Source organism: Lontra canadensis, unplaced genomic scaffold, assembly GCF_010015895.1.
Source record: "Lontra canadensis isolate GAN:19392208 unplaced genomic scaffold, GSC_riverotter_1.0 scaffold81, whole genome shotgun sequence".
NCBI lineage: Eukaryota > Metazoa > Chordata > Mammalia > Carnivora > Mustelidae > Lontra > Lontra canadensis.
The window spans coordinates 101,880-207,458 of record NW_022631075.1 but is presented as its reverse complement, the minus strand read 5'-3'; the positions used below and the strand labels follow the sequence as shown (position 1 = coordinate 207,458).

General features: G+C 48.4%; 2 protein-coding genes and 1 non-coding gene across 9 annotated transcripts; all 3 read left to right on the top strand.

Moving 5' to 3' along the window:
• Positions 1-16,755: 16,755 nt before the first annotated feature.
• Positions 16,756-78,705, top strand: SEPTIN6 (septin 6). 7 transcript variants are annotated; one of them, XM_032882281.1, is made up of 12 exons: positions 16,768-16,903; positions 22,754-22,905; positions 33,709-33,823; positions 41,038-41,233; positions 53,347-53,533; positions 56,008-56,169; positions 61,323-61,419; positions 64,068-64,236; positions 67,600-67,732; positions 69,199-69,389; positions 71,134-71,194; positions 74,418-74,653. In XM_032882281.1, exons 2-12 carry the CDS (start codon positions 22,825-22,827, stop codon positions 74,475-74,477), a joined length of 1,452 nt encoding a protein of 483 aa, XP_032738172.1. In that variant the 5' UTR covers positions 16,768-16,903; positions 22,754-22,824; the 3' UTR covers positions 74,478-74,653. The 7 variants fall into 7 exon arrangements, with proteins under 7 accessions (XP_032738167.1, XP_032738172.1, XP_032738169.1 ...); XM_032882278.1 differs by lacking the exons at positions 71,134-71,194; positions 74,418-74,653 and adding exons at positions 75,633-75,706; positions 76,596-77,206 and having other exon boundaries at positions 16,800-16,903; XM_032882277.1 differs by having other exon boundaries at positions 16,800-16,903; positions 22,754-22,839.
• LOC116882168 lies at positions 77,090-77,193 on the top strand. Its single transcript, XR_004385567.1, has one exon. It is a non-coding gene; the product is annotated as a small nucleolar RNA U13 (small nucleolar RNA).
• An 8,331-nt stretch (positions 78,706-87,036) lies between the features above and the next one.
• On the top strand, positions 87,037-101,810 carry NKRF (NFKB repressing factor). The gene is made up of 3 exons (XM_032882274.1): positions 87,037-87,453; positions 97,931-98,061; positions 99,124-101,810. Exons 1-3 carry the CDS (start codon positions 87,188-87,190, stop codon positions 101,079-101,081), a joined length of 2,355 nt encoding a protein of 784 aa, XP_032738165.1. The 5' UTR covers positions 87,037-87,187; the 3' UTR covers positions 101,082-101,810.
• Positions 101,811-105,579: the final 3,769 nt, after the last annotated feature.

The window sequence follows — 105,579 nt, the reverse complement described above, 5'->3', positions numbered from 1 at the left end:
TTTGACAGACAGAGATCACAAGTAGGCAGAGAGGCAGGCAGAGAGAGGAAGGGAAGCAGGTTCCCCGCTGAGCAGAGAGCCCGATGTGGGGCTCAATCCCAGGACCCTGGGATCATGACCTGAGCCTAAGGCAGAGGCTTTAACCCACTGAGCCACCCAGGTGCCCCTCTTTCTTTCTTTCTTTCTTTCTTTTTTTTTAAGATTTTATTTATTTATTTATTTGAGAGACAGCTAGAGAGAGCACACAAAGGGCGAACGGCAGAGGGAGAGAGAAAGGGAGACGCAGACACTCTGCTGAGCAGGGAGCCCAATGCAGGGCTCAATCCTAGGACCCCGGAATCCTGACCTGAACTGAAGGCAGACCCTTAACTGACTGAGCCACTCAGGCACCCCAAAGATTTTTCTTAATAATGGCTTTATTGAGATATAATTCACATGTCATACAATTCTCCCTTTCAAAAGTACAATTCAGTGGCTTTTAGCATTTCACGTATATGTGAAACCACTGTCACAATCTATTTTTAGAACATTTTCTTCACCTCCAAAAGAAAACCTATAGCCATTGACAGTCATTCCCCCTGCCCCTTCCAACCTTTCCAGCTCTGGCAAATAGGAATCTACTTTCTGTCTCTACAGATTTCCCATTCTGGACACTTAGTAAAATTAGAATTATACAATGTGTCATCTTTGGTGACTGGCTTCTTTCACTTTGAATCATGTTTTCGAGGTTCATTCATGTTGCAGCACGTATCAGAACTTCGTTCCTTTTTAAGGCAGAATAATAGTCCATTGTATGGACATACCACATGTTTTTTCTCCATCCGTCCATTGATGGATATTTGGGTCGTTTCCACTTTTTGGTCATTTGGGTAGACGTGTGTTTTCATTTCTTTTGGGTCATTCTCCTGGGTCATCTGATGACTATGCTTCACATTTTAGGAACCACCTGCCTGCTTTCTGAAGCAGCTGCTGTCTTACACATTACAGGCAGCTATGAGGGAGCGTTCCAATTTCTCCACTTTCTTGCTAGCACTTGCTGTTGTATGTCTCTTTTATTGTTGCTATCCTAGTATGTGCGAAGTGGGTGTTCCTTGTGGTTTCCATTTACATTTCTCTGAAGGCTAATGATGTTGAGCATGTTTTCACAAATGTATTGGCCACCTGTCTGTCTTCTCTGGAGAAATATCTATTCAGATCATTTGCTTAATTTTTTCACCTTTTTTTTTTATTGAGATACAATTGACATACGACATTACTGTATATCTATACTCTCGTAAGCATTTTGCAAATTTAAATATATTTCTAGGTGCCTGGGTGGCTCAGTTGGTTAGGTGCCTGAGTCTTGGTTTTGGCTCAGGTCACGATCTTCGGGTCCTGAGATCGACCCCCGTGTCGTGCGCCATGCTAATTAGGGAATCTGTTTTGGGATTCTCTCCCTCTCTCTCTCCCTCTCCTTCTGACCCTTCCTCCACTTCCATGCTCTCTAAATCAATCAATCAATCAATCAATTAAATCTTCATACCAGTCCTGTAAAATAGGTACTGTTATTATCATTTTCTGAGTTTTACAAGGAGAAAAGAGACCAAGGCACAAAGAGGTTCATTTTGCCTAAGATCCCATAGCTAGTAAGAGGCATGCTGAAATTTAAACCCACGTTTAAACAATTTATTCAAGCCAAGAGAAATTTGGTGGGCCCAGCTGTCATTGCCTCTTGCCTCATGTCATGAATTTTGCAAGTCCGGTTCACCACGTGATGTGCCGGAGAAAGCAATAAAGATTATGAATTTTATCTGGGCTTGTGCCTTTAATCATGAGCATTTTATGAGCTATTTAGAAGAGATTGATCTCAAGTATGGAGATTTACTGAGCTGCCATCTCCAATCAAGGGCTTTTGGAATAAGAGTTCCCAAATCCAATTTGTTAGACCTCCAGTGATTCACAAGATTATATTTTTGCATGGATGTGACAAGACATCTAAATGCATTGAACTTGAATCTTCAGGGGACAAACAAAAGCTCCGTTGATTTGTTCAAGGAAATGAAGGCTCCAACTGGACATGTGGATTGGGCAGATGGTGACAGGAAGCTGCTCGTTTTCCATTACCAAGCTAGCTCAAGTTCAATGCATTCATAGATTTTGAAGGATGCTGCACTCCATTGGGTGGAAAATAAGTCAACGTGTGTGAAGATTTTCTTCCCTGGATGCAGGAGGAGAGGTGCTGAGGACAGTTTAGACCACAGGATCCTGAGAGCGCAGGACTGGAGGAGGGAGGGAGTCTCTTCCCTTGGACTAGACACACAGAGCCAGCGATCTGTAAGCCAAAAACGCCAGAGCGGTAACAGCAGGACCAGAGCCAACTTCCAGGCCTGGGCCATGCTTGGCAGGCACCAAGCATGCTTGATTGGCCTGCATTTTCTGTAGCAACCTTGATAGGGTGCAGAGGGCCCAGCTGAATTTAATGCATCGGGGTGGGATGGTCAGGAGAGGCTGCTAGGTTTTGTTTTCTCCAGTATTACCCTTTTAGTGAGCTGTAATTCACATACCACACAATTCTTTGGGCTTACATGTTTTGAGGAGTGCAAACAGTCTTTAATTTTCATAAACACACAAAATACAATTTAAAAGACACTTTTATGATTGCCTTGAGAGTACAGATACTAGGTAGTCATTTATGTGTGTATATTCTGCTTGTGGCTTAATGATCATACCCACTACTACGAGTGTGTGTCATCGTTTGGCTCAGCGAACTGGACCTGCCGGGAATTTTGTAGGTAAACATCATCCCACCCTCTCCAGTTGGATTGCCCATCTCTAGACAAGTGTTGAGGTCTTCCTGATGCAGCTGAAAACTGCACTCTCTTTCTTAAAACTGCCCAAACTGAAGCCCTGGGTGGTCTGTCTCTGGAGTCAGCATGAGACAGGCCCAGACTGAATAGCTCCCCCTCTCCCATACATTTTGGTAAAAATCAGTGTTCTATTCTCATTGAACCAGTGGAAATTGACCAGCGACTGACAACAGGCCTATAAGTGTGCACTTTTGAGTGAATACAGTTGATTTAACTTTTTCTGGATGCTTCTGGGTTCCTGTCCCTATAGTCCCTATCCTTGAAGAGCCAATGGGCCATATTTCACTGTCATTATCCATTTCTGCAGCTTATATGTATCCACATCTTTTATTAAGTGACCTCCGATGGAAAAATGTGGATGCCCCAGCTTAAACAAACGTTACTGAAATTCTGGTTCTCTTGTCTAGATTTGTGATCAGAACTAAAGGGGAAGTCATTTACAACCTGTAATATCTGATAAGGGGCTTAGAGAGCTAGTATTTTATCTCTGTTCTTTATTGAGGGCTAATCCATTTATTTTGGAAGCCAATAGAGAGATGGTTGGGAGATTCTCTGTTCTGGAAGCTGAGTAGCTTAACCTCTGGTCTCACCTAAATGGAAGGTCACAGGACCTCTGGAGGTGGGCCATGAAACTACTTACAATGAAGCCCAGATCTTCCTCAGGATGTAACTTTGGCTATTTGCCAGCCTGTCAAAAAGTGCTTGGCGGAGTCCCTGAGTTTCACAATATGAAGCATGGAATTAACCAGTCACCTCAATACTATTCCAGCTCTGGAAAGACCACGTAGGCCCCCGTTGGGCAGGGCACACCATATGAAACCTTCTCTAGAACCTTCTCCCCCACCTCCCAGATACACATCCTTGCTCATCTTCGGTTTTTGATTCCAGCTCGAGGTAATGGACTCATACCGTTGGAGTTTACTCCTAAGCCATTTTTTTTTAGATTTTTATTTATTTATTTGACAGAGATCACAAGAGGCAGGCAGAGAGAGGGGGAGAAGCAGGCTCCCCACTGAGCAGAAAGCCCAATGGGGGGCTCTATCCCAGGACCCTGAGACCATGACCTGAGCTGAAGGCAGAGGCTTAACCCACTGAGCCACCCAGGTGCCCCAAATAAATAAATAAAATCTTTTTTTTAAAGAAAGAGCCTGTATGTCTTTTTCTCCCTGCACACCCACCTAGAGTGTAAGTTCCATAATAGCACACATTCCCTGCTGCACCCCTGGGGTCAGACCCAGTGCCCAGCATGGCCCCATCAACCTTTACTGAATAAACAAATAAGCGAACTCATTCCACTGGCTTACCCACTCCTTTAAACCCTGCCTGTGTCCTTGACTTGAACCCTTAGCTAGAGATCAACACTAGGAAATGTCTGATGTTAAGTAACATGACTTCCCCATGAGTTGGCTTGGTTGGATTAGCTGCAAATCAGTAGGCCCCCAGGTCACCGAACCCACTTTATAAAGTTATTTAATATTAACTAGTTGAGTACAGAAAATATGTGCTGAGGCCAATGATTACAATTTCATCTCAATTCTTTTTTTTTAAGATTTTATTTATTTATTTGACAGAGAGATCACAAGTAGGCAGAGAGGCAGGCAGAGAGAGAGAAGAGGAAGCAGGCTCCCCGAGGAGCAGAGAGCCCAATGCAGGGCTCCATCCCAGGACCCTGGGATCATGACCTGAGCCAAAGGCAGAGGCTTTAACCCATTGATTCAACCAGGCGCCCCAATTTCCTCTTAATTCTAATAGGAGCAAAATGCCATGACAGATTCGCTTTTGAGATACCTCTTGACAGGTGATGATAGAATCATGTCACCAGCCTTCGGAAGGTCCCAGTGTCTATTTGTCATGGTAGGGGAGAATATCAGTCCAGGTGATCGAAATGCTGATTCAGATTACTGGAGGAGAAATTTAAAAAGAAGAACGCAGGCTCTTGGCAAGTGCTTTCCGACCTACTACAATATTGGAAATAATTAGTAGAAAAGATGAGATCAGAGGACTGATCTGGCCACCAGGAGAACTCACACAATGGCAATACTAAGATCCACGGTCTGTCCTTCGCCTTTGCAATTTAGAACACTCCAGTCTCCGGATAAACAAAATGTGCTATATACAGGCAATGGCATATTATTTAGTCTGAACAAGGAAGAAAATTCTTTTTTTTTTTTAAAGATTTTATTTACTGGGGTGCCTGGGTGGCTCAGTGGGTTAAGCCTGTGCCTTCGGCTCAGGTCATGATCTCAGGGTCCTGGGATCGAGCCCCACATCAGGCTCTCTGCTTAGCAGGGAGCCTGCTTCTTCCCCTCTCTCTCTGCCTGCCTCTCTGCCTACTTGTGATCTCTGTCTGTCAAATAAATAAATAAATAAAATTTTTAAAAACAAAACAAAAAGATTCTATTTATTTATTTGACACAGAGAGAGAGAGAGACAGTGAGAGAGGGAACACAAGCAGGGGGAGTGGGAGAGGGAGAAGCAGGTTTCCTGCTGAGCAGGGAGCCCGATGCGGGGCTCCATACAGGACCCTGGGATCATGACCTGAGCAGAAGGCAGAGGCTCAACTGACTGAGCCACCCAGGTGCCCTGAAAATTCTTTTTTGTTTTAAAATATTTTATCTATTTGTCAGAGAGAGCGAGAGAGAGAAAGAGCACGAGCAGGGTGAGGGGCAGACAGAGGGAGAAGCAGGCTTCCCACCGAGTGAGGAGCCCTTTGAGGGACTTGATTCCAGGACCCTGGAACCATGACCTGAGCTGAAGGCAGACGCTTAACCAATTGAGCCACCCAGGTGCCCCAAGGAAGGAAATTCTGACACGCTAACAACATGGACCAATCTTAAAGACATTGTGCTGAATGAAATAAGTCAGTTACCATCATTCCCCTTTTGCGAGGTCCTAGAGTCATCACATTCATAGAGACAGAAAGTAGAATGGTGATTGCCAAAGGCTGGGTAGCGAAATGAATGGAGAGTTATTATTTAATAGGTATAGAGTTTCAGTTTTGGAAGATGAAAAAAGTTTTGGAAATGATGGTGGTGATGATTGCCTAACAATGTGAACGCACTTAGTGCTAATGAACTGTGTGCTTAAAAATTGGGTTAAGCCTCTGCCTTCGTCTCAGGTCATGGTCTCAGGGTCCTGGGATCGAGTCCCATGTCAGAGTCTCTGCTTCGCGGGGAGCCTGCTTCCTCCCGCCTCTCTGCCTACTTGTGATCTCTCTCTGTCAAAAAAATAAATAAAATCTTCAAAAAAATTGGTTAAAGTGTTAAATTTTATGTCTATTTTTCTATGACTAAAAACTAATAATAAAAAATTTAAAATTGAACAAAAGATAAAACACTCCAAACCAGGAAAATGAGCTCACCGCAGCCCATTTCACATTAATTAAAGCAGAGTACCAATTTACCAATTTACAAAGAAATCTAGAACACTAAGGGAAAAATCATAAAGGGAAATATTGACCGATTTTGACTGTATAAATATTTTTAATTTCTTTACACCAAAATCCATCATAAAATCAACGACAAAGGATTAATAGCCGTACTATATAAAGAGCTTGTACATACTAACAGAAAAATAAGTGTTTCAATATAAAAGTGGCAAAGGACATGAACAGGAAACTCATAAAAGAAAAAAATACAGTTGGGTGATAAGTGAACATTTCAATCCTTCTTTCTCTTGTTAGTGAAATGCTGGACCCTAATGGAGGGCTTGAGACCTCATATCGATCACTTGAAATCAGTCATGGGGAGAGTATTTCCACCATGGAAACAAGCAAGTACCGCGTATCAGAGTTTGGTTTTCTTCCTTGGAGAACAGATTGGAAACATTTACCAGCAAACTACCATGCATATTCAGTCATTCTCTCTCACCTGGTTCCTTTCCAACTATGGTTAACGCTCTCAAGTCTTCACAGCCATCTTTAAAGAAGCCCGGACCCATCCTTTATCCTTCTCCAGCTACCGTACCATTTCCGTCTTCCTTTAATCAAACTTCTTCAAAGAATTGACTAGACTTGCTGAATCCATTTACTCATTTCCTAATTATTCTTCAACACACTTAAGCCATTTTTTTTCCACCACCACTCCCCTGAAACAACTTTTGTTCAGCTCCGTGACATCCGTGAACCCTAAATTCTATGAAGAATTTTCCCTTACCTTTCTGACCTCTTGAAGGTATTCTTTTTTTTTTTTTAAAGATTTTATTTATTTATTTATTTAACAGAAAGAGAGAGAAAGGGAGAGAGATACAGCAAGAGAGGGAACACAAGAAGGGGGAGTGGGAGAGGGAGAAGCAGGCTTCCTGCTGAGTGGGAAGCCCGATGAGGGGCCTGATGTAGGGCCTGATCCTAGGACCCTGGGATCATGACCTGAGCCGAAGGCAGATGCTTAACGACTGAGCCACCCACGCGCCCCTCTTGGCAGTATTCAACTCTGTTAACCATTACCTTCTTAAAACCTTCTTGTCTTTGGGCTTCTGTGTGATACATGATCCTGGTTTTCCTCTGATCTTTTTCGCTCCTCTTTCAGTTCCCTTCTCAGATTTGTCTTTCCATTTCCCACATCTAAATGTTGGTGTTTTCCAGAGATTAGTCTTGAGTCCTCTTCTCTTTTCTATTCTCTCCTTAGGTGATGTCATCCATTCCTGTGACTTCATTTTATTTTGTAAGATTTACTTATTTTAGAGACAGAGCACACACATAAGTGGGGGGAGAGGCAGAGGGAGAAAGAGAAGGGAGGCAGACTCCCCGCTGAGTGGGTTGCCCAACTTGGGGCTTGATTCTCAGGATCTTGAGATCATGACCTGAGCCAAAACCAGGAGTCGGATGCTTAACCGACTGAGCTACCCAAGTGCCCCCATTCCCGACTTTTATGCAAATGACTTCTAGGTCTGTATCTCCAGCCGGGCCTCTCCTCTGAGTTCCAACTGCCTGCTTGACAATGTCACCCTTTCAGTGTCTCAAAAGCATCTCAGACTCAATATATCCCGAACTGGAGCCGAAGACTTTCTCTCTTTCCCTCAAACCAGAGGTCTCTTAGTGTTCCCCATCTCAATAAAATGCACCATGATATAAGCCAGAAACTTAGGAGCCAACATCTCTGTCTTCCTCATTTTTCACATCACAAGTCTGGGTTGTTGTTGGCTTCCAAATATTTCCCAGGTAAGTTCTCTTCTCTCCATGTCCATTTCCACTGTCCTAGTACAAGCCTCCATGATCTTTCCGGTGGACAACCTCCTCACTGGCCTTCCTGCCTCCATTTTCTTCCCTTAGATATGCTCTCCACAGTTAAGAGTCCTTTCCTTTTTTCTTTTCTTTTCAGATTTATTTATCTATTCATTTTAGTGAGAGAGAGAGAGCGCGGGCGTGAGTGCATGGGGGAGGAGCAGAGGAAAAGGGAGAGAGAAACTCAAGCAGACTCCCCACTGAGTGCACAGCCTGATGGGGGTCTTGATCTCATGACCCCGAGATCATGACCTGAGCTGAAACCAAGAGCCCGACGCTTAACCCACTGAACCACCCAGCCCCCGCCCCAGCCCCCACCCCACACCCCGCCAAGGGAACTTTTCAAAACAGAAGTCTGATCATGTCACACTCCTGCTTTAAACCTCTCAATGGCTTCCCATTTTTTAGGATTAAAAAAAAAAAAACTTGCACTGCCCTAGGGTCCTGAATTATCTGGCTCGATGCCCATGTCTCCAGCTTCATCTCATACCACTCCAGTCCCTCTGTACTCTAGGCACACCAACTTTGTTTTGGTTTCTAGAACAGAGACTTCATACATCCTCTTCCCTTTGCCCGGAATGCTCTTTCCCCTCCTGTCCTCCCTGCACCTTGCTGACTCCTATCTATCTAATCCGTCATCTCAATTCAAATGTCACTTCCCTCCATGGAGCCTCCTATAAGACATGCTAGAATAAATCCAGTCCGCATCTCCCCAGCCCCACCCTGCCATTATAGACTCTCAGGGTACACTAAACATCTTCTTTATTGTTCTTATTACAGTCTTATTTTTGCATTTATGTGTGTGATTATTTGATTATTGTCCATTCTCCCCACTAGACCAGAAACTCCACGAAGGCAAGGACTAAGTCTTTTTTTGCTCATCATTGATCTGCAGCACCTAGGGGAAGACTTGGCACACAGTAGATACATAATTAATATCGGCAGGACTAATGAATCAGTGATTCCTGTATATAGGAAATTCATAAAACCAGGCCAGCTAGCATTTCTTCTTTTATTAAGGCTTCCAGGAAGCTAAGAATCATATTTAAAGCTTAATCACAGTAATCATATCAACCCTCTATAAATAACACATGTGAATCATCTCTTGTAATCTTGGTGTTCTATTCTTAGTTTATTGACCTGTAACATCGGTTTTGGCATAAGATGCTGTGTGTACGTGTGCCTGTGTGTGCAACACACATGAGAACATATATATGGATACAAAAATAAATCAGTCTCTAAATGCAAGGTGTTGAGAAATTGATAAAAAAGAAGACCCTTTTTTAAAAAAGATTTATTTATTTATTTTAGAGAGAGAGTGTGTGAGTGCACGCACAGGGGTGGAGAGAGAAAGAGAGAGAGAAAAAATCCTCAAGCTGACTCCCCACTGAGCGCAGAGCCCCACATGGGGCTCGATCCCGAGACCACTAGATTATGACCTGAGCTAAAATCGAGAGTCAGATGCTAAACCACCTGAGCCACCCGGTTTCACTCCTCGCCCCTTTTTTTAAGACCTCATCTTAACCAGTGGTGATGGTGAAGCTGGTGTTTTATCCATGTGTCATTTCCATCTTTTTTTCAGTTCTTTTTTTTTTTTTTCAAGCTCTATCCCCAACATGGGGCTCCAAGATCAACAGTCGCATGCTCCACCAAATGAGCCCGCCAGGCACAGACCCCCCAGCGTCTCATATTGCAGACCTTTCATGGTGTGCGTGGTTCATCTGTGGACTATAAGGGCAGCGGGTAGAGACCTTGTTTCTCTAGATTCTGTACCATGTCTAGGGACTGTCGACTGATATCATTCAAACCACAGAACTCACTGTCTTTTTTAAAAACTTTTTTATTTATTTGTCAGAGAGAGAGAAAGCACAAGCAGGGGGAGCAGCAGGCAGAGGGAGAAGCAGGATCCCGGCTGAGCAAGGAGCCTGATGTGGGGCTCGATCCCAAGATCCTGGGATCATGTCCTGAGCCGAAGGCAGATGCTTAACCAACTGAGCCACCCAGGCATCCCTAAAAAAAAAAATTTTTTTTAAAGATTTTATTTATTTGACACACAGAGAGAGAGATCACAAGTAGACAGAGCAGCAGGCAGAGGCGGGGGGGAAGCAGGCTCCCTGCTGAGCAGAGAGCCCCATGTGGGGTTCCATTCCAGGACCCTGAGATCATGGCCTGAGCCAAAGGCACAGGCTTTCACCCACTGAGCCACCCAGGTGCCCCTAAAAAATATTTTCAAAAGATTTTATATTTTTAAGTAGTCTCCACACCTAATGTGGGACTCGAACTCACAATGCCTAGACCAAGAGTTTTGCGCTCAGCCAACAGAGCCAGCCAGGCGCCCCTTGTCTTTTTATTTATTTATTTATCTATCTATCTATTTACTTATTTATTTATTTTTTAAAAGATTTTATTTATTTATTTTACAGACAGAGATCGTAAGTAGGCAGAGAGGCAGGTAGAGAGAGGAAGAAGCAGGCTCCCCGCCGAGCAGAGAGCCCGATGCGGGGCTCAATCCCAGGACCCTGGGATCATGACCCGAGCCAAAGGCAGAGGCTTTAACCCACTGAGCCACCCAGGCGCCCTGCCCCTTGTCTTTTTAAACCATTTTTTATTCTGTGAAATGTAACACACCTCAGAAGAGTTCCTAAAGCATATATAGCAAAAATCGGTATTTAGAAAGCAAATACCCCCGTGACCACCACCAGGTTAAGAAATAAAGCCCTGGTATTTATTGTCTGTGGTGCGTGTTAGAGACTGCCTTATGGCACATTTGGTACTTACTACCTGACTTTTCACGCACACAAGGCGAATCACTTCGGTGAGACATTTCCCTGAGAACAGAAATCATATGTTACATTTCTTTATCCCTCCCACGGTGCCTAGTGTGATGAGTGCCCTAGGTATGGTAGGTGGGCAATGCATTTTACAGGATTCTGCATCTTAGATGAACTCTGTGACTCCGGAAAGACCACCGAGGGCTTATTTTGGCAAATGAGAATTGTTGGAGGGAACACAAAATTGTATTGTTTGTCTAAATCTGTGAGTCCAGATCAGGGTAGAAGGATATTAGTTTATCACGATGTGGGCCATCAGCTCAGCCTTCTCTTGAGTTCTGGCTATTGCCCAATGTAGAAAGCCAGCCTAGAACTATTGGGGTAGCCTCCCAACCGGCCTTTGGGTCTCTCCTCTATGCCCTTGTTCAATCAGTGCTTCAGGTGGTGATTCAAGTGACCTGTGTGGACACAAATGTCACTGTGTCATGCCACTGCTCAATGACCATTCACGCGCCAGTTCTCCAGCAATGCCCCTGGGAGGCTTGTTACAAACCTGCTTCCCCCCCCGCCCCCCCACCCCCGCCACCACCCCTGCAGAGTCTGAGTCAGCAGGTCCAAGGTGGGGTCTAGGCCCCTGCCTCCATAAGAAGCACTGTGGGGGAGGGGCGCCTGGGGGGCTCAGTAGATTACATGTTTGCCTTCGTTGCAGGTCATGGTCCCGGAGTCCTGGGATCGAGCCCCACCATAACCGGCTTCCTGCTTTGCGGGGAGTCTGCTTTTCTCCCTCTCCCTCTGCCGCTCTCTCGCTCAGTCTCTCTCTCTCTCAAATAAATACATAAAATCTTAAAAAAAAAAAAAGAAAGAAAACACTTTTCAAAAGAATACTTCTGCTAGCAGAAAATATGTCCACATTATGTGTGTGCAATATGAAATCATAGCCACAGGCACAGATGTCCATGAAAAAAATAAACTGTTGAATTAAGCACGATCAATACTGGGATTGTTTAATATTCATTTGCTTCTTGTTCATTCATTTTGTCGCTCGCTAGCAGATAAGCAGGAGCATCTGTCAAAGATTTAGGGAAAATTTATGGTTAAAAAAAGTTAAAATAGAGAAATTTCTACCCATTATCTGATTTTTTTTTCCACTCTGAGCATCCATCCATTTGCGGCGGGCATGTTTCCAGACTGCAGGCCTTGTCCCTGGAGAGCACAACTTGAGAACCCTTACTCTGGAACGTGAAGTCTAAACTCTTTGGCATGACCAATGCGATGCTTCCAGATTTGACCCCATCTTATCTTCCAGATTCATTTATAGCCACAGCACCCCTCACCTCCCTGGGCCGAGACTTGGAATTCGCTGTCTTGTGATTTTACAAATAACCATTCTTCTACTGCCTACCGCCCTCAACCCCTGCCCCCTCGATGATCAGATGACCTACTACTCATTCTTCAAGACTCTATCCAATGACTCTCCTTTCAGGTGACTTTCTCCATCTCTCTGGGTCTCTATCTCCCCAAAGTCTTGCTCCGGACTGATGACGTCACTGCTTGTTTGTGGAGCTATCTGCCAACTGGCCTGGGAGCTCCCTCCGGTTGCAGAAGGGATTCTCGTCACCCACCTTTTCTTGAGGTCTCTGGCTGATATGCAGCAGGGACTTGGGGCATATTTGTGGACTAAATGAGTACATTTGCAAAGGGAGTGAAGTTTATTTTTAGAATCTTCTAGCTCCCTACAGGGGCGCCATCTGTACCCTTTTTTGGCACCCCTTCCCCGACCCAACGGACTCTGTAACTTTATGCTGTCCATGTAAAAATCCACCAGGATCTGCCATCGTTCCTGGAGCCCAGGCTCCAAGCTTTTCCCTTGGTATCCTACCATACCTTACCAGTCCTGTGTCGCATCCCTCCGTGGGCTAGATTTCAGATAAACAGGTGGTTCTCACACTTCAGCGTTAAGTTCAAACCCCCGGGTTGCTGGGTCCCAGCCCTCTAGGGTCTGATTCAGTAGGTCTTGGGTGGGGGCTGGGAACTTGCATTTCTACTAACGTCCTAGGGGATGCTGCTAGACAAAGACCACATTTTCGAGAACCACTGGGATACATCAGTGCAAAACCAGGGGCGGCGGTTAATAAAGCACAAAGGAATCCTTACTTTGCCTTGACTCCACCCCTTCACTGAGTTTCTGATTCTGTTAGCACATCTGGATTTGTTTCATCCCAGATCATTTTCCCCTCTGCTTTGCTTTGTCCTCCTCTTCCAACTTCTTTTCAGATTGATCTTTTCAGATTGTTTTGTAGCCCAACGCTACTATCCCTCCCTTCCTCCTTCCATAAAGCCACCATTTCAGGACAAAAGCTTTCCTGAGCTCTTAGCTCCATTTCATCGCCCTCTTTTCCCTCCCCGCTCAGTTTTAGCCACTCCCCTACCCCAGCAGGGACTGACCTTTCTAAAGCTTGGCTCTGATTAGGATCCACTCCCATATAGCACGGTAGCCATTTCCCCTCCCCGGCAGTCTGGTTCCACAAACAACATTAGCATGCTAATGACAGTTACCTGCTGGCCCTGGGAAACCGCTGAGCGCGCCAGGGCTCAAGGACAGTGGAAACACTGAAAACAGCACGTTTAAATGCTTCCGTTCATTCATTCACTCAACAAACATGGATTGAGCACTGGCCAGACACCGCGCTGGGGCCGAGGGATCCCCCCAGAACACATGGATCATGGTCATGGGTTCACAGCAGCGCCCCAGGGCCCAGCATGCCTCTTCATGAAGCGGATCTTTTGCAGCACTCATCAAGGGGGACAGACATTCAAGAAGAAACTGACCCCTTGTGAGCCCTCTTGCCTCAGCCTTCCTGCTGTCGCTGTACCTGGGCAGGTAACCCAGGACCAAAGATTGGGAGACACCAACCCAGGGAGGGTCTGGACCTCTTTGTTGAAATAAACACTGTAATCCATGCCTCTCAGTGATCTGCCCACTGTATTGAGTGAGACCGAGGTATGTAAAGCCCAGAACACAGTGAGCTGAAACCTCTCTGCACATACACATACCCACTCAGACACACACACACCAGCACACAGCACTGGCACTCACACTTTTACACACATACCAACACACTGAAAATACACTCAACAGGAGTAAATACAAGCCAACACACACACACACTGACACATGCTGAAACACACAGACCTGTAGCTGACACACACACTGACACATACAAATGCACACCTAGTCCCACGTCAATACCACCCCACAGCCCGCAGAAACCCGGGATGCCCAGGACCTAGCAAGGGCTTGAAGAAGCAGATCTCAGAGAGGGACCAAAGGGTTCCAGGAGACTTGAATTACACACTTGGTTCCAGTCTGGAGGTCCAGATTTTTGGAGGAGGGGGCCTCTCAGGTTCTGAGAGTCCCTAGGGACGGGCAGGTAGAGTGGATCACTTTGGCAGGGTACCAAGGATTTTGAGCTAAGATACCTCCTGGAAGGGCTGAAATGTACCAAGCTTTGGGCAGCACTGAGTGCTAAGGCGGAGGATGGAGCGGGGGTGGGGGGGGAGAGTTGGTAGGGGGAAGTTAGGGCGCTAGGGGGTGGGCAGTACCCCAGAGAGCAGACAGGATTCCAGGAAAGCCCAGCTGCACCAGGCCCTCCTCCTGGCTCCGCTGGGCTCCCCGATGCTCTGGGTATCAGTTCTCGCCTCTGGCTTCTAGATGCACCCCTCTGGTGCCGCCACCACTCAAGTCCCACGTCCTGATCATTTAGTGACCTTGGGCCCTTCTCTGTCCACCACAGCCATGCCTTTGCCGGAGAGGACCTGTCTCCCTCCCAGACACCCAGCCGGAGTCACCTCTGACTCCCCGCCCCCATCCGGTCTGGGCACAGCCTTACAGCGGTTCCTCATATACAGCGCTGGTCCCGCCTGTTGCTGCCACCCCAATCCAGGGCCGGGCGCCTCCCCCAGGCCCTGCCCCAGCACCCTGGGGGGCCTCGGAGACTACAGCTGCCCCTGTTCCTTGCCATCACTATCTGCCCGAGGGCCCACGCTGTCTCCTGAACTCCCCTGTGCTGGTCCCTGGTTGTGCCAGGCTCCTCTCTTTTGGCCTCTCCTGGGTCTCTAGCGCAATGACCGGCACACAGGGGGCACCCTCAATGGGGCACCCTCAATACTTGGCTCTTCACGGCTGTGCTCCCCCCCCCCCCTTGTGTCTCTTTCTTCTGGACCCGCCCCCTTCCCCCACCTCCCATTCCAATCCTCCTCCCCCTTGCTCAGGAAACGCTGAATTGGAAGCTTCCTGAGTGCCAGATCCCGAACTAGGCACTGAGGGTGCATTTTGTGGAGTCCCTGTTCTCAAGGGGCACACCGCACCTAGAGGGCTCCCTGAGGCGGTGTGAGAAGCACTGTCCCCCAGGTGGAACCAAGTGCCAGGAAAGCACTTCACGTGGCCGCCCCATTTCTCTGCCTTCCCTCCTTCTCCCCAGGCCCGGGCTTCGGCATCGGCTCCCTTCTTCTCTCTCCCTGGTTCCTGTTTTTCTCCTTTTCCTCCCTCCTGCCTCCCCCTCAGCCGCTCCAGACTTTGGGCCGCTGTGGGACCACCTCCTCTATCCTATCCGGGCCACCTCGCTGTCCGGCTTTTGCTCATGGGTCTGCCTCCCCCTGAGGTCCCGGGTTCCACTTGGGGGTCTGGGCGCCTCTCCGAGACCAGGGCACCAGCCTTGCGGAGGAGTGGAGCGCAGTGTCCGCCAGCTAGGGCTTCGGGCACGCCAAGTCGGCTAGGGCTCGCGAGTCCTAGGGAGCCAGCAAGGGGCCACTCCCCAGGAGGGGTCGGGGGCGTCAGGGCTGGAGAGGGGGAGAGGTGCCGAGGGCGAGGGAGAGGGCCCGCGGCGGCGGCTGGCCAGGAGGAAAAGGAAAGCGGGCTGGCACAGCCTCTGCCTTCGGACGCTCTCCCTGCGCACCGCCGGCCGCCTTCTCCCGGGCTGAGCGAAGGTGAAGGGGAAATCCGGGAGGGACCGAGCCACCGGAGGCCGCTCCCGGTCACTCCCACATCCCGCTCGACAGAGCTGGGGGTCTTCATCCCTAAGCTCCTCCTCTGAGACTCCCTGGCGACCCAGGCGCTAGAAGGGGGTCGTGGTCTGAACCCCCGCTCACACGCTGAGCTTCTAGGGCTTGGTGGGGAGAGGAGTGAGGGGTCCGTCTGTATGAAGGACCCAGGAGTGGTGAGCTCGGCTCCACGAAATTACAGCCTACAGCATCCGAGGCTTGGAAACCCCAGGGCAGAAGGGGACCTCGAGTCTGCGGGCCTCGGACTCCGCACGTCACAGCTCAGTTGCGGGGCCGCAGTGCGGATCCCCCCAACTGCCCCCTCTATCTAAGATCCACTGTGGAGCGGCAGGTGCCGCAGCTGCCCACTCCCGGGCCATGGGGGTGGGAGGAGGTGTAGAGGAGCCTCGCGTCTCCAGCCGCGGGCGCTCGCATCGGAGCACCCTGAGATCACGGTGGAGAGGAAGAGGGGGTACAGGGGGCTGGGAGGAGGGGGAGGAGGACTGCAGAGCTCAGCCGCCGAGCTGTGCGCGGGAGGGGGAGGGGCAGGGGCTCCCTTCCAGCCTCCGGGGTCTGGGGACTCTGGGATGTAAGGCGAGAGCAGGGGGGTGTGACAATTCAGCAGAGGTCGGGACGTACCACGGAGCCAGTGGCGGGGGGGGGCAGAGGACGTGGTCACCGAGGGGAGCCCCCGCCCCCCTTCGCAAAGGCCTACAGCTGAGGTTGCAGGGAGAACTGGAACTGGGCTCGCTGTAGGGGGAAGCGGGGCGTGAAATCCGCCCCCTCCCCATACCCCACTTCCGAGGGGGTGGACGATAGAGAGGAGGTCGGGGTTGGAGCTGCGGCGCGGGGGCCCCTCCCTCGCACCTCCCCCCACCGGACTTGGTCGCGCCCGAAGTGTAACACTTTCTCTTTGTCGGAGAAGCTCCGCTGTTTCTTGTGCTCTAGCTCTGGTGGCGGCGGCACCCGTGGCAGCCCTGGCGGACGCAGGAGCGATGGCAGCGACCGATATAGCTCGCCAGGTGGTGAGTGACCGGCTGGGGTGCCGGCGCCAGGGGCCGGGGGCCTGAGAAGGGCGGAGGAGACCTGGCCGCCGCCACGGCCGCGGCGAGGGCAGCGGGCAACATCCAGGAGTCAAGGCGCGGCAGGACTTCTGCTCCCGGGGTCCGCGGCTCACTCCCGCAGCCTGTCCCCGCGGGTGGCGGACGGATGAGGGGGCCTGGCGGAGGCTTCGGGCCGGCCGCTGAACTTGCATTGCCCTAGGGCTGCAGTGAGCGCCGCCGCCTCCCTCGCTGCAGCTGCCGCCGCGCCACTGGGGCGTTGCCGAATGAATGGCCGAACCAGCCGCGAAGCCCTCGAGGTCCCAGGCTCCCTGGTCTCGCTTCCTCTGGCCGTCGGGCCGCCCCTCTGCGCCCAGCAACCCCCTTCCCGGGACCCGGGCCTCCAGCGGAAGAGGGGCGCGGGGCTGGGGTGAGCCCGGGGCAGGAGGCGGTGAGTGGTGGTGGGGGGGGCGGGGAGGTGACTGGCTGGGGTAGGGTTTCTCCATATGCATTACATATGTGACTGCGTCTGTGTGTGTGTATCACCGTATGCGTCCGAGTGCACGCGCGCGCACTCGTGCCTCCCGGGCAGGCGGCGGCGCCGGGGCTGTCTGTGACCCTAGATGAGTCCGCCTGTTTCTCTGTGGGCGCTCACCTCCGTGGCGTGTGTCCTTGTGTCCCAACCCTCTCTGCTTGTGACGGGTGCCTGTGGGTCCCGTGTATGCGTGCGTGTGTGCGTGTGCGTGTGTGTGCAGCTCGCTGGTCTGGAGGGGGTGGCTGCGTGTTTTAGCATGTTTCTGGATACCTTGACCGGCGGTTTGCCAGCCCCTGGGGGTCTGCCTCGGGTGCGTGTTGCGCGTAACTGGGCTTGTATGCCAAAACCTGTGCAGCTGGCTTCTTCCTATGGGGACTCAGGAGAATAAGTGTGAGGCTTGCAAAAGCGGTGCCGTCTCATTTTGTTGGCAACAGACTCTGGAAAAACAAAAAACAAACAAAACCTTCTTTTAAAGAACTGAAGTTTTCCAGCCTGGGATGTTCAGAGAAACCATAACTGAAGTGACCAGAGGCTCCATATTTGTTTGTTTTTTTTTTTAGACCAGAAGTTTGGTTGTAAAGGGAGGGGGTGATTCCATTTGGGGGAACAGTGTAACCTTTCTCTTCCTCCGTGGTATCGGAGGTCTTCAGAAGCCCGCAGTTACCCTCACTCACTCTATGTTGAGGGAGAGTGAAGTAGGGGTAGGTGAACCCCATAACACCATATACTACTGGATGAAGATCTCCGAGCCACACACACACACACAAAAGTTTTTAAACCTTGTGGCTTACTTATTTAGGGAAATAGTCTATGCACTGTAATTCCAGAGCCAAAAAAAAAAACAAAAACAAAAACAAAACAAAAAAACCCCCAAACCTCTAGGTATTTGTTGTAATTGAAATTGATTCGTTTTTGTTTTCAAAATCTGAATCCAGAATCTGGTTGTATTTTCTCTACAGGATATATATGAATTTTTTCCACCCTCTTGTCTCTGTCTGGAAGGGCAGGATGATTTTTTCTGAACCTCCCCAACCCCTGCAGACCCCAGAACCAGATCTTTACATTGTTATGATGCAGGAGGACCAGGAGTAGGTAGACAGGGCTCTGTGATCATGGAATTTGACAGGATTCTCTTCTCTCTGAGATTGGCACTGTCATATTTATTGCTGTGGCATTTTGAAGGTTCCCAGAGTGCTTTTCTGCTCCCTGTTACCTGCATTTTAGAGGTGGCGTGGCTTAAGTAGAGGCATTAAGTCTCCTGGATTACACTTGCCCTGTCTTTAGTGACCAAAAAGGACGCTAATGATTTTTCTTGTCAGTTAATTAATTTGCATCGACCTGTCCTTGCTCCCTCACCAGTCCCCCTTGCCTGGATTAGGATTGCAGGGCAGATGTCGTAATGGGGAACATTCCAGAAGGTTGTGTTTCACCTCAGGCAGATTGAGGCAACCCAGAGGTCCCCTTTGTTTGGCGGATGGGGGGGTGGATGGGTGTGATTTAGGGCCTTTGGTTTGCTTTGCGTGGTTCCAGTTTGCTCTGGCTGGCCTTGCCCATACTGTATGATGAAGAAGATAATTGTAAGCCAGATTCCGAAGCTGAAAGAGCGGCCCAAGCACTTGAGACCTTGTTATCAGGATAAATGGGTTTCTGGGAAGACTGACGTCACTCTCCCTGCCCCCCCTCCAGTCTGTAAAGCTCTTGTTTATGTGTCATTTGTCTCTCTGCTCTCCTTTGTGTCTGCAAGAAGTTGTAATTCACCAGGGGAAGATGGAATTAACTCAGGAGACCTTGGGTGTCTGGTTGCTGCTTGTTTCTTCCAAGGAACACGTATCCAGGGTTCGGGAAGAGAAGACTGGAGAATCAACTTAAGTGTGCCTAGCGTAGGAGTTCTTTTGAATGAGCTCTGAGACATGGAGCCATCCAAGCAGCAGTCTGCTGTGTGCCTGACGGGGGAGGTGTTCTTTCCAGAATCAGTTGAAGGTCACCGTGGCTAGTTAGGTAACATCATTAGTGACTTAAAACAGGCCATGGAGTTGTTGGATAGGACCCTTCTCTGGGCATGCATGATGCTTGGAAGTTCAGCTCTTGAGTACGCAATCCAATCCCGTCCCATCTGAACAAACACCACGAAGATTCTGCATGCCAAAACCGTTTCTCCATTGTGTCCACTCGTTGACTTTTCACCGATAAGTGTCCAGCACTGTGGCTAGCCCTGGTGAACTCGACCAAAAAAAAAAAGTAGCAGACATAATTCCTGGCTTTTTTTTTTAATTAATAATTTAAATAAAAAATTTTTAAATGTATTTATTCGACAGAGATCACAAGTAGGCAGAGAGGCAGGCAGAGAGAGAGCTGAGCAGAGAGCCCAATGTGGGGCTGAATCCCAGGACCCTGGGATCACGACCTGAGCTGAAGGCAGACGCTTTAACCCACTGAGCCACCCAGGTGCCCTAAATTTTTAAAAAAATTTTTAAAATATTTTATTTATTTATTTGAGAGACAAGAGAGACAGAGATAGTGAGAGAGCATGAGTGGGGAGGAGAAGGAGAAGCAGAGTTCCTGCTGAGCAGGGAGCCAGATCTAGGATGATCCCAGGATCCTGGGATCACAACTGGGGCCAAAAGCAGACACTTAATGGACTGAGCCACCCAGGCGCCCAGCTCCTGGTTTTTAAGCTTATGGTCTAAGCTTGGAGAGACAGATTGTGGACACTGTGAAATAATTAGAGAACTTTAGAAGATTCTTGGGCTGTCCCCACTCCCAGCCCCTACCTGTGAGGTGACTTGGGCTGCTATTAATATATACTCTTTAAGGGTACATGACTCGTCCAAGGTCACGTAGAAAGCCACAGCCCAGCAGGCTTCAGGGGCTACATCTTCTGGCTTTTTCATTGAGCTGCTTCTTTCAGTGTTGCATTTTTAGGTCCAGACTGTTAAGGGCTGGCCTGTAAAATGAACAGCTCATTGAGTCTGGCTTGAACCAGTCCCACAAGGTGGACAGTGATGCTGTCCTCCAGTGGCAGCCAGGGAATGGTCTTTCTCCCTAATGAAAGATTTTGCAGGGACTAACTCTGCCCTACCCGGGGACCTGCCTACAGGCTGGGAGACACCTGCCTCTGCATTCTGGTCTTGCTACCAAATGGCATTTACCCTCCATTCCCCCTGGAAGCTCCCTGCCTCACTAAAAGGAATATTCTACTCCAAGCGGGGAGAGCAAAACTCCAGTATGTACCCATACCTCCACTGAGGACACAGCACAGAGGGAAATTTACATGGCTGGGGTGCCTGGGTGGCTCAGGAAGTGGAGCAGCCATCTCCTCCTATCAGCTCAGATCATGATCATCTCAGGGTCATGGGATCAAGTGCAGCATGGGGGAGGGCTCCGTGCTCAGCTGGGCATCTGCTTGAGATTCTCTCTCTGCCTCTGCCCTCCCCCCCTCCTGCTTGCATACTCCTGCACTCTCTCTCTCTCAAATAAATAAATAAATCTTTAAACATAAAAAGAAAATTTGCACAGCCTCCAATATTAAAAATCATTGAATAAACCAAGCTGATCTAAACCATTGCTGATCATGGTACTATTTTCTGACTTTTCTGTGTTTGAGACTTTTCCAAAGAAAAAGCTGGGGGGACGGGGCACCCAGGTGGCTCAGTGGGTTAAAGCCTCTGCCTTCTGCTCAGGTCCTGAGAAGCGGGGCAGCACTGGGCTCGCTGCCCAGCAGGGAGCCTGCTTCCCTCCCCCTCTCTCTGCCTGCCTCTAGGCCTACTTGTAATCTCTGTCTGTCAAATAAATAAATAAAATATTTAAAAAAAAAAGAAAAAAAAAGCTGGGGGAGTCAGGAAATGACAATGTTCCGTCCCCCCAAAGGCATACGGTCTCTTCCCTCAGAGAGTTTACTATCTAGTAGTGGAGGCAGACTTAAATAACTATATAATTATCATCGTGATCAGTGCTACACAGCTCAGCTGTGGCCTGCTGTAAGAATTCATTACCAGCGGACCCAATCCAGCCTCCGGTGCGGGCGGTGGGTGACCGGAAAGGACTCCTGAGGGCTTTGGCTAAGAAAGCGGGTGGGTGTGAAGATGGGTGAGCTCTCACTCTGCTCCTGGCCTGAGAGCATTTCATTTGTTCATTCATGCACTTCTCTTCTCATTGATTCCTTCAGTGAGTGTTGAGGGGCACGCGCTCTGCCAGGCCCTGGGCGAGGTGCTGGGGTGTATGTGGTGCCCAAGGCACACAGGACTGTGCCCTCTGAGAGCCCCCCCCATGACAGGCAGGAATCAGCCCCGTTTCCTTTCATTTCCTAAATCCTGGAAATGTTGAGTGTTAGCAGTGTTCTTATTACAAAACTGCATTACAGCTGAGCGGTTTGTCTGTATAGTATAATGAGATTTTGATCTGCAGTCATGTGCATAGCATTTACCTTGCAGAGCCTCTGCTGTAAATTTTCCGTTAATTGCTGGCTTTGTTACCCAGCACGGCCCCTCCCTTTGTGCGCTGTAAGGGAACACACCCGTTGCATGAGCCTGAGCAAAACTAATTAGGAAGATAAGTCCCCTGGAAAAAGGTATTCCAAAACCAGACAGGACTGATTTCTAGACTTGCCTGGGTTTCTGGATTATCAGAGCCATGGTTTTGTATTAGCACGAACAACTGAGAAGGGCTTGTAAGTGGTGTGTACTCTTTGGACCACATTCAAGAAAGAGAAGGAGAAGAGAAAGCAAAGAGAATACCATGGATAAGTGGAACAGGTTTCTTTCAACGGTCTCTAAATGCTGTCATCTATATTTCCCGGACGAGTCTTCGTGTTTTCTTCTTTTATGGGTACAGGGAGACCAAGGGACCTAGTCCCAAGTGTGTGTTAGTGTTGTTCAGTGGCTGAAACAGTGAGACCCACACCGGATGACACAGATCCGTTCAAAACAACCAAACCTGCCCTTTTCGCGAAGTTTCTAAGAAACAAAAATCCTGCCAGACCCTAACTTCCCCCTCTCTTCACTGCATTCCTTCCTACCCCAGTGCACCCGTGGCGGGGGGGGGGGGGGGGGGGTGTAGCTCAGAGAAGATTATCCTTGGATGCCTTGAAGATTCCGTGATGGTGAAAAGATTCTCCACTTCAATCCCAGATAGCGCAGTCATGGGTTACGTGTGGGTTTTCTTTTTTCTTTCTTCCCATATTGCTTTAAATAAAAATCTTGGAGCCACCAGCCGTGTAATGATGGATTATTTTAAGTAACAACGGGGGGCGGGGAGGAGCCGAATAAATTAGAAACACAGACCCTTCCTCCTCGGTTTGGCAGGAGGAGGCTTCTGCTGCTGGGATTTGAAACCGTGGGTTTCTCCGCCGCCTGCAAGAGGAAGGAGGCCACATATGTGCTCAAGGAGGGTGAGAATTATGCCGCGTGCTCCTTGCTGGCCCTGGACTTGGGTCATCCGTTCCACTCACTTAAAGGTGACTGGGGAAAAGATTTGCAGGCCTTTTCCGGGGTGGGGAGGTAGGAGACAGGATCAGGGCTCAGGTTTCTGCTGGCAGGGCCCCCTGGAACCCCCTAATGAAGGCCCTGGGGTAACAGCCACAGATCTCTGCTTTCTGACCCTGATGAGGTGTGAGGCGGTGCCGAGTTTCCTTTCCCAGCGGAGGCCCCGGCTCTGAGCACCGGCGCAGAGGCAGGAACTGGGTTTTCTTAGATCCACTTTAAATGAGACCAGATGGAGGCAGAGGCAAATTCAGGCTCCCTAGAGGACAGCTGGGCATTCATCCAGAGGCCTGTGAGTAAACCTTTTTTTCTTTTCTTTTCTTTTCTTTTTTTTTTAAAAGCAGATTAGAGATAACAGTGGCCGGAACACCTCGAAAACTCTGTTTAAAGAGCCTAGCCCGGAGGGAATCTGGCTTTATGTGGGAAAGGTGACCTGCTACCCGCAGGAGTGGCCCCTGGCCTGAGATGGAACTGGCTTTCACCTAGAATCTGGCTAGTTGGGTTAGGTCGCCCTGGGGCTCAACCTTAGTTAGGCCCAAATCAGACTGCCTCAGTTGCCCTCCATGGGCCAGACCCACCACGGTGAGCACACAGGGGTCCAGGTCGTGATCCGTGACCCTTGTCCCTCTTGACTGTCCTTAAGCCACAAGCCCGATGCCCCCAGAACTTCAGCAGCTTGAAGGAATATACCTGCCAACTTGGAGTCAAGCTTTCCCACCTTAAAGCGGCCTTGCGCTCACCAGGGCCGGGAGCCCTGCACTGCTCCGCTCTCTGCCCCAAAACCCCAAGTCACTTCCTCTCTCTCAGACAGTTTCCCCTTTTGCAAAAAGAGCGGGTTGGTGTAGGTGAGCCTTCAGGGCCGCGACCAGCTCTAACGCTGTATGGTACTCTGTTTCCTTGTTCTCCAGCTTAATTTCTCTTAGGCTCTAGCCTGCTTCTACTTCTGTCCGAGGTGGCCGACTTGAACTCCACCACTTACCTGCTTTGACTCCTCGAGCGAGCAGGGTGGGGAGAGAGTTGAGGGAAAGGCAAGTCTGTGCTTTGAGCTCAGCCGGATCTCTGTAAGCATAACAGAAACAGCGGTTCAGATGGTCTGCCCATAGGTGTAGTGAGCTATTGTCTTCCGATAAAGGTACATGACGGCTGAATTTCTGTCTATTTGAATCCCATTTTAAATGCACTAGGAGAGCTGGCCATTTAATGGAATCCTGCTGCGAATCATTTTATAGAATGAAAAGCCACTCAGGAACTGATCTGGTGTATTAAAATCCAGAGTTTCTTCTATTGGATTTGCCAAAAATGGGCCTTCTCCCTGCATGGTAAAGATGGTTTCCTTTGTGCTTCCCCAGGGTCCCCGAAGCTGCTTCCCCACTGAAAGGCCCAGGTGGGCAAGATTTCTCTCTCCTTGGAAAGGGCCCCCCCTTCCAAACGTCTCTCTCCCAATTCAGGGCATTGCTACTCTTGTCAGTTTCCTCTTAGCCTGGCTTAATCGGCAGGAGGGAAATCCTGACATTTGCCGTGGGAGACACACTGGAGGTTTTTTTTTTTTTTTTTTTTTTTTTTTTAATAATCTCTGGGAACTTATCAGTGTTTTTGTGGTTCTTAGGGCCGATAATACGGTGGTGTCCACTCCCCCGACTGGAGGCCATGGAGAGGGCTCTCAGCCACCTGATTGCTGCAGCAAGCAGTTTTTCTGGATGTTTGCAGATATGTGATTTGACTTCTTGTTCCCATGAATCCTTATAATAATAAGTTATACCGTATAATAAGTTATGTATATATAGTGTTATAGTAAGGATAATAATAGGGCTTTGTTCTCATATTGGGAAAACAAATGTTTACATACAATAAAACTGCCCCAAAGTGGACTACTTAACCAGATTTTCTGATTATCTGTATGTAAAGCACCTTTCTTGTAGCTGTGGTTGAAGATTTTGCCAAAATATCTGAGGCTCCTTCCCTTGTCTTGGCTGAGGGACTCAGTCGGTTAAGTGTCCAACTCTTGATTTCGGCTCAGGTCGTGAGGTTGCGAGATCAAGTCCCACATCAGCTCCGCCCTCAGTACGGAGTCCTTGCTCAGCTCGGAGTCCGCTTGAGATTTTCTCTCTCTCTCCCTCTGCCTCCCCTCCCCCGCTCTCTCAAATAAATAAATAAAATCTTTAAAAAAAAGAAAAGCATAAGGAAGGGAAAACACATTTGTAGTCCTTTCTTGTATTTATGGGGAATAAATGCATGCATATGTGGACCCAGGCAATTCAAACTGCGTTGTTCAAGAGTCAACTGTATATTCTTCCGAGCTTTAAAAAATACATTTAGGCATGGTGCCTGGGTGGCTCAGTCATTAAGGTTCTGCCTTTGGCTCAGGTCCTGATCCCAGAATCCTGGGCTGGAGCGCCGCAGAGGACTCCCTCCTTGGCTGGGAGCCTGCTTCTCCCGCTCCCACTCCCCCTGCTTGTGTTCCCTCTCTCACTGTGTCTCTCTGTCAAATAAATAAAAATTTAAAAAATATATATATATATGATTTCCCCCATGATTGGAATGATCCTGTATATATAGGGTTTTGTTTTGTTTTGTTATTTGCCTATTTGGTGATCATTTTCCCATGTCACTGAATATTCTTAGAAAATGTCTTTATCAGCTGCTTAATATTCCATTGTGCACCATTGAACTATTGTTTAATTTTGATCATCCTGAGGGTTGCAGGATCTATCAAAGATCCGTATTTAATGGGATCAGAAGGGAGAAAAACCATAAGAGACTCTTAATCTCAGGAAACAAACTGAGGGCTGCTGGGGTTGGGGGAGGGAGAGGGTGTCGGGGTGATGGACACTGGGGAGGGTATGTGCTATGGTGAGTGCTGTGAAATGTGATGAGTCACAGACCTGTACCCCTGGGGCTAATAATACGTTATATGTTAATAAAAATAATTAAATTTTTAAAAAGATCGGTATTTAGGGACATCTGGGGGGCGCAGTCGGTTAAGCTTTGGCTCTTGATTTGGACTCAGGTCATGATCTCCGGGTGGTGAGATGGAGCCCTGAGTGGGGTTCTGTGCTGGGCGTGGAATTTGCTTAAGATTCTCTCTCTCCCTCTGTCCCTCCCCCAAAGATCGGCATTCAGGGCTGGGACAGAGATGGAGAAAGGAAAGGTGTGAGAAATCAGGCCCACCAGTAAGTGACATGTGAGACTGCTGGAGTGAATCCTATTTCCAGTGTATCTACAAGGTGCAGAGGCCAGAGGAGAAAGTTTAGGGAAAGGCGCAATGAGTTCCAACCTTTATGTTTTGGCCTCATACTTCTGTATTTCCTTATTGATTTAAGTCATCTCTGCCTCCCACATGGAGCTTGAACCCACGACCCTGAGAGCAAGAGTCCCATGCTCTACCCACAGAGCCAGCCAGGTGCCTTGTTTTGGTTTCCTTCTTCAACATGTCAGCTACTAACTCAGCTCCCCCAACTCGAGGCGGAGGCGGGGAAACTCCACTGATACAGACGGATCCTCAGTTCCCAGAGGCCTCCTGGACCTCTTGCTTCCTATCCCGCCAAGGCTGGAAGAGGGGTGGGGTGGGAGAGGGGGACAGGGGGACAGAGACTGCCCATCGGGGTGCTTATGGGACTCTTTGTTTTCAGAATAACAGCAATGGGAGCAAGTTGCACAGCTGGAACCGGCATAAACTCATTCTTAGTAACATGCACCTTTGAATATTCAATTAAGAAATGAAATTGGTGTGTCCCCAGGGGACGAGGCGGAAGAGAAAGAGAGTGGTGTTTCTGCCCGTGATGTGAAATGTGGTATAACGTATTTTAAACCGCAGGTGACTGCAGATGGGGAGAAAACAGGAAATGTAATTGGCGGGGGGGGGGTGGGGGGCTCTCCCAATTCTCAGGAGCACTCTTTCATTTTGCCTTCCTTTTAGCTCTTCTCAGATTTGGCATCCTAATTACCCCTGCTGTAAAGCTGAGCGAGAGCTCTCTTTTCTTGTATTAAAAATGTTTTTAAATGACATGGGTATTGTGTGAATACATTCATGCTGTAAAAGGATCAAATAATACGGAAGCATACAGACTAGCCCCTTGTGTAAGCCCCTGTTTGCGCATCACTCCCCTGAGGTAGCCACCGACGTTCCTGGGTTTGGTGGGATTTTTTTCTTGGCTTCTTTCTATGCATTCACAACCATTTATGTGCAAGCACACATATATTGGGCTTTTTTTTTGCACATGTGGCCTCCCCCTGTGCTGCTTGTTCTACAGCCTCTTTTTTCTACATTGGAATATGTCTTGGAGATATTTGCATTGGAACATACAGACCTGCTTCATTCTTCTTCCTTTTTAAGGATTTATTTATGTATTTAATTTATTATTTTTTAAAGATTTTTATTTTATTTATTTGACAGAGAGTGAGCATGAGTAGAGGGAGCCCCAGGCAGAGGGAGAGACAAGCAGGCTCCTCCCTGAGTGGGGAGCCTAACACTGGATTCAATCCCAGGACCCCGGGATCGTGACCTGAACCGAAGGCAGACGCTTAACCAACTGAGCCACCCAGGCGCCCCTATTTATTTTAGGGAGGGAGAGAGAGAGAGTGCACATGAGTGGGGGGAGGGCAGAGGGAGAGGGAGAGAGAGAACCTCAAGCAGGCTCCCCGCTGAGTGCAGAGCCTGATGTGGGGGCTCTTCCCACGACCCCAAGATCACAACCTGAGCAGAAACCAAGAGTCGGGTGCTCAACAAACTGAGCCACTCTTGTGCCCCAAGACCTACCGCATTCTTCTTAATCCCTGCAGAATATTCTAGAATATACATGTACCATGATTTAGTTAAATATTTTTCTGTTTTCAGACATTTATGAGTTTTCCCCCTAGTATTTCAGTATTGTCATCATGCTGCAATGAAGTTCCTTGTACATGGATCTTTGTACAGATACTGACTTGCTGCAGAATAGATTCCTAGGGAGGTTGCAGGGTGACAGGAGATGGGCCCTTAAAAAAAAAAGATTTTATTGATTTATTTGAGAGACGGCATGAGAGCACATAAGTCGGGGATAGGGGTGGATCAGAGGGAGAGGGAGAAGCAGACTCCCCGCTGTGCAGGGAGCCGGATGCAGGACTTGATCCCAGGACCCTGGGATCATGACTGAGCTGAAGGCAGATGCCACCCACGTGCCCCAGAGATGGGTCACTGTGGCCCTTCTGGCATCTCCGTTCCAGCCTTAAACATGGCACCCACCACCTGCTACTCCAGATGATAACTTGAGGTATTACTGTTGGGCCAAGCTGTCAATTCCATCTTCTCTTGCGCACATTGTAATCCAGGGAACGTGCAGTTAACTGCAGTCAGAGTAATTAAGGCCTCAGGTAATCAGGCCACCTTAAGGGGAAAGAGGAAAGAGATAAGATAGCAGAGCTTTAATGAGGGAGAGGACAGAAACTTCCAGGGGCTGTCCTGGGGTCAGTGTACATTCAGTCCAATGTCCTTTTTACCTCTACATATTTAGCTCTGAACAATGAGGACTAATACTCATAATGATGACCTTGACATCTTATAAGATTTATCAAAACAAGAGTCAATGGTGCTCGCTAGACAGGATTTCCTAAAGCAGGAAATATATACACAAATATATTTTTGAAGCTTTCTCAACTATAAGCACTGAGACAAAAAGTTTCCTTCTCAAATCTTAGCAAGAAAAACACAGTAACCAGATCCCATGTCCCCTCGTCCCCAAACCTTCCAGTTAATTTTTGCGTATTGGATAGACACCAGGTAAAAAGATGCAGAAGAAATAAGGATTCTAAAGTCACCAAATTCACCAAATTTCAGATTAATGGTTATTTCTCTGTAATTCTTCCTGACTTCAAACTTGGCCTCTGGTGCTAGAAAACTACTGGGTCATGTCTTATTTTTCTGATCATTTCCCTCGTGTGGAAGAATCCTTTCCATCCTCCCATTCCTTACTCGTGGGCATTTCCTATATTCAATCTCCAGCTCTTTTCTGTACTATCTCTTGGAGAACACATCCAGTTTCATACCTCCCACTCCTAAATTCATACCCCAGTCCTGAATTCTCCTTGAGCCTACAGTCCCATATGGGTAAGTAATTGTTGGATTTCTTCTCCTGCATATCTCACCAGAAAATCAAAACTGTCTTATTTTCCTTAACATACAGAATGCTTTGGGGACACCTGGGTGGCTCAGTTGGTTGAGTGTCCAACTCTTGATTTCAGCTCAGGTCGTGATCTCGAGTCCCGGGATCGAGCCCTGCACTGGGCTCTGTGCTCAGCTCTGAGTCTTCTTGGCCCTCTCCCTCTGCTTCTCCCCTGGCTCCTGCTCTTGCTCTTTCTCTCTCTCAAATAAATAAATAAAAGTCTTTAAAAAAACATGCTTTTACAAATCCAGAAGACAGAGACAAGCACCAATTTAAAAAAATGGGCAAGGACATGAATAGGCAACTCACATATATGTGTACCTTATACACAATGCATGTATAGAGTTGAACCATAAAAAGAACGTTCACCTTCACTAATACAAGCAGCTAAACGTTGTGATGCCGTTTTTCAATGATCCTTTCACAGTGGTTTAAAAGCCTCAGAAACTTAGTGTTGGTCTAAGTATAGGTAAACAGACCCTCTTCTGTATTGGTGGTGGAAATAGACGTTTGTACTATTTCTCTATTGAATGATTTCGCAATATGTACCAAAGTCTTTCAAATGTGTGTGCCCTTGGACCCAGTGGGCTTCAATTCTAGGAATTTAACTTAAGACAATAATCAAAGATCTATGCAAACCTGTAAGAACAAGAATTATTGTTTCTATTGTTTAAAACTTGGAATCATGTGGAATGTCTAGCAGTGGAAGATTAGTTCTGTAGAATGCTATGTGGCCAGTACAAATAATGTTTTAGAAGTATGCTTAATTTCTCAAGAAAACATCCACACTCTGTTAAGCATCAGGCTACAAAAAGGAATATATAGAATTATCCCTATTTTGTAAGAAACAAAAGGTATACGAACTGGAGGGAAACACACATGAATGTTATGAGTGTTTGTTGTTTTCTCCTTTATCATTTTCCCTGTGTTGTAAAATTTCTACAGTGAACCCTGCTTGCTTTTTAGAAAATAAAAACTCCCATAAATGTAATGTTTCCTAATAGCTTATTTAAAACCAGAATCCTGGGGCACCTGGGTGGCTCAGTGGGTTAAAGCCTCTGCCTTCGGCTCGGGTCATGATCTCAGGGTACTGGGATCGAGCCCCACATCGAGGGTCTCTGCTCCACAGGGAGCCTGCTTCCTCCTCTCTCTCTTTGCCTGCCTCTCTGCCTACTTGTGATCTCTGTCTGTTAAATAAATAAATAAAATCTTTAAAAAAAATAAAACCAGAATCCTCCATTTCCCCCACTAAACAAGCACCCTTTCCTGGCTTCTCTCTTTTCTGCCCATGGTGCCACCAATCCAAGCTCGCAGGCTCAGAACATTGTGATTGCCCTGCCCTTCACTCCCACTTACCCGATCACTGATGGAGCGATCACCCTTCTTGAGGACATGTCTCAAGTCTGTTCCTCCCTCCTGAGTCCCAAGTCAGAGCAGCTCAGTTCAACCAGCATTTATTGGCACCGTGCCTGGATGTCACTCTGCCAGGATCATGTTAGTGGAGTCATCTGTCTTCCTGCTTCAGCTCTCTCTCTCCTCCAGTCAATCAAACGTCCTGCAGCTGGAATGATCTTTGTACAAAAAATGCCACTTGTACCATGCTCAAAAACACTCAAAGGGCCTCCGAATGCCGTTGCCTATGGAATAAAGCCCATACTCTTTCCTCTGCTATTTAAGGCTCTTTGCAGCACTATGCTAGGTGGGAGGTAACAGTGGCAAGGGGAGGGGGGCACATGGGAGGTTCTTGGTGAGTTGTTGACAATGTAGGAAATCTTTAAGAATAAGGTGTGGAAGGGCGTCTGGGTGGCTCAGTCCGTTAAGCATCAACTCTTGATTTCGGCTCAGGTCACCATCTCAAGGTGGTGAGATGGAGCCCCGTGTCTGGATCTCTGCTCCGCACTGGGCGTGGAGCCTGCTTAAGATTCTCTCTCTCCCTCTCTGTCTCTTAAAAAAAAAAAAAAAATTCTCTCCTTCTGTCCCTCCCCCTGCCCCTCCCTCTCTTTTTCAAAAGATTTAGCTGTTCATTTAATTTAGAGAGAGAAAGAAAGTGCTGGGGGTGGTGCAGAGGGAGAGGGAGAGAGGAACCCAAGGAGACTCTGCACCTAGCGTGGAGCCTGACCCAGGCTCCATCCCATGACTCCATCCCATGACTTCACCTGAGCTGAAACCAAGAGTCTAACGCTCAACCCACTGAGCCACGCAGGCACCCATCTCTCCCTCTCTTAATTAAAAAAAAAAAAAAGTAGGAAGAAGAGGAGGGGCACCTGGGTGGCTCAATCTGTTAAGCATCTGTCTTTGGCTCAGGTCCCAGGGTCCTGGGATCAAACCCCATGATGGGCTCCCTGCTCTGTGGGCAGTCTGCTTTTCCCTCTGCTGCTCCCCCCTGCTGGGCTCTCTCTCTTCCTGTCAATAAATAAATAAAATCTTAGGGACACCTGGGCGGCTCGGGGGGTTAAGCCTCTGCCTTCAGCTCAGGTCATGATCTCAGGGTCCTGGGATCGAGCCCCGCATCAGGCTCTCTGCTCAGTGGGGAGCCTGCTTCCCCCACCCCCCTCTGCCTGCCTCTCTGCCTACTTGTGATCTCTGTCAAAAAATAAATAAAATATTTTAAATAAATAAGTAAATAAATAAAATCTTGAAAAGAAAAGGAGTAGCTTTCTTCCCACGTCTCCACTATGTTCAGTTTGAAAATTCTCTTTCCTTTTGGCGCTTGGACCAGAGGCCAGAGTTTCATGGTGCTGAATTTGGAGACAGGAAGAGGCAGCCAGGGCCGATAAAATATGGCTCAGGAAACCTCAGCTCCAAGTGTGTCCCAATTTCCGATGCCTGCTATGTAGGAGGACCCGTGGAGAAAGCCTACTTTGGCTCTTAAGTCTCTGTCTCCCCTGCCATGTTAAGGACCAAGAACAACCGGTGGGAAACTTGGATCTTTGTTTTTTTGCTCTAAGAAAAAGGAGGAGGAAGGGGTGAGGGGAAGCAGAAAGGGGTGCATGTAGAACCAGCCTCCAGGGGCCGTGGCCCACGCAGGAAACCCAGCTGTTCTCAGGTGCCCCTCTGGGGCCTGGCAGACGCCAGCTCAGACTGAACTTTGGCATATGGTTGTGTGTCAGGAATACTCCGCTGGGAGTGTGTGGGGGAAGACATGTGAGCATAACGAACTTTCCAGATGGCAGTCCCAGCCCTAGCCCTGTCTCTCGCTCTTGGAAGACCCGATGGCATGACTGGGTGAAGGGGCTACTTGGGCCGCCATTCTGGCAACAGCAGCTGCGGAGGGGCTCAGCCCATCCCTCTCCAGGAGCAAATGCGCACTTAGGGACCTAGCCTGAAAGCAGGTGCAGGCAGCAGAAAATGCTGCTGGTTAACACAGCCTGGGATGCTAAGGCGGGCCTCCTGACATGGACCAGGCCCTTCTTGGCTTGCTCTGGGTCCCTTTCTGGTTCCTTGAAATCTTGGTAGAGTTCCCACCCACCAGAAACTCCCAACTCCTTACATAGCCCGCTGGTGGTTCCTGTCTAGCTGCTTCGGACTGCCCTTCTCTCTTCCCCTGGGGCCGTTGGCAGTTAGCACTTTTCTTGAGTACACACAGGCCTCTTTTTCCTTCCCCCTGGCTCCTTGGAAGCCTGCCCCAGTTTGAGGCTCTCCCTGCTTTACAAAACCACTAACAGTTAGAAGCGCTGGGACTAACAGGTGAAGCAAGGGCCCTCTGCTTCCCAGGGCTGAGAATGGCTTGGCTGACCTTGGAGACCAGGGAACCGGGTGGGGGCAAGCACGGAGGCAGCTCTCTCAAGCTGGCGGGGGTGGGGGGGTTTCCCAAGTGTCCCATGGCATCACGTGTTACTTGGGGACTCTGCGGAGAGAGGTAACCTCCCCGAGCCCTAGCAGGAGCAGCTTCTGTCGATGGGAGGCTCCCCACATCCCAGGCACCGCGCCCAGCGCCTAATGGACCGGTTGCCCGTGGGGTCCTCACCCCAGCCCTATGAGCTAGTCACTACTTGTCCCTGACTTGACAGATGGGCAAACTCAGAGGACTTAAGTAACTTGTCCGAGGTCAGAAGGTGAAGGGGGTGGGACTCTCACTGAGTCTCATTTCCAAGCCTAGTCTCTTGCCCCTTAAACTGCGCCCCCATTGTGTTTGCCCCCCATGGCCTGGAGAGAGGAGGAATTGCTTTTTGAAGTCCTTTTGTAATATTTACCGGACGCTTAGGCACGGACCAGGCCTTGTGCGAAGCTCCTTTGAGTCCCCCGACCACTGGACAGACGTGCAAGGAACCAGAGTCACAGGGAGATGACCTGGCTTTTCAGTGGTGGCGTGGAGCATAACCCCATGACCGTGAACCTCATCCCCTGACCCCGCCCTCCCCTGCTGTCCCAGAAGCCACCTGGGCAGTTCGCTGTGCGTGGACCCATGGTGACCTTCACCGTGGAGCCCACAGAGGCCTGCACTTGAGAAGCCATGACTTCTAAGCCAGTGGCCATTCTGCTTTGGGGCAGGGAGGAGCTAAGGGAAGATGGGGACCCACCCAGCTTGCGTTTGGGGGACTACTTCCTCGCTTGTGGGTCATTTGCATGAGAAGGGAGAACCCAGATTGCTTTTAAGCACATTTTCATTTTCTCCCCTCTCCGCCTCCCCTCCCAAATTAGGGTGAAGGTTGCCGCACGGTCCCCCTGGCTGGACACGTGGGGTTTGACAGCTTGCCCGACCAGCTGGTGAATAAGTCCGTCAGCGAGGGCTTCTGCTTCAACATCCTGTGCGTGGGTGAGTATTTCCACAGCAGGAAATGCTATTACAGAATATGGATCCTTTAATGGCTGCATGTGGCTTGGCAGGTAATTAGGTTAAATACAGTGTCATTCCGGTCCATTTGCAAAAATGTCTTCCTCCTTCTTCCTCTTTAATCCCTCTGTTTGCCTTTGTGAGCAGCCAGCCCTGATGATATTTTTCCCCGCTCAGACCAGAACACCAGGCCGGACCTTGCAGGGAAACTGAGCCGTGTGACATCCAGTGGAAATTTTTGTAAGGGAGCTGGCTGGCTCAGCTACCGTGGTCAAGTTCACTTGGACTGCAGGAAATAGGAGCCAGGGCAGGACTAGGAGGGAGGCTGATGGCTGTGGTAGGATGCCTGCCAATCGGCTGTGGGCAGCGGGGTGAGGCTCTTTCCTCTGCAGCCCTGTGGTGCTCCATACAGTCTGAGCTCAAGGCGAAAGTTCTTTTCTTCCCTTTGAGCATATCTCCACTCAGGGATGCCTGGGTGGCTCAGTCGGTTAAGCTTCTGCCTTGGACTCAGGTCATGACCTCAGGGTCGGGGGACTACAATCCGGCTCCCTGCTCAGCAGGGAACCTGCTTCTCCCTCATCCTCTGCCTGCCGCTCCCCCTGCTTGTGCTCGCTCTCTCTCTCTCTCTCTCTCTCTGACCACTAAATAAATAAATGAGAATCTTAAAAAAATATATATCTCCACGTGGACCCTTAGTCTCAAATGTGGGAGCCAGGCGTTCATCACCTCTCATGGGCTAATCACAGCGCCAAGAGAGTTCAGTAATGTTTGTGAAATGAATGAATGAGTTGACCCCCACAGGCACCATTTGTTCTATTTCTCAAACACTTGGCGTAGTAGCAATTTGAGTCCTTCCTAGGACGCTGTGGTGTGAGCAGAGTGAGTACCATTTGTATCTTCACGGAGCAGATGGAGACCCAGACATCTGGGGAGGATAAGAGACTTGACCGGGGCAAGGCAGAGTAGGTGGGGGAGCGCGGACAAGACCCGAGGTCTGGCTGTGACTCCTTTGACCTTCTCACGGCTTCTTTAACTGCTGCCAGCGACATCTCTTGAGAACGCAAAGGCGCTTCGAAAACGGTCAGGCACCGGCCACACAAACACGAGGAACAGCAGTTCCTTGACATTCTTAGGCTTTCCAAAGTCCCAAATTTGCAAACACGATGATAGCATACGATTTTCACTGTATTGAGCAGCAAAGTCTACCTGCACATGTTCAGCACCCTTCTTCCAAACCTTAATGACTGTAGAAATACTGTAATAGTCTGTTTGTCCGCTGGTTGGAACACTCAGACACTCTTGCTGATTGCCCTTTCTTAGTTTTCTAGAGAGTGTATGGAGAACTCATTCATGTTTAGGCTCCAAACCCCCGCTGAACTGGATATTTGACTCTTTTTAAAATTTTTTTATTTTTTTAATAATTTTTAAAAATGATTTTATTTATTTATTTGACAGAGGGAGATCACACGTAGGAAAAGAGGCAGGTGGGGGGTTGGGGGGGAAAGCAGGCTCCCTGCTGAGCAGAGAGCCCGATGCAGGACTCAGTCCCAGGACCCTGACACCATGACCCAAGCCGAAGGCAGAGGCTTTAACCCACTGAGCCACCCAGGCGCCCCGGATATTTTACTCTTTAATGTCATCTACAGTTCTATTTTCTAACTAGGGTCATTCATTTTCTTGGACTCTTTCTTTTTCTTTTCCTCCATCCTTAGAGCTCTCTTTGTTGTTTTTTTTTTTAAGATTTTATTTATTTGACAGAGAGAGAGTGGGAGAGAAAGAGGGCACAAGCAGGGAGAGCAGCAGAGGGAGATGGAGAAGCAGGCTCCTCACTGAGTGGGGGGGGCTCGATCTCAGGACCCTGACACCATGACCCGAGCCGAAGGCAGAGGCTTTAACCCACTGAGCCACCCAGGGGCCCCCTTAGTGCTCTTTCTCGATCATTTCCTGTAGGAGAATAACTGGGCACTCAGGGTACAAGTAGACAACAAGGAGGCCACTTCTTAGTATGGATGACAGGTAGTCAGCTAGGCTCGCTCACTGGCCAAATGACTGTCCCCCACACGTCAGCTTGGGAACTCAGGAGATGACAATATAGGCATCACAGAATTACATACCGTGGGCCTGGGCATCCAGAGCTAGGCCAGCAGTTCTTCAAGTGCTAGAAGTCTACTGCTCGTGGTTATGATGCGATGCTATTAGGAGAAGGACACAAAATAAACAGAAGCCACAGTGCTCAACGCCGAGGTGTCATCATGTCCAACATCGGCATTGCCAAACTGCTCTGATCTTTGGGCGTTGGCCAGCTTACTTCGTATAATATTTGATTACCGCAAAATTTCCGTGCAAAGATATTGGATTCCCTTGGCATCCCTCCCGGAGCTCCGTACAACCTGCACTGAAGCCGAGGAGCTCAGAAGTGACAGGACAGACCCACCCTCATCAACCTGTCAACGAGGGGCCGTCTGGCGGGTGACTGAGGCTCTAGGAGGGAGGTCGCAGAAATCGGAGTGGCCCTCTGAGGGCCGGAAGTGTAGTGCACTTGGACCGCCAGTCCGTGGGCTCCCTCAGGGCCCTGAAGAGGAGGCAGCCAAGCTCAAGGCAAACGAGTGGGAGGAAGAGTGAACCCCCGTCCTCGAGTTCCCGCCCAGGCGCGGGACAGCGGCAGCCACTCGGCGTGCCCCTGCTGGGGTAGAATGTTTCCACCGCCCCAGACCCTTCGAGAGGGGAGGAGCAGGAAGGAGATCCTCACCCCCAAGAGTCACCCCCTCTCTTTCTTGCGGCACCTGCCAGGTCCCAGGAAATCACCCTAGTAGGCCCCCTCTTGGCGCTGCAGAGGCGCCCTGTGGATGCCCCGGCCTGGACTGAGTTCCTTTCATTCCCCATCCCTGATGCAAATAAGCCGGCAGCCTGCACACCTCCTGCTCTCTGTTCTCACAACCCTGTCATTGCTCAGAGAACCCACAATTTGGGTCGAGGTCATGAGTGGTTTAGATGGGCTCTTAGGCTGCAATCTCAGCCCAGCCATGGGAACGGGTACTGTCACCGGCTTGGCCAGGGGTCTGTAGCTTGCCTGCGGGAGGTGACCTTTTCTCCCGCAGGACTTTCGGTGGCCTTGCCTTCAGGCCTACGGCTGGTGCATAACTATCAGGTTTACTCCTGTAATGACTGTTCTCAGGTAAGTCTGTTTGGGCCTAGCCTCTGTCCTCCCGAAGGATTTTCTCTTCTTTTCTGGAAGGACATGTTAAGGTCGAACTGATAGTAGCCGTAGCTTCAGTTATGAACAGAGACCTAGGACATTCGGATCACAGCATTGTTTATCTGGGTGCTGGGCTGCTGGCCGTAGGGGTCCAAGCCCAGCAGACTGAGTACCCTCTACGCTGACGGGAGTGTGTGCCCCTGAGCACAGGTGCGTGGTGGGACTGAGAGAGAGAAGTTTTGTGAATCCAGAGCCTAATTCATAGTAAGGCTACCAATAAATGGCACCCAATAGAGGGCCTGTTATGTCTCCTGTTATGACTTCTATAATTATTATTATTATGGAATAATTACTGAGTGGGCTGAGGTTGCCCTCTCCATCCCCAACCATCCCCCACCCCCGACAAAAAACATATACTAATCGCTTAGCTCTGGAACTGGCAAAGATCCCAGGAGCCTAGATCTAGTGCAGGAGGCCTCAGCCACCAGAGCCAGCAGGACGAATGTCCTGGGGCCTGTTGCTCTTTTCTGCCGGGAAGGAGCTCTGGAGGGACGCTGCTCTCCAAATGTACCAGCAACAGTGACGCCCATGAAGAGTGCAGAGAGTCATAATGATAATATTTACTCTGAAGCTGCTCAGGATTCCAGGCTCAACTGGGCCGTGTTGAACTTGGAATAAAACACACACGAGAAAGAGATCTGCAACAGGCAGGGCGAGCCTACTCCAGCACACCCCTCGGGGCCAGGCCTCAGCAAGGTCAGGAAGGAGAAGAGGGCAAGGTTACCGAGCCAGCTATGACCTTGTTCCTGTCGTTAGGCTCCCTAGAGTTCCTGGAGAGTTTCTTTTGGAATACCTCCTTGTTGAACCTGGGAGACGGCTCTCTTCGTTCGCAGCTGGCAGAGACCTCCGCTGCGGGGACCACGAGCTCCCTGCAAACAAGGACGGTGGCTATCCTGTGCACTGTTGTATCTTTCGTCCCTAAAATCATGCATGGCTCCGGTGAGAGGCCCCGTGAACATTTGTCGAGTGACAAATGAGCTGATGTTGCATGCCCGTGGGACACACTTGGGCGTATTGGTTATACGTCTTTGCTCCAGTGTCTGACTGGATTCAAGGCCTCCTCTGCCAGTGACTCCTTAGGGATCCTAGACCAGTTCCTTCCTCCCATTTTTTACAGATGAGAAAGGAGAGGAATGGAGAGACTGGGGAGTAGGGCAAATTCACATGGCTGGCAAGTGGCTTGGCTAACCCTTCCGTAACCAAAAGACAAATAGTAATATCTACTTCCTAGGTTCATTGTGGGGAACAAATAAGGAAAGTTTCGTGTCACAGCTGTGCCTGGTACGTAGAAATGCTCCAGAAGCCACCGCTATCATTATTAGTCCGAACCTGTTCGTTTTCTGGGGAATGCATCTGTCTGGGCAAAGGATGTGGATATTAGCGGCAGACAAGGAAAAAAGGGTGGATTATCCCAGGCAGTGTAGTTTGAAAAAGCGGATCTCATGTTACACGTTTCCAATGGAAATTCTTTGTTTAAAAAAACGGGTGTTTCCAGCATCCTCTCTCCATCAAGCAAAGTGAGATAGAGTCTTCTGGGCCAGTGATGACGACCTTAAAAGGGTTAAGAAATCCCGTTGTCTGTTGGAGGAGGGAGGAGAGAGAAATTGAACCCTGGGGACTCCCCGGGTTTTCTGTTGGAAACTGCCAAGTCCCCCACCTTCCTGCAGGGGTGTGGAGTCTGCTGACCTGACCCGATCCTCCTCCATGCTGGGTCCCCAGGGCAGCGTGGGAGGGGACCGCATCCTAGGCTCAGGCTGGGTCCGTGCCAACCACGAAGAGGGACCCCCACACCCTGCAGGCTCCACACTGATGGACCAGCTCGCTTGATTCTCTGTCCTCTTCTCGGGTTGCATTTATCACAATTCCCTGGACGCCTGCGGGTTCCTGTCTTCCACTCATCGTTGGGCATCCAATTTCCACAGCCCTTTTGTGCTGGCAGGCATTCGCGTGGTCATTTGCCCTGCTGCTCCCTCCCCTGCTGCACTGCCCTGCCCTGCCCTACCCTGTCTGGCGGCCCTCCATTCCTCCAGCTGTGCAAACAGCAGCTGCCTGAGCTGCCTCCGGGCACGGGCACGCCTGGGCTAAGCCCTCTGAGGAGCACGGAAGATGCCCCATTCCTGCTCTCTGAGGATCTTGGGATCAGGGGCCAGGGAGCCAGCTCTGGGTGCTGGGGGGACAGGGCCCAGCACTCTAGGAGCTGCGGGGAGCTTAGCCGAGAGCTCACAGAGCAGAAGGAGGTGGGGATGTCCCTGGAAAGTTCATCAGGCGCACACAAACATGGGCTCCAAGGGGCCCAGAGGGGAGGTGAGGGAGCCACCTGCTGTGTCAGCGGCTCTTGTCTCCTGCTCGAGGGAGCTACACCCCCACCTGGGGCGGGGAGAGGGGGTGATACATTCCATTGCTTGGCCAAATATGTCACCTCCCATGGCAAAGGCCCCACCTCACTCAATCTTTCTGGAGACCCAAATACTTCCTGTTCCTTTAGGGAGGGGGGGAAAAAGGGGGCCTCTTCTGGGAGAATCTTTGCCGCTAATAGGTATAGCAGACCTTGGCTGGAAACATGATCTGGGGGGACCATTTCCCTGCACCCTGGCAATCCACCACGGTAGTGAGGGATAGCTACGAAGCTGGGTTGGGGGGCTGGGGAGCCAGGCTGAGTTGAATGTTCTTCTTGTTCTCTCTCTCTCTCACCAGTCGCTACACACACAGAAAGCTCTCATCCGAGACAGATTTGAAAAAGCCCCCCCCCCCCATATTCATGGATCATCATTCAGGATGAAAGGCACGCAGGAGGCAAAGCTAGACACACCCAGAGGGTGGAAGGGGAGGGGGCCCTTTGCTTTACACGTTGTTGTGGTGCGGCTCTAACCCTAGCCCTGGAGAGCAGAAGAGCAGGGTGTTCCAGAAGAGGCAATCCCGGGTGATTAGCTACTGAACCCTTTATTCCTGGCATTCCTGACTCGCTGCGGTGGGGGGCAGGCTGGAAGCCCAAATACGGTTTGGATCTCTGAAGATGACAAACCTCTGTAGCGCCCAGCCCAGCTTGGGGCCTTCTGGCACATTCCTCCCCAACTCCCAGGCCACCAACTAACTCTCCTACAACGTCTTCTTTCCCTGAAGACCCCTTGGCTCCTGGCAGTGGCTTGACCTCCCTCAGGTCTCTCAGGAATGACCTCCAAAAAACTTTACCAGTGTCCGCGGGCTTTCCCCCCACTCCTCTCCCTGGGTGTGAAAGTCAAGACTTGAAATTCCAATGGTTTAGTTTATTAGTATCCCGCAGCCTGTTAGTTAAACAAACAAATGACTGGTTTGTTTGAAATTTAAGAAGAAGAATGTGTGGCCTGCTAATTTCCCTCCCTGTTAGCTAAAAATGGCCTCCCCACTGGGATACACATCCGGGCTTGTGCAGAGCGCAGTCTGGGCCCAGCAGGGTGGTGAGGTGGCGATGAAAATCAAAAACAGCCCTTTAATTTTTATCACAAAAGCTATGCATGTTCCACTCAGAAAACTTGGAAAATACACAGAAGCAGGAGGAGAGAAAGGAAAACCGCCCATCACCCCCACCATGCAGTGATAGCCGTCTTGCTAAGAGTGTATTGTGTGCCCTTCTGGACTTTTTCCAGGTATAACTGCTACCTCTCCATCACTGCCTGCAACAGAGTTCTTTTTCTGACGATAAAAGCCGTGCATCCGCAACCTTCAAATGACAGAAAAATAGGAAGACTAAAAGGAAAATTACCCAGGTTCCACTCTCCTGAGATGCTCCTGCTGATACGTTGATGCAGTTCCTCTCAGTGTCTTCCACTTACCTGAGAGCCAACAGTCTATCTAGTTTTACACACTCTTCGGTTACCACGAACGTGCTCCCACGTCAAAACCCGATGTGGGGTCCGCAGGGCCGTTGTGGGAACGGACCATAATTTAATCTTTTGCTTTTCAGGAGAGACAGGTTTGGGCAAGTCTACCCTCATGGACACCTTGTTCAACACGAAGTTTGAGGGGGAGCCGGCCACCCACACACAGCCGGGTGTCCAGCTCCGGTCCAACACCTACGACCTCCAAGAGAGCAACGTGGGGCTGAAGCTCACCATCGTTAGCACAGTGGGCTTTGGGGACCAGATCAACAAGGAGGACAGGTAAGGAAGGGGACGGGGTGTGGAGGCCGGTGGGAGGCTACAGGGAGGAGCCCACCTTGGGGACCTGCCTGGACCTCGTCCCAAAATGGCCGCGGACATGTACCAAGCACCGCCCCCCACCCCAGGTTTCCATTTCCACCAATCATTGTAGTCCATGCACTCTGCCAAAAGAAAGTTATCTTTCTGAGATACATGGATGAGGTCTCTATTCCATGTGGCAGACACGTACTGAGTCCTTCCTACCTTGTGCCCTGACAATCTAAAAAAGAATGACTTTGTCTCTGCCATTGAGGCACTCACAGGGAAGGCCAGTTTTGAACAAATAAGTTCCATCGAGTGTGATATGCTCTGGGAAGAAAAGGGTACAAAGAGGTAAAGGACAAGTAACAAGGAGTTCACGAAGGAGACAACAAAGGTCTGGGAGGCCTTCCCTCCTCATCTGAACCTTGAAGGATGAACTCTTGCCAGACAGACAAGGGAATGGGGGGAAGGGAAGTCCGGGCTGGGGGAATGCTTGTACAAAGGCAAAGTGTGGAAGACTATGGAATGCTCTAGAGATCTATGGCTTCCTCGGTTTAGCTAGCTCAGAGACAGATAGACTGTGGAGCTAATGAAGCTTAACCTTCATGGCCCTCATTTGCATAGGCCTTGCCAAGTTCCTGGAACTAATTTGTCGTCATAATGTTGTTTTGACTTTCTGGAGGGCCCTTCTAATTGCATAAGCTTAATGTCCCACAGTACCTGTGTCTGCCCCTGGGCTGGGGCTTGGCGTGAGCGAGGGAAAAGTCAGAGGAGATGAGCCTGAAGAGGGAAGCAGAGTCAGGTCATGGGGGAATTTCTAGAATGTGCAGACGTGGAGTCATTGAGAGGTTTTATGAAGTAGAATGAGATAGTCTTAGGGCGTCTGGGTGGCTCAGTCAGTTAAGCATCTGCCTTTGGCTCAGGTCATGATCCCAGGGTCCTGGGATGGAGTCACGAGGTGGGCTTCCTGCTCATCGGGGAGCTGCTTCTTCCTCTCCCTAGCCCCTGCTTGTGTGTGCTCTTTCTCTCTCTCAAATAAATAAATAAAATCTTAAAAAAAGAAGGAGATAGTTTGATTGGCCTTGAAGTAGGTTCTTTGGAAGGGTAGGGAGGGCAAGAAGACCAATTAGGAGACTATTGGACCAATTAGATGGAGGCCAGAGTTAACACAGGTGCTGAGATAGGAAAGAGGAGGCAGGTTTGGTAAATATGGAGTAGGTAGAATCAACAGAACTCGGCAAAGACTTGGTATGGGGTTGTGAAGGCAAGAGAAGGATCTAGAACGAAGCCCAGATTTCTGGCTTTGGAGAGTGGACAAATGGTGGCAGCATTCAGCAGGAGAATTAATTTTAGACCTGTTGAGGTTGAGCTGTCCGCGGCCTACTGAGACCCCCTGACGACCTTCTGCGGTAGGCAGCTGAATATGTAGGGGTTAGAGGTTGGCAGAGGGTCAGCCCTGGAAATATGGATTGGGATTGTCGAGGTAGAGGTGCTATGTTCCGACTGCAGACTCATGCAAGATCACCCAGGCATCAGAGTGGAGTGTGGTAAACACTGGGGTACAGACAAAAAGCTGAGGGTAAGTCAGCAGATGGAGCAAAGGACCCATTCTGGAAACAGACCGAGCAGGAATACGCAGAGAGGTGGGAGGAGAGACTGCGGGGCTGTGGGGGGGGGCGGCTCGTGTTAAGAGGGGGGGGGGGGGGGGGTGGGTGTGGGAAGGTTTAGACACCGGGATGTGTTGAGGGAGGGGGTCAGGTGCCATGTGCATTTCACTAGATGTCACATGGTTCGCGCACGGCCTGTCTCAGAAAAGGCCATTCATCATTCTGAGGGGTGTCTGTTCATCCTTTGAGGATTCTCTTGCTTCTTAGCCAAACTGGATCCCCAGTTCTCCTGTTTCTCCCTTGAAGTTCCAACAGTCGTACTCATGTCCCGATAATGAGTAAATATATTTAGCTTCTTAATAATTGAACTGAATTTGGTTTTTCATTGGGAATTCTAGACGGACATCTCTGCTTTTTATAGCTTTGCTTATTATGCTAATTTTGTTCGGGTGAGAATAAATCGGACCCTGGGCAAAGGGGATGGATATATGGGGTTATCTCAGCTGCAGATGGCTCGGGAACTTTTCAATTAAATTTCTCACGATTCTCGGCAACATGCATTTAACATATCTGACATTGGAAACAGCTTTGGTGATGACAGTTTGGGAGGACTGAGCTGATACGGCCCCTTAGAGGCTAATCTACTTCCATTACATTGGTAATGTCCTTATTGTTTTTCCTGATTATAAACATGATGCATACTAATACAAAATCAAATAATACAAACTCAAATAAGTAGAAATGAAAAGCCTCTCAGAAACTGGGCCGGAGAGCAGAGGTGGGGCAAGCTCCAGGGATTTGTAATAAAAAGCAGTGTTTTCTCCATACTGATGGGATCACTTGGGCATAGCTAAGTCAGTGCAGCCGCACTAAAGCAGAGAACCAGAATGCAATCCTTTACCCATGGTGCATGGTCTTCTAAGAAGAGCAGTGATTAAGGCCGTACCCTGGGGAAAACCACTGTTTAATAAAAGATGCAGAAGCATGGGACGCCTGGGTGGTTCAGTTGGGTAAACGTCTGTCTTCAGCTCAGGTCATGATCCCAGGGTCCTGGGATCATGCCAAGCATCTGGCTCCCTGCTCAGCGGGGAGTCTGTTTCTCCCTCTGCCCCCCCACCCCACGCCGGCTTGTGTGCTTGCTGGCACTCTAACTCACTCTCTCTGTCAAATAAATGGATACAATCTTTCAAAAACCAAAAAGATGCAGGAGCACAGGAACTCAAGAGGAAGATGGAGGACAAGCTAGAAAGAGGTGTGTTTAGGAACTTAGGTTTTGGTCCAGACTGACCTGGGTTCAAATCCCATCTTGCTACTGATGAGCGGTGTTGGTACAAGTGTTCTGTGCCGCTCTCGGCCTATTGATAGCTATTGTCCTGGCTGGTCCCACGCTTGTGGCTTCTTACGATTGCAAGACGGTCTCAGCAATAACCACCAGGGAACTTGGAGACCAGGAAAGTTTATTATTTGCAGGTCCTGGAAAGCACATGGCACAGCTGGGACCACACAGCGAGGTCGCAGGGTAGAGAAAGAGAAACCAGGTGTGGGTCTGGCGGTCTGCTCTTATTGAGATGGAGAGTTTAGGTCTAGGATTTGGTGGGCTTGCTCTAGATGGATGGATTTATTTATTTATTTATTTATTTATTTATTGGATTTTATTTATTCACTTGAGAGAGTGAGTGAGAGAGAGAGAGCACAAGCTGGGGGAGGTGTAGGGGTAAGGCAGAGGAAAAAGATGACTCCCCGCTGAGCAGGAAGCTGGACACAGGGCTCGATCTCAGGACCCTGGGATCATGACCTGAGCCAAAGGCAGACGAGAAACCTACCGAGCCACCCAGGCACCCCTAGATGGGCAAATTTAAAACATAAGAGAATTCTAAGCAGGAGAAGAGAAAAAACATGTGGCCCACATGGTATCTTATGGAAATCAACTACGATTTCTGAAACAAAGGAGCCCTGTGGCGGGTGGTGGCAGCGGAGGGAGGGCTGACTCTTTACCTGAAGGAGGCTGGCAGTGTGTTTATTCCAGATAGTCAGTTGTCTTTGAAGTGGATGCTTCTGCAATAAAACTTAAATCAGGCACTTGGCATGGCAGAAAAGAAAAGCCAACCCTCGGAGCTTACACCATAAGACACTTAAATTCTCTATGGCTCCTTTTTCCCACCTGTAGAGTGGGGATGACGATAATACTAGTATCTACCCTAGAGGGCTGTGGTGAGGCATACTTGATGTGTCTGGCATATGAAATGGTCCAGCAGTGCTGGGCACAGGGACGCTGGGTGGCTCAGTCCATTAAGTGCTTGCCTTCTGCTCAGGTCATGATCCTCAAGGTCCTGGGATTGAGCCCCACATCAGGTTCTCTGCTCAGTGGGGAGCCTGCTTCTCCCTTTCCCTCTGATCCTCCTCCCACTCGAGCTCTCTCTCTCTCTCTCTCTCTCTGTCTCAAATAAATAAATACCTAAAAAAAATAAAGCAGTGCCCGACACAGAGTAACTAGGGAACAGAAGATATTGTTATGATCATTACTTTTATTGGTAGAAGAATCGAGGGAAAGTTGTACCGTGTAGCGTAATGGGAGAGAATAACAAATGGAACTAAAAAATATCCATTGGCTTTGGCAATATGAAGGTCATTAATACACTAAGGAATAATAATTCCAGGGAAGTTGTGGGTGGAAGCTAAATGGCCATGAGTGAATGGAATATAAGTAAGTAAAGGCATCAGAGTAGCAAAAAGAGCAACAGGACAGAAAAGTGAGACTAAGATCAAATGCATGTTTACATGGGAATTTGGCATATGTAAGTCAGCAGGGAAAGAATGGACTATTCAAGAGAATGTGCTGGAAAAATAGGCCATCCATCAGGAAAAAATAAAATGAGACCATCCCACACAAACACTAGGCACAAAAATAGATTCCAGATGGATTAAAAACAAATTCTAAAAATATAAGGAGAAAATATAGAAGGTTTTTATAGCTTTAGGGATAGAGAAGGTTTTTCTAATTGTGGCACAAAATCCCAAAGCCATGTAAGAAATGACCGACACATTTAAACTTACTAAAATTAGAAAAAAAAAACCCTTTGCATACTGAAAGATGCTATAAACAAAAGACAAACTACAAACAGGGAGAAGATATTTGCAACCTATGTCACAGACAAATGATTCTTCTGAAGTGTGAAAAGAGCTTCTCCAGTTCAGTGAGAAATAAACAGGTAACTGACAGAAGGGGGGGTGGGGAGGTATACAAATTGACAACTAACCTACAAACCCAGACTCATCCCACAGTCACCAGTGTTTAGGGAAGAGCGAAATGAAACAAAGAAATATTTTTTATCCATCAGAGTTGCAAAAATAAGAGACAAAGAGACAATGGCTGCTAACACCAGCTAATTTCATTCATGTTGCTGGGGAATGTAACTGGATACAGATGTTTTAAAGGGCAGATGTGGTGGGACCTATTAAAATCTTAAATGTGACTACCTTATGATCCAGCAATTCCACTTGTAGGAATACAGCCGAGGGAAACAATTGCACACGTTCATGAAAAACATACAGAAAGGGTGTTCACTGCAGCATTGGATATGGAATAAAAAAAAATTCGTAAGCACCTGAAATTTCCACCAATAGAGCAGCTAAATGAGCTATGGTACAACCGTACCATGGAATACGTTTGGCAGTTAAAAAAAAGGCAAATCTGTGTACACTCATGTGGGGATGTTATTAAGTGAAAAGAGATGTAGCAGAGTGATAATGATACACCGATCATGATGCCATTTGTATAAGCCCACCCTTCCCAATGAAACACCAAACACCGCCCCTCCCACATAAATGCAGAGAAAAAGATCTGCGAGGTGAACAAACAAACTGAAATTGTAGTTACGTCCAAGGAGGGGAGATGGAGTCCCAGGTTGGGTATAGAGATTACTACAAAAATAAATATAAACTTAAAAAAAAAAAAGTCGCTCCTGACCTCTACACACTGCCTTATCTCTTTTTCCCAGTTCAGGAAAGCTTTTTAAAGGAGTGGTCTACACCCACTTTATGTGTTGTTGTTTTTTTTAAGATTATATTTATTTATCTGACAGACAGAGATCACAAGTAGGCAGAGAGGCAGGCAGAGAGAGAGGGGGAGGCAGACTCCCCCGCTGAGCAGAGAGCCCGATGCGGTGCTTGATCCCAGGACCCTGGGATCGTGACCTGAGCTGAAGGCAGAGGCTTAACCCACTGAGCCACCCAGGCGCCCCCACTTTATCTGTTTTTGAGGCTGAGAGAGAGAGGGTGAGGGCTTGAACGGGAATGGAAGCTTCGAGGACAGAGAGGAGGATGCAGGTATGAGAGAAAGAATCCACAACACCTAGTAACCTAGTTGATGTGGGGGATCTAGTTCAGTTGATAATATTACACTAAATGTCAACTGTGTGCCAGATACATGTGAGGTGCCTGGGATACTAAGAAATAAGGAAGTTGTGGTTTGGTGGAAGGGACTAATACGTAGCCTACAAATTCTACACAGTGTAGTGAGTACCGTAACAAAGGCACATGGAGAGAGCTGTGGGGAAAAGTGTAGCCATCAGCAGAGCACATTTGGGGTTTAAGGTGGGGAGTAGGGGGTCAGGAATGGCTGAGCTAAGTCTAGAAATCTTGTGGGATGCGCACAAGTGGCATACTGTGGGTATTTGGTACCTATCTGTCGAGTGAATGAAACATACATTCATGGGGAAAAGAAAATTTTAATAATACCTCTAAGGTTTTATCTTTCAAGACCAAATGGATCCACTGAACGTTGTTAATGAGGATGCCAATGAAGGTAGAAAACAGTCTACGATGTGTCGGAGACTGAATGAGAATGAATGAATGATTCTTTCCAGAAGATCTCCATTTACCCATTAAATATTTATTGAACTTCTATTATATGCCAGGCCCTATGGTAGGTGCAGAAGACAAGCTCTGTTCCTGAGGGAACAAAAGGCATAGGGCAGTAGTTGGAGAGAAATGTGTGGTTGAGGGGGGTTGGGTTGAGGAAAGATCTTTCTTTTGAGATGAGGGAAGAGTTCAGCATATTTACAGGTTGAAGAGTCAGTCGGGGGCGAGGACCCTGTAGATGAAACAAGATTCTCAAAGAGCCTGAAAGGAATGAGAGCGAGTACCTGGAGGGTGATGGGCCTGCACACGATGAGACGAGAGGGCGGTCGGGAAGGGCTGATTCCGTTTTAGAGGGGAGAGACTGTGGCAGGAAATTGCGCTGCTGTGAGGCTGGTGGCCCCAGTTTTGTTGGTAATGTTGCAGCTGAGACACCTCTTGAAAGTGGAGATGTCACACGCGAGCAAGTTTTGGAGCTCGAGGAAAGCAGTGAAAGTTTGGAAGGGTCCGTGGAGGCCATGGGAAGGCAGCCAGTCAAGGTCAAGGTTGCTCTGTCTGAGGTTGGAGGCCGTGGCTTTGAGTGCCAAGACTTTTGTGATGGCCTCTAGCTAACTTCACCAGCCTCTGTGTGGGAGCAGAGGGCAGATCCCGAAATGTTTTCAGCGCAGCAATTTGCTGGCCCACTAGGGTGGAGGGGAGATGAAGGCGTTGATAAAAGAGTGTTTCAGTTAATCAGTCATGAGGTTCGGCCTGGGTGGAGAAGGAGATGAGGCCAGCGAGGGGCTCATTGCCGGTGAGACAGTAGAGAGGTCAGGGTACCCTAAGAGTCCGTGAGGCAAAAGGTCAGGTGGAGGAGGACCCAAGGTGTAAGAGGGTTGGAAAGGTGAGAGGTCATGGTCAGAGAGCAGGGAGTTAGAGGATGTCTTGGGGGAAGCTGATGTGGCCAATGGTAAGGTGTGTCGGTGGCTGAAGCAGACGGAGCCCGAGAGTTGTAGAGTTTGCACAATCAGGGAATAAAGAGGCTGAAGTCTGACGGGTTGTCCAGGAGCACACTGCTGACTGCTGTCACCCAGACTGGGAGAGAGACCGCGTGGGTCAGGCACCGCCAGAAGACGACAGAATAGGTCTCGGGCGAAAAAAAGGTTTTACGCTGAGGTAGAGGAGGAATTGTCTCGAGGTGGCACCGGGAGCTGCAGGAAGGCCCACCCTGCTGACCCCAAGGCACACAGGCTGTGGGAGAGGACTTCCAGGTGGGACCGGGGAGTCTGCAGTTCCTATAAGCCCGCACGTTCGGCTCTGACCTTGTGCCTCCTTGGTGTTGCTGGCTGAGACGATTGTGTCAAGCACACTGTGTGTGACCGGGCCTTGTAGGGTTCTGGTTGTGGGGGCGCTCCGATGGCTGTGGCTACGCAGAGGACGGCACATGGGAGAGGGAAGAGACTGGGGTGACCTGGAGGTGTCTAGGAAGCGTCTAGGAAGGTGTTTAGGAAGCGTGACTGGGGGGCGGTGAGCACTGCAGCCGTGGAATGCACGAGACCACCCAAGGATCACATGTGTGCAATGTGTAGAATGACGGCAGAACATGGTCCAGGACGGAACCTTTGAGACAGGCCAATATTTAGGGTGAGTGAGAAAGAAGAGTTCTGGGGGCAGGAGAGAATGGCAGCAGGAAGCCAGAGGGCAGTGTTTCAGGAAGGGACTTGTCATCAGTGTCTAGAAAGATGATAGTTGAAAAGTGCTTGCTGAGGGCGCCTGGGTGGCTCAGTTGGTTGAGCAACTGCCTTCGGCTCAGGTCATGATCCTGGACTTCCAGGATCGAGTACCGCATTGGGCTCCCAGCTCCATGGGGAGTCTGCTTCTCCCTCTGACCTTCTCCTCTCTCATGCTCTCTCTCACTCATTCTCTGTCAAATAAATAAATAAGATCTTAAAAAAAAAAAAAAAAAGAAAAGTGCTTGCTGAGGGGTAGAATCATTAGTTTTCTAGAATACGGCTGTTTAAGAAACCCAAGGTAGTCATCTGGAAAACAATTCTAATGAATACCAGTGCAGTTAGGTAGCCATTTTTAAAAAAGATTTTATTTATTTGACAGAGAGAGAGATCACAAGTAGGCAGAGAGGCAGGCAGAGAGAGAGGGGGAAGCAGGCTCCCTACTGAGCAGGGAGCCCGATGAAGGGCTCGATCCCAGGACCCCGGAATCATGACCTGAGCTGAAGGCAGAGGGTTAACCCACTGAACCACCCAGGCGCCCCAATTGTCTTCCTTTTAGAGACTGAGTAATATTCCATTGTCTGGCTCTCCCCCATTTTGTTGATGGTTACTGGGTCGTTTTCATCTTTTGACAACTGTGAATAGTTCCTCCTTTCTGTACTAGCTCCCAGCTCCCTTGCCTTCTTCCTATTGCAAATCTCCTCAAGCTCATTTCTGCCTCTGGACCATTACCTTTGTTATTCCTCTCCGGAATGCTCTTCTCCCAGATTCTCCCTCTCTTATACCCATCCATGCAGTGCAGCTTAAAGGTCACATTGTCAGGGAAGCCTTCACGATCACTTTTTATCCCTATTATCGAAAGGAGTAAGAAGTAGCATCCAGACTAGGAATTGTTTTTTTTTAATATTTTTTAAAGTATTATCATCTATTTATTTAAGAGCGAGCATGAGCAGAGGGAGAGGGAGAAGCTGATGCTCCGTTGAGCAAGGAACCCAATGTACGGCTCAGGGCTCAATCCCAGGACCCTGGGATCATGACCTGAGCCGAAGGCAGATGCTTAACCGACTGAGCCCCCCGGGCGCCCCAGACCAGGAACTGTCCTGTGCCTTTGGACTTCTTAGCAATCTAGTGAGGTCTGTGGACTCATTCTTCAGATAACCGTCTTAAATACCTAAAATATGCCCATTATACTAACAATACACTTCCCGAAATATTTTCAATTTGTGAGTTGGTAACCCCTATTACTTTATTAGTTCCTGAAGTAATATCTACGTGCAGCTTGAATAACTATCATAATTTAGAAGGTGTGTAAGTATAACTGCTATTTTGAGCTGTTTGCAACAACTGTAATAGGAAGCAAAAGCATCAGTGATTTCTATTGACTGTGAAATCACAGATATTGCTAAAATTACTGTAGATCGTTACCTACATTTGTACTTGAAAAACCACTAAGCCTCGGTGAGGGCTCTGTGGAAATGATGTGGTTTTTTCCTACCCAAGTTGGTGGAATCTATGAATTCTCTCCATAGACCCCTTGGAAGTCTGTGGACCCCAGGTTAAGAGCTCCTGCCCTAAAATGTGAAAGACACGCAGTAGTGACGAGGAGGGGTGGGTTATGTTGGAACTGGGCTTTTTTGGAAGACTTTCTTTTAGAGAGCAAGAGGGCAAGTGTGCGCCTGCGTGCACATGAGCTGGGATGGGGGGCAGACGGAGAGACTCTCAAGCAGACTCCCTGCTGAGCGCAGAGGCTGTCTCGGGTCTCCATCTCAGGATCCTGACATCACGACTTGAGCCAAAACCAAAGTCAGACACCCGACCCACAGAGCCGCCCAGGTGCCCCTTAGAACTGGGTTTTGTAGCAGCTGGAAGCCATTGCAGGAGGCCGGGGAGTGATGAGTGGGAGAAGAAAGCTGCCTTCTCCATCATTCCACGGAACCTGGGTGTGAGACACAGAGAAATTTCCAGCTGAGAAGGCACATGAGGGAAGCCTTGTCTTTGAAGGGGAGTCGGGTATTGCCTGGGAGAAGGAAACATTTGTGCAGACACTGCCTGTGGGAGTGAGGGATTTGATTTATGGCAGACTGGAGGCCAGTGAGCACAGCAGAATGGGGTGGGGAATCCTTCCTATATTCTGGGTAAGTTGGACACCAAGGAGAAGGACAAAGATGAATCACCCAGGATTGGCCGGTTTGGCTGGTCTGATTCAGAGACTCCTAAGGGCCTGAGGCGGCAGCAGAAAGATAGGCCCAGGGCACCACCAGAGACTGAGGGGTGGGGGAGGGCGAGAAAAAACTCAAAACGCACTCTCTTCTTTCCTCCTCTGGTTCCTTTTGCAGAACAAAAAAAAACGAAGTTAAAAAAAAAGTTATGTTAAGGAGGGAAAAAAAAGAAGCAGTGCCATAATTTGATAATTCAAATGAGCCAATCATCCAAAAATTACTTAGAGAGGTCAAAGTGGTGCAACCCCCTCCCTTGCTCCTAATTCTTCAGGAACCTCCTAAGGACCTCAGCAACCAAGAGATTCTTGGATGCTGTTCGCCTTCAGAATGATGTTTGGCTCAGAAGGCTCAAAGGAAGGAAAAAAAAAAAGGATTTTATTTTTAGAATTTTCTCTGGGGCTCCAAGATACCTTGCACCTGGATCTCTTCTCTGTATGTAGTGCTCAGAATCTAGGATTTAGGGGTTCTTTTTTTTTTGTAAGCTATTTTCCCTTCTCTAGCAGGGGGATCTTTCAGAAAGGTTCCAGTTGGGAGCTGCGGCCGGTGGGAAGCATTGGCCGGGCCCTGCTCTCTTTGATTCTGTTTCTGTCTCTGCCAGCTCACCGAGCTGGGTTTGAGAACAAACTTCTGGCTTGGGTGGTGAGGCAGCGGACAGGCTGGTGGGGGGATGAGAGCAGAGGCAGAGCTGAAGCCACGCTGACCTAGTTAGAGCTGAGGCAGGCTGCAGAGGTGGCAGAAATGGCCCCAGAGAGAAGAGAGAAGCTTCCCAGGACAGGGAGGAACAGAGGACTGGCTCTGGTTTCAGACGCCCTGGCAAGACTTGGGGTCACAAAGGGGACTGTGTGTAGAGACTGTGAGCTGGGTGTGTGTGTGTGTGTGTACGTGTGTGGGGGTGGACAATCTTTACCAAATGTTGTCCACATGCTTAGATTTTAAAGTCATACTCTTGGAGGAAATGAAAACTGGAAAAATATGTGGACCTTAGGGGAGCTGGTGGGCAGTGCCATAAACCCAGTGAGACTGAGCAGAACCCAGGCTGTTCTGACAAGCTCCCCCCGCAGTGGGTCAAGGAGCGGTCCCAGCCCCCACCAGGTCCCCAGCTCCCACAGTAGGCACTGGGAGGAGACGCAGGGAGCACGGATGCGGAACCAACCTGGAGCACAGTCAGCCCACCCCCGGGACTGCCCGCGGGCCCCACGCTGCCTCAGGCCCCCATGGGGGAGAGAGGAGTGCCCTCTGTGGCCTCTGGCCCTCAGAGGGACAGTCTATTTGAGGGAACGGTCATCCTTGGCAAGTGATAGTAAGTGATCCGATAGCCTAATTATTATTATTATTATTATTATTATTATTATTATTTTATGCTCCGGTGTCAGAGAAGGGATTTCTGGCAAAAGTGGGGAAGGCTGTGTGGAAGAGGAGGTGGACAGTCCATGACCCTGAGGGGTGGGAGGGCAGGACTGGGATGAGAAGGGAGACGCGGGTGGTCTAGAGCGAAGGTACGCCTGGAGCAGAAGTTGGACCAAGGAGGTGGCGGGCCCGACGGGACAGGCAGGACGGTCGATGGGATATGGAGGAACCCAGCTGGATGGGGAGAGTCAGATGACCCAGGGCATTTTAAACTTTGAGAAGACACTGTCCTGAAAGTCCTGGTTTGGAAGCGGTCGGGCCACGTCCCTGCTCTCCCCCACCCCACCCCGCAGCTACAAGCCCATCGTGGAATTCATTGACGCCCAGTTCGAGGCTTACCTGCAGGAAGAGCTAAAGATCCGCAGGGTACTGCACACCTACCACGACTCCCGAATCCACGCCTGCTTGTACTTCATCGCCCCCACGGGCCACTCCCTGAAGTCTCTGGACCTCGTGACAATGAAGAAGCTGGACAGTAAGGTACGAAGGCAGGGGCGAGGGCGGGCGGGAGGACGGGCACACGGAAATCCCCCTTACCGGTCTCTCGGGCCATGCAGGTGCCAGATTGCAGAAGACGATCTGGGGCCTCCTCATCCTCCCCTTCATTCCCTGATCCTCCAGAGAGATGGTGTTGTTGATCCAGCACCCGCGTTGTATGCTTTGTGATCTGTTTTCCCGGCGAGGGGCATGGGTTTACCCTGAGCCATCTTTCTGCCCTGATCCCTCTGGGGGTTAAGGGTGGCTGCAAGCAAGATGGCCACCTGGGCCTAGGGGCTTAGCCTTTGGCAACGGAGAGGTGTTTTCTTCTTTGCCCCAAGATTAACTGGCCTGTTCGAGAATCGAACATGGCAAACTGGATTTTGAAAGTTACTATTTCTATTATCAGTAATAATTTTAGTAACAGCAGCTAATGTTTGCTAAATCCTCATTATATGCCAGTCTGAGGCAAGCACCCTCTGGACCGTCTCCTGGAATTCTCACAGCCCAGTAAGGCAAACACCGTCATTATCCCCCACTTACTGGAGGAGACACGGAGGCTCTAAGAGGTTAAGGGACTTGCCTGTTGTCATGCAGCTGGCTCCTGGCAGAGTCTAGATTCGAACTCGGATCCCTGGCACCATGTTCTGTGGCCTCCAGGCCCAAGAAAGGTGGCTGCGGGAATCAGTTGTGTCCTTCCCTGAAAGGAATTAAAAAATATAAGTCCCACGCCAGACGGAAATCAGACAAGAATTTGTCCTCTGAAAGGACTATTTACTGTACAAAAGAATAAAGGCAAGATTCCTTAAAAAAGCCTAATCCAATTTCCTTCTAACATTTCCTATGTGCCTGGCCCTGGGGCGAGTACCATATATGCATTATTTTATTTCATCCTTCCAAGAATCCAGGGTGATGGTTACCATTATACCCACTTCCTCACAAGAACACTGAGGCACAGAGAGCCAAGTAGCTTTCTGTAGGTCAGACAACTTGTAAGGAAGGGGTCCAGGATTTGGACCTGGCTGTCTCTGACTCCAAGGTATTTTATTTTGTGAAATTCTAATTTATATGCATTACTTAGTAGCCTATCCATGATAAAAAGACACTTTCAGCTCAAATCAAAATAGAAGCAAATTTTTCATTTTTTTGCCCCAGGATGCTCACCCCGCACGAGCACTGGGCTGCTCTGGAAAGGTCGCTATGCCCTGCGTGTCCTGTATGGGGCAGCAGAGAGCCACGCACCTGTGGCCTGGTGGGTGGGTTGGGTGGAGTTAATCAGCCTTTGGCACATGTTGGTCCTGAGTCCATGGGGACATGGTGGAAAGTGACAAGGAGAATTGGCTCTGTCTGCTGTTCCACCTTGGCAACGGCATTGACCCTCCCACCACCCCCCCGCTGCCCTGTGTCCTTCGAAGACTTCAAGGAGCGTACCTGTAGGGTCCCATCTTTCTCTGATCTGAGTGTGAAACTGGAGACAACCTTTGCGGGTACTCCTCAGATAAAGCATAAAGCAGGCTGGCTTCAGCCTCCAAGTGTAGAGCTCTTCCTGGGGCCCAAGGACTGTTGATGATGCTTCCCACCCCCTGCCCCAAGTCTGCTGGTGGCAACGCCTCTGCTCTGCACGTGAACCTGAGCCCAGGTGTGCTCTGTCTCACGAAGACACGTGCGTGTCACAATTCTTTACCTTCCCGCCGCAAAAGCCCTGTCCCTCCTTGGAGTCATTTCAAGGGCCAGGGTTCAGGTGGATTGAACCTTGGTGTGGCGTTAGGCCTTTGTCCTGCTGTTGGCAATTGGACATATCCACCTGCTTGCTTTGTGCAGAAATTAATCGCAAAACAGGCAGGGTAACTCTTGTTTGCTTGAGGTCTCAGATCATACCGGAGACTGAGAGGGTCCTCTCCCTCCAGCCGGGTTGGTTCATAAGTTTGCTGCTAGAAAGGAGGTGGGTCCCTAACACGCTGGGGCAAATCTGCCCTGGGTAGGTTGGAACAATTTACTGTTGACAAGGAGAGGCCCCCTGCCCTTCTTGTCAAGCACAGATTCCCAACTGTCATCTTTCTGATTGGAATCACTCAAGCAGTGACCTCGATATTAAGGTATCACACAGCTCATCGATTTGGAGCTGAGCTGGTTAAGACTGTGGAATTAGGAAGAAGGCCAAAGTTGGATCTGGATCCCAGTTCTGCTACTTACTGCTCTGTGGCCTTGGACAAGTTACCTAGCCCCTCTGTGCCTCAGTTTCTCATCGGTAAAGTGAGAGGGGTGTCTTCAAGATTAATTGTGTTAATCCATGTAAAGCACTTAGTTCAGCACACAGCACTGAGTAAGCGGCCCCCATCGTCATTTATTATGCTGTGATTTGGCTACAGAGGTGGCCAGTCCTGGGCTGGTGGTTTGAGCTCGTGGAAGTCCTCTGTCATGCTGCTATCGGTCGCAGATTACCAACAGAGATTCCGCTTTGCGCCTTCCTTCCCCAGGTGAACATCATCCCCATCATCGCCAAATCAGATGCCATTTCGAAGAGTGAGCTAACAAAGTTCAAAATCAAAATCACCAGCGAACTTGTCAGCAACGGGGTCCAGATCTACCAATTCCCTACAGATGATGAGTCAGTGGCAGAGATCAATGGAACCATGAACGTGAGTGTGGGCAGAGGGCTTCAACTTGCTGACCATTTGCTGCTTATTTTTATTATTTTTCTTCTTTAGAAAGATTTCATTTATTTATTTTTGCGAAAGAGCAAGAGAGCATGAGCAGGGGGGAATGGCAGGCAGAAGGAGAGGGAGAAGCAGGCTCCCTGCTGAGCAGGGAATCAGATGTGGGGCTCGATCCCAGAACCCTGGGATCATGACCTGAGCTGAAGGCAGACGTTTAACTGACTGAGCTTCCCAGGCGCCCCTATGTTTATTATGTTACAAACTAGTCGAACAACACCATTCATTTTACTGCAGTCAACTCTCCATCGTCTGCATCTCCGGTGTTTATGAGAAGGAATCCAGAACCCAAACAGCTCCTCTCCCTTATCCTTGGCTGCTTCAATGCCTCAGAGATGCAGAGATTAATAGCTAGAGACGGAGGGAGGGAAAGGCCAACTTTAGGAAGAGTCTGGAACCGAGGATTCGGACCTCTCCTTCCACCCTCCTCTTCGGTCTAAACCAGCCCTCCCCCCAAACCCCCGGGACTGCCAGAAAGGCAAACAGTCTTCCTCTCTGACCAAAACAATGCCATGACAACCACAGCAGGGAAAGCTGGTTGGCTTCCGAGACTCCGCATCATCGAGCCCTCTCCCCACCGAGGGAGGAAAAAATGACATCTAGCCTCCAATTTTTCTGGTGACTAGAGAAATGTTATTTTTAAGTTTCAGGGTGATGCTTTGCTTTATTAAGTGTGAATGAATAAAAAAAAAAAAGCGTCCCGACTTGCCATCTTTCCTCTCCTCTCCCACGTCACCACCCCCCCCCCAACCTAGAGGAATGCGTAATGAGCAAGGCAGGAGTCAGACATCTCTTCAAGCTTCTTTACAATGTGTTGATGCTGTTGCTGTGAACTTTTCAATGTTGTGATTTCAAGGAGACAGCTAATAGCTTTCAGAAAGCCTCTGCTTTGAGAACAGATTTTTTTTCTCTCTGTTGAGAGGCATCAGTTTTTCCTAATGACATAATGCCCGGGTATAGCCAGACTCAGGAAAGACTGGTAATAAAAGCCATTTTTAGAAAACTTTCCAGCTGCCACCGCCCCTGAGTTATCATTACGGTATCAGCTGCTACCTTCTAGAATTTGGCAAACAAATTAGCATAGCGGGGCGGCAAGTCATTGTGTCTGCCCGCCTTGCTGCCCATCGGTACCCCCGAGATGCGTTCGTTATTAGAAGGCCCTTAGAGGAGAAAGGTCATCCAACTTCCCAACTATAATGGATGTTCTGGAACTGGAATAGACTAAGTCATGCCAACTGGGTCACCCAACCTTTTTTTTTTTTTAATTTACTTTTAAAGATTTTGTTATTTTTATTTGTTTGAGAGAGAGACCGAGAACACAAGCAGGGGGAGCAGCACGCAGAGGGAGAGGAAAAACAGGCTCTTCGCTGAGCAGGGAGCCTGACTCGGGGCTTGATCCCAGGACCCTGAGATCATGACCCAAGCTGAAGGCAGACGCTTTACTGACTGAGCCACCCAGGCACCCCCATCCAACCCTTCAAAATATACTGAGAGGAATGCAAGGTAGACACGAGACAGGAAAGGTACTGAATCTGAGAACAGACTCCCAAGAGGAGGCTTGAGAGCTTCTCAGAGTTTTTGGAGACTGGATGTCTGATGTCGGGGGACCCTTCCCCCTGCGTTTCAGGGGCAGTGCCGTCCTGCTGCCATCAGAGTCTCCTTCCTGGGCCCATAGCTGCAAAGTGCCACCCCCGGGAAGGTGTTTGCTTGGAGGGTGTACCCTGTCCCTGCTCTGCTTGACTCTCTCTGGGTCATCTAAACCACCCCACACTCAAGAGCAGCAGAAGGTGGGCCAAAGCCCGGCCCCATGCTTTTCTGCCCTTCGTGGCTAGCTGGCTTCCAGCAAATGCCATTCAGCCAGGAGTCAGCATGAGAGTGGCAGCGGGGGGCCAGGAGGGTCCGGCAGCAAAAGCACAGTGGCCTTACTGTTCCCTGGCAAGGTTTGGGCCCAGGAGTTAGGGACCTGGGCGAGTCGTTTTCCCCAGATTGCAAGTGGATGAGAGCATGAGAACTGCCCCATAGGGTTGTCGCTAGAAGCCAGTGAGAGCTGCCCAGCAGCACCCAGAAAATTCCGCTTGTGGATGCTTATCAGAACAGACTTTGCTGCTGGTTGCCAAGGGTGTGCCGTGAGAGGTCTCGGGAGCCATGGCGGGGGCTGGGCCTTCCTTGCCGTGGGCAAGGGCTAGAATGACCGTGCGGTGAGCAAGAGGGGAAGCCAGTGACCCTGTCCCCTAACTAACCAAGGCCTGTGGGGAGAAATCTAACAGGCCCAAGGGAAGACAAACTGATCTTTTTTTAATGCCTTTTTTCTCTCCTTGGGTTTTTTTTTTCTCCCTCGTTTCCTCCTGAGCCCAGAGAAATCCCTGCCCATTTCACACAGCCCCCTCCATCACTTTCGGCTAAGAACCGGGAATGCGCCAGAAGGTTCTTTTTCTCACCTCCTCCCCCGGTCTAGTCCTTTGCCATCGCTGCCCTCTGGCTCTTTTGTGTCTCGTGGCTGAAGCCCTGGCTCTTGGCAGGAGGGGTGGTATTTTCCCAGAAAGTGCTTGAGGGTGGATTTGAGGGTCCCCACCTATCTTGGGGTCCTGAGTGGGAATGCCCGTATGTCCCTCCGACATCAGTGCCCCCATCGCGCCCTGTGTGTTACACACCCAACGACCCTCACGTCCAGTCTCCTCCTAGGATCAATGCAACATTTCCTGCGGCCACCCCAGCCCGTGTTCCATGTACCCTTAACCTCCTTTTTCCTCTGTCCCCACTTCAGGCACAGTGAGCGGAGTGGGAAGGGGTGGAGGGGGTTGCTGAGGAGATGCTCTGAGAGCAGCTGACAGAAGGTGACGGGAGAGTCCCCTCAGGGGCATACCAAGCTCTTCGGGGGACTTGCAAGTGTCCTAGAGCTGATCTCCTGATGAGTCCTATGGTTTTCCATCCTGAAGAACATTCTTGGGGGGCAGGTGCTAAAGAGAAGGAAGAGGAAGGATTGGCTGTGACATCAGCGAGCAGATCAGGCAAACAAAAGACATTTGCTGTAGGTTTGCCAGAATCCAGCTGCTTCTTATCCTCTGACCTTGCACAGCCAGGTCACCCCAGGGTTTGGAGCGCTCACCCCATCTGCTGCTCGGACTCCCTCCGTGGGTGTGACAGACCAGTGGTGGGCTCTGAAGCCAGAGAGACCTGGGTTCCATTCCTAGCTCTGGCCCTCACTGCTGTGTGCCTGCTGGCACCTGGGCCTCAGTTTCCTTGTCTATAAAATGGGGATAAGAATGCCTAAGTCGCAGTGCGGTTGAAAAGCGTCAACAAGACGTGTGAGCTGCCACTGCTGCTCCTGCCGGTTCTGTAGCTACCCCAGCTGTTGGTAAAATTGCTGCTGCCTCCTCTGTGAAACCGGCATTGACTTTATGAAGTGAGCCGCTCTCTCTTCCTCCAGCTCTTGAACCTGTGTTTCTTTCCTTTTTTTTTTTTTTAAAGATTTTATTTATTTGACAGAGAGAGTAGGCAGAGAGGGAGGAGGAAGCAGGCTCCCCGCTGAGCAGAGAGCCCGACGTGGGGCTCGATCCCAGGACCCTGGGATCATGACCTGAGCCGAAGGCAGAGGCTTTAACCCACTGAGCCACCCAGGCGCCCCTGCAACAACCTTCTGAGGCAGGCATTATTATCCTTATTTTATGGGTGAAGAAAACCAAGGCTTAGGGCAATCAAGTAACTTGCCTAACAGCACAACCAAACAGCACGAGCCAGGCTTCTCTGAATATATGTATGAATATATGAATATATGGATTTTCCATACAGTTATTATTTATATTAATTAATTGTATAATTTATATTTTTATATTTCATATATTTATTTGACAGAGAGAGACACAGAGAGGGAACACAAGCAAGGGGAGTGGGAGAGGGAGAAGCAGGCTCCCCCGCAGAGCAAGGAGCCCGACGTGGGGCTCGATCCCAGGACCCCGGGATCATGACCTGAGCCGAAGGCAGAGGCTCTAACCCACTGAGCCACCCAGGCGCCCCTGAACCTATGTTTCTAATCGAGACTTTACCGCATTGTTATTATCGGCGTGTCTCTCTCCCGTACCAGACTATGCGCTCTCCAGGAGAGGGCTCTGAGCTTTTTCAACATCGTCCTGGTCATGTCCAGCACATAGTAGGGGTTCAGTAAATACGCATAGCACGGATCAGGCTGCAAATGAGTCCAAAGAAAGCTTGCTCCAGTGACCTTGCACTTGTCTGGGGCGAGTCCTTTTGAGTAAAGCCCCACCCAGGATCACCTGGTTTAGAAACAGTGTTTGTTCAGCGGTCCCACTTGGCCAGGGCTCCCAGTGCTTACGACCTGCCTGCTCCCTGGGAGACGGGGACCTGGGAGTGTTTCCCAAGCTCCCCACTACCAGCTGTGGGCAGTTGTCTTTTCTTTGACCTCCAAAACCTTCATCAACCAGGCCTGTTCTGTCTCATATGATTCCAAGTGTGTAATTCTGGCGCTCCCAACAAGACTGTAAGCTCCTAGAAGGTGAAAGAGTGAGTGTCTCCTACTTCCTTTGTCTCCCTTATGGCCCTTAAAACAACCCAGTAGGGTTATGGGCATATAGGAAAATACCTGCGGACTTGACTTCTAGGTTCAAGAGTTCTGCGGGAGCTCTTGCTTCGGGGAAGGATGAGAACAAGGAACGCATAGCTCGGTCAGCAGTGTGGTTCTAGTATATACCGGCTGCCCGGGCTCTCACACTCCGGGGAGGGGACAGCGATCCTAGCCCCCTTGGCTCCCTTTAGCCTCTCTGTCCCCCCGAGCACATGTGCACTGATCTGGGTATCCACTCAGTATTCAGCTTTTCTGTCTTTGTTCCCTATGTGTGGGGCTACGTCATTGAGAATTTCTGGATGGCAGAAGTTGAACTAGGCCTCTTAGCCCCACGCAGTTCAGAGCTTAAGAAATGCCTCTTGGTGATGGCTATGGGGAGGGACACCACCACGGTGTGATGGGCCCAGGGCCCCAGAGCCAGGCAACGGTTGTATCAAGGGACACTTGACGCCTTTTTCCGGGAGCACTGCTCTAAGCCTCAGTTTGCCTTCTGTTCCAGGCGCACCTGCCGTTCGCTGTCATCGGCAGCACAGAGGAGCTGAAGATAGGCAACAAGATGATGAAGGCGCGGCAGTATCCTTGGGGCACCGTGCAGGGTGAGTGAGTCTCCGGGAGACAGGGCCCCTTTCCCTGTGTCCAGCCGCTGCGCGGCTAGTCCCTAACTCATTCCCGGTCTCTACTCAAATGGCTGCGGCTTCCAGCAGCTCTGGCCCTGCCCCTGAATTCTCTGCCATGAGCAGGTCTCTTGGTCTCTAATGGAGAAGTTCCTAAAACAAAAACATTCAAGAAAACATGGGTATTGGCCTCAGGTGCCCCTAGGGCACCAGGAGACGTACAAGAATATAGCAGATGAGTAGCAGACAACCCAGAAAGCCATCTGAAATAGATCAGATGAATTGCAAAACGTTCATCTAATGGGATATTAGTGGTGAAAATGAATGGGTTATAGTTACTCGTACACGAGTGAATCTCAGAAACATAAGACTGGGCTTAATAAATCAGAGAAGCATACATGCTGTACGGCTTCATTGATGTGAATTCCCAAAGTAGACGACACTGAAGAAGATCGGTCTTCTTAGGAATTCATATGTAAGTGGCGAAACAGTAAAGAGGAAGGAAGGATGGTAAAGCCCGAAGTCAGAATAGTGGTTCAGCCTCGTTTCAAGTCCAGGCAGAGACACAAAGGTGCTGGTATTGTTTCATCCGAATTGTAGATATATTGGTATTCATTTTTTTCTTCTTTATTTCTCTGTGTGTGTGTGTATATATATATATATATATATATATATATATATATAAATTTTATGCAGTTATTATACAATTTCAAAACAGATGTATATACACTCAGGAAACTTCCTTTTGTGGTCTGCCTGACCCGTGGTAAGTTACCCATGGAGCTAGTCAGTTCTGTGGATACAGCAAGGGTACTGGCCATGGGTAGAAGAAGCTTCTGGTCCTCCAAATCTTCAGCTCTAAGCTGGGTCTTAGAGGGGTACCGTGTGCAAGAGGGCGACTGATGGACTATATGCTCATCCCTGCCACTGAGCAAATAACCGGAAGTGGGTGGGAAGTTATCCACTTCGCATACAAAGCTAGCATGCTTCTGGGCACACCGGAGCCTCTCCAGTGGTCGCTGGATTTTTCCATAGGTAGGACAGGACTGGTTATTGGAGCCGTGCTAGGTTTTGGTCGTCTCTACCATCTGGGGCCAAGATGCTCTGCTAGGAACATTTGTGAATGGTTCCTGGACCCATAGTCCTAGCTGGGAATGAGTCTGTGGTCTGAGAGACAATCATGTGGAGTAAAATGAGGAGAAACCAGCCAACTGGTTCCAGTGACTTCCTACCATTTAGATAGTGCACACCTAACCGGCAGAGGGGTTTTTGAAGGTTTTTCATGTAAGTTGGAGTTCACTGTTCTGTCCAAGTGACCTGTGCAATGGTTTTTTTTTTATTTTTTTAAAAGTTTCAGTTATTTAAGTAATCTCTATACCCAGTGTGGGGCTCAAACTCACGACCCCAAGATCTAGGGTTGCATGCTCTTCCATTGAATCCTCCTGGTGCCCCAGGGCCATGGGCCTCAAGCAGAGGGGTTATGTGAGCTGATGTGAGCGTTGAAAAGGTCACTCTGTCATTCCAGACCCCCTCCCTGCCCCCACTCCCCTCTCCCAGGCCCTGGAAGACAGAACCTAGGGTGACTAGGCCAGTTCGTCATTTCAGACACCACTGTCCCTCATGGTCAGGCCAGACACCCCCACCGTAACCCAGGGGAGCCATGCCTGGAGGCACACAGCCACAGACCTTTGCCCTACTCTTTTGAGGGGGGGCACTTTCATTCGGGCCAGAAAGTGGGATCCGCTTCGCCCGGTCATCATTGCTGCTGTCGGTCCACCATCTACCCTCTAAAACACACCTCCTTTGAATCTCCGACCTACCATTCAGGCAAGCCACACCTTGGTCCACACCCTTCCTGGCCACTGTGGTCTAGAGGTCCTAGTTGTTCTCCTTTATTCTTTGGAGGCTTGGCGCCTGCTCGGAGCCTTTGTCCCCCCCACCCCACCCCGTAGCTCACCTGCATTTCACGCCCATCCGCCACTTGCTAGCCACGTAACCTTGCCTAATGTTATTGAGACCTTGTGTCTCAATATTATTGAGACCCTTTCCCGATCTGCCTGATACATTCTCATTTTTCCCTCAAGAGCCTCTCTGGTGAAGCCTTCACTCTGCTGGGGCACTTTCGGCCCCCGCCCATCCTCTGGGCTTACACCGCACAGGCCTCCGCTTTGGTAATCTTTGCATTGCATTTGCCTGTTTGCTTCCGATCTTCCACTCCACTGTAAGCTCCTTAGGGAAGGCTCCATGACTTCGTTTCTGAATTCCCGGTGCCTCACACAATACTGGGAGCAGAGATGCTGGAACACTTCATGGGATGGACGGCTGAATGTGCATTTGCCGTGAATGCAAACGCAGCACAGAGCAAACAGACATTCCCATGAGGTGCCGCGGACGGCCTTCTTAGATTTTTTTTTTTTTATGGTTTTGCAGTTTTCTGTTATTGTCAGCCTTGTAACTGTCCGTGTGTGTTTTCCGTGGAAAAGGGGATCAGGAGGCCAATTCGCAGGCTGCGTACACCCAGATGGAGGGGCCACGTGGCCGGGAGGCCTCTCGCCTCTCGATCGGTCCGTTTCCGCTGCTTCTGGCCCTCCTCTCAGTGCGCTTTCAACCCCCCCTCCCCTGCTGTGCAGTGGAGAACGAGGCCCACTGTGACTTCGTGAAGCTGCGGGAGATGCTGATCCGGGTGAACATGGAGGACCTCCGGGAGCAGACCCACAGCCGGCACTACGAGCTTTACCGGCGCTGCAAGCTGGAGGAGATGGGCTTCAAGGACACAGACCCCGACAGCAAACCCTTCAGGTACCCCTCCAGCCAGCTCGGCCCACCCTGTGACTGTGGAAGCCTTGCCCTGGACCCTGCTCACGGGCCCATTTGCTTCTTTGGACTCAGGCTGCCCCGCCAGATTTCTGAGCTGCTCCTTCCCCTCCTTCCCCTTGTCAAGCCCAGATGACGGGACTGGGTAGCAGTCATTGTGCACTTGTCGCTGACCTTCATGCTCTTCAGGCACTGTCTTAGTGTCTGCGTTCAAGGGCAAGTTTTTTTTTTGACCGTGGGATGTTGGTAATCTCTGACATACTTCTCAAATCAGAATCTGAGATGCTTTCAGACAAGAGGAATGTTTCTTTTTTTTTTTCTTTAAGAGGCATGTTTCTGAAAGTGGTTTCCTATGCCGACAAGAGCCATCTGATCTGTCTTCATGATGTGTGACATAAGTCCCACACTTGAAATCACCATAGGATGTCCTTTATTACAGCTCAGTCCCCTCTCAGGAAGTGTTCGGCCTCAATTAGGAAGTGAGGGGGTGCTTGTGGGCCCAGGTTTGCAGATGGTCCCTGAGATCCCACAGTACCTGTTCCCAGCATGAAGCTGGCCTAGGGGCAGCACGTGTCCAGTCCTGCAGGGGCGCTGGTTCTGAAGGAGTGGACTCGCTCCCCTTCAGGGACAGGAGCAGCTGGAGCTCCTGGGGATGGGGGAAGTTGTGCTCACCTCTCTGGTGGGCACTCCCTCAGTTTTCCCTCTCCTTCCCCTCCCACAGCTTTATCTTTTTTTAAGATTTATTTCTTTATTTATCAGAGAGAGAGGGAGCACAAGCGGAGTGGAGGGAAGGGGCAGAGGGAGAAGCAGGCTCTGCACTGAGCAGGGAGGGCGACGCGGGACTTGATCCCAGGACCCCGGGATCATGACCTGAACTGAAGGCAGACGTTTCACTGACTGAGCCACCCAGGCACCCCTCTCCCACAGCTTTAGTCTGCGTCTGTGGAGGAGGGCGTGTGCCCCTGTCTGCTCATTTCTAGTCCCTGCCCCTCCTCCCGCTCCATCCTGGACACCTGTTACCCAAATCTTTGCCCTCTGCCCTGGCTGCTTTCCACATTGCAAGCCAACATGCTCATCCTGAAGAAATGCTCCCTTAACTCTTCCTCCTCGCCGTTCCCCCACCCTTTCAAGAAGTGTGGCTCTGGTGGGAAAGAGAAAGAACGGTTTGTAATTACTCCCTTCTGCCCCCCACCGCGCCTCTCCGAGGTCGACAATCACATAACTCGTGGCTAGTTATGATGGGGCCTCCGAGTCCCGTCGTTCTCTATTTCACCATGTCGTTCAGTATCCCTCCCCACCGCCTCTTTCCCAAAATTCTCTCTGCCTTTGGCTTCCCTCACACTGGCCAGGCAGGGTCGGGTCCTTCTCTCTCATTCCTCCTCTGGGCCACACTGGCAAGCTCCTTTTCTTCAGCTCACTTTAAATGTTGGGGTACCCCAGGGTTCCTTCCTAGGGCCTCTGCTCCTGTCCCTCTGTGTTCTCTTGGCTGCAAGTTCTTTCTACAATCAGCCCTTCTTACCACCTAGAAAGAGATGACTCCCACGGCGAAATCGTACTTGTGAGCCCCAAACCCATTGCTCCAACTGCCAACCAGATATTCTGACTCAGACGCCCCATGGAGGACATACCCCCAAGTGCGGGGGTCGAAGCTTCACTCCATCTTGCCCCTCGTAAACACACCCCTTTCCCAGGGTTCCCTGCTACACTTCCTGGGTCCACTGTCCACCTGGTTGCCGGAGCCAAAAAACCCAAATTGTTCTAACATCCTTCTGCTTCCCTCACTGTCCTGTAGGTTCCCCCAAATCTGGATTTTTTTTTAAAATATTTTATTTATTTATTTGACAGAGAGAGATCACAAGTAGGCAGAGAGGCAGGCAGAGAGAGAGGGGGAAGCAGGCTCCCTGCTGAGCAGAGAGCCCGACGCGGGGCTCCATCCCAGGACCCTGGGATCATGACCCGAGCCAAAGACAGAGGCTTACCCACTGAGCCACCCAGGCACCCCCATCGTTCCTTCTTTATCCCATTTCCTCCATCCCCACCCGTCTCCTCCCAACACCCCCTGCCCAACCCACACCTGGCAACCTTATTCTCTGTATTTTTTAGATTATGTTATGTTAGTCACCGTATAGTACATCATTAGTTTTTGATGCAGTGTTCCATGATTCATTGTATTTAAGAGTCTGGTTTTTTTGTTTGTCTGTCTCTCCTTTCTCCTTGTTCATTTTTTTGTTTCTTAAGTTGCACATACAGGTGAAATCACCTGGCATTTGTCTTTCTCTGACCGACTCCTTTCACTTGGTCTTACGCCCCCCGCCCACCCCCGGCTCCATCTGTCTTGTGACAAATGGCAAGATCTCATTGTTTTTTTCCGGCTTTCTTGTGGGAGTGAGCCATCCCGTCATTTCTTCTTTGGACTGTGGGGAAGTCTGTCCTTCACGCAATAGCCGGAGGGGTCTTTCTCATTTTCAAATGGCGTGAAGTCAGTCCTCCTGCTTGAAACCCTGCAGTGGCTAAAAGGCCAAGTGTGTAAGGCGACCTCCAACACCTGCTCTCTCCCGCTGGACTTGGGAACCTCACCTTCCTCTGCTCCAAAGCTTCTGTGATCCTCTCCGGCCATCTTGGACCTGCCCGGCTCCCCAAGTGCATCATCGTCTCTCCACATGTGCCTTTCCACCTGCTGCCCTCTTCAGAGCATGAGTCCTCCTCTTCTTCACTAGGCTGACTCCTGTGGTTTTAAAACTGATGCTGGGGGCAGGGAGACTTGGCCTGGGCACTTCCCAGTAGACCAACCGTGAGTTCCTTGGTGGTGGGCCCAGTGGCTGTTGGCTCTAGATGCTGAATAACTAGCATAGCATTGCTTGGGCCTGTGTCTAGCACACGGTGGAGTCTCACCACGTGTTTTTTGAAATAGTCTACTAATATGGTCCATTTCGGAGCCAGGATGTAGGAGCGAGTTGCAGAGGAAGGACCCAGATTAAGAGACCAGAGACCCAGCTTCTGGTTCCTGCCTTGCCTCTATCTAGCCATGTGGCCTTGAGCAAATTGCCTCACCTCTCTGGTCCTCTTTCCTCACCTGGGTAACCGGGTCAGAGAAACAGATGCTCGGAGTCACTTTCAGTTCCAAGTGTCTTATCAGTTCCCCAGGGCTACCCCAGCCCCCGCGAGCAGCCCGTGGCCCTGCGGTCACACTCCAAGCCAACTGCCTGCAGCTTTATGGTTCTGTCTTTGCACCTCTCCCAGAATGGGGGAAAGGGAGGATGGGGGTACCCAGGGAGGATCACTGGGGCCAGTTTTCATTGATGAAGAGCCATTCCAAAGGCAGGGGAATTAACCTGACTGTATTCGCAGCTTACAGGAGACATATGAGGCCAAAAGGAATGAGTTCCTGGGGGAGCTCCAGAAAAAAGAAGAGGAGATGAGACAGATGTTTGTCCAGAGAGTCAAAGAGAAAGAAGCTGAACTTAAAGAGGCAGAGAAAGAGGTAAATGTGACCCTGACTGCCCAACAGACAGGAAGAGGGGGCTCAGCTTGGACTCAGCAGAGGCTTCTGCCCCAAGGACATAGCCGGCAGGAGCCTCGAAGCTTCCAGGCAGGAATGGGGCCCGGCATCAGCAACCCTGCCTTGACTGGCACCGAAGATGCTGTGAGATCTGTGTCTTCTTGATCCCTCATTCCCCAAGGCTAGGATGTGTTCTCATTCTGTGTCCCTTAATTCTCTAGAGCCTCGCACTCCCGTAGCCACTAGCCACGTGTGGCTGTTTACACTTAAATGGACTAAAATGAAATAAAATGTAAAACTCAGTTTCTCAGTTGCATTAACCCCGTTTCAAATGCTCAGTCCTCCTGTAGCTGGTGGCTACCATATTGGAGAGCCCAGCTATGAACATGTCCATCACCGCAGAAAGTTCTATGGGGCAGTGCTGCTCAAGAGTCAAGGGAAAAGTCCATGGCATGCATATTGATTTGTTTTTCAGTTTCACTTTTTCAAAAGCAAAATGCCACCCGGTACATTGGAGCAAAGACACGAGGGGTTCTCAAAGATAAATGAGTGAAAGGCCAGTGAACTAAAGCCAGGTTAGGGCAAATGGGTGGCCACAGCTTCCACGACCGTACCCCAGGGGACGAGTAAAAGCTGATCTGTTCAGGCAGCCTGTCATCCATCTCCCCTTACTGAGTGGTAGTCCCAAACACTTACAGGACCCGGACACCTGTCCTCCTCTGTGGTAGGATTTGATTGCTACGGAATCCTAAATTCTCTCCAGAACCCTCAAAAGAAAGTGAGGTTATACTTGGTATTCAGGGGACTTTATCACGTTCTGGTTTGTTAGCACAGTGGCGTGCCGGAATGTTCTTACCGTTCTCCTCTGGGTGTCTGGGTTCTATCCAGGGCTAGCTGAGTCTCCCCTTGGTCAAAGCTGAGGTCTCTGCACTCATTCCATTTTATAAAATCCTTTCATCTCCTTCCATGTCTGAGGACAAGTATTTTCTTTGACCAGCTTCGGCACTGCTGAAGTTTTCCCTGCAAACTGTGGTGATCCTCCTTGACCAGAGGGAGTAGGAAAGGCAGAGGCCCCCTCTCATATTGGGCCATCTTGCCATATAATCCTCCGAAGTGTGGATTAACCTTGGGCAAATTCCTTCACTTCTCTGCCCTGTTTCCTCATAAAATACAAATAACACCAGAACGGTTCTTGATACTAATTTTTAATTAATAGACATTAATAACAGTCCCCTGACCACATTCAAGAGCAGAGACTTGGAGATGAGGTGGCAGGGGAGGGACCTACCGCAGACACCATGCCCTCTGGTGCCATCACAGCAATCCTTGGCAGAAATGTCTCCTCAGGTCCCCGCCGGTCCCGCCGGTTCCCACCTGCCCTGGACTTGGCTCCGTGAGGAGCCGCTCCCAGGGGGCCTCTCCTCAGACCCCCTGTGCTTCCCTGCCAGCTGCATGAAAAGTTTGACCGTCTAAAGAAGCTACACCAGGATGAGAAGAAGAAGCTGGAGGATAAGAAGAAGTCCCTGGACGATGAAGTGAACGCCTTCAAACAGAGAAAGACAGCGGCCGAGCTGCTCCAGTCCCAGGGCTCCCAGGCTGGAGGCTCACAGACTCTGAAAAGGGACAAAGAGAAGAAAAAGTAAGTGGTGGGCTGCTCCGGGGCTGTGGCTTCTCTCTCCTCCTGCTCGTCCCCTCAGCACAGGGCCTGCAGACTGGGCAGGGGGCGAGGGCTGGTGGCCAGAGGTGGGCTGTGGGCTGACAGGTGCGTTTCGCGTTTGGGTCCCTTTCACTGTTCTCCGTGTCCCCTGAGTTGGGGGAACGGAGAGTAGGGGCGGGCTGTGGTCCCGGGGGCCCGGCCCCCCTGCTTGGCTGGGTGGGAAACCCCGGCAAGGTCCAGGTAGCAGGGGAGGGAGGGACAGAAGGGGGGCAAACGGAGCATGGGAGGGGAGAAAGAAAGGAGGAAACCATGAGATCTGCAGAATTGCAAGGAACAGGTGAAGGAGGAGGAGTGCTTAGAGGGTAGAGGAGAGAGCCCGCCTTAGCAGAAGCCCCCAGGCACCCTCTTTCTCCCCGAGAGCTTGGCGGTGATGTGGCTTACGGGCCTGCTTGTTCATCCCGTGTCTGAGGTATTCACCTCCCCATGCCTCTAGCCCCCCAACCCGCTTCTCACTTAGCTACAGCCAGCAGTTTAACTGCTTTTACTGAAGGCTGCAGCCCAGTCCGGTTCTCCCAGTTTGTGCCATCCCTCCCTCTTGGCTGCATCATTGTCGGGTGGTGAGTACTTGGTGGGGAGCCCCCAGGTGCTAGTAGACTCCGTGTGCCCCAACCTCAAGCTGGGCAGTGACTGTAGAGTCTGTCCGTCCCCCCGGTACTTGGTAAGGCAGGACAGCACGGGCTCCTGCTCCTGTGCGGGCCCATAACCCTGAGCTGCCTCGAGGCTTTGCTGGCCCGAGCTCCCCGTTCGGCATCCCGGAGCCAGAGGAGAGGAAAGGATTCCCAGTGGGACTTATCCAGAGGTCCCCTGTGCTCTAGTTGCTTGCACAGTGTGACACGGGAAGCCCTCACGGGGAGTCCTGGGCCACGTCCTTACCAAAGGGACCCCAGGATCTACAAGGCGTCCACGATCTTTACCTTCTGTTCTTAGCGACTTGTTCCTGCCTCAACTGATCACTTAGGAATAAAACGGTGGCTTCGGCACAACAGTAAAGTAGTTACTATCTGAACGCACTCAGTGCCCCAATCTAACTATTCAAAAGTGTAATTTGAACATTGTCACCCATGGGCCCAGAAATTTGTGTTACTGAGTCCCCAGACTCTGTGTCAGATTCACGGATTAATGAACTTGTTTTGGTGTTACCTGAAGGACAAAGTTTAACTAGCCAGAAAAAAGCCTCTTTGGACACGCCGTATATTAACTGATCTGGGATTGTGTGTGAGTCACACCAGCAAGAATGGGTTCCTATTTTTAAGATTGGAAAAAACTAAATTTGTCCTCCAGCTCTAACCTGCTACCTTCTTGGCCTGGGATATTTGTGAACTCAGTCCCCAGGCCAGCCTCACAGCCTGACACTAAACTGACACTAAACTGTAAATATTCCCTATTCAGATGCTCACTTGAAGTTCCTCCCAGACCAGGCGCTCCCTCCTAGTGTTCTCTTGTGGACAGATCCCCCCTCTTCCGCTCCAGGCAGAAGATCCTCCATAGCGAGACATGTCTTCTCCAGAGGTTAAGAAAGAGTGCCCATGGTTCAGGGGTCCCTACCCGCCCACCCTCCCTCTCCCCCAACCCCACTCTTCCTCATTTCCTTTGATCGCTAACCCTTCATTGTTTGCGTCAACTCATAAAATTGGATTTGTCCTCAAGCTCACTCTCTCTTCATCAGCTCTTACTGTTTTACAGTTAACTCTGCTGTTTGCTGCATGCTGCATGAGACCCAGGTCCTGGTAAGCTTTATTAACTCTCAGTCGAACTGGTGGTGGCTTCTAGAACACATCTCCCCAAATCCCTCCCTCCACTCAACACACATACTCAGTCACCAAAAAGCTGCTTCACGGTCCTAGCTCTTGTGACTGACAGCATTAAGCAACAGTTCGCTGTAGTCTCCAGGGTACGTGTGGAATGTTGGCCTGCGTGGGGACAAGCGGAGTGTTTTCAGACTTGCCGCTGCGACGGCTGGGTAGCCTAGGTGGATTCTGTGATGGGTAGCTGAAGTGTCAATTGTGGCTGTTTTTTTCTCTTAAAAGTGCCCTAATCATCGCTTTCAGAATTAACTAATGGGTAGTGATGAGGGAAATCAATGGGCTCGCTGGTCTGTCCTATAATGTCAGGGTTGACATTGAACCCCAGGTTTGGGAATGTTCCAAGTCAACGGAAACTTGCTTCTCTGTTTCCCTCTGGTGGCCGTTTCTTATTCAAGGGGTTCAAGTTCTCAAATTTGCCTTTGGCTCTGTGCCCAACCCCCTTCCCCAAAAAAAACCCATAATAAAAATGGAAGAAAATGAGGTTTAAAATATTATAGAGATTTCCTTACATGTCATTCTGTAAAGACCAGCTGCCTGAACTCCTTCGATAAGAAGGCAAGTAGGCAACCTTTGGCATTATGGATTCCTGAGGGCTGGTATGTCTGTGGAGTGAAAACAGTCCTTGGCATCATGTAGCTTATAAATTAATTATAGCAACGATCAAGCACCTTTTATCTATTCTTCTAGACTCAGTGAGTAGCAAGGGAACATAAGTATATGTTTCACAGAATTAGGCTTACTGCTATTTTTTAAACTCGGCCATAGAAGCTTCCAGATAGGAACAAGAGAGAAGAGAGTATAATGTAACCCCGTGTGTCCACAGCCCAGTCCCCAAAAAAACTCTCAAGATATGGCCAATGCCATCTCATCTGTTAATCCCCAAACCTGCTGGATTCCTGTAAAGCAAAAGCCATATCATTTCATCTGTCAGTACTTACGCAGGGGTCTCTGGGAGATGATGACTCTTAAAAAAAAAAAAAAAAAACCATAACCACAACGCCACCGTTACCACACCTACAAAATGCACAATTTGTTACCATCACATTCTAGCCAGTGTTCCAAATACCCCGGCTGTCTCATAAACGCCTTCCACATTTACCTTGTCTGGATCACGGAATGTAAACTATCAAGAAGGCTTCTCCCCACAATGTAGTTTATGATTTAAATGGACAGCCTGCTGTTATTCGCCAAACCCGTGGCTGGCAGTATCGGTCTGGGGACTTCGGGCAGCTGGCAAGACATCCTAATTTCAAGCAAATCTCCAGGAGGAAGTCCCCAGAGGCTTCTGAAACACAAGGCCCCTGAAATTGGGCCAAAGGAAACAACCCTAAAAGAATAATGCAATGATTTATTGTCTGGCTTAAAGGCAAGTCTTGGAGACCCTATTAGTTGATGGGAATAAAGCTGCAGATCTCCATTTGGGAAGACTTGGAATTCCTAGAGTGTCTGTCCACTGCTGTGGCTCTCAGGCCTCCAGCAAAGTGTCCGACGCCTCTAGGGGCTCTGCGTATTTGCCCCCCTGTTTTCAGGGAGGACCACAGCAAAGACGAATCCTGGTGGGTTAGACTTTGGTTGACTTTGGTTGCAGTGCCCAAGACCTGACACAGTTTGGTTCATGTTTTCCTGAGTAAATCATTGTTAGTAGCCATTACAAAAATGAATTCTGGCAAAACTATAATTAAAGCCATGCTGTACAAGTGAGAGACAGTTGGCAACCAGTGGGAACAGCTCACCCCAACCCCAAGTAGATCGGCTTTTCCTGGCAGGCTTCTCCCCAGCAGACTATGAGGACGGTCCCAAACCAAGTAAGGGAGGGCGGCCTGGGCTCCAGGGCATCTGAAAGCCACAAGGGCAGCCTGTCCCCTCCTTCAAAGCCCTCATTCCAGGGGCAGATCACAAAGGCCACCACTCATTAACTGCAGCATGGGCAAGGGGAGGCTTGCTGTTCCTCCCTGGTTTTGAAATGTCTGGAGGCTCTAGGGGCCCGCAGTCTGCACTTGCAAGAGATATTCCTCTGGGACCCCTACACAGTTGTACATACCGTTATCTTAATGGTTTCTGGCCCCTTGGCCCGTGGGGTGTGTGTGTGTGTGTGTGTGCACGCGCACGCACACAGGATGTGGACAGGATACACGTACCAAAATGTGTCCGCCCGCCCACGCTGCCCAGAGCATAGGCTGTCGCCATGTTGTTTAGGTTTCTCCTCCCACGGGAAGTAGACAAAGACTAGAATAAGGGGTGAGCATTTGTGTGGCTTTTTTTTTCTTAAGATTTTATTTATTTATTTGACAGATCACCAGTAGGCAGAGAGGCAGGCAGAGAGAGAGGAGGAAGCAGGCTTCCCGCTGAGCAGAGAGCTGGATGCGGGGCTCGATCCCAGGACCCTGAGATCATGACCTGAGCGAAGGCAGAGGCTTTAACCCGCTGAGCCACCCAGGCGCCCCTTGTGTGGCATTTTAAAACTTTCCAAAGCGTTTCTCCAGACGACATACTATTTTCCCCTTGCAACAATCCTGTGAGGCAGAGAAGAAAGGAATAGTCTTCAGTTTGCAAGACAAACGGATGGAGGAGTGGGGAATTTCAGAGGCTTACCGAGGCTCCCAAAATGAGTTAGTGGCAGGTAACTGCGGTCTGGACCCTACTGCACACCCCTCAACCATCTCCAGATACTTCCCAGTCCTGCCTCAAGGTACCAGTTAGTTAAGTGGGGCTGCTCCAGAGTCTACCTGTGGAGAAACCCCCACGCCCTCTGCTTTCCCTGTGGTACAAGGGAAGCCGTGGCCAAGAGCCTGGCACTCTGCCCAGTGGCCTGAGGACCCCTGGTTGGAGATTTGCTGAGTGGACTCCTGTACGGTGTCTTGGGGCGGGGCATCAGGACCTAGTAATTAGGAAGAGAGAAAGTACTCTTTGGCTGTTGATAATTATTTTGCTTAGCTAAAGCCACTCTCCTGTCACTCTGAGGGGTATGGGGGTATGTGAGAGAGAAAGCATGTTTCCAGGAGCCAATGCAATAAGACCTTATTCTAACATAGCTATATCCTAATTTATCCATTAGCCATCACGACAGTTTCCTTCTAACCTTTTGTTGTTGTTGTTGTACATTAATCCATCCATTCATTAACCCAACTTCTCTTTTCATTTTCAGTTTGGGCTTCCTGTAGACGCCCTTTTCCTGCGCGACAGAGCTGGGCCTCCCTTTCTCTAATCCCCCCTTAACATGCCTGAGGGGGCACACAACCCGTGCCCTCCCCTCTTTTCCTGCCAAAGTTTATAGAAACCTGGGAGTCTGAGGATGGTGTCTGGCCTCTGGTCAAGAAGCCAGCAGTCACGTGGCTTGGAAGTGGAGATGCCTCCTGCATCCCAGTCCCTCCGCACCCCCCCCCGCCCACCACCGCCAGCCACTCCCCCGCCATCTTTGCCAGACTGTAACATGTTCGAGGGTCCCATCTCCTACTCTCCACCACCAGCTTCCCTGTTCGAATTCTGATTGCTGCTTGTTTCCCTGAAGTATTTGCCTCCACCATGGCTGCATAAGTGCCAGTGAGTCCCAGTTAGTCCCCATGCACTGGGCTTCCCTGACTCCCTCCTAACCCCCAACAGGAGCCATGGTCCCTTCTGAGAGAGCTCCAAAAGGAGATCCTCTGGTGCCTTTTTCTTCAGGCCTCTCAGCCCCGCCTTTTCCAGTTTTGAGTTGCTCCAAGTAAGTTGCACCCAAGTTGTGTTAAAAATCCAGAACCAAGTCCTTTCCAGAAAACATGACTGCTGAAGAAAAGACCGTAAACCTCTGCTCTCTCTAATTCCAGATACCCCACAAATGCAGAAGGGAGAATAAACCTGAATGTTATTATCAGCCTAGTGTCTTCAATGATAGACTTCTGGAATTCTGAGGTGTCTCAGTATCTCCGTTCCACTCAGGCAGGCCTAGTTGCAGGTTCATGCTGGAAACTACCAGACTGCAAGGTCAAAGAAGCAATGTTTTCAGCTTTGCTCTGATGCGTCTTCTAGTCTTTAGTTGGTGCATGGAATGAATTTTAACCTGTGTTTTGCATGTGTCCCCCCCCCCCACCCACCCACCCATAAGAAGAGGCGAGATTGTCTGCTGGGGAGGAGAGAAGAGGGGTTCTGTCTGGGAAGGTCCCTAACTTTATCTGGATGTGATATTTAAAACAATTTTTGTAACGGTCCTATCGGATAGTGGCTTTGGGAACCCCTTTGAAGTAGAGAGCCCTCCATTGTCAGGGCCACAAGGTACAGCATCCTTTGGTGTTTGGCCAGCGAGAGAGAGAGCAAGAGAGCGAGCTGAAGGTCACGTGGCAATAATGTGTGGCTAATGCGCCGTTTCTCTGCCCTTCCTTTGCAGTAATCCATGGCTGTGTACTGAATAGTATTCCCCGCTACAGCTGGACTGGACTCCATTTAGCCTTTTAAGCCAAGGTTCCTATTTTAACTGATAGCTTTCCTTTGGGGGAGGGGACAGACAGTACCCCCCTGCCCCCCACCCACGCCCCAGCCACGGACTTCCACTCTGAGTCCCACCTCTCCTTCTGAGTTCTGCCTCCGAGTCCGCTGGCAATGATCACGACCTTCTTCTTTACTTTTTTTTTTTTAGGTTTTTTTGGGGGGGAAGGGGATCACTTCCCCCCCCCCAAAAAAAACACATAGTAAAACCAGGCTATGCCAAATTTTCAGGGCTTTCCGAAGTGCTGAGGATGGGGAGGGGCTTTCCTCTCTTCCCTAAGAGATTGTAAATAATACGGGAAGCGAAAAGTAGAAGCAACAAGAAACGAATGTATGCACATGTTCTCTGTTCTTGTTGGCAGAGCAAGAGTGCAGTTTTTATGTGTAGTGTTGGATGAGTCACTCATTGGTTAGTGGCCAGAGGCAAATTTGGAGTTTCTTGAGAAAAATCCAAGTCTCCTAGGGGAGGATTTTAGGAGATCCCATGCTTGGAGGTTCAAAACAAAACAAACAAAAAACGATATTCCATCAGTAGCTCGGAGAGATCCGACATTAGGGCTGGCAGGTGTCCTTGGGAAAGGCATCGCATTTGCAGCTTTGCTGTCTTGGTGTCCAGTCTTAACAGCTCTTTCCCAAGAATCTCAAACTCAAACAACCAGCCGACCACCATTTCCATTTCCCCCGGTTATCATTTGCATCACAAATGGGGGGGCTTCTCATTTGCATTGGTTTACATATTAACTACTTGAGGCCCGAGGAGCTCTGAAAACTTCAAAAGTAGTAGACCCGCCAGCCAGCTTTGGGAGAACTTCAGGGACTAGGCGGGAAGGGCGGGGCCAGGGAGAAATTTTGGTTCATCAAACAGATACGACCCAAAGGAAATGGAGAGCTGGAGAAGCCGAGGGACTGGCCCGATGTCCCAGTGCTGTTCTGCGGCGGAAACCAGGCGAAATTCAGTGTCTCCTGACCCCGGCTCCGTGTCACAAACGGATTCAGCCTGTTCCTCTCTGTTGCTGGAGACCCAGGTCTTTTAATGTTTGGAGAAAACGGATAGTTGACATCACAGGGCCTTTGAGGGTTCCCCTTACCCCCATAGGAAACTATCTGAGGAGGGCGTGGGTGGGGGCCGGCAAAGCAGAGGACTCCAGGCCAGCTTCTGAGCTGAGCGTTTCTGCTGACGGTGCCTGTTGACCAGCCAACAGGACCGCTTTCCTGAACTCTGGATGGGGGCCCAGGCAAGTGAGTGTGGAACAGGTGCTTTACAGGACCCTTGTAATTAAGGAAGTTTGGTAAAGGAAAAAATCTAACCTGCGAGGGAGCAGGAGGCCTTTCTGAAGTCAACTAAAAGGATTAACATAGTTCTTTTTGTAGTTCATAAGCGTGATGATTGGGTGTTCACGCTCCTGTGTGACATGTGCCACCCTCAAACCTTGTTATGACCTCGGCACATTACCCATCTGACGTGGAAAAAAAAAAATAGTTCTTTTCCTGGGTAGTTTTCTCACTGTAGACAGAAACGGTTTTTTTCTTTGTAATTCGTACAATTGTTGTTGTTGTTGTTGTTTTAAATACCCTTAAGTACTCTGTTAACCTCCGGTGAGACAAATCCAGTCAGTATTTTCCCAGACTGGAATGGAATGGCTTTCCTGAAAAATTCCCACATGTGATCACACACACACACACACCATTTCTCTTAAGCCAAGAAGTTTCCTTTTCCTCGCTGCGGTGCGAATCACTTTTGGTTCTGGTTTTAATCATTTGGCATTCACACGTGGCTGGGTTTTTTTTTAATTATTATTAAAACAAGAAGCTTCAAACCGGTGTGTGGTGTTCTTAAAAATCTCAGCAGACTTCCGGCGGTTCCGGTCTGTCGGTGACCCCCTTCCTAACCTGTCTTCTAGTATCATCTGTGCTGCCTCACGCGACCCACGCCCCTTGCCTGGTCTTACTCTGAACGTCCTTTCTCTTTGGCTAATTTCATGTTTTCTTTCTCTTTCTCTCTCCCTCTCCAGCTTTTTTTAATCTTGTCTTCAGCAGCTGCACTAAGTCTCAAGGAGAAGACTGCCATTATCTTGTCTCAAACCAGAAACCAACCAATCCCCTTCTCCCCTCAAACTGGGCCCGTAACACACACCACACTCCACAAGGGTTCTCCTGGCTTACATGGTATTTTAAATGGAAATGTCTTGTCCTAACCTAAGCAAGGCAGGAAAAGAACCTTCCGAGCTGGAGAACGGGCCAAATGTAACCTGAGAGAGAGAGCCGCAGGACGACTCACCCAAGTGTCAGTGACTGGGACGGGAGACAGCTATGGGTGTGGAAGCGCTGTTCCCAAGTTTCCCGGTTTTCCTTTTTAAACACCAATTCTCCGGTCCAATGGGTTGACTGTCGACGGCCACTCACTGTTAAACATTTCTGAATATGGAAGAGAAAGTCAAGCGACAGTCCTCTCCTCAGCATTCACAGGCCTTCTGCAGAACTCACCCCTCCCCTGCCCCAGTAAGGGGGAAAACGGATCCATTCACTCTCAGGTGGGGAAGGGAGAGACAGAAGGGGCTTTAAGGTTAGTAAGAGCAAAACTACTCCATTCAACCCTCCAGGGCCATTTGGGGTTTTGAGAGAAGTTTCTGCTCAACCTGGGGTCTGCAAGGAGAGTTTCGTGTTCATAGATCTGCCTTGAATTCATTGGCTTAACTTGCATCAAAATACCATGTAAGCGCGCTCTTTCCTGTATATCCCTACAGTCATTGCCATTCCACTGTCTGGTGTCTCCTGAGAGAGCCTCTTTGCATGTTTTCCAGAATCTCTGTGTTTTTCTTTCTTCTCCTTTGTTCTTTTTGCTCAAAAGTGTGACCGGTCACCGCCCCTCTGAGGCTTTCATTTGCCAGGAGAAACACCCCAAAACCAGCACTGTTTAGCTTGATACCTTTCTAATGTCCATGTCAATTTTCAATAAAATTCAAAGAAATGCTCCATGGCTGTGTGATCTGATCTTAAATCGTTGGGTGATGCGTTCCACCACGATTTGCCCTGGGAGGAGTGGGTAGCTGCCTTCCACGTGGGTGACTCCCAGTGGCTCAGGGAGGCAAGCCCATATATAATCTTCGCAAGTGGGCTGCCGTGCCCCCCTCTTGCCGTTTGGGCCTACAGTTCCCACGGGGCGGGCAGGAGGTGGGCAGGAAGTCCTCTATTTTCCTTTATTAGCATGGATTTAACGGATGCATTGAGCTGATTGTCACCTAGGATAGGAGGAAGTGGAGTCCCAGATCCTGCAAAACTAGATTCTGGTGAGTTTTAATTCCTGCAGGAAAAGAACTCGGCCCCGCATGTCTTTCTTTCATTTATTCCTGTGATGTGAGCGTCCTGGGAATTCACGGAATATGACCATGCTTCATGACTCGGAAAGCATTCCATAGATAGCAAGTAGGACTTTACGTCCTGGGTCTACCAGGGAGGGAAGCCTCCTGTTGCCCCCAGCGTTAAGGTGGGCAAGAGGGGAGAAGGGTCAGCTTTTTACAATTCTGGTTGCAGTCGAGGTGGGGTTTTCTCTCCTTGGTCTCATTTCCCGATTGGCCAGAGGCTGGAGACCCAGAGACCTGAGAAGTATCCCGGGAGAAACGACACTGTCCTGCGTTTGAGCAGCTCTCCCACTAGAGGGTAGTAGAGAGACACACTCGCTTAGGACGTCACTGAGCCTTGGCAGGCCCCTGGGTGTGGAAAAATAGGGGCGCTGGAGCCCGACACTCTTGCTGTGTGCTCTGGGGCAAGTTGGGGTAAAAACTTTTCTGTAAAAGGAGAATAGAAGTAATTGCTTTGCAGGGTGATTGTGAAATCTACATGAGCAAATGAAAATTAACAACCTGGTTCAATAAACCACATCACTTATTAAGGATGGAGTTTTCCCTTTACTTGAAGTAACTTAGGTTCCTCTAATCCAGGGTTTCTCAACCTCAGCACTATTGACATTCGAGGCCAGAGAATTCTTTGTCGTAGGGGCCGTCCTATGCATTATAGCGTGTTTAGCACTCTCCCTCCCCCCAAGCTGTGATAACCCAAAATGTCCCCAGACATTGCCGTATGTCTCCTGGAGGGCAAAATCGTCCCATATTGAGAACCATTGTTGTAGGCCAGGGGTCAGCAAACTTCTATACAGGACCAGCCGGTAAGTTATTTTTTTTTAACTTTATTTTTTTAAGATTTTATTTATTTATTTGTCAGAGAGAGTGAGCACAGGCAGACAGAGAGGCAGGCAGAGGCAGAGGGAGAAGCAGGCTCCCTGCTGAGCAAGGAGCCCGATGTGGGACTCGATTCCAGGACCCCGGGATCATGACCTGAGCCAAAGGCAGCAGCTTAACCAACTGAGCCACCCAGGCGCCCCCAGCTGGTAAGTTATTTTAGGCTTTGCAGCAATGTGGCCTCTGCAACTGTTCACTCCAGCACAAAAACAGCCGTAGATAATATGGAGAAGGATGAACATGGCTAGGTGCCAATAAAACTGTATTTGTAGATACAGAAATTTGAAATTCACACGTGAATTTCATTTCCCTGTGTCCTGAATTATTATCCTTTTGATTTTTTTTCAACCACTGGAAAATGCAAAAACATTCTTAGCATGAAGGCTTTCCAAATGCAGGCAGGGGGAGCAGATTTGGCCTGTGAGCCATGGTTTGTTGGTTGGTGTATCATTGAACCTAAAGGCATTAGAGGTAACTGGCCAGTTAAAGGAAATTGCAAATAGGGATGCCTGGGTGGCTCAGTCGGTTAAGCATCTGTCTTCAGCTCAGGTCATGATCCCAGGGTCCTGGGATTGAACCCCGCATTGGGCTCCTTGCTCTGCGGGGGGGGCCTGCTTCTCCCTCTCCCACTCTCCCTGCTTATGCTCTCTTTCCCTTTCTCAAATAAATAAATAAAATCTTTTAAAAATAAAAGAAATCAGAAATGAAGACAAATGGCTGAAGACTTAATGCAAGTGAGTTGGGGGGGGCGTGTTTAACTAAAATTTGCATACAGTTCTCCTAGAACAATGGACATGTGGGCAGGGGCCTGCTGTGGCAATGAGGGCCTGCCCCTGGGACACTTTTGAAGCCGGTGACAATGCCAACTGCTTCTAGGGAGAGAACCAGGCCTCAAAAACCCTCAACAGAGCCTAGCAGCCAGGCCTCCAGCTATAAGCCCTGAGGTTAAGCAGTATCCTCTCCTATCTGAAATGCCCCCACTTGGGAAGATTCCTCCCTTTACCAAAAGTGCAGCTTTCTTGCGAGGTCATTCTTTTAAAATACAGGTCCCCCTGGAAAGAGCTGTGTATCACACAGTAGAACCCCACAGTGGCTTTGCCACCTGGAACTACCTTAACATGGGTGTCTGTCCAGCCCCTGCACTACCTCTTAGCTCACCTGGCTTGGGCTTTAGAAGGAACCTACCCTGGGCTCAATATCTATAAAAAATTATACATCAATCTGTTATATATAGACTTGGGGCCAAACTCCTTATCTTGGTTTGGGGCTTAAATTACTTGTTCTCAATCCAATAATAAGGATATATTGAACTCCTCCCATGGGTTTGACCCTGTGCCTGCGCTGTGGGGGATACTGTTGTAGGAGATCTAGGTAGACACTGCTCTTGAGGAACTCACGGTCCAGCCGCATCTTATCTACTCAACGCTATTCTCCAGTCCTTCCTAATACCCAGCCTTCATTCCACTCATCAGTCTGCACCAGCCTCTCCTGGAGATATGCAAACTATTTGTTGGCTTTGTCTGAAATACCTTCTACCGATTTGAATCCTACTTTCGGGGCTCAGACCCCACCTTCTCCTTGAAGTCTTTCTTGATCCCATCCACATCCACATATCCCGATCTCTTCTCCATTTTCAAACTTCCTAGTTGAACTTTTATGATCTTTTCTGCCTCCTATTTGAGAGACTTCCCTCCTCAAGAGATGTCAAGCTTCCAAAGGGTTGGAACATAATTTACAGCCCTTCAGAGAGCTCCGCAAAGAGCCGGCCACACAACCAAAAATCACCAAGATGTAGCAAGATTGAGATTCTTCAGCAATGTAGGGAGCTAATGCACTTTCCAAACATTTAATTTTGGAATTAAGTTGTGAGACTGCTATAAAGTATATCTGCATACTCTTGACTCGGATTCACCAGCTGATAACATTTGGCCCGTTTGGTTTATCGTTGTGCGCTCTGTATATACAGATATAGATCTACAGATGGCTATACATATTTTTTCTGAACCATTTGAAGGTCATTTACATGTATCATGGCTCTTTTTTTTAAGATTTTATTTATTTATTTGACAGGGAGAGCAATCACAAGGAGGCAAGAGGCAGGAAGAGGGGGGAGGGAAGCAGGCTCCCTGCCAAGCAGAGAGCCCGATGCGAGGTTCGATTCCAGGACCCTGAGATCATGACCTGAGCCGAAGGCAGAGGCTTAAGCCACTGAGCCACCCAGGCACCCCTGTATCATGGCTCTTTACCCCTAAATATTCCAGTGGGCATTTCCTAATAATAAGGATATTCTCTTACGTAACCACAGTTACTGACTTCATTAAATTTAGCATTTTTACAACACCATCATCTATCGAATAACATGCTTTATAGCATTTTTTTCTTCCATATAGGATTTGGTCTAGGATCACCCATTGTGTCCTGTCTCTTTATTCTCCTTTATTTTTTTTTAATTTTTAAAAGATTTTATTTATTCATTTGAGAGAGAAAGAGCACAAGCAGGGGGAGAGACAGATGGAGAGGGAGAAGCAGACCCTCCACTGAGCAGGGAGCCTGATGTGGGACTTGATCCCAGGACCCTGGGATCATGACCTGAGCCGAAGGCAGATGCTTAACTGACTGAGCCACCCAGGCATCCCTCTTTATTCTCCTTTAATATAGAATCTTTCTTTGTCTTTTTTTTTTAAGATTTTATTTATTTGACATACAGAGATCACAAGTAGGCAGAGAGGCAGGCAGAGAGACAGGGGGGGGGAAGCAGGCTCCCTGCTGAGCAGAGAGCCTGACGCGGGGCTCCATCCCAGGACCGTGGCATCATGACCTGAGCCGAAGGCAGAGGCTTTAACCCACTGAGCCACCCAGGCGCCCCTCTTTGTCTTTTTTGATATTGATGTACATATATATTTTGGGGGGCGGGGCGGGGCAGATGGAGAGGGAGAGAAAGAATTTTTTTTTTAAAGATTTTATTTATTTATTTGACAGACAGAGATTACAAGTAGGCAGAGAGACAGGCAGAGAGAGGAGGAAGCAGGCTCCCTGCTGAGCAGAGAGCCTGATGCAGGGCTCCATCCCAGGACCCTGGGATCATGACCTGAGCTGAAGGCAGAGGCTTTAACCCACTGAGCCACCCAGGCGCCCGGAGAGAAAGAATCTTAAGCAGGCTCCATACCCAATGTAGAGCCCAACACGGGGCTCGATCTTACAACCCTGAGAGGTGTAGAAGGTGAAATCCAGAGTTGGACGCTTAACCCACTGAGCCATCCAGGTGCCTCATGACATTGATATCTTAAAAATCCCATTTAAAAAATAGATTGTTCTCATTTTGGGTCAAGTGTTGCCCAGGGGCGCCTGGATGGCTCAGTGGGTTAAAGCCTCTGCCTTTAGCTCAGGTCATGATACCAGGGTCCTGGGATGGAGCCCTGCATCGGGCTCTCTGATCAGCAGGGAGCCTGCTTCGCCACCCCCCTCTCTCTGCCTGCCTCTCTGCCTACTTTGATCTCTGTTTGTCAAATAAATAAATAAAATCTTTTAAAAAAAGGTGTTGCCCAATTTCTCAGTTATATAATTACTGGGGTTTTTTTCCTCCTTCTTTGCTACTAATAAACAGTCTGTACGGAAGCAGCTATAAATCCATGCAGATATCCTACTCCTCATCAAAAATTTCCTCCTAGATTTAGCATCTATTGATAATTCTTGCCTGAGCTAATCAACAAAATGATGATTTTCCAACTCCTGCACTCCCTTCATGTTTACCAATCAGCACACAGTATTCTATTGTAAGCCAAGGCCATCCCTTCTCCCACGTTACTTCTTTAGCTACTCTGTAGCACTGTGGACTTAGGACTCCCTATTTCTTCAGTAGTCATTGCTGTCCTTAATGATTTTGATGCTCAGATTACCAAGATTTGGCCAGTGGAAGCTCCTAGATTTGCTTTTAATCCTCCAGGAAACATTCCTCAGGAGGATATTATAGCGCAGACTACTCTGGTCAAGAACTTTCGGTGAGTTAATTTCTGGGGTAGTTTATGGGGGTTGGGGCCAGGCTCTGGGCCTCCCTCCCTTATGTGTGTGTGTGTGTGTGTGTGTGTGTGTGTGTGTGTGTGTGTATACATACATATGTATGTATTTTAAAGATTTTATTTATTTATCTTACAGAGAGAGTGAGAGACAGAGATAGAACATGAGCAGGGAGGAGGAGGCAGAGGGAGAGGGAGAAACAGGTTCCCCGCTGAGCAGGGAGACTGATGTGTGGCTTGATCCCAGGACCCTGGGATAATGACCTGAGCCCAAGGCAGAGGCCTAACTGACTGAGCCACCCAGGAGCCCCGGGTCTCCCTCCTTTGAACAGTCACTGACTCCTCCATAGGAAAGGGCAGGGAAGGAAGCTCAGAGCTGTCCGTGTGTGCAGTGTAAAGATGGTGGCAAGAGCCTGTGTTAGAGCAGAGAAGGATGATGGAGGAGAGGAGGATGAATGACGACAGAAGTTTCTGGATCATTTTAGGATTGTGATGGCTGCCTTTATCATTGCTCCCTCCTACATCTCTCTTCAACTACTATTCAGACAATTTATTTCTGCTTAGAGGTCTCAGCTCCTGCTCACTGAGAAAATATCTGTGGCTTGTGAGAAGGGAATGAGCTGAACGTAGGTTGGCTGAAGGATTTTTTGATCAGAAGGATTACCAGGGAAAGAAGGTCGTGGGGAATCATGCAAATTTTGGTTCTGTTTTCTAGAGGATGGAACTGCTTTTTCCATAGTAGGAATTACACATGAAATCCAGTTATGGCTGTCGCAGAGCAAATGGCCTCTAATATCAGTTTCACTGTTGTTCATTTTGTAATCCAAGTTCAAAACTCAGATTGTAGTTATTTGCTGCTATATGATGGAAATGTCTTAATCCAAGCTGACAGGAAGTAGTTTTTATTTTTTCAACTCTTTTTCTAGGCATATGTGTATTGACTATAATGCTGATTTTGATCAAAGTTGGCAGTTTAGGCTGAAATTAATTCATCTGTGAAATAACAAATCAGCTTAAAATGTAGGCTCTAAGAAAATGAATTTCACAAGGTTGGGACATTGGGAAGAGCCTGCCTTCCTTCCTTCCTTCCTTCCCTCCATGATTCATTGAATTCAACAAATATCTCTAGAGTGTCTACAGGAGCCAGGTGTAGATGCTAAAAGCAAGATGAATGAGTTCCTTGTTCTTATGAAGTGGACATTCTTGGGGAGTGGGAAAAGTGAAACTTAAAAAAAAACTCCTAAAGTTGATACATACTGTGAAAAAGCAGCAGCAGAGGAGGAGGGGGGCAGGGGGCAGGGGGGAAGGGAAGAGAGGGAGGGGGGAGGGAAGAGGAGGAGGAGGAGGAGGAACAACAACAACCCAGGGCGATGCAATAGCCAATGACTTGGGGAACACCGGGTAAGGAGTCAGGTGACAGAGATCTGATGTCAAGTTTTGCCAGTAATAGTCTCTACAGCTTTCAGCAAGTCAGTTCACTTCTCTAGCCTTATTTTTCTCACTTATACAAGGATGACTTGAATGTATGATCTCTAAGCTTCCTTCCCAGTATCGAGTTCTCTGATTCGATGGTTTGCAGACCATTACTTCAATAAACATGAATGCTTACCATTGAGTCAAAGACAAAGCACACTTGGTGTAATGGGACAGACACTGGAAATAAATCATTATGAAACTGTGTGAAAACCACTGTTATCTTCTGCTCTTCTTAGTCCAATATACCCCTACACAGAAGATGGGTCATATAATGAGAAATATGTCATTTAAAACGTATGTCATCTAAAAGGGTAAGGAGGGCAATGGTTCAAAACCACCTCATCCAGTGGTCCTGCTGCCCATGAGACCCTGAGTTTTATGCAGAACTATTTTTCCCCATCAAGATCGTAATCAGTTCTAGGACAAACAACAGAGAAAACCCTGTTTCTTTTTCCTTTGTATTTCTACTATATTGAGCGTACAGTAGGTGCTGTATACATTCCCGCTGAGAGATATTTGTTGATTACTTGAATATCGCAGGTTGGCGGCAGACAGAGACTGAAGAAACTGCCCGGAGCAGATCCACAGGTGGAGTGACGTTTGACGACCGAGTGAGTTAGCCATTTGCTGCTGTGCAGCTTTTAACCCTCTTCTTTGCGCTCGTTTTGTATTTTGTAATATTTTGTACGTTTTAAATTCGTACGTGACATACAGAATTATTTGCAGTTGCGATCAGAACTGTGTAAAGATGGTGTCTATTTGTCAGCAGTTGGAATGGCATATGGATGATACAAGTGTATAACTTGAGAAGTAGCGCTGTGGTAATTTTCTTTGCAATACAGTATTACATTTTCCTTATGTTGACACAATAAAATACAAAGTTAATAACACACCATGCAGAGGTTTTCAAGCTAGCCTCTGAAGAAAAGGCGCCTTGGAGAGCTGACATTAAAAAAAAGGAAAGTGTAAAATCCAAACCTACGTCCCCCGTCCCCGCCTCCCCCCGCCCCATAAAAAGGGCACGGTCCCACTGTCGCACCGCTCAAAAACCCAGGCAAAAGCCACCAGGCAAGCCGTTGTGCCAACAATCATCTGAGGGCGCCTTCCAGGGATTTGAGGGAGTCATATTCCCGAACTCTAGAGAACCTTCCAAAATTCCCTTCCCAAAGTCCCCGCCCTCCTCTTGTCACCGTAGTGCGTCAAAGGCCCGTCGTCACAGAAGGGAAAAATGGACCTCACGCGAGATTCGGCTACGGGATTTCGAAGTTAGGGAACAGCCGCGGCGCACGCGCGCTGGCCTCACAACCTCGGGGCGGCACGCGGGTAGGTAGCCTAGAGCCCAGAGGAGGGGGAGCAGAGCGTGCTGGTGTCTCCCCCGTCCCCCGGTCACCGCGCAGTGCGTGGGTCTGCGGGTCGCTGGAGGTGCGGAGCACCGGGCCGGGCCGGCCTCCCCGGCGCGCGTGTGACCGCGACGGGCGTCCTCCTGCGCCTCCACGAGTTGGAGGAGTGCCGCCGGCGTGCGCCCCGGCATCGGGACCTGAGCTCGTGCTCGCCTTTTCCTTTTTAACGGTCCCCCCCCCCCCCCCCCCCGCACACACTCCAGTCCCCTGCGAGTTGGTCTTCGCGCCTCGGCGCGCCCCTCCTCACCCGACCCCTCCCACCGATCCCAGTCCCGTTCGTTCCTGGTGGGTAGCCGGCTTCATCCCTGGGGTCCCTGCTTGGGGGCGGAGAAGATGGCTGGCGGACGTCTGCTGCTGGGGGGCGACTTCCTGTCGCCGCCGCCGCTGCCCCCCCTCCCGCCGCCGCCGCTGCCGCCCCTCCCGCCGCCCCCGCCCGAGCCAGTGCTGGAGCAGTGGCGCTATAGCCACGAAAGTGACTGGCAGTGGGCTCTGCGGCGCAGCTTCATCTGTCGCCACCTGCACAGCTATCCCGGGGCTGCCCTGGACCAGCTCCTCGCGCTCTCCGCCGCCTGGACCAACCACGTTTTCCTGGGCTGCAGGTGAGGAGAGTGTGAGGGTCGGCTTAGGGACCCGGTAGGGGTCTCGGGGATGGGATTCGGGACAGAGACGGGGGCAGGGTACGGACGAGGGCTTAGAGGCTGGAGATCTGGAGGTGCTGGAGGACACCAGAGGGTTCAGTACTGGTCTGGGGGATCGGCCGAGCGAGGTGGTGGAGGATGACATAAGAGCCAGAAGAAGGGTGCGGGGATCGCGGGAGCAGCTCCTCCAGGACCAGGGATGGAGATGAAGCAGCAGCTGGAAGGGGATTGTTGAGGGGTGGTCATTGTAGCGGCGGTTTTGGAGGGCGTGGGAAATGACGAAGAGCAGAATCTCAGACCTGCGTAGGACCTTGCAAGGATGCAGTACCTGCAGAGATACTCGACAGTAGGGGCTTCGAGGGTCTGCGGGCGGAGTGGGGGGCGGGGAACGAAGGGAACCCTGCTAGTCTCCTCCTGACCACTCCCTCTCTCCATCCCCATTAAATAAAACAGCACCAGCACCCCCGGCGGGGTTTTACTGTCTTCTCCTGGGGAAGCGGTTTGTATGAGGTCTCTCAGCCGCAGGGTCCGCCTTGCTTGTGGATTTGCGCATAATGTGTCTGGACGCAGACAAAGAGATGGATATATTTTACTCTAAAAATGGATTGCTCTCCTTTCACCATAAATGTGATCAGGAGAATTAATATTTGGCCTCTGGGTGAGCCTTTAGGGGGGTGTGCGTGTGTGTGCGCGCGTGTGTACCCCCCCTTTCCTAGAACCTGGTGCGCCTTCTGAACAGGCCTCTTTAAGAGCTCTTTGCAATTCAATGGAGACTGCAGTATGGTTCCAGCGCATTTTTTTTTAAACGGACTTCTTGGACCTCTGTCCTTCTGCACCCCCAAATCGGTCCTAGACTAATCATTCCTTTGAAAGACTAGACGCTTCTTTTTTTTTTGACACTCCTGCCTCACAGTTAATTTTTTATTAGGAAGGATGAGAAATTCTGGAAAATGATCAGATCAAATTCAGTCAGTTCAGTTCTAGGAATGACCATAACAGATACAGAAAAATAGTATTGTCCACGTCTACCAGTAATTGTTGAACACAGCATCTAGTGTATACTCTGTTTTCCTCTGATCACCAAAACTTATTTTTTTCCCATTTTCTCTAGGTTAGTATAATTTCTGTCTCCAGAGACAATGATTATTTTACTGGAGGAACTGGTTACAACTGGGGAAGCCTCAGTTATTAATCAATTCGGATAAATCTAATTGACCTTCACTTAACAATATTGTTTTTGCAGTTGAAAAAGTACATTTATTCTATAATCATACATCTCCTTGATATCACAGAAGGCCATGGGAAATCTGAATCCTGAAAAAAAATTTACATGGGGGAGAATAGCTATCCTTTGTGTTAATAATAAATCTTACCTTCCCACAAGAACGTAAGCTCTTTTGGGAAAGAGGTTTTTGCTCTCTTGTTCACACTTTATCCTCAGTGCCTAGAACAGTGTCTTCTGCACGATGGCCACTCAATAAATATGTATGGGATAACAGATGAATATAGCTTTATAATGTACAACATATTTAATTTATGTATCTCTCTTAATACAACAACCTTGGGAATTAGGTGGTATCTCATTTTTACAGCTAAATCAACGGAGGACAAGAAGTTAAGTGACTTTGCTAAGGTCCCACAGTTGGGACTAGGACTCAGGTCTTCTAGTGCTCTTTCCACTGAGACACGGCTGCTGTATTTGGGAAGGATGGACCAGGAGTGAAAGCAAGTAACTGACACAAACCACATCATTATTATATCTCAGGATTTCATTCCAAGAACAACAGCCCTTTATATAACCAGGGCATTAACCAGCACAAAGCAGGCCAATGGTAGTTGGTGTTAAAAGCTTAAGCATCTGAGACATTTTGTGTGTGTGTGCACTCGCCCAAGCACATCCGTGTGTAGGGTGGGTGTGTAACAAGATGAATGAACATATATGTGTACACAGACATACACACATTCCATGCCACATTTTAGTTAGGTCAGTTCTGTCACTACGAGAATTGCCATAACATTATCAAATAGCTTAACTGAAGAATGTTTACATTGTATCTGATGACATAGATACAGGAGAAAGGGAAGGGGCAACAAAGAATCCTGGAAGCCAGGGACCAGTGCAGTGTTCCATGTTAGGCTTCATCCAGCTGTCAGCTTGGGGGAGGGGGAGGGTAAATCTACATCCCAGTACTTCTTAAGGTTGGTGTTGGCAGAGTTCATTTTCTGGTCTGTTCTTCTATGACAGAAGATTGTTCTCTCAAGGGAACGCAGAATACGTGGTGTAGCAGCCTATTCTAAATTTAACTGTTGCTTTGTGGTTCATCCCTTGACTTTGGGAACAGGTTGTAAACAGTAGCACTCCCCCCTCCCCCAATGAAGGGCTTTCTGTGTTCCCTTTTAGTCAGGGCCAAAATAACTCCTAGGTCAGGGGTATCTTTGAAAACTCATTCATCATAAGGCCAAGACAGGAGGCGCTCACACACGTTCAGGGAGGCAAGCTGTGTTTCATTTCTTTTGGTGATAGTGGTGATTTTCATGGTACAAGCTTGACTATCTTGATTCTGCGGCAGTGGTTCTCAAACGTACGCGAGCATCACAGTCAGCTGTCGGGCTTGTTGAAACCCAGATTGCTGGGGCCCCAGCCCAGGCTTTCTGATTCAGAAGGTCTGAAGCAGGACCCCTGAATCTGCATTTTTAACAAGTTCCCAGGTGATACTGATGATCAGGTGATGCTGGTCCGGTGATTACACCATGAGAACCACTGCTTTATAGGATAAAATAAAGCAGTGCTTTTTTTTTTCTGCTTTTTGATCATTTTTTTCCCTCATGGTCTAGGCAACCAGGAAGCTCAAATAGCTGAAATTCTTTCTCTTCACTGTTTTGTCTGTTTCATAAAAGTAAACAACCTGTCAAAAGATTTTTTCCTGCAAGCAATTTCTAAGATATGTCTTGTGGCAAATGAAAGGTTAATGCAGGTAGGTGGGGAGATGGGGTAACTGGATGGTGGGCGTGAAGGAGGGCACTTGATGGAATGAGCACTGGGTGTTATGGGCTACTGATGAATCACTACATTCTATCCCTGAAACAAACAAACAAAAAAAAGGTGCAGTCTTGTAAGCAACTGTATCTATAGCACTCACGTAATTGTTCCTAGGAATGTCTGGGAACCATACAATTTTTACTTAAAAACTGTAGATAATGTATCTATCCTTTATAAAGCAGAATGTTTGGTTAACTGGAGCATTCAGTTTGGTGGTTCTTCATCAATAGGATTAGAAGCAGAATCCTGGCCTATTGATTTTTTATGAGATATTTATAGGAAAAATGTATCTTAAAATGAAACCAGGTTTGCTGCCTTGATTATTGTCTCTTGTTGCTGTGAGACTGATTTTTGGAAGGCAGGTGCCAGTTGAGCTCGTGTTGTGAACCTAACTTTGCACATAGGTGGCCCTCATCTAAAGAAATGGGAGTGGGGGGCTTTCAAAAGATTTATCAATAATCTGACTGTGGGTTATTCCCTTATGATGTTAAGAGTCTTATTGATAGTTTTGAATAAATAATTTTATACTCAGAAATTCTGATCTTTGTTTAGTTTTCAAACCTCAGCTGTTCTTTGGACCTAGAAGAACAGTTGAATAAATTTTTTAAAAATTGGGGAGCACTACTACATATTTGTTAAATTTCAGGTGCATTGTAGATCATAAGTATGCACCTGTCTTTTTCCAAGAATGTAAGATTCATGAAGTCACATGTCTTTGTCCATTATAAATCATCTTTATGTATGCCAGGCATGGTGGGACAGTTGAATAGTATCCTGATTTCCAAAAGCTTGGTACAAAATAAGCTATCTTTGAAAACCTTAAAGACCTGCTGAGGTTTTCTTGGTATTGTTTTTTTAAGCATTTATGATCAAATGGGTAAATTAACAGACTTTTAAATATATAATATGCATGCATCTGAAAATTACTGTGTTAGATTTGCCTTAATGATACTTTGTATCATGGTCTCTCCATAAGGTAAAATATTATGTAGCCATTAAAACTCATGTGGTAATGACATAGAAAAAAAACCTATGATCTCATAAATTAAGAACAAGCCCCCACCCTACCAGAGTGCAGATCAACATAGATGATCTGTAGGAGATACGGAGGGGAGGCGGCGATATGGAAAGCGTAGAGAAAAGAAAGAAAGTAAACTCCAGATGTTAATGAGGTTATCAGTGGTTGGGTTTGTAGGTGCTTTTCTTGGTGGGTTCTCTAAAATTTCTGGAGGAAAGGTGATACTTCATTTTTTTAAAGATTTGTTTGTTTATTTAAGAGAGAGCAGGAGTGGGGGCAAAGAGAGAGAGAGAAGAGAGAAAATCTCAAGCTGACTCAGCGCTGAGCACAGAGCCTGAGGCAGGGCTCAATCTCACTACCCTGAGATCAGGGCCTCGGCTGAAATCAAGAGTCAGATGCTTAAGCACTTAACCGACTGCACCACCCAGGCACCCCTTATAGCAGATTTCAAAGTAATGCCTTTATGGGCTCCTGGGTGGCGCAGTCAGTTAAGTGAACGACTCTTGATTTTAGCCCGTCCTCATCTGAGGGTCTTGAGATCCAGCCCTGCCTCAGCCTCTGTGCTCAGAATGGAGTCAGCCTGGGATTTTCTCTCCCTCTCCCAGCTGGTGCGCTCCCTCTCTTTCTTTAAAATAAACAGCTCTTTTAAAAATAAGTAAATCTACTATGAAAAAATACATAATGGAAACTGGCGCGCTCTCTCTCTTTCTGTAAAATAAATAAGCAGATCTTTTAAAAATAAGTAAATCTACTATGAAAAAACACATAATGGAAGCCAGTAATGAAAGTTTAACTGGCTTGGCTTATTTAAAATTTGTGGAACCACTTCTTTGTTCTTGAATAGCTATTCTCTGAAGAATTTTAGAAATGGGAATAAAATAAAATAAGACCTAGTGGTCTTATTGAAGACTCTAGATTAATTTTTGCATTGTTCCCTGAATAGTCAAGAGTCAGGTACTAGTCTTTTCCATTATTGTTGGAGCTGGTTGGGTTTCCTCAGTATTATGACTTCCTAATAAAGGACTGAGAAGCAGACTGTGTTCACAGCCTACGCAAAGGTTTATTTTTATAGCCCATGGGTGACATTGAATTTTGTGGCAGATGTAATGAATAGGGAACAGGAAGTAGGTATATAATCATTACTACTGCTGGAAGAAGCCTGAGAGAAAAGTGAATGGAATGAGCCCCAAATGCACCATTTGTGCAGGCTGTATGTCTGACATACATGGCGTTTACAGTTGTACACTGTATTTGCGATCAGGCTGGAGTGGAAGTCTGGAGAATTTTGACTGGAACTCACGGTGAGTGGCTTGAGTGTAGTACAATTCAAGTAGCAAAAGTGGCATCACCAGTTCAACATTTATAGACTTTCATTTTCATAATCTTCTGTTTTCATCCTCTACCTTGGAATTTAGACTCCCAAGTCCGAATGGAAGTGATACATAGAAAGCACAGTGTTTTAGGCTCTACTTTCTTTTTCTTTTTTTTTTTTTGGCTATATAAGGATAAATGAAAATAAAATTACTCTTGGCATTTAAATACTGATGTTAGCAGCAGCAGTAGGAGCAATTATCAGTGGGAAGTGCGGGTTAAAACCAAGCTAGCTTGTGCTGATCTCCGTGAAGCCCACCATGTCCTGACTTCTCAGCATTGCCAGGAAAGATGTCTGCGGGGTGTGGAACTGGTTGGGCCAAAAGTGGAAGATGTTACCCTCCTTCAGGTTCAGAACCTATTCATGTCAAGGCGTGATAGTTACTCATATTCAGAACTTTCTTCCCAAATGCCGCCAGGCATCTCTTTTTTGATCATAGGCCAGGAAGGGCTCTCAAGGGAGGAAGGGTGAGTAGGTCCCCACGATAACAAGGACTTGACTTGAGCCTCTATGTTTATTTCTCTGCAGTTACAGGATATTTTGTCAAGCAGCCAATCTACTCTATAAGGAAGCCTTTTAAATATTGTATATCTCAAAGCTATTCATTGTGCAAAAAAATCAAACACAAACGTTAAAGAGTTTAGTGGACCTCCATGTCCCCTCACTCAGGAGTGTCAACAGTTTGTGTCATGCTGCCCTTCTCATGTCTTCGGTTGTCCCCCCAGTTTTTCTTGTGCAAGATAGTCTGGAGTATATTAAAGAAAATCTTGACATCATTTCCCCTGCGAATACTTCAGTATGTATCTGTCCTGGACAAGAGTTTTTATTTTTATTTTTATTTTTTTAATGGGAGGAGGGGCAGAGGGAGAGAAAGAGAATCTTAAGCAGGCCCCGCTGAGCATTGAGCCCATCACCGGGCTCTGTCTCACAACCCTGAGACCATGACCTGAGCCAAAATCAGGAGTTGGATGATTAACCAACACAGCCACCCAGGTGCCTCACAGGTAAGAATTTTTACAAATAAGAGTCCTGATAGGGGTGCCTGGGTGATCTCAGCTCAGAGCTCAGGTCTTGATCTCAGGGTTGTGGGTTCAGCCCCCATGTTGGGCTCCATGCTGGGTGTGGAGCCTACTTTAAAAATAGGGCACCTGGGGGCGCCTGGGTGGCTTAGTGGGTTAAGCCTCTGCCTTCGGCTCAGGTCATGATCTCATGGGATCGAGCCCCGCATCAGGCTCTCTGCTCAGCAGGGAGCCTGCTTCCTCCTCTCTCTCTCTCTCTCTGCCTGCCTCTCTGCCTACTGGTGATCTCTGTCTGTCAAAAATAAATAAACTCTTAAAAAAAAATAGGGCACCTGGGTGGCTCAGTTGTTAAGCATCTACCTTTGGCTCGGGTCATGATCCCAGGGTCCTGGGATGGAGCCCTACATTGGGCTCCCTGCTCTGCGGGAAGCCTGCTTCTCCCTCTCCCACTTCCCCTGCTTGTGTTCCCTCTATCGCTGTGTCTCTCTCTGTCAAATAAAATATTTTAAAAACTAGAGTCATAATACCATTATTTACACTCAACAAAATTAACAGTAATTTCTTAAAACCCATGTTCAGTTTTCCCCGTTGTCTAAAAGTGTATTTTTTTCAATTTTATTTTTAAGTAATCTCTTATACCCAACATGGGGCTCAAACTCACAACTCTGAGATCGAGAGTCACATGCTGTATGGACTGAGCCAGCCAGCACCCCTCATTTGTATTTTGGTTTGATTCATGATCCATACCAGGTCCATGCATTGTATTTGGTTCTTCTGTCTCCTTTAATCTATAACCGCATTCCTCTATCTGTTTATTTTCATGCTGTTGATTTGACGAAGAAACTGGATTGTCACATAGTGTTTCCTTCACTGGCTATGTTCTTATGGTGATGTTTAACATATTTCTGGGCGTGAAGGACTTGCTTAGGTTCAGGTTCAGTTATTTGAAGGACAATACTTTACAGATAGTGCGTTATATTTCCTGTCATATCATACAAGGGACACATGTCTGCTTGTCTCATTTTTTAGTGATATTAAGATTATAAAGTTCCCATCAACTTTTTAATTTTTATTTTATTTCTTTAAAAGGTTTTATTTACTTATTTGACACAGACAGATCAGAAGTAGGCAGAGAGGGAGAAACAGGGTCCCTACTGAGCAGAGAGCCCGATGCAGGGCTCGATCCCAGGACCCTGAGACCATGACCTGAGCTGAAAGCAGAGGCTTAACCCTCTGAGCCACCCAGGCGCCCCCCCATCAACTTTTTTTAATCAAAATTTTTATTGAGATAATTATAGATTCACATGCAGTTGTAGGAAATACTACAAAGAGATGCCCTGCATTCTTTACCCAGTTCCCCCAGTGATAACGTTTTGCAGAATTATTGTGTAATATCAAAACTATGACAGTGATATTGTTAACAATCCACTGATTTTATGCAGTCTCCCAGTTTTACTAGTACTTGTGCGTGTGTGTGTGTGTGTTTGGTTGAAACAATATTGCATGTGGAGGTTTGTGTATCCGCTGTCACAGTCAAGATATTGAATAGTTCCAGTACTTCAAGGACCCCTCACATCACGCTTTTATAACCACATCCGGGACGCCTGGGTGGCCCAGTCCGCTAAGCATCTGCCTCTGGCTCAGGTCATGATACCAGGGTCCTGGGATCGAGCTCTGCATCGGGCTCCCTGCTCAGCGGGGAGCCTGCTTCTCCCTCTGCTGCCACTCCCCCTGCTGTGTGCACGTGCTCTCTCTCTCTCTGACAGATAAATACAATCTTTAAAAACAAATCACATCCATTTCCTTCCCACTCGCCATGGCATTGTGTGTATCAGTAGTTTACTCCCTCGTACTGCTGAGTAGTGTTCTGAGGGGTGTGCGTGCCAGTTTGACCATCTGCCTGTTGATGGACTTCTGAGCGGATTGCAGTTTTGGGCGGTTACAAATAAAACTGCTGTGAGCATTCATGTACAGGTTTTTGTGTGAATGTAAGTTTTGATTTCTCTGAGATGAATGGCCCAAAAAAAGGGATCATTGCTAGGTCATGTGGTAATTGCATGTTTAATTTTATAAGATGCTTCCAAGTTGTTTTCCAGAGTGGCCGTACCATTCTGCATTCCCTCCAGCAGTCGATGAATGGTCCAGTTCCTCTATGGCCTTGCCAGCATTTGATGCTGTCACTCTTTTTTACTTTAGCCATTCTGAGGGTGCATAGTGGTACCTCACTGTGGTTTTAAATGACGTCTCTCTCTGGTTAATGATGTTGACCATCTTTTCATGTGCTTATTTGCAATATATGTGTCGTCTTTGGTTAAATGATTTTGGTTAAATGATTAACAGATTTGGTTAAATCTGTTCATATCTTTTTGTTCATACACACACACACACACATACACATACATATATATATATAGTTGCATTTTGAGAGATTGTTATACTGGATACTAGTTTTTGTGGGTTTTTTGGGGGGGGGCGGGTCAGGTGTTTGGTTTGTAAATACCTCTCCCAGTCTGTAGCTTGTCTTTTGTCCTCTCACAGGGGCTTTGAGAGCAAAAGTTTTTAATTTTGATGAAGTCCATTTTATCAGTTTTTCCTTTTATGGATCTTGCTTTTGGTGTCAAGTATGAGAACTGTTGGCCTAGTCCTAGATTCTGAAGATTTTCTCCTATGGTTTTTTTTTTTTTTTTAAGATTTTATTTATTTATTTATTTATTTGACAGAGATCAAAGTAGGCAGAGAGAGAGGAGGAAGCAGGCTCCCCGCAGAGCAGAGAGCCCTATGTGGGACTCGATCCTAGGACCCTGAGATTATGACCTGAGCCGAAGGCAGAGGCTTTAACCCACTGAGCCACCCAGGTGCCCTGTTTTCTTTTTAAAAAATAATTAGTTTTACATTTTACATTTAGGTCCGTGACACATTTTCAATGAATTTTGGGATGAGAAGTGAGGTTGGGGTTTGTTGCCCACTTACTCCAGCACCATTTACTGAAAAGCATGGCCTCCTCTATTGAGTTTGCTTTTGCGACTTGAACATGTTTCTGGAGGTCTCTTTCTGGGTTCTTCCCCATCAGCTTTTCACTTCATAGGCCTAGCGGCCACCGATGATAATCATTTTATGATGGGTTGCAGAATGGCAGTAGTCTATCGTTCCCTCCAGTTACTAGCTGGAATGCTTCCATAAAAGAGATTTTTCTCATCAACTCTTAGTTACTCTGATGTACAATTTGTACAGAAAAATACCAGATAAATGCTTGCTTTCTTCCTTTAATATTACCTGTTTGGGGAGTAATGACTTGATTCCCTGCCGTCTTCCAAAGGTGACCAGTAATGAGTTTGTAAGTATCATTGTAAACTAACAGATTGTTAGTATATTTGTTGTGTCTGAATCCACTGCAGGTCGTTATTCTCACTGCTACTCTGGTTGGCTCACTTTGTTGGTAGGAATGTGTTCACATTGGCTTTTGAGTCCATTTGACACAACTCCTGAGGCCTTTCACAGCTTCCTTGTTTCCAGGCACAGGAATATCTCCCAGGTTCATCTTGTACATTTCCTCCCCCAGACTTGGAATCCGCCATTTCTATAAGGACCCTGATTCTTTTTTATGGGAAATGGTAAAGACCGCAGTCTGGATGTCAACATCCCAGCCACTCTTAACACTCTGAGTACCTCTGTAAATACACAGGTGCATTTATTTACACATGATATACATATATGATAGAGAGAAGTCATGAGTTGATATGGATGCTTTTAAATCAAATTAAAAGATCTTCCTTTAAATATCTTGCTTTTATGTTCCTATGTCTTCTAATGATAGTAAGATAGATAAATCTTGATAGGTAAATATTATAGGACACATTCTTCAGTTTAAGAGCTAAGATAATCTGTTGACATAGTCCTGTGGGAGCAATTACAAGATGAACTCATGTAGAAGCTTTTTTAAAAACTGCATTCGTACCTGTTTTAACTGTAGATTCTATTAATTTAAATAGGTATAGCCCACGCCTGATGGAAAAAATTCTCCAAATGGCTGAAGGTATTGATATTGGGGAGATGCCTTCATATGATCTGATGCTGTCCAAACCTTCCAAAGGTCAAAAACGTCACCTCTCAGCATGTGACGGTGAGTATACTTGTTTCTGGAAGGTGGGGTTTGAAGAAACAACATGGCTTTTTAAAAAAATGGTATGAGTGTGGTATATGGTCTTCAGTAACATTGGGAACATTGGATCTTACACAAATGTGAAAGAGTTTTAACTTAGTTATGTACAGTTTTGTTTTGTTTTGAGGATGCTGAAAGGAACCGAAAACTAAGAATACTGATTGAAACGGTAACGCTGTCCGTAAAGTCCATGCCATGGGACCTCCCTCTAAGCAGAACAACCTTGTACTCTGATCATTTGAACATCTAAGTAACTAAATGCTCTTGGATGGGTCCAAGACAGACCGGCTTTCTTCTGAGCAGTGGTGTCGGGAAGAAGCTCCAGTGTCTGGTCTAGCTTCCACAGAGAGTCCTTCCGCAGCGTTCAATTTGCTGTCCCCCGTAAATCACTGGTCTCCAGCTGCTGTTGGTTCTAGAAATAAAATAGACCAAACCACCCTTTTGTGCAGAATGGGTCAGAACTAAGATTTTGAAGCTGAAAACCTTTGGGATCTTTTGATTATTATTTTTTATTTGATTTTTAGCCACAAGCACATAAAGAACTGTGACAGAGTTACGTCTGCTGCCAAAGAGAGAGGCTGTGTACACGCCTCGGCCGCCACCTCTTTTGCGCTAGGGCCGTCTCTTCTGCTCGCAGTTTTTTATGAAGGGCGCTCTCCAGCACAGGTGGGGTGAGATTATCCTGGAACAACCTGTTAGCCAGTACACTTCACCTGTGCTTTACCTGGTTAGATACAGAAGCACCGACCAGTCATGTGTGGTGGTGACCTGCATATCTGATTCGGTGGCATATTTTCTGTCAACTTTCTTCCCTTACACGTGGGACAGGCAACATCCCTTCTTCTGCCAGAATCGTACGTTGATATTTGAGTCCCTTCCCCTAAATACCCTGAAGTTTTTGTGATGGGAAGTGTCTTGTACCAACAGTGCAATTTGCAAATGACACAGTTGGTACTGTCTTGCTGTTTGCTTCTTTTGAAATACTCCCTTTTTAATGAATTGTAAATTTCACTCATTCTGTAGGTCAAAATCCTCCTAAAAAGCAAGCCGGTTCCAAATTGCATGCGAGACCTCGTTTTGAGCCTGTGCATTTTGTAGCTAGTAGTTCAAAAGATGAGAGACTGGAAGATCCCTATGGCCCTCCAACAAAAGAGGTAAATGAACAAACACATTTTGCCGGCATGCCAAGAGACATCTACCAAGATTATACTCAAGACTCTTTCAGTGTGCAAGACGGGAATTCTCAGTATTGTGATTCATCAGGATTTATTTTCACAAAAGAGCAGCCCGTAACAGCCAACATGTATTTCGACAGCGGGAACCCCGCCCCAAGCAGCACGTCGGAGCCGGCAAACCCTCAGTCGGGCCCTGAGCCTTCCCCGTCACAGACCTTTCCTGAGTCGGTGGTAGCTGAGAAGCAGTACTTTATTGAAAAATTGACAGCGACTATCTGGAAGAACCTTTCGAACCCGGAGATGACTTCTGGCTCTGATAAAATCAATTACACCTATATGTTAACTCGGTGTATTCAGGCATGTAAGACAAATCCCGAGTACATATACGCTCCTTTAAAAGAGATCCCTCCTGCTGACATCCCCAAAAATAAAAAACTTCTAACAGACGGTTATGCGTGTGAAGTCAGATGCCAAAATATCTACTTAACCACGGGTTACGCCGGCAGCAAGAATGGGTCCAGGGATCGAGCTACTGAGCTAGCTGTGAAACTCCTGCAGAAGCGTATTGAAGTTCGAGTCGTCCGGCGGAAGTTCAAGCACACGGTCGGGGACGACCTTGTGGTGTGTCAGGTCGGCATGCCCACCCACGACTTTCCTCCCGCCCTGAAGCCGCCGGAGGAGCTGGTGGTGCTCGCTAAAGATGCCTCCGGGCAGCCGATTTTTAACGCTTCCGCCAAACACTGGACCAATTTTGTCCTTACCGAAAACGCAAACGACGCGATCGGCATCCTCAACAATTCGGCCTCGTACAACAAGATGTCAGTCGAGTACAAGTATGAGATGATGCCAAACCGCACGTGGCGTTGCCGTGTGTTTCTGCAAGACCACTGCTTAGCTGAAGGTTACGGAACCAAAAAAACAAGTAAACACGCGGCTGCTGATGAGGCCTTGAAAATCCTCCAGAAAACACAGCCCACCTACCCCTCGGTCAAAAGTTCACAGTGCCAGACAGGGTCTTCACCCAGGGGATCTGGAAAGAAGAAAGATATAAAGGATCTGGTAGTTTACGAGAATTCTTCAAATCCAGTGTGCACCCTGAACGACACGGCCCAGTTCAACCGCATGACGGTCGAGTACGTCTACGAAAGAATGACCGGCCTCCGGTGGAAATGCAAGGTGATCCTCGAGAGTGAAGTGATCGCAGAAGCCGTCGGGGTGAAGAAAACGGTCAAATACGAAGCTGCGGGGGAAGCTGTGAAGACCCTTAAGAAGACCCAGCCGACCGTCATCAACAATTTGAAGAAGGGGGCTATCGAAGATGTGATTTCCAGAAATGAAATCCAGGGCCGCTCAGCGGAAGAGGCTTACAAACAACAGATCAAAGAAGACAACATAGGAAACCAGCTGCTGAGAAAGATGGGCTGGACGGGCGGTGGTTTAGGTAAATCCGGCGAGGGCATTCGGGAGCCCATCTCTGTCAAAGAGCAGCATAAGCGAGAAGGGCTCGGTCTTGACGTGGAGAGGGTGAACAAAATCGCCAAGAGAGATATTGAACAGATCATCCGCAACTACGCCCGCTCCGAGAGCCACACGGATTTGACTTTCTCCACGGAGCTGACTAACGACGAGCGGAAGCAGATACACCAGATTGCCCAGAAGTACGGCCTTAAGAGTAAGTCGCATGGGGTCGGCCACGATAGGTACCTGGTGGTAGGAAGAAAAAGACGGAAGGAAGACCTACTAGATCAGCTCAAACAGGAAGGCCAAGTGGGGCATTACGAGCTCGTGATGCCTCAAGCCAATTGAGCTCTTAACTAATTTATTTTCTAAACGCCCAAGGAGGCAGATTTGTGAATTAAAGAAATGCCACATGTCCTGGTTGCAGAGTACATTCATTCTTAAGATGTTTCACCTTGTTCATTTCCTATAGTGCTCTATTAGCTATCGGAACCTGAAGAATTCTGTCCGCCCGTATTAGCTTCGGTCCCGCAGATGATATTGTGCAGTTACTGTTTGTGTCTTTCATATTGCTGTGTCCCTCCGATTTTAGTAGTTTGTACAAAGCAAGAACACGTATCGCAGTGGAATTTCACCCTGAGAAGGAAATTCCCATTTTAAAGGGCATAGCACAGCAGCCTGCAACAGTAGTGACATTGGCCGCGATGACGGTCAAACTCCGGTCTGAACTAAAGAATTCCTGAAGACACCGGGTCGTTTTGTATTACTATTTTCATCTTTGTGTTAAGCCAGTTCAAGAATGTTTAACGGTAAATTGTGCTGTACGTGTAAATGTCGTTCGCGACTGAATGATGTAAAACTTTCTTAAAGTAATTTTAGTGTTCCTTTATTTATAACTTCTACCATGTGGTTTCCGGAATATTGGAAGTGATTTACTGTTACCTTGTGGTATATGAGTTTTAACAAATCCTAGTTTTCATGCTGAGAGAGCACTACTTGAGAGAGTCGTTGAGAAGTTTCACAAACTTTGACCCAACCCGAAGGAAGGAAGCTGGAGCTGTTTGTTCTTGGGGCCTCGCAGCAACTCCGCGTTACAGCCGTCCCGCCGCCCGGGCGTGCGGCACAGCCCGGGTGGCCGCGGCCGTGGCAGGACCGGGTGAAAGACCACAGACACACTGGTGCTTGGACGAAAAGGTCAGTCAGCCGGTCCCTCTCTCACACAGCTTATTAAGCCCCGAAAGCCAACTTTGTAACATATTTAAAACTGCTATTTTCGCTTATTTCTGGAATGTAAAAAAAAAATGTATAAAAAAGAACTAGTGTATGCTTCCTGAATAAAAAGGAGCTGATGTTGATCAAAATGGCAGCGCGCTTATGTTGGGCAGCAGCCTAGGAGCCACACTTTGGGTTATCAGGAGGCGGGAAGTGGCGTTTGCACAAAATGTTTCAACACCAGAGCACACGTGGGTGAACGTAATGACTTAGCCGAGATGAACAGCTGGTCGGTCGCCCGGCACTTTCCCATGGACCAACACGCCGGCCGCAACCAGACCTCCGGCTGTGTCCTTTTCTGTGATTTTGGTCTTGTAGCTCCGATAAATCAAGTGTCACTATTCAGAGATGAAGAGTAATACCGAGAGTTAAACACGCCAGTGAAATGATAGAATAATTAGGTGGTTCACAGTGTCCGGAAACATTTAGCACCATACTTGACATGTAATTGGCCCACAATAAACCGTAATTTCCTTCCTCCTCTCATGTTTTAGAATGAAAAAGCTGCCCATTGTAGTTAAATCAGTAGTTTAAAAAATAAAAAGGGATTGGCTTTTATACCTGGATCTCTAGGTTTTAGTCATCCACAGCTATTAAAACTGTGTGACACTTGCTTTTTACTAACTCCCTTTCTCTTACAGTGCGTGGCCTTTCCCAATGTTGGTAGGAAGAGAAATGAGGTGTGCACTTTATTTGGGCACTTATTGTTGAACAATGGCAAAGGGAACATAAGCTAAGATTTTTATAGGATTTGTTTTTTAAACCTACAGGGCTCATGCCAACCTGGAGAAGCTGTGGCTCAATTAGCAAGTTAGAAAAGCCAGCCTTAGTTCTCTTGAGTTAAGAGTGGCTTTGCAGATCAAGGGGAGCCAAGGGGGGTGGTGGTGGGGGTGAAAACTCGTTTCTCCCTTTACATTTCTCTTCCCAAAATGGTTGGACAGGGGAAGGGCTGTGGGGAGTAGGGACATAAATCTGGTTTTCTTAGCTAAATTTAACAGAACAATATTAACGTAGTAAGAGTTAGGGCTCCCAAATAATTGGGCCAACTCTACATTTGGTTCTGGGTTTGAGGGTCCAGATTTGCTGACTTTTTTTTTTTTAAGATTTTGTTTGACAGGGATCACAAGTAGGCAGAGAGGCAGGCGGAGGGAGAGGAGGAAACAGGCTCCCGGCCAAGCAGAGAGTCCAATGTGGGGCTTGATCCCAGAACCCTGGAATCATGACCTGAGCCAAAGGCAGAGGCTTTAACCCACTGGGCCACCCAGGCGCCCTTGTTGACTTCTTAGATCAGCTTTGGTATTGATGTGGAATTAGGTTGAAGTCACTTAACTCTGCTTGACAATAAAATACATTGAGAATGAGCTGCTGACAACCTTGCTGTCCTGTTTTGTCCCCATTCTGTTCCCCATTCTCTTGGCTCCTCTATTTTCCTTTCCTTCTAAAGAGCAGTCATTTGTAACTCAGTAACTTTGCTGTAAAACCACAGATAAATGAACTGTTTCAAGTTTTATTTGAACTAAATAAGTTATACCGAAGAAGTAACTCTTTCAGTTACATATATAGCCTCGAGTCTCACAGATCTACTTTTTAGATTTTTTTTTTCCTCTCCTTTGATTGCAAAATGAATGGGAATTTCATGCATTCTTTTGGGAAACTTTTTTTTTTTTTAAGTAGGATACAGTGCATTGACTTTGCTGAGTAAGCCCGGAAGCTGGAGATGGGTCTTAAATAAAGGACTTTTGATTATAACTTGATTACAGTCCTCATGGTTCTCTCTCATGCCACCTTCTCCATATCAGAAGGGGCAGAATTGAAGACTCAGGTTCCAGTCAGACTGCCATTTGTAAGGGGACCTTACAAATCTGTTTTAACCTTACTGTTCTAATTATATGCGGGCAGCCTGTGGCATTTGTTAAAACAAACAAAACATTGTAAAGGAAAAAAGGCAAATTAGCATTAAATGTTTGGTTTGTGTAGTGCCTTTGACCGTGGACATGATGCTTTTAGAGATCAGCTATTGTAAAGGATACGTGGATAATCCAATGGAAAAGATGGTGTTTCTCAGGAGGTGTGTAAAAAGCAAAAATTAAATCTGCCCGTTATGGATCTCACCTTAATTTTTTAAAGTGTGACTAATAGTGTCACTATTTAAGGTACCCAGCCACAGTAGGATGAAAAAGTTAAGGTAAAACTAATCTACCAAATAAAGACCAATTTAATGTGGTTCTACTCTGAAGCAGAAATGGACTTAAGGGAAAGTGTGAAGCACATTTAAGGTTGATGCTCCTAGGTGGGGTCAACCAGTACATGCATTGAACGAACTCTGCTGCACTGGGGTTCCTTTAGGGGCCATGTCTTAAAGGATGACTATAGTACCTACCTCATGAAGAATGCACAGAGGGAGAGGGAGAAGCAGACTCCCCACTGAGCAGAGAGCCTGATGTGGGGCTCCATCCCAGGAACTGGAGATCATGACCTGAGCTCCCCAGGTGCCCCATATAAAGACTTAGTTTAATTTCATTTAGCCCCCTACCCCAGACAAGAGGCAAGCGTTTCTACAGTCACTGTTCCTGGCTCTTTAAAATGAAACCAGTTCTTCCCCAGAAGAAAGCAATTTTGTTAAAACAAGATTGAGGATACCTGTACTCCCAAACTGGGGAGTTAAAATGCCATTTTATAATAGTTTGGTACTATTTGCTTTTAAGCTAGGGCTTCTTAAAAAAATTTTTTTAAAGATATTATTTGACAGAGATCACAAGTAGAGAGAGATGGGGGAGAAGCAGGATCCCTGCTGAGCAGAGAGCCTGACGCAGGACTCGATCCCAGGACCCTGAGATCATGACCCAAGCTGAAGGCAGAGGCTCAACCCACTGAGCCACCCAGGCAGCCCAAGCTAGGGCTTTTAAAGAGGTGGAATGTCAGGATCAACAAGGCAGATCTTGGTCCCTGGGGGCACTGGTAAATACCCAGGTTTGTCTATCACCCCCCTTCCCAACACACGCTTGATTGACCATACTATGTGCTGAGGGAACTCTGTTCTATTTAACAGTTTTACATTCTTGTCAAAACGTTAAAAAAAGAAAGAAGGTCCCCTCCAACAGTACCGACTCTTTTTCCTCTCCCAGCGTATTTTTCTTTTACCATGTTTATTTCAAGGGGGAAAGTGAGTAGATATGAGATTCCAGTAAGTTAATACTAAAAGTTCATAGTGAGCTAAAATATAATTATACCTTGACTACAAAATTTTAAGGTTATTTTTATTTACAAGTTTTGAAAAATGTACATTTTTTACATGGGTTACTTGTGCAAAAGTTAGATTTAGAAGAGTGACAAATGCACAAAAGGTGACAATGGAACATTAGACAAAACATGTACAAGCTTTGTCCCACACTGCTACTTAAAGGTACTGTCTATCTAAAGTATAAATAGCCAAAGAAAGATCACAAACGTGACTTCGAGGTTCTTATAAAACTGAAAGGGAAGACGAAACTAAAGCATGCAGCATTAACTCAGGATTTGAGTGGAAAATGGTTTGCCATAGATATGCTCCCTTCCTTGGGTTAATTAAAACTCT

What these genes read in the sequence shown, in the direction of transcription:
- SEPTIN6 (XM_032882281.1), top strand. Translation starts at nt 22,825, where the DNA reads ATGTGCTCAAGGAGGGTGAGAATTATGCCGCGTGCTCCTTGCTGGCCC. An exon ending in CAGATCAACAAGGAGGACAG is followed by an intron (nt 41,234 to 53,346) that starts GTAAGGAAGGGG and finishes CCCACCCCGCAG; the next exon opens with CTACAAGCCCATCGTGGAAT. An exon ending in TGCATGAGACCCAGGTCCTG is followed by an intron (nt 71,195 to 74,417) that starts GTAAGCTTTATT and finishes TTTCATTTTCAG; the next exon opens with TTTGGGCTTCCTGTAGACGC.
- NKRF (XM_032882274.1), top strand. Translation starts at nt 87,188, where the DNA reads ATGGCTGGCGGACGTCTGCTGCTGGGGGGCGACTTCCTGTCGCCGCCG. An exon ending in CACGTTTTCCTGGGCTGCAG is followed by an intron (nt 87,454 to 97,930) that starts GTGAGGAGAGTG and finishes TAATTTAAATAG; the next exon opens with GTATAGCCCACGCCTGATGG. An exon ending in TCACCTCTCAGCATGTGACG is followed by an intron (nt 98,062 to 99,123) that starts GTGAGTATACTT and finishes CTCATTCTGTAG; the next exon opens with GTCAAAATCCTCCTAAAAAG.